Genomic DNA, 137,621 nt, shown 5'->3' on the forward strand with positions numbered 1-137,621 from the left:
TCTCTCCCATGAGGATTCTTTTATAATTCAAATTCAACCCAGCTCATGCCAACGGACCCACTACAACCAGCCACTGTATTCTACCTGTGAATGAAAGCTCTCTTAGTTTTGAAAATAGCGCTTTTCACTATTTTCTTTTTTCTTTCTGTTTCGAGTGCTGTCTGCTGTTGTGGTTGAATATTGTACGTGTAGTGATCACCTTCCTGTTCCTTCTCGCCTGCTGTAATTAAATTATGTTCAATGCTTCATTTATAATGTCTCCTAATAATCGAGCCAGACAAAAAGTACCCTTTCAGATATTCACATGTAACATAAAGAGGGCCATAACTGTTTAAGATGTGGATTTCCAAGCATCACAGGGTGCCGAATAATCCCCTTTGTCTCCTCAGTTAAAGAAATGAGATAGTCCAGCCCTGTGTCTGCTGTAGGGTGGGGTTTCCATTGTGAGAGTAAATGGGCTTTTTTTTCTTCAGCACACCGAGAGGGAACGCATCCCACATCCCATGAGAGAGCACATCCGCTGAGAGTCTCGGCACAGTTGGCCATGTTAATCATTGATAAGATAAGTCCTGACTAACACTGAAATCATGCCCTGTGGGGGAGACTGGAGAGTGGAGTCCTGGGTTTGGTGCACTGCTCATGCTGAGGAGGCATGTTTTGGGCTGACTGATGACTCGACACAACGCGGTGTGAATTTACAGTCTGGTGTGAAAGCAGAGAGCAGGGCTGAGGATGTAAAAAGTGTTTTTCTGTCACCCGATACTTGGGTGTGTGCAGGTGTGTGTGTGTGTGTGTATGTGTGTGTGTGTGTGTGTGTGTATGTGTATGTGTATGTGTGTGTGTGTCTGTGTGTATGTGTGTGTGTGTCTGTGTGTGTGTGTGTGTGTGTGTGTGTGTGTGTGTGAGTGTGAACATGTTTTTGTGTGTGTGTGTGTCTGTGTGTGTGTGTGTGTGTGTGTGTGTGTGAGTGTGAACATGTTTTTGTGTGTGTGTGTCTGTGTATGTGTGTGTGTGTGTGTGTGTGTGTGTCTGTGTGTGTGTGTGTGTGTGTGTGTGAGTGTGAACATGTTTTTGTGGTGTGCGTGCGTGTGTGTGTGTGTGTGTGTATGTGTGTGTGTGTTTTTCCATGAGTGAATGTGGTACTCAGAAGTGACATTTGCCACGTTAGCTCCAGCGGAAGTCAAACACAGTAAAATGTCTTTTCTGTGGGTGATGGAAGCATCAGCGGAAGCATGTAGACCATCTCCCTGAGTAGTCATTGTCTTAAGTGTGAAGAGTCTCAACTGCATTAACAGGATGTTAACAGTCAACATGAAAACAGTCAAATCACCCATTAATTTCACAGGACTGAAAAACTGACTTTCCCCCCTTTTTTTCTCTTTTATTCATTTACCTATTTCAACTTTATGACTTGGCCTCTTGTGTTCACTATATGTAACTGAAACAGCAGACCTTCCAAAGCTGTGGTGGGCAGAATATTAAACAGTTTCACTTGCTATTTTCACAGGTAATTTGTCGTCATTTGAAGCAATCTAAAACGTGTGAAAAATCTTCCAATCTCCATGGGCCTGTTGTGTATTACAGAATGACACAGGCTGACCTTCAAATCTGTAATTAGTTTAAATGTGAGTGTGTGTGTGTATGTGTGTGTATGTGTGTGTGTATGGGTACACATCTGAACCAGTACATTTGCATAATTTCCTGGTCAATCCAGCCCCTGTCTTTGCCCTACTTCCAACCTCTCCGCTTTCTTCCCATAACTTGTCTTTTGTGATTGCTCTTGTTGCCCTGGGAACCACTAATGAGCTCATGTCTTACAGTGGCAGTGCGTTGTGGGTAGGCTCTGCTGTACCTTTAATTGGTACTGTGTAGTTCGGGAATGGAAATAGGGGATCTGGAATGACTGTAAGAGAAGGACTTTTTCTGGCACCAATTAACTGAGTGCCCAGGACAGACAAGCTGTTTTGTTAATTTTGTTTGGTTGCTTCACTCTCTCTCTCTCTCTCTCTCTCTCTCTCTTTCTCTTTCTTTCTCTCTCTCTCTTTCTGTCTCTCTCTCGCTCTCTCTCTCTGTCTCTTTCTCTCTGTCTCTCTCTCACCCACATTGAATTACTGTTTGTGGCTGTTTGTGTGATGTGGAATCCGTGGGGTCACTTAGGTTGGGGTTGGGACCATGTACAGTGTGGGAAGAATGGTCAGGTCTAACACTGATACCGTAGGCAAATGAGAACATGGCTGCGACTGGGCAGAACAGCAGGCTGTACTGGTTTCGTGAGAAGAATCTCACAGGGTCCTCTCCCAACCTGCTGGAGAGAGAGATGAAGAGAGTGCTGGGAAAAATGCTGAAGGTCACAGTGTCTATTAGGCATGATTTTAATCACGGTACACGCACACGCACACACACGCACACACACACACACACACACACAGGCAAAAGGGTTAACAGAGACGTGGGAAAATCAGCACAAATATGGGTGTCAGATGAGCTCAATGTTGATTCAACATTTTTTTTTTCTGCCCCGAAATTTTCGCAGTGTTCAGAGTCAATTCAATTATTCTCAGCGGCCATACAACTTTTTCAGTGTTTTCATCAACAACACTATTCTCGCGGGCAAACTGTTAATGATTTTGAACATTAGGGACCTTTCCTTCATCTGTTTTGTGCAAGAAAAAGAACTAAAGCGTAGTGTCTACCTCGGTCTCATTATTTCAATATTTTTAAAATGACTAAAATATCTTTTGTAACTTGTACTAAAAACACACTGAAACAGAAACCAGGCAAAAACAGACTAATGCATCATGTCGACCTCGGTCTCCTCATTTCACCATTAAAGATGATTAAAATATCTTTCGAACTCGTACTGAAAACAAGCTGAAATAGAAAACAGACGAAAAAGAAAAAGCACATTTTTGACAGACCAATCTGTATAAATGAGATTCACCCCTCGACCCCTGTTTTCTAATGTTTTTACTGCAATATGTCCTAAAGGGAGCAGGACGTCATGTCATCTGGTTAGATATTAAAGACGTATTCACATCGCTCTGAATGAATGAGACAATTCAGCCCCCTTTTTTCACGTTCCGAACCCTTTTCTCAGCGTTGAGATGAATCGGCCCTGTCGAGCTGGTACAGGTAAAAGACAGGCATGACCTTTCTGTTGTCCCAGGCTTCTCACCATCACTGCCCTGACTCGGCCCTGTCCCACAGAGCAAATAAATGTCCCAAATTTCACAGTGTCCTGATACCTGATCTGCCCCTGGGTGAGCAGCTATGTGTAACCCCTCAGGTTCCTCTTCCCCCCAGGGCCCCGGGGTGGGGGGGGGGGGGGTCACGGGGCCCCCAGTGGAGCCTCAGTGTCTCTGGTACAGTAAACAGTGCTCTTTGAAGCTGGGCTAACTAATCGGGGCCATCAGTTAAAAGCTCCAAACAAATGTACGTGATACCGGGGGCCTCTGTTCTGCAAGTGGTCTATCGTTGTGTCTTCCTGGATGTGCTGTAAGAAAAAAAAAAACCCATAACAGATGGCACAGCTGCTAAAGGCTACTAATTTACTCAATTGGTAATAATTCACTTCATGGTCTGGCTTAACTTTTTTATATTCATATATATATATATATATGTGTGTGTGTGTGTGTGTGTGTGTGTGTGTGTATACATGTATTTTTCATCTCTCCCTCCCTTGTAATACTTAGCTGGGCCATCTGATGTTTTTGGACATTAATCAGCACCCATATAAAAATTACAGCTGTAACGTTCTTGAGCTCTGAGAAGCTATCTTTTTATATCTTTTTAGTTTATGTCTTGTAAACGACCCTGTGAATGTTATAAGCTTTGTCATCACGGAGCATTTGGAAAGCTTGTTTATTTTGTTTCTTTATGAGAAGGGGGTTGGGGCAGTGGTGGGGTGGGGGGAGGGGAGCAAATGCATAGAGAATAAACTATGAAAGAGGGGCTTTTTATGAGGTACTCCATGGGAGGCCTGAAGGTGGGGGGGGGGTGGGGGGGGGGGGGTCGTATTGCTCCAATGTGAAGCAGATGTGTCTGCGAAGCAGTTAAATGACTTTATGGGTGTGTGTGAGAGCCGGAGTAAGGACCCAAGACAAAGAAGAGCAGACCCCACTAATCACCAAAGACAAACTGGAAATTACCCTGACATGTAGGCTTCTTACCCCCTCCAACCAGCCCCCCCCCCCGTCCTCTCTGTTTGGACTTTTTTCTCAAATTGTTGAGAAGAAACGCTATGACTTTCAGTTGTGGTTGTTTAATCTTCAGAATGACATACAGTTTCCCTTTGTGTATTTGAAACATTCTTTCAAAGGATATATTTTGGGTTTTAGTTGTTATTTGATTTTTTTACTCCCCCTGATCTCCAAACACTGAGACGCTAAGCAACATGTGCTCTCATGGCGCTCCAGGGCCTCTGCAAATTTATGATAAACAGTAGATTTTTCTTTTCTGGGCATACAATACTTATGATGACTGTTTTTTTTTTCACAACATGTGTTTTATGTTTCTTCAACGTATTTATTGGTTTCACTTTTATTTTTTGTTCTGTAATGGGATGTATTTGAGTTATTTGTGGAGCCCAAGAGCGGCGTGATTATAAATCACTGAATTCTGCTGCTGCTGCAGTAGTGAATAACATTGTTAGCAGCAGACAGGTCCAGGGCTGGAGGAAAGGCAGAGGGGTACAGAAGCAGGGCAGGAGACAACACATGGAAGATACTGAGACTACCACCTGTTAGGTAAGGATTAAGCCAATGCCCTCTCTGTCTCTCTCTCTCACACACACACACATACACACACACACACACACACACACACACGCACACACACCATGTTGCTCTCAAGGTCTATCGCCCTTTGTCAGCTGAGAGAATCTTCTGCTCTATTTGCTGCTAGGATACATGGCTTAGCTCAGTTGAAGTGTTAGTGGTAAACATGTGAGCATATCACCCCCACCAGTCAGATCCACCATCAGCCACCGCTCGCCTATGGTGGGAGGGACACAGCCCCAGCATTGTAATTTACTCAATAGGACCTGACAGCCTTTGGAGTGGCTTGTTAAAAGGCCACTAAAGAGAACAGAGAGAGGGAGAGAGAGAGAGAGAAAGTAAGCAAGTAAGCATGAGTGCATGTCTGTATTTAACCAGCAGCCCCGTCCAGTTAACACAGCCTTTGGCATGTCTCTTCTCAGAGAGTATTTTGGGGGAATTTGGTAGCAAGCTTTTTTTTTTTTTTTTTGGGAAGCAAAATTTCTTTCTGTTCCTTCTTTTAGTTTTTGTCTGACTAATAATTTTAGTCTTTGTCAGATCTTGTTTAAGTGGAAATTCACCCATTTTCACATATGAGATCATGACAACTTCTTACATGGGTGTTTTTCAAAAACCTCAGCCAATTTTTTGGACCAGATATATTTGCATCTTTCCAAAATGACCAAAAACACAGTTCTTCCATGTATTTACTATGCTATTAGTGGTGGCGGATGTTTTAGCGCTAAAATCCCAAATGTCTTTTGAGTGCCAAAAGTTGTTTTTTTTTAATTTTAAGGACATATTTACAGTCAGTGCAAGGCATGTGCAATGTGTTCTCATTCACTGGTTCAGGAGGTGAAACAAAGCAGCATCTATTCCTATCAGTCTTTATGACCCTAAAGCTGTTCTCACTCAGTCAGTCTGCAGATGGAATTATTGGATTTCAAAATGTAATTAAAAAACACATTCATTAATATCGATCCACTGAAATAATATGTGAATGTGACTGTTCTAACGGTTTTATTACGACGAGGTAACCGCGATAACGATTATAAAAAGGTTATTTTTCACGGAACATTCCGTGAAGACGGGGAGGCGGATTTCAGAATGTGATGTTCTGAACTGTATATTTTTTTTTTTTGTTGCACTCTGAGAATTCCAGCACCTGCGTATCAGAGTTATGACACAGTCCGTGAGGTCGTACGTCAGCAGCAGGGACGGCGGCGGCGGCGGCGGCAGATGTGGGAGTGTGAGATTGTGCTGACTCGGTGGAGGAGAGTGTGGGAAAACGATCGCGTTACCGCAGGTTTCAGGGGTTCTGATTTCCCACAGGATGAATCACAGAAGAGCAGGTTTAAACCTTAACACATTTGGACCCATTTAAAACAAAACCCCAAACGAGCATGTGGAGTTTTCCAATGGCAAAGCCCCTGGATCAGATCAAATGAGGCCATTAATGGTGTTGTTAGGCGACAAACAGGGACAGATTCCTTAATTAGCCCCACAGGACTGACTCTCTCCTACGTTTGTGGTTTCTGAAGCGCACCGAACGTATTCAATTATATCGACTCAGTCCATCTGGATTAAATGGATTAAAATAAGTATGTGTTTAATAAGATTGACATGCTCTCCTATTTATATATTTGCGCATTATTTTCATTCATTTTCATACATTTGCATTTTGTCCCACAGTGTTCTCAAAAGTGACGCATTTGAGAGTTGTGACAAACTCCTGTGAAGGTCATTTGATAAGAATTTTACTCACAAGTGTGGACATGCTTGGGAGATTAGAGGAAATGCCTTGTTGGAGCGAGATAAAGCTAAAGCAATGGCATTTTGATGCCAGGGTAACACTTGAGAGGAAAGGGATGGGGTGGGATTACATTTTGATGCCAGGGTAACAGTGCAGTGGAAAGGGATGGCGTGGGATTACGTCGCTCTAAGACTCAGAGTAAGTGGACTGTCAGCAGGTGGTCTACACAGACACGGTTAATCTCTCTCTCTCACTCTCCCTCTCCCTCTCTCTCGTTCTCTCCCTGTCTCTCTCTCTCTCTCTCTCTCTCTCGATCCCTCTCACTGTTGTCCTTCACACAGGCGCCAGTCTAATCGCAGCGTTTAACACGAAGCTGTTTCTGGTCTCGCCCAGTCAAGTCACTCAACACCAGATGAGCTGCGGCAGTGATGTTCATCTGCTGCCCGTTACAGTTTATTTCTGCAGCATACAGGCTCCAGTATGGCCTATTCTAACACTACTGGTTTTAATGGGACGGGGCACGTCCCATTAAAAACCACTAATGTATCTCATCATCCTCTCTAATGTACCCTCCCCTCTCTCTCTTTTTTTTTTTTTTTTAATTTTCCGTTTGTGTTTATGTCTGCACTTTTGGTCACAGAAAAAAAACCATTCTGTTTAGCACAACAGTTCTTTTTTTTCTGATTTTTTTTTTTTTTTTAAACACAAGCCAGCTGTTTGTCTAGGACGCGATCCCAAGAGAATCTGAGGTTGCAATAAAATATCATGAGATGTCTACTTGTGTTTGCAGCCATTTATGTATTAGTCTTCAATATTTCAATAGTTCTACTCACTTGATGTTTTTTTTTTTATTACCACATATGACTTTCACTCCTCATAAAATCCACTAAATGATGCCATATCAAACACATGATCTCTTCTTTCTTCTTGTCCATAGCCTACAACTTGCCTCAGATTCAACGTCCAATCACAGCTCTTCATGTGACACTGTAAAGCAGCGTAAGGTTACTGCACCCTCTCAAAACTGCTGGTAACTCAACAGCAAATTGGTTGAGTTATTGTCTGAAACAGGTGGGTAGGTTCAGCTACTATTAATATCTGTGTTTAACAGAAGAAACACACACATATACACACATATATACGCACGCACGCATGCAAACACGCACAAACACACACACACACGCACACACGCACGCGCGCGCGCACACACACACACACACACACACACACACACACACACACACAAAGACACAAAACACAGTTAAAAAAAAACATTCCAGTTCTTTTTACTTTCAGCTAAGCTAAGCTGTCACATGACTCCAGGTCCAGTTTGATTGGCTGTGCTGTAAGAACCACTGTACATCAGTAAAAATCTAAAGCCATTCAGCCTGACAGCCCCTGAAACGAGGCCACAATCTCACTACGGTGCTTTCCCACAACCTCCAGGCACCTCGGAGGAAGTCATCCATGGCTAAATGTGTCTCCTTAATCAAAGGCCTGAATGTAGAAGTTGTCCCGGAGGTTGGCTACCGCGAGTGCGGCATTAGCAAAGCACATGCTCGCTTTTCAGAGACCAACAATGCTGCCCATTGTTTGGGTCCAGATCTGTCCATTCTGATTTAGGAAAGGTCTCCAGCAAAAAGACAATGCAATGAAGATTGGTCCAGGCCTTTACAATACACTGCAGTCTTTAATGAGCAATTGCCAGAGAGAGAGAGAGGAGGAAGAGGATACCGGTTTTTGGAAACAACCACATGTCCTAAACAGACAGTATCTGGAAAGTTTCAGACAGCGTACAGGCAGCGTCTCTGCTCTGATCCCGACGGTCGCAGGAGATTACATCACCCGCCGCAGAACCAATCCCAGACTGTTCTCACACACTACTGCTAAAGGCCATATGCAATGGCAGGTCGTTACAGAAAACAGGATTTTATACGAAACAGTGTTGTTGTATATTATCCACATATAAACACCGGACATGTCTTTTAGACTTTTGTCTTTGGCTTTGACTCTGCTGGATATGAAATAAGCCTAGAATTAATTTCTGTTGTTGTTTCATTTATTTCAGCCGGTATATATCGTTTAGTTTTTGACAATGCCAAATGCCAGAGCTGTAGGTATGACTGAAATGAGGAGGATGGACAGACTGGTATTGACTGGTGGTGTTTTCAGTGTTGAAGAGTTTATTTGCATGCTGGCGGTTATTGTTTTACACTGTCACTATGGGCAAAGCTCAAACGTCATTTGCTATGGTCTCAGGCTAGAAATGAGTTTTCTATTTAGGAGTCATTTGACTTTTTCACCCTCGTTCCTAACAGAGTACGCTGTAAGCTTTGTTCAAGTGAAAATCAATTTATTAAAGTGAGGCTACACAAATTTCACAGATTAGCCAACATACTGTGAAAAAGGAGTTTTACGGTTGAATTTCCATATTTTGGATTGTATAGTACATTAGAAAGATGAAAAGACTGTTATGATTGTTAAACGGATGTCAGCATCTGGCCTTGACGTCTAAGTCTCGATTCTGTGGAGATGTAGTTTGACCTCACACGTCAGACCAGTGAAACTGTAACATTCATCTGCACAAAACACTATCTTGTGCATTTCACCTCTGTCCTAGTACACATTGAATTTTCATATTCTTTGCATTTGAGGTAAACATCCTGCCAAACCCACTGGCCTGCTTACAAAGATAATAGTCTCTCTCTCTCTCTCTCTCTCTCTCTGTCTCCCTCTCTCTGAAGTGTGTCTCTCTCTCAGAATCTATTTTAAGCATACTCACTCGTCCATTTGTTTCAAATACTACAAAGAAAGAAAACAGAAAATGACCTCTAACTTTTTATATGTAAACCTTCAGTGGAGATATAAACGTGATTCCATGCGTGACCTGTTTTATTTTATTGTGTGTGTGTGTGTGTGTGTGTGTGTGTGTGTATGTGTGTGTTTTGTTTGTGAGCATAAAGAACAAACGTACTCAGATATTTGGAAAACATTATTCAAGATATTTTTTTTTTTCCACTGACCCGGTCTCTTTCATGTTCCATTAACATTGGTCCAAGCCGAACCGTTGCAGACATCAGTTACTGCCTCAGACCTTGATCTCTGACTACAACGGACATTTTTTTAATGACAGGGTTATGGAATCCAAGCGACCTGACGTCATGATTCTTATTTATGTAGTACGTTTTGAGAAACTAAACTAGCATAGGCCTGTCACATTTCGTTATTGCGCGTAGGGTTTTGCAGAAACTCTCTGAGACGCCATATACATTCACAGAAGCCCTGTCTCCTCTCCTCACTCGTATGTTTGTTCTTTAAAGATGTTGTTTATGGCATGGGTTTAAGGATTCGGATATCCATTTCCTAACCCGCACCAGCTCTCTCTTTGTGGCTGTTTATAGTTTCATGGCAGACAAGTTAACGCACAGGGCCTTTCCTTTAAGAGACCACAGAAAACCGGAGTCTGGAACACAGGCCCTCTTTCTTTCTTTCTCTCTTTCTTTCTCTCTTTCTTTCTTTCTCTACATGATTAGGCTGATCAGGTTGTTTAAGAGGAGTCTGTCTTTTCAAAAGAGAGGGAGGTTTAGGGGTCTTTAGGCAGGGGGGTGTGCAGGAATGGTGGCTCCTTTCTCTCCCCTTTTCTGCAGGGGATGCTATTTTTATTGAAATGAAGGCAATCTATCAGAGGACTGTGAAACCCCCACTTTTTTTTTTTGTTTTTTTTTTTCAGAGCCTAAAGAAAAGAGGCGTTGTAGACCGGACCTGTCTGAGGGCTGCACAGACATGCACACGGCAGATGTGTTAAAGAGAAGTTCTGCTCAGGAACAGAAGAGCCATGAATGAGTGCCCCTTCTCCTTCACTGTCAGGAGCAGCTTTATGGTAATTTTTAAACATAGTCAGTCAGAGCATTTTTACTGGCCTTTTGGCCTGTGGGCGAGACACACCCACATCACATTTGAACCACAATGACTAATTTTCCCTCCGTTTTTCACAGCAAGCCAGCACTAGGAACATTTTGTATGTGTGTGTGTGTGTGTGTGTGTGTGTGTGTGTGTGTGCCTCAGTCAACTGAAGTGTTCCAAAGAGCAACTGATCTCATGTTCAAATAAACTCAAATAAGCCATGAGACAGAGGGAGTACCGTCACCCTCCTCCTGGAAAATAACGTCACCTCGACTTTCCTACAAATGTGTGGTAGAGGATTTCTGGCAAGTTCATTAAAAGTGCTGTTATTTTTAATGAGAAAGTCTTGACAAGTGTCAGTACAGTTTAGATTATGAAATCCTAAGGCAGAAACATAATTTTGTACAGAAGACAATCATTTCACATTACATTGCCATTATGTTGTAGGATCATGTTGTCCAGACAAGCCATTTTCCCACAGAACTGTAATGTTTAAGATGAAAACTGTTCCTGAGATGAAGCTCAACAAGATGGCAAATATGTGTTTAAGAATCGCAACAGACTCACTGTACTCAACAACAGCTAAAAATGCCAACAGCAAAGATATCTACCCTCACAGAATGCTCCCAGCCATAACTTGACTGATCTTCTGTTGTTAAAATGTGTTACTCAGGGTTTGCCACTGTTTTGGAAGGTGTGTGGAAACAGAAAAACATGATACATCAAGCACTGTATTGTTTTTTTCATGTGACAATTTCCAAGATAAGATAAGATCCATTGCCTGTCTCCTGCTGTGAAGCCAACAGTGTTTGTGTGAGACAGAAACCCAGAGGAGGGGGTGGGGGGGGGGGGTTGTGAGAGAAAGAGAAAAAGAAAAAGAGAGAGGGTGAGTGATGGTGTGTGTGCATCAACCCCAGGGATAAACAAAAGAGGCTTGGCTTGGACAGCCCGAGGCGAACCATCTGCCACGGACACAGAGGCCTTGCCATTGTCCGCGCCGGCGGAATGTTCCGGCAGATTGATGAAGGTCCGAGCGATTCCTTCAGGGACGTCAGCCCAAGCAACAGGGGTCAAACTCGGCTCTGTCTGACCGGGCAGATGCGACCCCACAGCCTGCTGTCTGAGCTCTCTGTGTTTTCCCCACATATCCAGAGTACTTAAGTTGCTCTGATCTCCCGCTGAGACCCGGAAAACCACTCATTTTATTATAGCTCTTTCTCTCTCTCTCTCTCTTTCTCTCTCCCCCTTTGGTTTCATTAGCACATTGCAGACATGCCACGTCAGATTAACTTTTTAATGTAAGGAATGCTTTGCACAGTTGAGTTTTAAAAGTTTAAAACCCATTTTTAAAATCAGGGGTTGAGGTCCCACTTTCTGAGATGAAAGCAACTGGGTGTGTAATCCTCTTAAAGTTGAAGACATCAGCCGATTCAAAGTGAATTCCTCGCATAAAGGCTTTTTGGAAACTTTCTGCAAGGTTGGTCCTTCGACGTGTGTGTGAGACAGCTCCATATGTCAGATGACTGGGGTTGGTACTGTTGATCTGTTTTTTTATAACCCTGTGTCATAAAAAAATGAACAATCCTACAATTGTGGTATGAAATCCACAGAAATATTTCACATTACCGCGTGTCTCGACTGTGGGCACAGCAGAAAGAGCGGGATCTTCTTCTTCTTCTTTTGGGCCAAGGGACAAAGGACGATTGTGATTGGATGACAGAAGGCTGCAGTCATGCGGGGTCCTAGTGTGCATGCATGCTTGGAGGATGACCTCTGACCCTCCCAGCAGGTGTGTGTGGCCAGAGTTTTAGAGGGGGGTGGCGCCTCTGCTGACCCCAAGAGTGTGTAGAACAGAGGGGTGGGAGAGGGACAGATGTCGTATAGGGAATCCCCAGGGGGAAAGTGTGCCATAGCTTCAGAACAGGACTCTTCTACTGCCTCAGAACATTGTCTCCATGGTGACCTGTAACCGTGACAACACAGCTAAATGATCCACCACTCTCACAATGTTCCTGATCTTTCTGGTCTTACGGACTCATGTATAGAACTGCCCCCAGGCACTTTTTCAATGGAATCTTTATTTACTTGGTCACATGTAACCACAACACTGCTTTGAATTAAATAACTTACATTAAAAAAGAAAAAAATTAAAAAAGAACATGCAAAATCACAGAATTAGTGTAGCTGAAAGCAACTTTTCAGCTACTGAAACTAATGCCTTGAAATGCTGCAAGAAAAAATAAAGAATTTCAGCTTTCTGCTCTGATAAGTTGATTCCCCCCCCTCCCTCCCGCCCCCCCAAAAAAACAGTTCATGAGGCAAGCAGACCACTCCATACAAGCATCAAATGTTTCTAAGTTAAGCTCATTTATCTTAATGGCTTCATTAATATTAATGGGTTGTAGCCAAAATCTTTGAAGAAACGTAACAAAAGAATTAAATTAATACTTCAATTAAAAAAGAAAGAAAGAAAGAAAGAAAGAAAGAAAGAAAGAAAGAAAGAAAGAAAGAGACACACAAGAGTATCATTGTTTGAGTTGCTTAATCAGCTAATCTTGAAATATAAAACACACGAAACACAGTTTAAAAAAAGATGAAATTGACTCACTGGGAATATGCAGAGTTATACAGAGCAGTGCGTCACTGTGTCAAAGGTCAGAACTGCATGCCTTGCTTTGCATTTGTGTTTCTTCTGTGTTGTGCTCCATGTATCTATCAAAGTTGAACAAAAGTCGTCACCAATACAGCAACTGGGGAAAATAAAACCACCTGGAATGACACATTGATGCTACACGCAATGTACAATACATGTGCTTTATTATACATTGATGCAATACACTGATGAATAAAAGTATGTATAATATGTTTCCATAGCGATATGATCACTTCATTCACCCTCACTATTTAAAGGTCTCTGTTGTGATGAGGTAACACACTGCGTTCTGTGGGCTTCAGAATTAAACGGCCTTGACATGAACAGGAGAAATGCATCTGTTTGTGCCTCGGAGAACTGATTTACCATTCTCATGATGTCATGACATAGTACTTTAGATTTAGATTTATTGTTGCTTTTGTCAGGAGGAGGTATGTGCAGTACCTATAAAAAAAAAAATTGAAACATTGAGGTCAGAGTTGGAATGAAACTGATTATTGTCATTTCATACATAACATTCATACTACTGAGAATGCATTCAGAGTTCCAAATAACCTTCATACTTTTTTCATAGTTTTGTGTGTGTGTGTGTGTGTGTGCCCAAGTGTGTGTGCATGTGCCCATGCGCATGCGCATGTGTGTTTGTGTGTGTGCCGGAGTGTGTGTGTGTGTGTGTGAGTGTGTACATTCTCCACACGTAGAGACTCAGATGTTGAGTAAAACTGTAAAATGCTCTGAAAATGAGGCTGGTTTTCTGCTTTATTATCTGGTTTAAATTAGTGTGTGTACTGAGACTGGGCTGTTTTGTTCCAATATGTTTTAGAAGACAATATTTCTAAAACCAGACGACAACAACAATGCAACAACAAACAAAAAAATCGTATCTGTGCATACTAATTAAAAGATATTCGGCGATGTGCCTGTTTTTAATATCAGATCCTTTGTGTATGCTTGTCCAGCACTCTGAGCCCTGGGCACTATTCAGTACTAATGCCGACCAACGCTTGCAAACCGGTGGCATTTTTGTGCAGGCAGATGACCGGGTAGTCAGAGAGCGAGGCAGGGCTCCACAGGCTGGCCTGCTCGTTGGTGGCCCTGTGGTGGTGACCTCACGCCAAAGCCTGACTGGCACTGCTTTCACAAAGAGCCCTTGGAATGCGCCGGTTGGCGACAACTCCAACATGGCGTAGCAAGAACTTCAAAGCTGTTGAGTGGCCCAGACATGAGATGAGAATTACAGGCCCTACATGCAGTCTTGGCTCCTTATTATACTGCAGTCACCTCCTTAGAGGAGATGACTCAATAGTATGCAAGCTTCTGTCATGGGTTTTTTGGTCAGTTCCAAATTAAATGCATCCATAACACAAGAAAACAAAAATGATTTAGCAATAATCTTCTTAATATCATAACTGAACCCTCTAATGGTTATTGTGGCAACGTGAATTATTATTGCTTCATTCACTATGACTCAGTTAAAAGCCACAATCATTGTTTTCAACAAAATAGTTTTGATGTTTTGTTTGATTAATCGGACACAGTGTCTGAACAGACAGCACATGCAGAGTCCAGAAGTATCAAGTTAAATCCGCCATTTCAGATGAAAACAGAAACATAAGCATTACAAATGAAGACACTGGAACCGCCAGATTGCAAGTTACTATAATGTCATTATAACATTGTTATTATAATGTATAAACAGTTAGAGTAAGGGTGTGATGCGTTCATGGGAAATAAACGGATTCATGAGTAATAAAGCGGAAGACTCAGAGACACATCAGAATGATCAGTGAACATCTGGAATCCTGACCAAATGTGGCTTTCAAGGTAAGTATACATAAACTGAGGAACTCATAAATGTCCTCATGACTCAGCGTAATTCAAAACTAAAAGTAAAAGGTTAATTCAGCACCTAATATGGTTTTCCCTAAACCCAAAGTGACCTACATAAATCTGTAAAACTGAACGCACTACCCAGATACTCTCATTTTGGCTAGTACACGTTTACACAAATCAACACAGAAAGAGAGAAAGAGGGTTTTTTTTTTTTTCTTTTGAGTCTGGATAACTTCAAAATACTTTATGAGGACATTTGGAACAGTATTTCAGGAAGAGAAGCAGAGAGTGGGGAATACACGTAATTGGTTTATTAATCATTCCTCCTCCACATACTCAGTGGTGTACTCCCGATGATGACTTCTGAGGAAATGCACACCGCAGAATGTCTGGAGGGATACTTTAAACTACTGCTGCATAGTAGTATTCAGAACAAGTCCAAATCACTCTCCGGCTCTCCAATTAGCACAGCACACAGGGATCTACATCAGGCCCCTGTAGGGACCGGTGTCATTTAGGGTGAGAGATGTTTTGCCAGAAGCCAAGTTTTAAAGGCAATTAAATATGAGTGTCCCATTATGCAAGCAGAGAAGCCATGGATGTCCAATATACACAGGACTGAAAGAAACCAGATGAATGTCGTTCCTCTGATCCAATGCCTTAAGTAATTGTGATGATTCCTGTCAGACTATGTGTGTGTGTTTTTTGGGGGGTTTTTTGCCTTTGTTTACCCTGAAGAAGTTCCACATTAAAGCTTGCTATTAGTGTCAGATGCAGAGGAGATACAGAAACAGGGTACAAATACAGCTGGGTTGAGTCATAGAAACAGTTTCAGGAAAGCAGTCAACTGTAAACTCAAAGGGAGATTGGAACCTTTTTTGGCTTTCAGTGCCAGCATAATTTTATTTGGAGTGACCCAAGAGGCCAAATGCCATTGTCTGCTGCCACCTGCCCCCTGAACTGTGTCTTCTCTCAAGCACAATTGGCCTGTCGGACACGCTCTGCTAGACAGCCAGCATCTTCCGCGCCGCTGTCGGTCTGATGATGTGTGATGTTATAGGAGCAGATCTGACCTGCTGATCTTTGGGTCATAGGGGACTGTGGCCGAGAGTGAAGGAAAGCAATAGTCAGAGCTCGGTGAAAGAAGCAAAGCAAATCTTGAACTTCAGCCATGGAGTGAAAGGCCCATGCTCTCTGACCCTTCCTCATTTTTTTTCTTTTTCTTTCTTTTTTTTTTTTTTTGGTCTATTATACCGTCTCAAAAAAGATCGCTTTCAGTTTTGTTTTGTTTTTTTCCCCTTCAGCAGTGAGGAATATGCAGCGTGTAGAGAGGCATTAAGCCGCTCTGAGGTAAAGCACGGGTAACTTTGCCACTGTGAAATTGAGAAGAAAAAAAAAAACCTTCACCTTTTAAGTCAGTGGAACGTCCAGTGTCTCATGGTGTCAAATCACTTTGACCCAACGATGTTGACAGATCCGCCAGGACGGAGCTCCACACAGCATTCTGTGTTTTCTTGGGCATCCAAACGGGTTATTGGAGCCTTATGTTTATTAAGCAAGACAAAGGAATAAAATGACACGACTGTGATTTACCGTTTTATTTGTTTCGTTCGCGCACGGAGGGAGAGATTTTGGCTGCACTGCTTGTGAGAGACAGTCAAGAAAAAAAATCCCTATTTTTCAACACATGAAAAATTATGTGGTTGATAATGATTTGAGTTAAACGTGGCCTTTCACAAAAAACAAACAACGGATGATGTCACAATTATCAGAACGACAGAGCTTTTTTTTTTTATTAACTTCTCTGTTAATCCCCTTGTCTCTCATCTGTGATGGAACACTCTCCTGATTACAGGCAGTGAAAGATGAATGCTCTCAGCTCAGCTATATTTGTGAATGGAAGAGAACAGTAATAGACCTAGACAGGAATATCTCTTCATCTTTTTCATTTCATGCCTGACTTACTCTCAATCACAAAAAAATCAGCCAAGCAAGTTTTTTTTTCCCCTCTCACTGCAAAGAAGAAAGAGTACTTCTCTTTCCAGTTGTCTGTTACTAACTGAATTTCGCACTGTCCCTGTGTTTTCAAGGGAAAGTTTTTTATTATTATTATTATTATTATTATTATTATTATCATCACTTAGAAGACACAAAGCATGAAAAGACATGTAGCCCTCAAGACCACGACTGAAGAGAACTGCGGTTATGACTAAGAAGATTTGTTCATTTGCAATATGTTGAAAATGGCGGCAGAGGGATGTTGTACACAGTTCACACAGCACTGACAGACTGAGGTCAGAGAGACGTCCGTGTATAAGTTACACGCAGCAGCTGCAGTGAGAAGGACCGTAATCTGACACGCTTTTCGGGTTTTTATGAACTTCACCCTGTTTCATAAAGGTGGAGTGTGTTTCAACATACGCACACAGATGTGCAGGTTTTTTTTGTTGTTTTTTTTTCCAGTAGCTTCTTAGTTGATAAAAAACCATAAATATCTGGAATTGAGTATGTGTGGGATGCATAGGTGTGAAAATAAATGCAAGCTTTATGTTTTTTGAAACTACATTAACATTACTATCTGAACAAGCCCTTTCTATATGAGTAATGGTGAAACTTACACATTTTATGATTGCCTTGACATAACAGGAAAATGACGCATTCTAAAACTCATGTGCTATTTTTCCACATAGTTCATAACATAAGTAGTTTCAATATAAAATTACCTCTTAAGCACCGCATGTCCTCCGTATACAAAATATGACTCATACAAATGGACTACTCCACAATGTGTGGGAAACATGAAAGACAAGAAGAGCAAATTGCTTTCTAACATTACAGCGCACGATAAGAGGGGATTACATTCATTTCCAGAGGTTTCAGATGACCAACGGCTTTTTAATATGACGGCCTTTTTCGGGCGATGGGTTTGGGATAAGAGTGAAAACATTAATAAAAAGCTGTGTACAGAGGCTGGAGACAAACCAGGCTACCGAGATCAATCCTTATCCCCTCTATGTTTCATTTTGGGCCAAAATAAACCCGGCAAATGCTTATCTCTTTGCGAGCAGCCGTGTTTTGGAAGGAGAACTTCCTCCGCTCCAATCATAGCCCCGATCGGAGAGGGAAAGATACACTGGTCTAAGGTCCCCGCATGTTTTTGCTGACAGGAAAGATGAAAATCCACTATTTCCTCACAGGACACACTGCACATTAATGGCCATAGCGTTTAAGGCGTGTGCAGGAAGGGATGTTTGATATCGACCTGGCTGGACGTCGCCCCTGTGACGTCTGTGTGGTGGACGCACTGACATCTGCAGGAAGACTTCTAATCAGGGTAACATCCAGAGGTCCGTCAGGATTCCTCCCTCATTTCCCTCCTGAGCCCCTCTACACAGACACGCAGACCCTCTGATGTCCGACCACCACCCCTCGCCTGCTTCCTATTTTCAGCATACAGAATGTAAACCTACCCACAACTGATAAAACAGAGATGTCCTGCCACGTGGTGAAAACGACGTAAGTCACACCTTTTTTTTTTTTTTTTTCCAACACAGACAGTTATTTGCATACTCTGGCAATTGGTTCTCTCTTCATTTGCATCCCTGTCTGCTACGGCGTACGCTCTGGAGAGCATTCAGAGCTACTTACAGAGCTGGATTAGCCGCGTCGCGAGTAAAAAAAAAACAAACAAGCAAAAAGAAAATCTACCTCTTTCAAACCTGTCAAAGAAGAGTCATCTTTTGCCATTCACCAGAGAATATCATGTCATTACTCACAATCAGAACTGACTGGAATTACCACAGAATGTGGAGAATACTCTTACAGCTTAGCAGGCTGCCAGAGCAGAGTGCTAATGAACCCAGTATTACATATCCTAAAGCTAAATGAAGATGTTGGAAGTTGGAATGCCTATTTATTATATTTTGACATAGCCACATAATTCAATTCCCTCATAGCTCTTCTACTTGCTAATGTGAGTTTAGGAGGGAGGCTTAACTATGTTAGATGCACAGGTCTAACTGAAATTACATGACTGGAGGTTCTTTCCTGCTGTGCTCTGTACTTAGAATTTAAATCGGCACAGATCACATGATAAATAAACGGAGTGAGAATCCGGAACTTTGGTTTACAGCCAAGGTAAAAAAAAAAAAAATCTGATAAGATAACAAATGTTTCTCATTAGAAGATTTGCATAGCCTCCAGTTTCTTAGTTGATTACGATCAAGCTGATGTATTCTTTTGCCCAATGGTACAACCTGTTCAGACAAAAAGCTGAAAAAACAGGTGATCGCAATAGCAGTCTGACAGAATTCCAGGTCAGCGAATAGGTTAATAAAAGCATCTCCTATTTGTTACTGACAATGAATCACTCAGTCTTAGCTGCACAAAGTAATGCCCCAGGAGGACTTTGATTGTGTCTGTCTCTCTCTCTCTCGCTAAGGGGTGTGGAGGACAGAACAAACAATATGATTGAATTGAGGGCCTTGTACTGCCCCCCCCCCCTCCCTTACCCTTCCTCCTCCACACTTCCTCCTCAGACTCCATGGGTGGGACTCCCTGAAGGTTTAAGAATATCACAGATAACAGTTCTTGTGTAGAGAAAATAAGTATTGTTCGCCAGTCATTCAGATCATGAACTCTGACTCCTCAAGAAGGAGCTGCTACAGTAAGTAGTGATGGGACAGAGAGATTGTATCTGTTTGGTTGACTGGAATAATAGAGAGGGAATTGTTTTCCTTTTTTTTTGTCTAAGTTTGTTTCGTTTGGGCCCATGCCATGAGAGATATTAATCTGCCTCTCTGAGCAGGAAATGAAAAATTGTCCTTCGAATACTTAAAAGCTCTGATTAATCAAGTCTTAAATGCCATAAAGATAAACTTTGGCAAGACCGCTTGGACCCTTACAAATTTCGGATATTTGCTGCAGAGTCTACGCACAGTAAATGTAGTCACCAGTAAATCGATCTGAAGTTATCCTATATTCTATCATAATACAACTTTCCATTAACGCTACCCGATGTACTTTTACATGATGTTATATAATTTTACAATACATTATGAAATAGCACAATGTAGTCTAATGCAACATGATACATTATAATGGAGGAACACTTTTCTATTGTCTGCTGTAATACTCTGAGCTAATTGCTACGTGTGTATGGTCCTAACCACAAATGCACACAGTCTGTCTACAGTCTGTGTTTACGCAACACATATTGTCCACCGTTCTTTTCTACACACTCTTACCCAATGGGAATGACCTTTTTTCTTCTTTGGAGAGGATACTCAAACATGAAGGATGGGAGTCAATCTGATGCAAATTTACCCCAGACTCCCACTTACCACCCCCCCCCCCCCCCGCACAAACACTCACACACACACACAAAAACACACAAAAACACACGCACACCAGCAGGAAGCTTGTGCATCAGCGCATGGACAGAAAGTTTGTACAGAGCTGTTGTCAAAGAGCAGTGTTTATGTTGGGGCCACCTCAAAAGAGAGGGCACTGGTGTCTGTGTGCTTTGACTCCCCGAGTCACAGGATGAGTCACTTTTTCCACTCCATTGCTGCAAAGCAAACAGATCATCTGCACTGACAGTGGAGATATCCACAAAACACAGGATGTGCTGCTGTGGGACATCCAGGGACTTTCTCTCTCTTTCTCTCTCTCTCTCTCTCTCTCTCTCTCTCTCTCTCTCTCTCTCTCTCTCTTTTCTTTCCATCCTTTGGCCTCCATAACATTCTCAATTTTTAATCAGGCTCAACCCGAAACTTAAATTAAAAGGGGATTTTGGTCTGTTTGCATCTCCCTGAAAAGTTGTCTCTGCTCCCCCACTTGAGGTCTGTTTACAGACATGTTTTCCAATCTCAGTCTGAGGAACTCCAAAACCCACAGAACTTTTTTTGTTTTTCTTTCCTCATCCAGCACTAGCACATCAGATCCCATTAATTAACAAACTGTCAAGTCTTTGATCAGCTGAATCAGGTTTATAGTGACCCAGAACCAAAACGTAAAATTCCATGGGTCTCTTAGACAGGAAAATGGAAAACAGTAGTTTATAGCGAATGTTCTCGCCACTTTGGCCTCCATCTGACAGACATCCACGCACGCTTGCTGAAAGGAGGGGGAGGACGTGACATGTTGTCCTGATCTCCTGTTAGAGCCTCCGAGTGAATGAGTCCGTGAGCCGACGTGTGGGTGTGGTTCTGGGCGAGGGCGGCGAGATCGTGCCGCTGTGGACAAAGGCGCCGTAAATCTGGCCTAATAGCTAATCTGACAGAGTCTGGGAGAGAGAGTAAACACACTGGCGCTCGGGATCACAGAGGGAAAGGCATGTGTCTGACCCTTTGCCCGAGCCTACGCCTGTCCAGGGTGAACGAGGAGCAGACTCCTGGCAAAGTGCTGATAAGAGTAGGAGGAGGTTTGTTTCAGGCCAGCTTCCTGCCCTGAAGCACCAACTCGTAATTTTTACTGCCCCGCGAAAAGCACCTTCCCCTACTTTTACTTGTTCTACCCATTACTGTAAAAGTTCCCAGGTCATCCTTGGTTTATAGAGACGATACTTGTGGATAATGTGTATCATCTCTGTGGTTGATTTGAAAAATAAGTGAACCGTTTAATTTTTTAATCTCATGGTGAACTTCATCAGAGAACTGAATATTTTAAAGAAAGGCAATGCCAGGGGTTCAAAGTCTAAGGAGGGATGTCTGTTTGATTGCGAGGCCTGACAACCTTTTGTTTTACTGTTATGTGCACAGTTTAAAAGGGAGTGGTTTTGGACCAGGGAGCGCTTCTGAATCACTTAAACTCATCAGGGTTTGTCAGGGAGTGCTTTTGGATCACTATAAATCACTGGATTTTGTCTGACCGCAAAGATACCTTATTCATATGTCCAGTGTGACTTGCTGACAAAGAGTTTCGGTCTCTGCTCTGCTTGCAGCTGAAGTGGGTTTGGCGTCGCTATGGTGAGCTTTTCTCAGCTCTCCTGAAACCAAAGCGGGTGTGATACTCTATTAATTTACCCTCTGTTTTCCTGCTTAAAGTCTCGGTTTGGTACCAGCGTAGGTGGAATATTTCCTCCTCTCCTGCCACTGATTGGGTCTCGCTGCTAATAAAGGCAAACCATGCTACCATATTTTGTTTTATGAGGGTCTGTGGTCCACTGCTGGTTCAGCCTCCCTCTTCCTTCCTGCAGTGGTATGCCATTCTCTCCAATGACAATTGACAACTGCTCTCTCAGACACGAGGGAGGGGTCCACAGACTCCTCACTCAGGAAAGTCATTTTTAACTGTCCCTTTTTTTTTATGCAAGAGTTATTTGTTGTCCACCATGGTATGTTACGCTTGTTTTGAAAGAAGAGTGGAAGTGACCAGGGCTGAGTGAAGAGTTTTTGGCAGGGGGACTTTTATTGAAGAGGGCAGGGTTGGTTTATATGGGGATGCGGTGCAGTGGGACGCATGTCTCCTCTGAACTTTGTAGGGTCAGTATAAAACTTATGACTCTCTTGCTGTGTGATTTCCGAGTGTTTTTCCTTTGTGTGCTTTTGGTAATGTGTTCAGCTTAAGCACTGTCCCACGCCGAGTTGCGTGAGTCCTTGAATTTACAAAAATCTTGGCACTTCCAATTCACGAAGTGATTACACAAATAAACTTTTGAACTTGTCCGAAGTTGTGTTGTGTGTCCTTTGACCTTGAACCCAGTTGAACAGTAGTGGTAAATTATGCTCCACCGTTAGTTCAGTGATTGCACCCATGTGGGGTAATTAAAGTTCATAGCAGTATTAATCATGGTATTGGCACATTGGCGCTTATTATAAATTGCTGTCAGATATTTGGCCATGTTTTGACATAATTAGACCTGTGTGTGATACACGTCTTATCTTTGAATCTTTACCAATGTATTTGCCTTAAAAAAAGTAATAAAAAAAAAATCACGTTTTTGCAGTTTAAGATAGACAAATGAGAAAGCGTTGAAACAACATTGGCTTTCTCTGACCCCCAGAGACCGACAGCGAAAAAGCATTAAGATCAGACAGGCTTTTGCTTTAGACTTTCTTTGATTTACTGTAGTCTCATAGATCTTCGCTAAGATAGTGGGGACTACTGTTTGTTTTGACACTGGGAAAAGAATGAAGTCTTTGTTTGTTCTCTTCTGCGTGTTTGCTATGCGTAGCCAGTTTGTTTTGTTTTCGTTTTTTTTTTTTCCACACAATTTGTGGAAGGCAGGAGAAATGTCCTGCTGGCAGCAGAACTTGGCGGAGAGATTTGAGGAATCCCACCTCCAAAGCCTGTGCTTTCTTTCCTATTCCAGGCTGAGAGACAGTTGAGGAGCTGGACGGAATTCTTTGTCTCCTCTCCTCTGCCCACTTCACAGAAGGCTCGCTCTTTATGACATACATGAGAAAGCATTTTCTGCTTGAGAACACCAAATCCACCATCACGCCTCTCACCCTGTCTGTTCCATATACTGTTACCACAGCAACCTTCAACAACCATCCGCAGTCCAAGACAACAGGGCATAGCCAAAAAAAAAAAGTTTCTTCTACTTTTCTAAGTGTTTGGCCTGTCAGCTTCGTTTTCCTCTGTGATTTCACAGTTAGCAGATATAGACCAATCTTAACATCTGTAATTGGTTGGCATTAAGTGAGAAATGAGGTAATTAAATTAAAGTAAATATAAGGTTAGGACTTCGTTAACCAAATTAAACACAATCATTCCAAAGTTAACACATTATTATTATTTTCAAATTTCATGAATCTTCGTAGATTTGAATCATTCATTTTATACATCGGTAACCCTGCGAATAGCACAACTGATTGACATCGAAATCTTTTGGGACAGTACCCAAAGAAGTTTTATTTTTGTCACAGTGATATGTGCCAATTAAACTGAGCAATTTAATTTGATATTCAGAAACAAAAGTGCAGCTTTCAAAACAAAATAGATGACCTGTCAGGGAGACTCTGCCAATATAAGCACCCCACTCATACAGACCTCCAAGGATAAACAGACTGAGAGTTTATGAAGCCTGTTACTGAAAACATGAGAACTGCTTCAGCTACAGACCACATGCTGTACAATCACAATTGTTCAACAATTATTTTACACTTCACTAAAACCTTGACTCAGATGTAATTTAACAGTTGCTTCTTAACGAATAGGGTGCATAGTGGGTATGTAAATATGCAAGAAACAGGAGAAATGGGAAAGGCCTGAAATTCGGCTACCCACCCAACCCAGGTGCAGAAAACGATAGGTGTGAACAATGCAGAAGGAGGGAACAGGAAAACATTGTCAAAAGGGATTTAACGTTAAGACACAAAGTAACACAAAGCCCTTAGATTGTGGTTTCCTGAGAGGACAGTCTCCCTCAAGCAATACACTTGTTCTCATATGCCTGAGACTAACGGTCGGTCCTCAAGGAAATTGTCTAGTCTTCATTATGTCCAGCTAAGAGTATTGTTATTTTAAGAACACATAAAGCCGGCGAAACCCAACACAGCACATTTCATTATTTCAAAAAAAATAAAAAATAAAAAGGATTTCTTGAAAAATAAGGGTTAACATCCTTCATGCAAAGCTGTAGTTGTGAGTGGAGAATGTGTCTTTTGATGTGAATGAAAGCAGGCGAAGATGACCTCGGGTCTCTGTTCTGATGGTGCTAAGATCGCTTTGTTCTCAGAGTGGGATCGTGACCTAGGTGTTGTCGAGGACCACAACAGCGTGTTCAAAGCATCTGATCCATTTCGTTTCCTCTTTTGCTCTCTTGTTCGCCCTGGAAGAACAATGCATTCCATTATCTGACATTCATTGTAGATTAAAGAGAACAAGCAGATATGTTTTCTGTTGAGGAGTTTTGGTTTCCAACCAGGACAAATGACTGGTTTCCAGCCTCGCGGTCTGAGCTCAGATTGTTTTGGTTTGTTTGTTTGTATGTTTGTTTGTTTATTGTTTATGTTCTGTCAGATGGTATCATCCAGGAACAGAAGGTGACTGAGTTTTTCTGAGTTTGTCTTGGAAAATGTTATTAATAAACAAGTGTCTGTGGCAGTGGCTGTGATGATAAATTTTAAAAAATGATGAAGTGGATTCTTTGTTCATTTTTTATCCTGTTCTTTCCAAAGATTTTACCGAAGAATATGTGAAAATATAAGGTGTAAATTTATGACAATGTGAAAGAAGGACAGATTCATTCCTTAATGATCCATTAAGACAAATTCAGCCCAACCCTTAAAAACCTCTGCTTTTTCTGTGCACACTCACCCACTGGAAATTCCTCAGTGATTCACAATAAGAAATGAAAACCGGAATGGGAGGGAAGAATGAAAGCCATTTAACGGAAATAAAAAGATGGTAACTTATAGTGGTCTGAGTAGATATGAGCTGATTGGTTTATTTAAAACTGTCTTCGTGCAGTGTAAAGATCCTCTACACCCAGCCCACACCAGGCCACAAATGCATCACGTAGATCAAACAAGATCTTTCCCTGTTTTCTAGTAACTGTTGAAATTGGTTTGAGAATGTTTGTGTAAAACATTAACCTTATATTTGATTTGACCTTTGTTCTGGCACATTCCATGCTGAGTTCATTTGCGTTTCAGAGCGGGGGGGGGGGGGTCAGGTCAGTGTCTGTGTTTAAGGCTGATGAGAGAAGCCAAGGCACAGAGAGAGAGTAACCCATCTCTGAATCACATCTCCCAAATGGATTTTGCCTGCAGTGGGATACAGTATGCTGGACGGCCCGCTTGGTTTCCCTAAAATTTTTGAGAGAATAAAAACTGATGGTCCTGCGGATAATTAATGGCAATAAAGTCATGAATATTTCCCCATGGTGCCATTATTCAGGATTTATGATTTTTATCCACGTTCATACCAGCTAATTACTGATGAGCCTCAGATTAATCCTGTCCCTGATTGTCCAAGTCAGTGAGCCAGGGATGATTTACGATATATATCCGCTCTCATCAAGGGAAAACACTACAAAAGACTTTGAGAGCACATTCATCAGGGAGTGACCCATAGACGCTATCAGTAGCGAATCTCAGCATGTGCTGATGCGTTGAATGGTTCGGGCCGTGATGCTAGGATTTTTGCTGTCGATTGCGGATCCGTTCCCATGGTCCTGCTCTCAGGGGAGAGAATCGCATTGCCGTGTTGGGTCTCTCCACTGTCATTACAACCAATGAACGACACAATGGGTCAGAGAGATGAGATAACATTGTTTGCTAGTGAGCCGCAGGTGGGGAGCTCAACAGGGCATTGTTAGGTATCGTGGTCCCAGGGTGTAGCATTGCTCCTGCCCCCAGGGGGGTTATCCCTCGCCATCTGCTATTTCCCCCCAGCGTTTCCCCCACTCTTTCTCTCTCACTCTCTCCCTCTCTCTCTCTCTCTCTCTCTCTCTCTCTTCCTCTTGCCCTTCCATTCTGCCCCTCACTCCTCAAACACTCGCTGCAGGGTTTGTACACACACCTGTCGTCTTTCGTCAACTCCATAGTGCAGGCATCATGGGGCCACTTTTAAAAAAAAATCTATATACAAATGAAAGCAATCATCACGTCAGTTATGTCCTGCCTTTTCTGCTCGTTGACCTTCACGGGTCGACTTCAGATCATTCAGTCATGTTCTTTTCAGCAAACACTGGATGCAAGTATGTTCAAACCGGCAAATACGCAATGACAAAAGATAACTGTAGAGAATACTGCTCTGTTAAAGAGCCCTTCTTTATTGTTTGTCCTTGTTTCTGTGTTTGTGCTCTGAAAACCGATCCTGACTTCTATAAAGAACGGTGTCATCGCAGGCTAGCTGAAAGCTCTAACCTTACCCTACCTTTTGTATGACTTTACAAGACAAGGCAGAAACCAAAAGAAGGTCTTCAAAAGCTCCGGAACTGAAGACCATTTCAGAATGATTGCAGCAATTTACCCTTCTAAAGTGCAGACAAGAGACTCTTGCTTTTCCAGTCCTTTTAGAAAGAGTTTGTTGAGTACTTCTACTCACTACCCTCCTTACCAGCATGAAATGATCTCAGTTCTAATGGCTAATGTTCTGTGGACACCAAAGTACAAAGTGATTTTCAGAGGGATTCCTGATGGTGTGACAATAATTGAAATTGAAATCAATTAGTCTACAAAGGGACAAGACAGGACACCCCCAGCAGGTGAGAAGCTTTTACAGGGCGTAAATGAGGCAGTGTGAGAAAGCAAGGGCGAGGGACGTTTACCGTGCCAAAATTAACACCCTAATGGACAACAGTCATTAGAGAAGGTCAAAGAAAGTGGACAGCTTTGTCACGTCAGAAGCAAGAAAAGACTTAGATGTGGGAGAGAAGCGTCGAAACCTCCTTGAATGTATAACTCAAAAAAACTCCTTTGGGATGGTTCCATCTCGCGCTTTAGACGGAGAGTAATGGTAACAGCCACCCGGTCCGGGTCTGGAATGTGGATCGAATTATTCTGGTACTCAAACGCTCTGATTTATAAGCTGGGGTTTAGGAGTCATCTCTCTGTGAAAGTGCACCCTGGGGATCTCGTGCTGACAGACAAACTGCACGACTGAGGTTTTGACTCTGACGTTGGTCCGGTCTTTGGGCCGTTTGATCCGAGAGCTAGGTGTGAAATCAGAGATGCCCCACTAACATACACGTGTGACCCATCACTCTTGGTTTGACACACGGAGACAGGACAGCTTGAGAATATTAAATTAAGGCTTACTGCTCTGTCTGAAGGCTCATGCCTTTCAGAGGATAAACCTCATTCTCTCTGACTAGCTCGTTTTGAGAAGATCCTGTCCAGTTATGGCTGTGTGATGTAATTAGTTTAGACTTTTCTCAAAGGTGTCATGGACAGCTTGCTCTTGAAATGAGAACCCACTGGGCTGAAATGTGAACTGCGTAAATGAAAATTTGTTGGTGATACATAAACTGTAACATCACTGATGGGTGGCTGATGGGTAATTGCAGGATGAGGAAGGCTCTGTCATCAGTATGTAATATTGCATGTTACTCCCTCTTCTAGCAAATAGATAGCTCACGAAATTGCTCTGTGGTGATTTTGGCCATGAAAATCTAATTCATTAAATGAGTCACAGTGTACTCATTAACGTCCGCATCTTAAAACTACAGCCCATGTTTTTGTCATCTGATTGATCCATGCGTGCAAACGGGACGCACTTTTCTGTAAAATCCTTTTTTTTTTTCCTATTACATACAAAATGATGATGTTCCTTTTCACATCATTTCTGACTTTGGATTTCACTTTTATGTTGCCGTCCAAACGTTGGATAGCTGTATTTGCAATAAAGCGATGAAAATTATTTTGAAAAATCTTCACTTCATTCTCCAACATGTGGTATCGCTGTTAGTAACAGACACCACAGGCCTAAATCTGTGACCTCTGACCCCCGTCCAATTTGTTCTGGGTCGATATTAAACGGCATATCGCCTGTGTAAACCGTGTCTGTCTGTCTCCCACGTCCCTGTTCAGTCTTCCTCTTCTGGGTATTGCTTTACTTCAGTAATGTATGGACCAGGGAGCACTGGGGTCCAAGTTTCGTTCCTTGATTGCGAAGTTTCCCTGTTTTGATAAGAGGAGGTCCTGTTGATCTGCTGCTGTAACCGTATATGTTCCAATGCACATCAGAAAGGGCTAATGGTTTGTCCAGATGTGCCGGACGACCTTCCTCTGACCCCCCCCCCCCCCCCCCCCCCCCGCACTATAGGCCACGGTGCCCCAAAAGACCTCTAGCAGCAAGATTTACGCCTGAATGAAAAACAGAGAAGCATGTCGGTCAACATGGGTAAAACCCATTGAGGCACATTCACGCTCTATTTGACTTCTGTTTGCATTGTGTGTGTTTTTTCCTTTGTGTACCTAGTTCTATACCGCACAACATTTGTCAAAAACATTGATTCATTATTTCCCTCTGTACATATGTTTGTTGAGTTAACTTTAATATGTGCTCAGAGACTTAGGCTGACTTCTTGGAGAAAGCTGCTGTATGTGCAAAGACTGTGAAATGAAATGAAAGAGCAACGGGGAAAAAATGGACATCGCTTCTGGAGGTGCACTCCAGTTGACAGATCATTAGTGTGGTGTAACATAGTGCAAGCTGAAGGGGCTGTTTTTAGGGGCTTTATCTTATCAGGGGCAGTTGAAATTGGGACAAGGTGACACTCAGGCTGTTTGAGTGAAGTGTGACCTGTCACATGACGCGTCAGATTCCACACCGAGGTCGTGTCCCTCGAAGGCTTTACCCTTCAGTTTTACAGACTCCACTGAAAATCACGATTTTAGCCTCATTTGCTCTTAGCCTAACAGGTACACCGGTCAACTGAGCACTGGGCATTGTTTCTGACTTTAAAAATCATAAAACATAAAATCATAAAAAGTCAAATCTGGCTTTAACAATATGTATCATTGTTCAAAGTGAAAACTTTAACGGTATGCTTAAATTTACAACATATGCATAATTGCATAATAAAAAAAAAAACACAGAATAATAGAAGTTTATTGTTCTCCGTATCTTTCACACTAGTGCCCGCGTTTGTCTGTGTCGTGATAGTGATGTAAGGACAAGAAGGTTATCTGAAAGAAACTGCCTACCGTCTGCAGCTCCATCTGGTAAAGCCATCTGACAGGCTGCACTGCTGCTGGAGAATAGTTTGTGAGAGACTGACATGTCCAAATAAACAGCAAGAGAGAAAGAGAGAAGGCCCATCACAGGCCTCTGACCCCTCTCTTGGCTCCCCTGCTGTGCACCATAAGGCCTCTGTTTTTGCTTGCTACCATTTACCCAAATTCAGATGGTCCTTAAAAAGCTGAACAAACAAAGGCAACCCTTCCACTGTGGCTAAGCTCCTGCCAGTCTAACATACAGACCATCAAATGGTCACTTCATGAACACACTTCACATCGACATTAGGTAAACCCGTCAGAGTGGGTAGTCGTCTGTTAAATGACTGTAATTACCGCTGCAAAGTAGGACTCAAGCCAGACCATGTTTGTAATGGAATAAGTCCTCCAGGCCGGAGAACACAGTTCTAGGGTTTACCCAGGGCAAGACGGGGCTACGCTGGGCACCGTGCCCGGACGGCAGTGCCAGGGGAACTGTTTCTCGCTTAAGCTCTTGTGATGCGTGTGTCCTCTGGTCTGCGACAGCAGCCTGATCTGAACCCGATGGCACGGCGCCGAAGGGGATGGGTCACATGCTCTCTAACTGATGGTCCTTTCTATTGTACCCCACACACAGTAACTCTCTGTTCTGACGAAGAAAAAAAAAAGTCTTTTTTTATTGTTGTTGTTGTTGTTGTTGTCATCGCATTAGGAATGAGATGGACCAGTACCAAAAAAAAAAAAAGAAAAGAAAAGAAAAAAAAGGCACAAACCTTCTCCTCCTCTCTCTCCAATATTCTCTCTCCTCTTGTTTTCCGCCTCTCTTTTCCTCTCAGCTTTCCGTTATAAATCTCCCCATTTCTCTCTTTCAGCCACTTACTGCTCTGTCGTCTCCCTGCCCGGTCATGTTCTTTCCATTCTTCTCTTTCTTTCTCCTAACCTTTCCTCTCTGTTCCTCTGTTCCTCTCTTCCCTTCTCCTAACTTCTCCTCTCTGTTCCTCTGTTCTTCTCTTCCCTTCTCCTAACTTCTCCTCTCTGTTCCTCTGTTCTTCCCTTCTCCTAACTTCTCCTCTCTGTTCCTCTGTTCTTCTCTTTCTTTGTCCTAACTTCTCCTCTCTGTTCCTCTGTTCTTCCCTTCTCCTAACTTCTCTTCTCTGTTCTTCTGTTCCTCTCTTCCCTTCTCCTAACTTCTCTCTGTTCTTCTCTTCCCTTCTCCTAACTTCTCCTCTCTGTTCCTCTGTTCTTCTCTTCCCTTCCTCTGGAATCTGGTCCCAGGGCCACAGAGGCTGAAACATTTCCTGCCGTAAGGCTCTGTCAGGTGTCAGCAGACCATGACTGAGTTTGTTCAGTGGAGATTTAGAGCTTTAAAAGCCTATAAGTCAACAAGTGAATGAACAAGTTTAAGAGTGACTCTACGGTCTGGGTCTCCACTTTCTCACTTTCCCAAAGAAACAAAAGAGAGCGATGCGCTAAATTAGATCACGTTTTGAGAGAGACAAACCTGGCGTCGTCTAAACAAACCGGTACGACAGTCGCACGGCTGAGAACACACAGAGTCACAGCAGTGTCACTGACATAGTGCTTTTCATCCTGCTTTCCCTCAGGCAACTTCATAACTTCGTGGATGAGACTAAAATGCACATTTATTGCCCTGGATTCTCTTTTACTGTGTGTGAGCATTTATTGAGTTGTAAATAACCACAAAACCCAGAGCCAGTTAATCTAGGCACCCTTTTACAGGTTGCATTTTTAATATCCATGAGTTACATATTGTCTTGTCCCTGCCCCTGAATGCCCAGCGGCAAGCTCTTGATGTTTTATAGATAGTAAAGAAAAAATAAAAATACAAAGTTTTTTTCGTTTTTAATAAAACATCTACCACCGCGAACACAAGACATTTTATTTCTCTTATGATTCATTTTGCACACATATTGTCCCTTTACGTCTCATAATACAGCACAGCATTATCTTCATCAAACAAAGATAAAGCTCATTTGTCTCCGTTTTATGGGGACATAATATCTTTTATGATAATGAAACGTTAACACTCTGACATTGTTTTCGACACATCCGTGAGAACAAAGGCACTGGTTTCCTTTCATGTTGCCTGACCGGTCAATCAAACAGATTTTATTGTGGCAGGTGGGGGGGGGTAACTATATTTGCATGGCCCAATAAAACTAAGATTACAGCTCTTCATATACGGTAATTCTTACTCTTTACAGGTCAGTTTTCTCCGTGTTCTGCATGAGACTTCAATACATGAAGCAACTTTAGTTGAGAGAGAGATCAGGAAAGGTTTTTTTTTTTTTTTTGGAGGGGGGGGGGGGTGTAATAGATTTTCTATAATTGTTACCAAGGTCTGCAAGCACAATTTAATTACTTGTTGAAAAGGCGTTCCTCGAGGATGTTTGCCCACAGAACACCAGACAGCTCACGCTAAACGAGGACGAGTATTTAACAGCCTAATTATGCGTGATCTCTAATGCTGAATCATGCTACTCTACTCGTCCTAATTATTCCAGCCCAGAGCTTCAATTCAAAGAAACTTTCCTCAAGCCTGATTTCTTTCCCTCATCACAAGACTAACCACAGGCTCCATAGCTATACTTCATGCTGTTGTGGAATTGCGATCATGTGACCTTTTAAAGGTCCCCTGTGCGTCCCCTAAACACATAGAGACCAAGGGCGCGGTCGCCCACCAGGCCGGGTTGCTCCGAGGCTCGCGGACCGGCTGTCAGCGGAGGTCAGGAGATGTCATCTATGCAGACATCCAGAAGAGCACTGTCACCACAGATTTCCCCCAGGCCCTAAACAGTCTAGCGGACCACAAAAGCAGAACCTTAGGGCCTCTCTCAGGGACAGCTCCAACAAACGTGATAAGAAAAATTATAGAGATTTCCCTCCAGCAGGAGACTAAAACCCCGGAAAGCAGCAAAAGCAGATGTTTTTTTTTTTTTTTAATTTTGTAATCAGCTGTCATAAACATAAAGTCTGAATCTAAACCCAAGTGTGTTTAATAGCCCAGGATGTGGCCACGGTTCATTTGGAAACATCATGTCATATGCTTGGAAGTATTTCATTCACAGATACACTGCAGGCTAATATGTACACCTTGAAAAACAGCAAAATCAACTAAAGATTGATTGAATAAATAAATAAAGATTAAATTTGTGATTTAAAACATAGTGCAGCTGGTATTCTTATTAATGTTCATTCTCTGAGGTCGCACTCAGCACTCTGTACCTTTGAGCCCTCTTCTCTTTTGGTGTTTGGGCGGCATCTGGTCAGGTCAGACTCAGCAGTGGCAGGGCAAGATGGATGGTTGCCATGGTTATGAGTGAGGCACAAGCTGTCACTGCAGCTGAAGGATCTGCATAGTCATGTTCGACCAGAGCATCTGGAGCCAACATCAGAGCCAATATGGCTTCCATCTGGACTTACTTACTCCATTGTATGGAATGGCCTTCTTGTCTGTGCAAGCATGTGTGTGTATGTGTGTGTGTGCATGTGCATGTGCATGTGCATGTGTGTGTGTATCTATTTAAGAAAACAGATCAAATTTGTCATTAACGTCATCATAATAACTGAACTTGCCCACATGTTTTAAATAAAAACGCAACACATAAGAATGGCTTAGGGAGAAATGTATCTTAGCTATAAGTCAACATAATCGTAGTAGATTGCTCTGGTGTTTCATCACTGGAATTTATTTTCTTGTGTCTGCGACCTGGCACATGGTCTCATGGTATTATGTAGTATTATAGTCCCTCAGAGATGTAACTGCAGTAATGATCTAGCATCTGAGTTGTACTGGTTTTCATCTTCACAGACTCTCTCTCTCTCTCTCTCTCTCTTGCTCTCTCTCTCTCTTTCTCTCTGTGTTATGTGGTACAGATGAGAGCTGATGAGCCAGTGTAGGTGAGTCTGGGACTGTAGTTCTGCGTCTGTGAGATTGTACTGCGGGAATTTGACCTGACCAGTGGCAGCGTGTGAGAATGGGATCTGTTTGGGGCCGAGTCTGGGATGCCCTCACCGTAGTGAAAAGCCCAGTCCCTCAGCACCATATGGCCCGTCCTCTCTGTGGCACTGGGAAAGCCGCAATCCCAGCATAATTATGTAAACGCGGACCGGCAGGGTCCTGAAAGAGAGACGGCCCTGGGTCATTACTATGCAGACAGGTCAGGGAAGACAATGACGCGTCCTAATGAGCCATCTGAGCATGCAAGGGTCTTTTAAAAATGGAAGTTGGTCACATGACCACAGAATGTTTGGGTACTTGCTTGTCTGGAATGTAGACTCAACAGGAGGGACACAAACATTTAATTCAGCCTCTTTAAAAAAAAAAAAAAAAAAAATCCCTCAGGTCTAAACACGGCGACTGGGTCTAATGGAGCTAGGCCTTGAGAAAATCTTTCCCTTTTGTGGTTTGAGTGATGTCATCTGAAAATGTTCAGCTCAAATTGTCTGGATTTTCATTCAGTGCTGGGTTTTTTCCCTTTCTTTTCTTTTCTTTTCTTTTCTTTTCTTTTTTTCTTTTTTTAAGGAAAATTGCGCTTGAGGAAGTATTCAAAGGGGGAAGTATTCACATTAAAATTCCACCGCTGAGTCCAGAGTTTAATTTTTGTCATGTGTAGAACGTATGTTTTGAAAAGGAAGTTCATTTTGATTGATTTTTGGCCACTTGTTTGCTTTTCGATGTTTGATGTTTTATTTGTAGAATCCAATCTTGCCTATGGTTCTGTTGAACACAGGGTTAGTTTGTTAGCTCTCAGCACAGTGGGAGTATCAGTCACCCATAACATCGTTCGCAGTCTCTCTCTCTCTCATGCTGTCAAGCCGCTGAGGGTCAGAGGTGACTTCATATAAAACCGAGCCTGTTTGAATAGGAGTCGATCCACCACTAAACACAAGAATGTATACGACTGCCTAGAAAAACAATAACGTCAGGCCTACTTCTGTGACTGACTCAGAGCCAAACATGTAATGTACTGCTGAGGTTTAATGATGTCTTCCTAGACTCATCCAAGGTCATACGGGTAAACCAGTTCACAGAGCATCTTTACCAGTCATCTGGGTAAACCAGTTCACAGGGGATCTTCAGCAGTCGTATGAGTAAACCAGTTCACAGGGCATCTTTAGTAGTCATATCAGTGAACTAGCTCTGAGTATATCTTAAGTAGTCGTTCGGACAAACTACCTCTCAGTGCATCCTTGTCAGTCATCTGGGTTAATCCACTCTCAGAGTTTCTTCATTGGCTACATTTGCTCTGGCCTCATACAGGCATTACTCTGAAGATGTTTCAAACTGCCGATTCTTTACATGTGGAATATACTTGAGCATGCACATACATGCACACACTTGCATACACAAACACAAACACAGACACAGACACACACACACACACACACACACACACACACACACACAGAAACATATATATGTAGAAACACAAACAGACATAGTGTGGAGGTTGGTAGTCACTGGACGTTATTAGATATCAGTGCATAAAACATATGATTTCTTTTCTGCTTACTGGTCATGCATGATATTATAAACAGCGATAGGAATTTTCTTTAATATGTAAATATAATGAGAAAGAGAAATATAACATCAACCACTGCTTTTTGTGTGTTATCCATTAAAATTATATATTTTTGGTGTTTTAAGGGTGTATCTTTGACACAGCTTAAAGGAACTGCAATTTTTATTTCTGTCTTCTGACGTGGGCACTATTATGTGCAGTGTTGTGTAGACAACTCTGAAATTAGGGTAATGTATATAGTATGCAAAAAAAGTAAAGATTTGTTGCCCCCTGCTGGTCGTGGGTAAATACCTTGTTGCTCAAGCAAATCATTATTACCCCTTCATACAACAACGTTTAAACAGCGTTATTTAGCACATCAGCGACCTGTAGGGCTGTTAATAAATTACACAAGGGTGAACATATAACATTAAAATATCCTCCGATGTGCGATTTTTCCAAACCAAGGTGCAAAACACTTTACCTAGGATGGCATTTGTTCCCTGTGTTTGTTTACACACACATATGTATATATCACCTGATAAAACGTTTTCACTATGAATGGTCTTTATCTTTTTCTGAGAATCATATGACACCTTCGCCAGTTTTTCCGAGTTTGACCATCGTCAGTTCAGCTAATGAGCGTTTCATTATGGTTTTTCCAGGAACAAAGACTCGTTTTGCATGCATTAAAGCAATCAACAGAGCAAAATACGTGAAACTTCGTTAAAATTACCATAACGTTAGGGGCAGCAAGGTGTGCTCGTTAGCGAAGCAGTTTGAATTCATTGACTTGCTTGTCCTCTCTGTAACACTAATGAAATATTCTCAGGCGCTCAGTATGTCACTAGTGCGATCCATTTGTCATGTTTTCATACAGAAGAATTTTTCTGTGCATCAACGTACAAACGAGGCATTCACATAAAAGCACCTAAACCGCTCTATTTAATCTTTTGTTCACTGAGACGAAAGCCTGACGTAAATTGCGCGGGAACGTGACACAGAATTAGTTTCCCAGAGCCGTTACCCGGGACTGGCAATATATTCACTCGAATGAGACATCAGATAACTGGCACGGGCTCGAACATCTACTGTCTGTTTGGTATGTAAATGGAGAGGGTAATTTTACCCTCACAGATGTTAGTGTCCACAAGCCATTTTCTCTGATGGGGAACTATCAGCTCTCTGACACGTCTGGGCTCACTGCCAAGACACACGAAGGGTACCTCATGGCAGAGACTGACAGAAATTTCCTATGCACTAAGACGCAGGTTCTGTAGGATGCATGTTGTTAAGGATGTGTATACACCGAGAATCTTAATTATCGAATCACCCTCATTTACAACTCTTTTGCATGAGTTATACCTGTTACATGCATATGTGAGAGCATCCTGTCTGAAAATGATTTGAAATTAAAGAGGATGGCTTTGGATAGAAAATCATTTTGGTTTGGTTTTGTTATGGTTGTGTGGTATTTATTGTTTTGTTTGAGTGTTTAGCTGTCTCTGAGTAGTTGGGAGTTATTTTATTCCAGACGTGTTCCCGAAGTGTCTGTATCTGATGATATTCCTAATTTCACAGGCAACATAATCTAGTCTGACACAGCTCTGGTAACTACACAGCACATGACAATATTGTGTGATCATCTGTCTCCTTGCCCCTCACCTTCTCCAGAAAGCGAGAGAGAGAGAGAGACAGGGAGGCATGCGTCAGCCTTATCACACAGGGGCAGAGTGGAACCCAGCAGGTAAGTAACCACCTTGGCCACTGATAAGGAAAGAAAATTCTTGCTTCAGGAGGACCAAGAAACACCCACCAGGTTGTCCTTAGAAAACCAACATCCCAGCTGTAGCAAACAATACTCACTCAGAGTAGAGAGAGAGAGAGAGAGGGAAAGAGGGTGTGAGAGAGAGAGAGGGTGTGTGTGTGGGGGGGGGGGGGGGTGAACACTTTACAGCACATTGCCAGTGCTATTCAGGAGCAACGATAATATTTATTTCAACATAACATTTCATTTTCAAATGTGTTTCCTGCACCACTTTATCAAACTGACATTTTACTATTTATTCAAGGTTTGGGATTTCTCTCTGAAAGTTTAGAAAAGACAACAGAGACTTTGGGTCTACATAATAATACGGACATGCAGGGAATTTTGCAATCCTAAGCAGAGCACACAAAAAACTTTAATGAGCTTTGACTTTCTTTGTGCTCAAACAGAGACGGGAAATTCCACAGGGCAGGCAGATTTGATGAGGTATAATGCCAAAACAGATACCCACGGATGGCTTAATCCCTCGGATCAGTGGTCCAGTCGTTTTCCATGTCACACAGAGAGTCTCATTCACTTTGTATGCTGCGGATGCCGACTGCCTGACTGTAAGCTTATTTTCCCCTCTTTCCAGTATGGACAACCCCTGACACAAAATCATCAAAATCCAGTTATTTACCCCTGACAACTAATGTGATGCACTGCTAAAAAAAAAAAAAAAAAAAAGAAAGAAAAACCATGGAGCATTGCATTAGAAATCATCTCATCCGTGTGTGTGAAGTTACTTTGAAAAATCAGGTGTTTTTAACACAGCGTCCTGCAACATGTTTAATACATTCTGCAGGCAAGTTTATGTTTCCAACGACAAAGGCCACGTGGCGGTGACGGGACCAAACCTTTTCCTTTCATGAGTTTGTTGTGATACTCCGCTGGCCTAAAGTGTGTGGACAGCTCTGCTTTGTGAGAGGTGCCCGGAATTCAGCGTGCCGCCGCGGGTAGAACGGCGAGATAGACCCAGACAAAAACCCTTTGAGACTTGTAATCTCTCATTAAAGCCCAGGTCTCACGTGCTTTCAGCTCGCCCTTTAAATGACACTCCTGTCCCAAAACACTGCCAGCTGGACCACCAAACGATACAGAAAAACCAAGAAGACCCTGCAGACAAAATGACATTGAGGGTAAGGAACATACTTAAGCCGTCATGTGGAGAGAAAGGGAATGAGGTCGTGAATCTGTGACATTCTAAGTGTCTTTCTCAGTCCCCACCTGGACAGTGAATGATGGGTAAACTTCAACAGTACGACAGGCTATAGAACTCTTACCAACGCCTCATAAAGTTTTTTAAGGAAGATGAACAGTTAGGCTATGGTCCAGGAGTGGGTGTTTGGGGTAATATATACTCATTATGGCAAAGCCTGTTTCTCTTTTAGACTGATAGCTCTGCTTTAAGAGCGGCACTGGTGCAGTCATAGTGCACAGCTCATCACTCTGTCTCTGCATATTGAATAGATCACCATTTAATCGTTCGCTTTTCCGTGCCAGCGCACTCTAATGTCACGAAGATGCCGGTGTACCCTCATGGTAAAATCAAGGGTCATTTTTTTCGTTACCTGCAGAAAAATTTGTGTGTGTGTTTATTTATTTATTTATTTATTAATTTACGTGAGTGTGTCAGACCAGTCAAGTTTCCTTGTTCGTCTTGTCCCAGTGCTGTCTATGTCAGCACCCATGGAATGCCTTTTGTCCAATCAAATTACTTGGTCGGAACTAACTGTTGTATAATGATTCTTAATTTTCAATCAGTGACAGTTCAGATGCGGTTGCCTCTTTCACTCTGGGCACCATTAGCTACTGCAACGTCATTTGTCCGTTTGACAATCACAAAATGGTGCTCTGACTTTCCATCTGCTGCAGAGATGTGGTGAGCAGCTGTCTCACGGGAACCGGATGTTAACATTTCGATCTTAAGAACCGAGCTTTGTTTTTCGTCTTTAGCGAACTCTGACATGGTGACAGGTTTTGCCGTCTCTGTCGTCACATGCAAGGTCGAGTGAGACGCAAAGACACTCTGTAGCGATAAGGGACACTCAGAGTGTTATTACATGGGTCTCAAGCACATCAAAGTGTGAGATTAAACAAGATTGACCCACTGGAGCATCACTGATCCAGCAGAAACGAGTGACAGTTGTTTCATCTCTCAAAGGAGGCACTTGCTCTCATCTCCTCCATTCATCTGCCCATCAGTAGCACAGGTCCTGGTTAGTCTCTTCATCAGGTTCAATTACCAGGTCCACCACACCTTCAGTGTGAATGAAACAGCATTCACTCGTGTGAGATAACAGATCATTCGCACTCAATATCCTGCATCGTCAAGCTGTTTGATATGGCGGGGAACCTCTCTTACATTGATCAAAATGTCAGTTGTCTTTTTGGCTAATTCCTTAAAGAAAAATAGACTTCCAATGCATGCCTTTCCCGCTAATTCAAATCAGCCCCTTTTTTTCAAGCGTTTAAGGATTTTTTTTCACTGACGTTCCTTTGAATGTCCTAAAATAGCTTACATTAAAATCTCAGTCATCCTCAGTTATATTCGGTTCCAGAGGTGATGTGTATGACTGCTATGACTAAAGGAGAGATGTCAGCTGAAATCATTCCTCTTATGACCTGAATAGCTTTTTTTTTTTTTAAGTTACATTCTGTACTCCAAGATCTTGTGGCCCAGGAGCCAAAAACCTTCCAGAAGATGCATGTTGTTTATGGTCATCATTGAGTGGCACACCCCAACACTTGAGAAAAGCAGTGTGTACTATGAACATTTCACCTCTTCTTGAATGCAGAAGAACATTGTATTATTTGGGTGATGGTGGGGGGGGGGGGGGGTGTCGAGAGGCAAATTACAGTGGAATACCCACCTGTTTTTTCTCTCAGTTTGAGGCTTCCTGTCCTGATGGCCTGTGTCCAGGCTGGAGCATTATACTGAAAGGAGAGACACCTTCAGAAGCCAACAAGTAAGTCCTTGTGATAAAATACAAATTTCACAGCTACAGCGCAGGTACAATCAACACAGCGGGAAACGTTAGCGAGTGGGAATGGGTTTTAGATGAGGCGGAAAACAACAAACTTTAAAACAATTTTTAAAATAAGAAAATGGATAACCAATGTGAGTGTGAGATTTTGTTGACTCGATAGTAGTATATGCGTGCAGGGTTTGGCCAAGCATGCAGAGTTATCTCTTATCTATCAGCCCCGTTACTAACATGTGTTTGTCTTGATAAAAGCACTTGCCTCTATCTTCATTCACAATGGCCCATCGGACAAAGTCAGTGAGCCGTGAGGGTAAAGACAGTGGAGTTGATTGGATATTTCCATTCTATTAGCCAGAGTACAAGGTCATCTTCAAATCAAAAAGTTATTTCCCATATGCTGTTTTCTGAGGGGGGGGGGGTTACATCAAACATCTCTGTCTTCAGGAATACATATTTTATCCACTGTCATGGTCAATAAGGAGTGGGTAGATCTGGAAATTAGAACTCAGATTCAATACAGGCTGTCTTAAGTCTCTAAATCTAATTTAGTCTTTTTATGTCGTATGCAAAGTGACTTTTTTTTTTTTTAAAGAAAAAAGTACCTTCAGCTCAAGGTGAGGAACTTTAAGAGGTCTAAATGGAATCTACAGGACTGAAAACTCCAGTAATTTCCATTTAAAAGCTCTTTTGGTCCAGGGAAAGAAGCTCATTTATCACAGAGGACAAAACAGAACAGCTACAAAGTAAAACATTATTCTAAAACAGCATGGGTGTAGTAGAGAGCTGAGTACATAAGTGTGTGAATAAGAACAATCAAACAACCGAATGACAACTCATTTAAAGGTGATAACAGTTTCCCATAGGCATCACAGGTGTTCCCTTCCCTCCTTATGGAGAAACAAAACTGACTGTCATTAATATGTCAAGCAAATCAGAAGGTCAATTTTTAATAATAGTTTTTCTGCCCATGACAGAAAAGGGCAAGGGGAAATGCAGTTATTATGTCATAAGTTCAGTGTCATCTGGATTGACCTTTCTGACCCTGTTATGTCCTAGCCGTGTGTCACGGGCTACGTGTCGTCTGAAATGATTGCAGGATCATTTGTAACTGACCTTTCTCCATCTCTTAGATTTGAGATCAATTTTCTTTGTGATCGAGATGACAGAATAGCTTTCCACTTCAACCCACGCTTCACTGAGTCTGACATCATTTGCAACTCCTACATGTCAAACCGCTGGGGACAAGAGGAGAGATGCAACAACTTCCCTTTTGGGACAGAGGAACCCTTCCAGGTGACAATTTGTCATTAGCAACCTCCAGTCATTAATAGCTGTATTGACACAATGAATGCGAACCACATCCTCTCTCTTTCTCTCTCTCTCTCCCTCTCTCTCTCTCTCTCCTCAGATTGAAATTTACTCCGATAACGACCATTTCCACGTTTACATAGATGACACCAAGATTATGCAGTACAAGCATCGCGTGGAAGACCTGAAGACCATCACCAAAGTTCAAGTGGTGAATGACGTGAACATCTCCTCTTTAGAGATCACCAAGAAGCATTTTTACTGAGGCAGAAAGTTGAAATTTGATAGACCAGAGCCTCATGAGTAGGCTCAGCTTGAAATAAGCTTTTGTTTGTTTACAGTAGATTACTGTGCGTCTCATATTACTTTCTGTTTTTAAACTTTTAATAACTATCTCCATGGATCAAAATTTGTCTGGAGCAGTGTAAACACCTCCATCCGGTGCTGGTTGATCAGAATGCCATTCTAAGAAGAAAAAGAAAAAAACTGAGAGAATAAACGAAGAAGACTGGTGTGATTTCGACGACTTGAATCTGGTTGGGACTATCTTCGGTGTGGCTTTGAGAAAACTGTCTCTTTGGCTTTTCAAACACCTCTGTCTGGCATAATTAACAGCTTCCAGGAGGTATTAAATCCTTTAAAAAAAAAAAAAAAAACAATCTTTAGAGGTCATAAGGTAAAAACAGATTAAGCACTCCAAAAAGTTGGCCGCTCTGAGATTAAAAAATAAAACTAATTCCAGCAATCATAACTACAAGGCATTAAAGCAGCAATACTGGATCTGTGGTACAATGCTGTTGTCAATTATGATGTAAATAAACAATTATTATTCTATTTTGTGGGACGTGATGTTATTAGTCTTAATTATATCAAAGGAAGACATCACTCTGCTGGTTCCTGATGATGATATTGCTCGCTGGATTTGTTCACACAGCGTCCGTTTAACCCATGTCTGGTAAGACCATGAAATGGATGCAGTAAGAAGCAAAATATATTTTTGATATTAATTTGCATCTTCAGTACTGGGTGTCGTATAATCGCTGCTGCGCAAATTGGTCTGTAGAATTTATCCAAACCATTTAAATTGCTATTTAAGGGTCAGAGATGGTGAAATATTCTGATAACTCGACATTTTTTGTCGACATTAATGTCAGTTTCCTAGTAATCACACAAGATCAGTGCATCAGTGCGACCGACTGACGCAATGATGCTCGACAGAACGTTGTGCTCAGGATCACACAAGTGGCTTTGCGCGTCTGGGACAAACATTACCTCCGATAGCTGAGCTCACTCGCCGCAGCCGAGCTTTGCAGGAGGGAAGACGTCCAGTCATTCCGTTAGAGCAGGTAGGTCAGGAATGTATGATCACGCACTCCAGTGCCTTTGGTACAGTTTACAAAGAGAAAAGTGTTTGTAAAAGGGATGCATTTTCAATGACCCGAATTACGCACTCTCTAAGGTAAGTGTTTATACCTCTCTTTTGGGGAAATGATAACTAAACTAATTTTATTTATTTAGTCTGCTCTCGAGCTTCGAAACGGTTTAGGGGCAGAAAGTCTCTACTCAAAGAAAAAAAAGCTATTTGCGCGACATATAATTAAGTCATGAAATTAGATAACTAAGCTGTTTTTGTCCAGCAAGTTGCATAGCACCCACTAATAAAACCAACAGAGTTTAATATTGCCTATACTCCTCATAGTTATTTTAATTCTCGGAGGGTTCTCGGAAAACAGGCTATTTTCTTTGTTTTTCATTCACATATGCTTAGATGGTCTTTGATTTTATGGTTAGTATTCGAAGCAGCTCACATTCATGTATAATACGTAAAATTACATCAAGTAATTCTCTGTGAAGTTTACGTTAAGAATGTGACTTAATCGCAGCAATATGTTAGTATTAGTCCTGTTTCTTACCTAAATATATAAAAAGCGAAGTCATTTCAACCGTCAAACGCAAGGCTAATTCTATCTATCTTCACTCAGTAATTCACAGCGGCTGAGATGACAGACGTCACAAGCCAAGCGCAGGAACAGAGAGGAGGAAGAGGTCATGTTCTACCACCTATTTCACTCTAACTGATTTTACAGTTTGCTATGAGCCTGAATATTCTGCTATGGGACATACAAAGCATGTTTTTAGGAGTCTGAGCACGCTCCATTGGAAAAGAGAGAGTGCCCACCAACCCTGAAAAAAAAAAAAAAAAAGATGAATCACTCTTCAGATTTTGAGAAAACAGAGCTGCAGTTCTCTAATTCAATTTTGTCTGGAAATGTCTCGCACGGTGAGACCAAAGACAGTGACGATTTTTTCCTGCACCAGAGTGACGAACTGGAAAGATTGCTCCTCTTGACTATCAGGGAGCCCACCACAATTACTCTTACTGTGATGTACACGCTTGCTTTTGTTGTGGGCTTTGTGGGAAACATCATGGCCATCCGAGTCCTAACCAGTCAGAGGAGCAAGAGATTGCAAGGGGTAAGTGCCACCAGAAGCCTGCTCATCAACCTGGCCGTGTGTGACCTCATGGTTGTCTGCATATGCATGCCAATCACTCTGGGCCATAAGATCTACACGGCCTGGGTGTACGGAGATTTCCTCTGCCGCGCCGTCCCTTTCATCCAGGCTGTGTCTGTGTCGGCGAGCGTCCTCAGCCTGACGGTCATTAGCGTGAACAGGTACTACAGCGTCCACAGCCCCCTGAACGCTCGTTTCTTCTTCACTCAGAAGAAAATCCTCTGGACGATTATGGTGGTATGGGTTCTCTCCTCAGGGATCTGTGCTCCCCTTCTTTTCATGATTAAACTGGACGAGCTTCGGGTCATGGATATCACGTTTCCCATTTGCAGAGAGCTTTGGCCCCACGCAAAGCTTAAACAGTTCTACAACGTCTTACTCTTTGTCACCCTTTACTGTATACCGGTCACTTTTAATCTGACCATCAGCTTCCTGACGGGGAAAAAGCTCTGGAGGGCATCCAGACGCTTTGTGGACTTTGACCCTCACAGTCAAGCCGTGCACACGTCGTGTCTTAAGACGCGGAAAAAGATTGCCAAGATGGTGGTGGCGCTCGTGATCCTCTTTGCCATTTCCTGGCTTCCCTTGTACGTGGCGGATATCATGATCGATAGGGAGGTGCACCCTCCGCATTGGGTTCTTCAGATGCGTCCATTTGCCCAGTGGCTTGGTCTTGCCAACTCCAGCCTGAATCCCATTTGCTACTGTTTCATTGGGGACCTCTACCGCTCGGCCAGAGTGATCAAATCCAAGTACCATCAGAGGATGCTCTCCTTCTTCGGAGCCTCCACCTCCACAAAATTGTCCCAGTTGCTCTCACTCAAGAGGGAGCAGGAAAGCAATCAGCAAGGCACTGACCTCCATGTGGTGTCAGAGGACACCTTCTCCAACTGGTGCTCTCACACCAATGTCTATGAACATTCCAATCAGGTGGTGTCTCTTCAGAGCCTCTCTGTAAAAACAAGTCCTCCTGAACTCCTTACTTAGCATGCTTGTCATGAGTGAGTTTGCTAGTTGTTCAAAGATCACAGACAAGAATATCATGTAAAATATTACTGCTCAGTCTTCACTCAAGATAAAGAGGCAGTCTGAGAGGAAAAGTGCTTGTAATGATTACTTTGGGATCTTTGATGTGAAGCTGTCTACTGAAACATGGTCCACTAGATCCTTTTGGTACAAAAGAAAGGATGATGTTTCCCTTTGGATGTAAATAATATTGGACAGAACCATTTCAAAGGAACATTTCTGTGCTGACAGAAAATACTTCCTGTGATGTTTTATAAAGTGTTCCTTTATGGCATTCATCTAGTTCCTCATTAGCTGCATTTGTGTTTAATATATTTAATATATTTAATATATCGACACTATTATACATATATGGAGCAAAACCCAAACAACGTCATTTAGTGAATTGTGAAACACATGCAATCACACACAAGCAGATCTATGTGCAGCTGTGCAGCCTGATACCTGTATGTATATGTGTATGTATATAAACATTACTGTGTTGCCATAAAGTGTAGTGAGTGAATGAACAATTGTGATACAACAATATTGTGGGGGCGGGGGGGGGGGGGGCGGGAGGGGTTCTTTTATAAAGAGCTTGACAATTTATGAATCCTAGCAGATGTTTAAGCTTGGCTGACGTGAACTGTGACGCTGTTCGATTAAAGTCAACTGCGCATGATTTTACTGGAATGATTCATCAGTGATCATTATATGTGCTTTAGCCAGTTCCACAGGGTCAGTTTTTGTGATGGCAATAATAACAGTGAATAAAGCTTAGGAACAGGGCATTCTGATTGCGTTCAGCAGTCATGGTCAAAACAGATGGAAAAAAAAAAATATGTGATTGTTGTTAAGGAATAGGTTCAGATATTGGCTCTTATTAGACAGACAATTACATTGTACAGTCATACTTCAGCCAAAGTAGATGAAGAAGCCAATTGTACAGAGCACTGTAAAAAAAAGCAAATAAGCACATCTGAAAATGTGTTTTTTTAAAAATCACGCTTTTCATTTCAAAACTTTCTCCCCTTTTCTTTTCCATATCAAAACATTGGCGTGAAAGGCAACGCAAATGGAGCTGTTATACTACCAAGGTTCTCATTTTCAGCGAACTTGAATATATCATAATTACGCTTTCAGTGAGAGGAAGAAACTTTGAGATAACCTGACAAATACTTAAAAACGACAGAAGAAACATAAAGATATGGCACGTTGTTTTAATCTTATTCCATCTCAGGATTCCATATGGCTTTTTTATATGTTCAATCATACACATATTTAAACTTCCACAAAAGAGTTTAATTCAACAACTCAGCAACTTTACCTCCTTCTCAGATATAGCATCCAGTTGTATTCTGTGTGCACCCCTCATGCTTTGTATTCATGTCAACTGTTCTTGAAAAGAACCTATCATATCTTAGCGAGCTCGGAGAATGGATGCTGATTAGTCTGTAATGAGACCTAATCACATTTATTATTGAGAGAGTTCATTAGGGAATACTGGTGAATACAGATTTTTACCTCCTTTTAATAAATTAGATGCTCCATTTACTGTTGCAAGCTTCGACGGAATTAAAAATATTTCACGATTCTTTAAACCTATTAGCCAACACATGACGTCATCATTCACAGGAGCAGAGCGTAATACAGAGGCCGTTGCATGTTCTCTTCCGTTGGACGACAACAGCACGGGTTTATGGGAGAATGATCCAAACCTCATTTTCAACTTGTCTGCTGATGGGCTTACGTTTGTCATGTCCGTATTCTTTTCCATTGACAGCGACAATCTCCACTTCAAACTCTACGAACGCATGTGAGCAAATACAGTGCTTTAGGCTGCAATTATCAATCCATTAAGGAACATAGCGTAGAAACGTGCACGTACAACGTGCCATGCAGATTAAAAAGCTAACTGTGTCAGAAATACATTTACATACAAATACATACAAATACATACACTCACATTTTCCCTACCATATCTGATTAACTTATCTCCTATAAGTTGTGCATTTTATTCATTCCACTTGCCCGATCTTGGCAGTGCAGAGATGTTAGAGACAGTCTGAAAAGAAAAAAGGGATGAACTGTTTGGTAAAGTATGTCAGAACCATTCCCTGTGTTCTTCTCTTTTGAATCCACTGCAAGAACCACACGAGATTCACATGGAAGTTTTGTTTAATTACCATCCAATATTGTTTTCTGTTGTTGTCACAGCTTCTTACACATGATAGAAAAACAACTGAATTCATGGAAAACGAAGAGCAAGAACAGAACAAAAAAAAACCCCCAGAGAAAATGATTTATTAGAGGTTCTTGGCTTTGCAATCAGCCTGTCTGCTCCTTATCTTTTTCCCTCTCTGTGCTGTCCAAAAAGTGGTATGACAAAATAACTACGCAAGAAGCTACACATAATAAACTCTCACCTGAGAGCTAAGGGAACTAGTTTTAGAGCCATAATGTGCCATAAAATAACCCATTTCTGTTTTTAACTTAGGGATATTGAAGTGTTAAAAATATTTCAGTTTTCAGTTACAGTTTTTTTCTGTAATTTAGTTTTGATGTTTGAAAATGCCCCCTTTCCACTTTGCAGCCAGATCTCATTAACTGGTAAACAGGGGTTGTAAACTAATTAGATTTCTCATCATTTCCCAGAGGAGACCTCAGAAAGTTATATAATGGTTCTTTCTTTAACATATTATTGATAAACAAATCATTGGTCACAAATCAAATTTGAACATTTTTTTTCCTACCAGGACAGTATTAAGGTGGATCAACGTGAGAGTGCTGTAGGATGAGTAATAAGCAGCTGGAAAACAGGATGAATTCTCACTCGCTCATCACTCATTTTCAAAGCCGCTTATCCTAATTAGGGTCACAGCAGGGGGGTGCTGGAGCCTATCCCAGCATTCATTGGGTGAGAGACAGGGAAACACCCTGGACAGGCCGTCAGCCCAAAGCAGAGGATGAATTCTATCAGTCACAGTTCACATCTGTTCAATTCCTAGAGGCCTCAGTATGAGCTCCAAATGTTTCACCATTATTTACCATATGAGGATAATACCAAAAACAGTTTTGAATAATTAATTTTCATAATAAGTCAGAATTGTTCTTAGGACAGGTGTATTCACAATGTACAACAGAAAACTCGTAAAAGCACTCAGCACTGGTAGTTTTGTGCTGTTTCTAAAAAGGTTATTGAAAGTTCAATACAGAATGCATAATAAGGCTCAAAAGAAGTGACTTGATTTGTCATTTTCAGTATTTTATAGACTTCCATATGAAAAACATCTAGGTACCTCCATAAGGAAAGCCCAAGGATTCCTATCAGTGTCTGGAGATAGAGGGTGTTCCACACATTTAACACATCAATCAGGTGGAAAAGGAGCATTTCACCAGTTACTCTGCTTCAGTGAACTCCAACCACAAGAGAGAGGATCTGCACTCAAGTCAGTATACTCATTTAACACACTCTCACACACTCAAAAAGAAATCACATCTAGAATTTGAGAAATCCTGCCTTTAAAAAGGAAGATGTAAGGGGGTCAAAACAAATGGGGGAAAAAGCAGAAAAATAAAAAGCCAAAATTAGGCCACAGTTTAAGAGCAATTCATCTGAGTGGAGGGGTGTCAGGGGAATGCGGCAGAGTCAGCCAATGGTGAGGAGATGAACTGTGACTCACTCTGAAGCTATAGTTAATGCTCTTGAGGGCCACAGAAGAGACAGAATATCACTATGCACTCTGAACCGTGTCATCTCCGAGGTCAAATCAGTGTCCAAGGACTGAAGGGAAGAGAGAAGAGAGGCCTTGAAAATGAGAACTTAACTGATGACTCACCAGCTGAGAGAGAGACAGAGAGAGAGACAGACAGACAGGGAGAGAGAGAGAGGGAGAGGGAGATAGATAGAGAGAGAGAGAGAGAGGGACAGCTCTTTTTGAATGAATAATACTAGGCTGGACAATTACTGGTGGGAGGAGGTCTGATGGATGTTATCAAGAGATGCTGATTATTAAACTGATGGTGGGGGGGAGGGGGGTGAATTTTACTAGGCTGTAGATAGTATTAATGCTCTGCTCTAAAATACTGCTGATAAAAGTTTTAACTTGCGAGTTTCTGATGCCAATATTACAAAAATGGTGACAAAATATGGTTCTACAAAAGTTTGTATAATAAAGCTTGATGATAAAGCTAGTAATGTTTATATAGTGATAGAGAGATCTTGGTCAGAGCGTGTTTATGGTTATAGAATTGCTTATTTTTACAGCTAGAGATAATAAAGCTTTGTTTTCGGGATGGGTAATGATAAAGTCTGATTGTATAGTTTATGATGATTAAATATGGTCCTGGATATGGTGATGATTAGTGTCTAAGCTCCCTTGCTGTAACTCTGGTCCAGTACCCATGGTTTCTGTGTTCTTTAATCAGTGTACACTGTACACAGGATTCAGGTGACAGCCAAACAATGGAGTAACAACAGTAGACCAGAAATCAGTCTTTAAAATTTTGACAGCGAGCAAGAGCTAGCGGGGAAAATTGCTAAGGGGAAAAATAATAGGAATGCCAGTGGCTTTTAACTGGATATTTAACCATTCACAAAGGGCACCTCTCACTGATTAGCAATGATCATGTTTTTCTGTGTACAGAGATTATATTATTTTTTTCTGCTTAGTGTGAAAAGAATAGTCCGTGTTTTCTTGTGCTCAGTGAATTTCTTTTAACCTTGACTCCCGTTTCCATTAGCTGTAAAGATACAGGTTATGACAAAATGCACAGTGCTTTTATAAATCATCTCTAGGTTGCATGAGGGCTGGCAACCTTTTCACCTCCATTCCCAGGTTCTGTTCCATGATTCTCTTCAATATCCGTCAGAGCACTGAGAGAGAGAGAGAGAGAGAGAGAGAAAAAAGAAAAGAAAAGAGAAACCCAGAACCTAGACCTCTATAGGGGGTTTCAAAGCAGTCACAGCTAAACAAGACTCAGCGGGAGTCATTCTGACCTGTCTTTAACCTCTGAGATTAATCCAGGAGCTTTATTGTATGCAAGGGAGGGGGGCGGGGGGGGGGGGGGGGTGCTTTGATTCAAGCACTTAAACTTAAAAAATTATTCTCAGGTCGGCATTATTACTCATTTCATGCAATTAGCGGCCTCTTCTGGACGGGTTGCCCTCACCGGGCCCCGTTTTTTTTTTATTTTTATGACCAGTACTCCAGCCTATCATTCAGTAACATCAGATACTTGAAATGACACAGGGGTACCATAGATGTCCACATAAAAAGCTACCCCCGCAGGTTCTCAGCTGACAGGCATTAATCTATGAGAGCTTTACTCTATGACTCAGGGACATTTTCAGTGCAGCCAAATGTGAAAAAATAGGTTTCAGGAGGTAAGCTTTGGATTTTTTAGACAATCTTGACTTTTATTTCGCAGTGGGTGTAGTTTTGCATTAGGGAGAACATATTAACAGACAGAATCCAGTGCAAGAGGAAATATTTCTTTTTTTTTTATGATTAAATATCCCTCACCTGCAGTCCCATCTAAAAATGATTATGACTTTGATGGGTTAAGATCAGTGAAGCAAACAGACTCTCAGGGTTGTGGTCCAAGGTGGCTTTTTTTCACAGCGCTGAACAATACTCCGAGATTTAAAATCTGTTCTATTGCTACGTAGTATAATAAAACAGATTAGAATAACAAATGAAGGTGTAATTTTAAGCTCTCCAGTAACACAAATGATAGTTAAAGGCCAAAAGTTCTGTGGGCTTTGATGAGTATTAATCATAACACTAATTCAGTCATACTGAGCGAACCCTTCACTACGCGCGCTGACCTTGCCGAATAAATGAACCCGCATCGCTGTCGCTGGCGGTTCTGCTAATTATTTGCAAAGCTAAAGTGACTACAGAACAAACACTGTGTAATACGCAATCTACATCTGTTTTCCGCTTTATCTGAATGCAATAAGAAAAGGGCCCTGGTTTAAAACTATGTATTATATTCCAGATCCCCTGAGCCTGAACTCGAGTGGAAACGTTAATGTGCTCTCTCTCTCTCTCTCTCTCTCTCTCTCTCTCAGTCTCAACATAGTTGCTTGTCATGGTTGCTTGTCATAGTCATAGTTGCTTGTCAGTCAATCAGAGACCACAAATAGGCCGCCAAGAAGCCACATCTGCAGTTGTTGCTCTGCTTTCACTTCCTGGCGATGGGGAACTGCCAGCTGGCCCTCCTCAAAAAGCCCTGAGCAGAAAGGCCAAGGTCAGGCTTATGCAACTGTCTTTACTGATTGGACGCCTCTATGTGAGCTCATACTCTCTAACTGTAATACTCTGTCCACAATAACGTAAAGATCACATACAGACATAGTTCTCCATCAGCGTATCACTGCTGGAAGTGAAAGATTGACAATAAATAGTAATTAAGAGATCACACAGTTAACAGAATGGAAGTAACCTTAAACCTTAAAGACAAACATTTTCTTGCTCCCCTTAATCCAGTCGCTAAGATGTTTTGATGCTTTTTTTTCCTGGTTCCTGACTTCCCAAGAGCTTCCGGAGTTAATTCAACAAATTAGTAACACATGCACGTCATATGAAATCTCAAACAGTGTGGGACAAGAAATGTAGACTGAAACCACTTCTTGTCCTCCTACACACACACACACACACACACACACACACAGACACTGACTTCACCAGTTCTCTCATTAGCATATTTCATTAGGGTTCCATTTAAAGTGCAATAACTCATGGCCTTCTGTAAAGACACTTGCGAGATAAAAACACAGAGACAGTCTTAAGGTGCACGTCAACATCGATTATTAAACGCTTCAAAAAATGCCCACAGGGGTGACAAAGTAAAGAGTAGTGGGTTAAGGTATTAAAGAATTGCCTTTGGAGAAACATTAGCGATTCAAATTCAATTAACAAAGCTAAAAAACAATTGTGGTATATGTAACATCCTTGAATTTAACCAGTTCAAACAGACTCATGCAATAGCTTTGTCTAAAATACCCGATGGCCTTTCAGCAAAGAGATGGAATTTCTGAGAAAAAGACATCTTGGCTTGACAATTAAGACAATTTGGGGGGGAGGGGGACTGATTCAAATAACAAACACACTCTAGAAATACACTCATTGAAATAACTAGGTTTGTTTCTAAAGGTTTCTAAATGTAAAAAAAAAAAATTAAAATCTATTTGAAGCAAAGCATTCTGGTTCATTCAGGAGTCTTGGGACCACGAATACTCAAAACATTAGTATTATATGTGAAATCAAAATCCATACAAATTATTTCTGTGTTTCAAACAACCATTACTGATCGTGTATATTCTAACAACTTTAGCCAATACCCGTAATCAGAAGACAAGGTGGAAATGAATGTGCACTGAAATTCCAGTTCAAAGCCCTCCAAAAACTAGCTTGGGAACAACCACAGCGCTTAATGAAGCCTCCGCAAAAAAGCTGTGTGGCAACAGATAGTAGAGTAAATACCACATTACGGCAAAAGATGTTTTTTTTTTTTTTTCGCAGGGAGATGATGTGGATTTATAATTAAATGATAATCCAGTATGTATGATCAGTGGATCGAAACCATGCCCAAGGTGTCATTTAAAGCTCTCTCTGGTGGGAGAGATAATGGAATTTCTGAGACTGCAGTTAGCTAAGCGTTACGCCTCTGGCCGACCTGCTGTTAAGAGTGATAGGAGAGGAGCTTGTGGCTTTCTCCCACTTTGCATGATAAAGGGCCTTCTCAGCAGACAAAGGAAACCAGAGATGACTTCTTTTTGTTCTATACCACATAAACCATATGTTGTTGTGCCTGCGTTATGAATGCGCACTTGATGTACGCAGGTTCTTCAATAGCGCCGGTATCAACAAAAGACTCAAATCGCAATAGACTGTACAATTTACAATTTAGCATTTAGCAGATGCTTTTAGCCAAAGCAACTTACAATCGGTGCATCAGTCGGATTCCTAATACCTCATAAGCAGACATCGCTAAAAAGACTGAGCGTCAATTTACTCCTTCGTATTGCGCCCCTGGAATTCTTAGACAAACATAGATACAAGACAAGGTTTTTTTTTTTTTTTAAGAAAGGGGGGTTAGGCTTAGGGGGATAGGTGGGTTCTGAAGAGGTGGGTTTTCAGTTTCTTGCGGAAGATGGTGAGGGTTTCCGCAGTCCTAACTGTATGAGGGAGGTCGTTCCACCACCGAGGGGAAATGGCGGAGAAGAGGCGTGGTCGGGAGGAGCGGCTGCCGTTCCCGAAGTGAGGGGACCGTTGGCTGACCAGAGGTCGTAGAGCGGAGGGTTCTGGTAGTGGTATACGGAGTTATTAGGGACTGAAGGTATGATGGGGCGGAGCCTCTTGTTGCCTGGTAGGCCAGCACCAGTGTCTTGAATTGGATGCGGGCAGCTACCGGAAGCCAGTGGAGCGCAGTAAGCAGTGGAGTGACATGAGATGGGAGGTTGAAGACCAGGCATGCAGCGGCGTTCTGCACGAGCTGGAGCGGCCTGATGGCGCAGGTCGGTAAGCCAGCCAGTAGGACGTTGCAGTAGTCCAGGCAGGAGATGACAAGCACTTGGACCAGGAGCCTGTCGTGTGAGGAATGGGCGGATTCTCCTGATATTGTATAGGGAGAATCTGCAGGATCGGGTGACTGCCGCGATGTGACCGGAGTAGGTTAGCTGGTTGTCGAGGGTTACGGCTAGGTTTTTGGCTGCTGTTGTGGGGAACACCACAGATCCCTCGATGGTGATTGCAGTGTCAATCGTTGGGGAGTTCTTTGCAGGAAAAAACAGAAGCTCAGTTTTCTCCAGGTTGAGTTTGAGGTAGTTAGCAGACATCCAGGAGGCAATGTCAGCTAAGCAGGCTGCGATGCAAGGCTGAACCTGAGAGTCAGAGGGGGGGAAGGAGAAGAACAGTTGTGTATCATCAGCGTAGCAGTGGTAAGAGAGACCATGAGCGGAGATAACTTGACCGAGTGATCTGGTGTAGAGAGAGAAGAGGAGTGGACCAAGTACCGAACCTTGTGGGACTCCCGTGTGGAAAGGGTGGGGGGGGGGGGGAGACCGATTCCCTCCAAGAGACCTGGTAGGAACAGTCAGACAGGTAGGACTTGAACCATGCGAGTGCAGAACCCACGATGCCCAGCCCAGCAAGGGTTGAGAGGAGTATCTGGTGGTTGACCGTGTCAAATGCTGCGGAGAGGTCTAGGAGTAAGAGGACAGAGCTGAGAGACTTTGCTCTGGCCAAGTGGAGCTCCTCCGAGACAGCAAGGAGGGCCGGCTTTGAATCCAGATTGGTTCTGATCCATGAGATTCTTCTGGAGAAGATATGGAGAGAGTTGGTTATATACTGCACGTTCCAGGGTTTTGGAGAGAAACGGTAGGAGAGAGACTGGATGGTAGCTACTGACATCAGCTGGGTCTAGAGTGGGCTTCTTCAGCAGTGGCTTGACCCACGCCCTCTTCAGAGCAGAGGGAACTGTGCCGGTAGACAGAGAGCTGTTGATCAACTGTACATGAATAGTTCATTGAATGCCAGCAAAGGTTACATGCACACAAAGGGGATGAGTACCAGTGTCATTTGAAAATCCTGCTATGACAAGCAAAACTAATTACATAGTGGAGAATACTTAAAAATGAAAAAAAAAAAATCGACATTCAGTCATTCCAATTTGACATAGGGCCTTGTAAGGACAAATGATAAAGATCATGGTGAGGTGGACAAAATGTAATTCTGAGGACAGATTTTTTTTTTATGATTTATTTATGGACACTAAGTGGTCCTGCTCTTTTAATAGTAGCACCATGGATTCCACGTCGTACGTTTCCATTCATATGGAGGTCATTCTAAATGATTCAGCACTTTATCCTTTTATAGAAAATGATGGGTAATTTCCAAGTTCTTTTCACCGACTACCATGGAGCAATGAATCAGTAACGTCCTATAGGTGAGTGCAGAACCGTACACAAGCGCATGCGCACACACACACACACACACACACACACACACACACACACGTGTTAAAAGAGTAGAGTTTGTTTCTTCTTGTTTGTTTGGAAACTGTTTGGAAACCCCCTGTGTATGCTAAGTATAAACAACTTTTTAAAAGCTGCATTCAAAACAGAAACTGTGAAAAAGTGAGATTTGTGAATACAACTCCATGCTGTTACAGGATGTGTGTAGGTGTGTGTGTGTGTGTGTGTATTATGAGGAGTCCCACACAGGGAAGGTCTTGTCAATCTTTCTGTGGTTGGCTATGACTCTGAGGTACAAGAGGCCAGCCTGAACTTAGGCTGTTTAAGACACTGGTGTGGGCTCCAGTCAAAGAACATTCTGTCTCTCCAGCTGGACTGGAAAGTCACTAACACTGACCTTTGCCTCGAGCCAAGTGTGAAAATCTGCCTCACTGTCTACTCGCTCACCTGAACACACAAAAACAGAGGCAACCAACACTCTAAAAACACGAGAGAAATTTCTGGAACAGAATAGGTTGTAATTAGTTTAATGTTCATAAAATCATTGTATCGTCCTGTTGTTGTTGTTGTCGTAAAATAAGAGATGTGGTCAGTGAAAGCTCTTACAAGGGATGAGCCCTTTAAAAGACATTTGAGGCCTCCACTCTAGTACAAAAAAAAAGAAAGAAAAGAAAAGAAAAATAAATTCAAATAAAACCCCCTTTACTGGCATAACCTTTTAAACGAATCCTGTTTTGCAAAGGCTGGCATTGCGTAACAGTCTCCCAAGCCCAGACCCGATTTTTACGGCGTCTGACATTCCTGAGCCTCACGCAAAACGAGAATACTTTGCTCCCATCTAGTGGCCCTTGAACTTTCTGCAACGCCCAAAGGAACAAACGCTTATCACGCAATCAAAAGAGGAAATAACACAACCCCAGAGTTACTGTTAAGAGAAACAATTTCAGTTGTCTTGTGAAATATCAAGACATCTCTGAGAAATCACTATGAGAAATCACTATTACTTCATTAGAGTTTGGAAGTGGAAGGAAGTCAGAAGAAAACCGAATGATAAGTAATAATAATTAAAAAAAAAGGCAAATAAAACCATGTTAAGATTTACACCATGCAGTAAGCTTTATTTGTTCTCTTGCCATAGATTGACAAAACATTAAATAATACTGCTATAAACTTTAAAAAAAATGTTTCAAAGCAAACACAGCCCAGAACAGTCCAATTAAACAAGCCAAGTTGGCCAAATTGGTAAGTTCATTTAGAGAACTTGAATTGTTGCTAGCTAAAAATGGAAAATGCATCCCTTTTTTGAGCAGGCATTGTGAGTTCCCCCAAAGAAAGCTATTCCATGCAACTAGTTCTCTCCTATGACTAAAATAAAACTAGTTGCAACAAATTCTCTTTTTTTTTTTTTTTTAAGTTGGCATCACAATATTCACAAAGCTTGCAAAGTTCTAATTCATCCACTCTGTTTCAACACTGTGGCACAAACTTTATACAAAAAACAAACAAACAAACAAACAAACAAACAAAAAAGCCTGGAGTTTCATTGACCACAAACATATGAAACAGCATAAGTAAAATTACTGTAGGGTGGAATAAGAGAAGGTCCCTTTTGTAAAATGTGGGCTGTTAAAATACTCCAGCCACAAAAACAGTACTGAGATGAGGGACAAACAAAAAAAAAAAAATCTCGACAGCACACAGCCAAAAACGTGGCCAAACATAGCACTTCTTAAACCCACATCACACATTACATTTACAATATACAATCAAATACTAAACACTTCTTTCTTTTTCAATGGGAAATAGGCTTTCATTTTCATAGTCAAATAAAACTGATTTACAAAAATACTTTTTGCAGAGTAAACATTTTGTCCACGTGTCTATGAAAGCCACTGCCAGCACAGTTCAGGGGGTGGGGTGGGGGGGGGTCAAAACAGTGCGGGTAGTTTCGAATCATGCCGTTAACATGACAAACCCTGAGGGCAGTTAAAGGTCAAGCAGAGGTCACCCATTTTCCTCAACGCCTCTGTCCGACACTACAGTTATGCTACACTTGTGCTCTGTATTTTTCCTCCTCTCTGCAAACTGCATTAAGAAATAAGTCAACAGGACACAAGAAATCTTCCTCTATCTGCCAGATTTACACATATTCCCTATAAAACAGTTATGTGCAAAGTGCAGCACAACAAATAATAAAAAAAAATAATAATAATAAACAGCCATCACCGCATCTTTATGAGAACATTACAGAAATATATCTGTCTTTCACTGAAACTAACTCCATATGTCAATAAATCATTCAAACTCTTGTTTCATCATGCTAAAGTCAAGACTATTCATCACAAGAAAAACGACTAGAATCTCTCTCAAAAATGGTGCTTCTTGTAGAGTAACAGGCCGTTTGGCGTGGTACAGCAGGTGAACAGACCCATTTTTAACGTGAGTTTCCTTGTTTCAAACTTTCTTTAAACCTGTGCAGAGACTTGTGCTTTAACTAACCCCTATGCACTCTGATTTCATCCATAATGTGCTAACTCAGGCAGAAATATGCAATCTAAGTTACTCTTAAATCTAGAAAGCTACTAGGAAAAAAACAAACAAACAAACAAACAAACAAGACCTTTACTTGGGTTAACACAAGTTCTCGTACGAGATGCACTTTTTGCAATAGGGATAGCAAGGCACACATGCTCCGTTAGCATCTATGGCATGCAAAATAGGGCGGAGAAGCCATCAAGCCTCTGGCTTCTGTCAAGCATGTATAAATCATAGACAAAGTGGATGACAAGAATGAAATAGAAATCACCACAGACAGAGAACAAGGCCTAATATGAACATATATGTGGTGGATTGAGCGGGATTGCTTTAGAGGCAGCTTCCTTTGATCTGCTCACATAAAACATCCAGAAAACATTTCTGACGTTTCTGTTTATTACACCCTAACCAAAGAGATATATGGGGTGGTAGAAAAAAAAAAACAGGAGAAGAACTGTTTGTAAAGTTGTTGAAATTGCGAGTAAACATTTTTAACACAACTATATGCATTATGCGCTACGCAAGTGACGCAACTGAATTGTGCAAATAAGAAATAAAATAAATAAAAACGCTAAATATTTGAAACCTGAGGTGGGTGAAAGTAATTTAAAATGAGGTGAAGCTGGTACACGCCATATTGCAAATGATCCCTTTGAATAGATTTTCAGACACTTACTGAATATCTGTGCATGTGGTCAGCCTTGCTCCAAAATCCCAATTTCCATTATCTGTGTATGAGTCAAAAGGGTCCCTTTGAGTCAGAAATTACAGCATAAAAAAAGATAAATTGTAGAACTTGGTGTTAACAAGAATCCTAACCTTTTGCTCAAGAGAACAGTGCTTCCTCTTTTCACATTGAATAGCAAAAAATACAAAAATATCATCTGTCCATTGTGAGGAGAGAACAGTATATTCTAATGCTTTGATTAATGGGAGACTGAAACACTGTGTTACTCTTACTCAGTGTCAGGGGCAAAATGACTCTACTCTGTGACATTTGCACATTCCATTATCCAAAGTCACTGAAATGTAACTATAGAAATCTTCAAACCTGACTCTTTCAGGATAAAACATAGTTAGATGTAGTACACTAAAGAGGACAGGGATTATCTAATCCCTATAGACCATACCAGAAATATTGTACATCTTGTATGGGTGGAATAATCACTATTATTATTTTATGTTCCTACTCAACATGAGCCATTTATACATTTGTTCTCCAAATTCCTAAACCAGACGTGTTATCTAGAGGTTTGGCGGAAAGGGATCACCAGCGTACGCAAAGAAACATGTCCTCAGTACAGATGATCAATGCCCTTGTATTTAACATACACCTCACATACTGTCCCATTCCAATGACTCACACATATACAAGTATGAATGTAAAAGACTCTAACATGTACAAGTACACAACAGACCCTCCACATCTTCTCCAGTCACCTTTTTTTTTGACATCTCAAGAAAAAAAAGTTACACGAGACCTCTTGGCATCAAAAATATCATTATTTCATTCAAATCTCCACTGTCATGGAGAAAAAAACATATTTTACTCATGTAAAAGCTTCTCAGGTTTGGAGTATCCAAACAGTTTGAAGTCTGCTTCATAGAGCTTGTATAGCTCTCTTCTCAATTCATACGGGATGTTGGCGAACCAGTCCTGCTCCCAGCTGCTTACTGTTCGGTTACGGTGGCTCGCTGGGAACTGGACCACGTTGTCAACGCGGAGAACTCGCAATAAGTGCTCGGCATCCTCGTCCAACGTCTCCAATTTTCCAACAAAGTCATAATTAATCTGGCATGGGTGACATAAACGATACATTTGCCTCCAGTGCTCATTGAAGGGCATTCCTTTTTCAGTTTCAGGATCTAACAAATATTGGATGAAGTTTGAGAAAGACGGGCGAATCCCAGCAGCAAAAGCATCCACCACTGAGGCAGGTGGATTGGTGTAATTGCCATATTTTCTAAGCATGATGACGGCAAATCTTTTATAGAAATCCTCGTTTTCCTGCTCGAATTTGTTACGATAAGCAGAGATCAATCTGACGAAAGGATCCCTAACAAACAGAAACTTCGTGTATTTCTTCAGCTTGATCTTCATCAGGTGGCGAGAGAACTTTCCATAGCGCTTCCAAAACTTGTTGAAGGTGAAGTGCAGGCTACTGTTGTGAATGAGTTCTGTAGGGACGTCCAAAGGATCCTGGTATGGCACTCCATCCACCAACAGGCTCTCACTCAGCACGATCATGATGCGCTTCCAGTTCGTGCACGCCACTTTGGGAACGTAACAGTAAATAATCCCATGCCGGTCGTCAACGATGAGATGATCCAACTCTTTGTTGGGAATATCGTCAAATGTCCTGTTCTTCCCAGGAAAATCCAAGCTGCTGTTGCTATGGCAAAGGTCGTGAACCAACCGTTTTCTGGTCTCCTGCCTCCGCTTCATCTCCGTGGAGATTGGGGTCAAGTGAATCTTCCACTCCCGTTTTGGCACAAACTTTTCATCAGCCTTCGACTCCATAGAGTCGTTGTGAGACCCCGCGGGTGCGTTGTCTTCTCTAACCTGCTCGGTTGGGTCTGCTGTACCTTCCAAAAACTGGTTGACAAATGCATCGATGTCTGACAAGAAAGAACTCTCTTTGTCTTCCTCTGCTTTTTGTTTTGGATTCTGGTGTCCCTGGGGAGGGACACGTGAAGAATGAGGCCCAGATATAGTGGTGTGCAAATAAAAATGGGTCGCTCCCACGTCATCCCAATATATGATAATCAGCAGGATCATGAAGACAGATCCAAGGATTAAAAAGATGCGAAACAATCTTGACTTTCCCATTTTGTCTGACTTGGACAGGGCATGTGCCATCTTCACCTCAGCTCCAGGTTTCCATCATCTTCCCATGTGGGAAACATTGCAACCTACAGATCAGTTCAAAGCATATATTAACAGCATGGCGACACAAGCATGCAGTTTTCCATGATGTTGAAAATACTCTTTATGACTGAGTTTGTTCTTGAGTAAGAGTTATAAAGGAACTGGGGAAATACAATGAATCTGCCATACTGTAAATTTGTTATTATTCATTTTATTATTATTCATATTATAGCTTTTTGATTGCACAAAGAAAAGAAAAGCTGTTTGTAAGTGACACTTTTCAGGCAAATCTATAATTTTGTATCCGTCATTTGGAAGTAAGGGACTATACAATCACATAGCTGATAAAATAAAGCCCTTGATCCTTCACGTGGTTTTGAGTCTGTTTTTTACATTACAAAAAGACTTTATTACTAAATAAGTAAAAAGGACTTCAAGTCAAACATCCAAAATCACGGGCAGCTGCGAGTAAACCTGAATTTCACTCCACGGCTGGAGTTACACTTATCCTAAAGGACTACTTTATGGTATGGTAGTGTGATTTAAACAAGGTCAAAACGTCCTCAAACATACTCTACGGACTCTACCCATACACACTTAAGTATGTGGCTTTAAAGCACAGTACATCTCTTCATCACTCACTGAAATTATGTAAAATCTATAAAAATGACTAAATAGTTGTCAAAGTTTAGATGTAACAGAATTACTGGTGATTCAACACCTTTTGGTAGCTTGAATTGTCAGTGTCAGTGGTGTACACCCGTCAAAACTAGTCTGAAAGTATTGGTCGCTGAAACTGATATTTAAAAAGGGCTGGATGTGTGAAGGTGGCTTATCAACTGTATCTTTTCATTTCTTCCAAAGAGGAACAATGTACTGAGGTGTGGGCCCTTTTCAATGGCCTGAGTGTTCAGTTTATATTCATTATATTCAAATTATACACATTATATTCAATTACATTCGAGTGTTGATTATTTACTTAAAAAGATTTATTACTTGATAATGCTTACTATCACGAAGAATTATGTACCGGTGACACTCGTCGCAGACAGAAAACTAAGCGCCTGCCAGAAGTCGCACTCAATCGCTTTAAGAGTAAACACCATAGCACTCCAATAGCGGACGTGTTGGCACATGTTGATAAAACTTGAATGATAACCTGTAACATGTTTCTGCGTCAGAAAACTTCAGCATAAGATGTATATAGCAATTCCATACAGTCTAGACAATCATTTCTGAGGCAATGACGAGCTGGCAACCATTCAGAAGTTTGGCGTTTAAACGACTGCACAACATAAAGCAGTTCCAAATTTAGTAAGACGAATTACTGGGTCATTTTTTTTTTCAGGTTTCCGACTATTACGTCGTAATAAGATTTATGAAGTCTGCATGAGTACTATTTGCGAGGCAGATGTTTCATGTGACTCAAATGTTTCAGGGAGGGAGTCTCGGACACTGACATGTGAATAGCGGACTGACCATCAGCCTAGCCACTACTTCCGCTCCATTCTAGGTTACTCTTCAAACACTACTCAAACGCTAAAATATCTCAGCAAATTATTCACTGGTTCGTTCGAAAAATAAGTAGATGTACTAATATTCCCTCTGCTTTACGCTGTCAGCACTGCACTATACAGTACTTGTTCATCATGTGCAAAAAGCAATCGTTCACATTCTGCCGAATACAATGTGGCTCTTTGACACCATCTCTCTCAGACTGGGGGTAGTGGGAATAATGACCTACTCACGAAAACTGCAGCTAAACATACAGTAAGTAGATTATCTCTTCAGATGACACTGTATATATACCATGCTATTATTCACATTTAACAAGATAAAGTCTACTCTTGAAAATATTCTAGCAAGTGCCAACATCACTTCTGAATCACATTTTCCATTTAAGTCCCTCTAAAAACAGCAGGGTAAAGACTCTGACTTAGGTCAGATTCTATCCGAAGCGAAATCATATTAAACAGTCGTTGGGTGCTCAGCTGAAATAGAAACTGCAAAAGAATAACGTGTCTACAAACATGGCTGTAACGGTAGACTCACCTCACCACAGGACCTCAGATCTCTCCACCCAGACGGCGTCAGCTGAGAAGGGATGTGAAAGCGGGGTATTTTGATACACAGCTTCACAACCAAGTCAACGCGAGACCTTAACATCGCGAGATTTGAACGGCTTCTTAGGCAAAGGACCGCGTGGTGCACGTTGGACAGAAGTGACTTTAATTCATTCTGTGATCCGATTCCGCAAACATGGGCTTACGATCATAAATGATACGAATCCCTTGGCTGTTGTCACTTAAGGGCGAACCGCAGTATTGATAACTACCGGTAATTTAGTATATGAGGTTTTTGAAGACTGCTTGTCACTTGAATTGTTTTTTAGGCACGACATTAATAGCACCAGTTTTATTTGCATGTAAAGAACTGGCTGACAGACATACTTATTATTTTATAGACTTAGTGTTTACTTACACGAGACAGTTGTATTGCCTTATCAGTTTTTTGGTTGTTGTTTTTTTTCTTTTCAGGAGTTTAAACCATTTCTTCTCTTGAACAAAGACATTTCCTATACAAAGGATGCACTGTCTTAACCTATACTTCATTTGTTATAGATGCCCTAGGGAATTTAACGGGCCTATCAAAGTGGGTCATGTGCAGGAAGTTCTTCCTTTGATGTGCACATTCTGATCCTGCTTACAATGCAGCAAAGGTTCCGGTTGTATGTACCAGCCAATCATCATGTTAGACCCTAAGCATGTATCTCAGATCCACTTCAGAGGGGTCTGTGTATTTAACTGCTTGTATTTAGCTGTTCTTTTGGGTGATGAACTTTTGCAAGTAGAAGTCAAGAGTTGCAATTATGGTCAGTAAACCTGTGATGGACAATGCTAGCAAAGCAGTAAATGACATCCATCAATACAGGAAGTACAGACAGAATCTCACACTTTACAAAGCCATGCATCAAACCATAAAAGGTAAAGGTGCGGGAACATTTGCTTCACTGTACTGCATATCAACCACCAACTAAATATACTGACCACAATGCAACCAGTCCTCTTACCTATGACTCATTCTCACCTACATGGTTTCAGAGGATTAAGTACTGCAATCCTCTTTCAGAGCACCGTTCAAAGTGCCCTTACCCCCCCCCCCCCCCCCCCCCCTCCCAGGTATTGTGTTTCTTGCAAAGAACAATGAGTTGAACAGGGGAACAAAATTTTAAAAACTTAGTGTGAACCAGGAAGATTTCAAGCACAATTTTATGACGCCATCATCCCTATGGTACATCCCTACGTATCCTTTCCTTTATATGGATCAGTGTCCAATAAATGTTTCATTTTAAAGATCTAAATCCTAATAATTATTCATTCCAAACTACTGAATAACTGCATAATTATACTACTTTATGACTAAACTCACTTTATAAGCTCAGTACGCATGTCTTAAAACACTCACTTTCAGAGTAGATTTTGATCCATAATTCTTGTTTCCTTTCACATTAGGTAAGTTAAAGCCTCTTACTTTAATGCCAAGCAAGACAATCCCAACGACACAAACTGTGACAACATTACTGTGTGTAACACAGAAAACCATAAAATTCCTGTCAGATTCAGATCACTCTTAAAGTGAAAATATTAGAACTGACGTCATCTGTGCTCACACCGACGACGCATGGTTAAGTCCTGTGGTTTATGTGAAAGCTTCAGTCAGAATGACTTCATTTCAGCGTTGTCTGAGAAAAGCAAAATTACAAACGTAATGGAAACTCAAACACTCAAAAAGGAGAGGATGTGTAAATGGTCTTTATTATACCTTGTTGTGCATTTAATATCAGATAATCTGAACGGAGGAGGATAGAGCCAGCTGTAGTGCCAGTTTAGCACACTAGAACGCTCCGACGTCTGGAAAACCTTCAGAGAGAGACGCTTTTCCATTCTGTCGGTGATGTAAAAACAGTTCGTGGCACGTGGTGTGACGTGGTTAAAGCCCTGAACGACGAGGCCAAGCTTTTACTCGTTCGCAGAATCGAGCCGTAGAAAAAAAGTATAAACTTGGCCGTAGAAAAAAAAAAAAAAAAAAAAAAGAAGGCAGAGCTCTCGTGCAGAGAGTGGTCTCCTAAAAGTGGAACAGGTACCAAATGAAGCAGCAAAACAGTGGCACAGAATTCTCCTTCCACAGTTACCAATATTAAAAGGCACTCAATTGATGCTGATCAAGAATTATCCAGGAGAGAAAGGAATCACCCGATACTTTAGAAAAATCTCAACTGTGTTCCCCCCAACACGCCTGCACTCCTCTTCAAGGAAAGGGGAGAAACAAAAACACGAAACACTGGGGGTGGAAAAAAAAAAAGAAAAAAAATACTAATTATTTCAAACTGAAAAATGCATGACAGATGACACATGGAATTGAATAAACAATAAACAAAGAAAGATAAAAAGCAAACTGTAAAGGCGTCTCACCAGTTATTGGGATTACGCTAGGTCTCCAAGGGGAATAATTTCTTCATTGATGAAAAACTCAATGGTCTCCTCCTCCCAGTCATCAACATTGCTGTCCAGTTCGTCAGTGTCCACGCCTGGAAACAAAACGCATTACCACCGTTCAAAATATACCGCAGCAACCATTTTAATTAAAACCGTTTTATTAGCCGAGCATTACAAAAAACCAGACACGGCGTTCGCTGAAAACCAAATATTACGTCAACGTTTACTTTGCAAAATGTTTACCCTCGTCACGCCTCACTCAGTGTAACTTCAAAATTCGTTTTGGGTTGACCAGTCCTTTAAATAGAGCAGGTTTAACTTTCCTACCTCCTCTGAGCTCCAGACGGAGAGGTCTCTGCTCCTGGTGCCTCAGCATGGCAGCCTCGCGGTACTTGCGATACTCCTCCATCATGGAGCGTCTCTTGTCCACGAGTTCCTGTGTGCAGAACGTTCACATGAGTCACCATGGAAACCACGTCATGAATCGACAGTCGCCAAATGTTCAATCCAAAAACTCACTAAACCCTATCGTAGCCTTACCTTTGATGCCTTGGACTGACTGAGACGATCCTTCTGCTCAAAGATCTTGGAGTATTTCTTCAGGTCCTTCTTGATGTTCTGTTGAATGTGGAAGGGGGGAAAAAAGAACAATGGGAGTGTGCACTAACACATACGGATAATTTCACCTGCTGATAAATTTAACCACACGCTTCTTCTCACCTTAATCTGCTCTTGAGTGAGAAGAGTGGGTGGGCGTGGTCTCCACAGTAACTGACAGAAGCGTTCTTTGTTGTTCTTCTGCAGAAGTCGGCCCTGGAAAGTCCAGAGCCAGTAGGCGTTGTCCACCTGAGAGGACAAGAAAACAACGGGTCAGGTTACTCATGTGGAATCTGAGCATTTCTGAGGAGAAACAAAATCCTTCTGTGCTTGAAAAGTGAATGGAATCGGATTCAGGAGGCACCAGTACCTTGTGACTCCACCAGGAGACAGAAGTCACCACAAATCGGCCTGTCGGATCCCACTCCACGTCCGAAGCCATGTAATGTTCAGCAATGTTCATCATGGTGCAGTCTGAGGTGTCCACAAACGCCAGGGCTCCATTCATGCTACAGTTAACAGAATTTTGGTATACGTTAGTAATTTTGGGATCTTACTGCACTCCATGAAAACTGATGCCAAAGCTGTACTCCCTTATTGTGGTAGTACTGACCTTCTGAGTCCGGCCAAGACCAAAAACTGTCCCTGAGGACTCCAGAAGATGCTGTTGGCCTGCTGCTTGTCAAACATCTCTGTAAAGACAAGGCAGAACACAGATTAAACTTCTTTAAGAGTACTCGGTGTAGCCTACAGTTAAACATCCATCAGTCCCACAAATGATACTCACTGATCAGGTCGATCTTGCCGTTGTTTTTCACGTGGTAGAAAGATGCGTTAATCCTTGGAGATTCACCATGCAGCACAGCAAACTTGCTGCCATTTGGTTCCCAAGCAAAAGCAATGATGCTCTCTATAGAACGCGAAGAAAATCATGAGGGCAAAGCTGACAGAACAAAATGGAGCGATACAAACAGACGAGCCACGGCTTCATCCCTCACCTTTCATTTCCACAACGTCCACAGGGACCTGCTTTTCCCTCATTCTGAAGATCTCAAAGTTTGTAACCACACCCTAATGAAAAAAAACAAAACAAAACGGAAGGTTAAAACTTTGAACTCACAGACACACAGGTTTGACCAAACTGTCCTTTCACAGACTGATCTTGCTGTAAAGACACATACCTGTGTTCCTTTTGGAGTCCTGTCCACCTTCACACACAAGTAGTCACCGTTTTTCTGCCAGTGAAGCTTGCAGTCCACCACGTTAAACAGGTTCCGGACCCTGATCTCATGCCTGGATGGGAGCTGCATAAGGGTCACTCTGGCTGGGATGTCTTTGTCCTCAGGCACCCAGAAAGCAATGATATTGTCACCGGGGGACCAGGAGAAATCTCTACCGAGAGTAAATAAAAAAGAAAACTGATAAGGTAAGCAGTTTGGGTTCAAAACTTTAGCTTTCACCAAGGCAGCACAATCAGTCGATTCAAGATGTTGCATCACTTGAAAGTACTGGCAAGAAATTCATTTGGATGGTTCAGCACTTACTTAATTCCATTTATCTTCAAACTTTTCTTATCCAGGAGGCCCATGGACTACAGAGAAAAAGCACAATTACGCATTAGCTGAGCCAACGATTCATTCAGGGAGGAACAAGAGAAAGAAACATTGAGACTAAGAAATTGCACCAGATGTAGGCAAAACAAAACTTCAACAGCAAACTAAGCAACACTTCAGAAACTTACTGGAGTCTCATAGATACTAAGTGTGTCCTGAGTCATTCTGGCAAAAAACTTTCCATCTTGACTCCACCTGAAAAGAACAAGTTGATCGCTTAAGACAGCTATTTAAAGTTATCTTACACAGACCACTTCTAATTTGCTAGAGATAAACATGCGTCAGTTTGTCCACACTCACTTGAAGATAGGCCAGTGGGCAGAGCTTTCACAGTGAAACCCTCTTTTCTTCTGCCCAGTCAGGACATCCCAGATAATGATTGCCTGAGGATCATCTTTTGTGTCCATGAGCGGACTGAAAGTGACCACGTATCTGAAACGAAACAGGTCCTCCGGTCAAACAAGCACACGACAAAACCAACCAGCTGGTCAAATGACCTGCAAGTGCACATCTGACACTGACTGTATCTTTGACAAAAGGTGCATCCTTACCTCTCACATGGAGAGAAGTCAATGAGTTGCACTCCCTGATGGCTGAACCTCTGAATCTGCTTGAACTTCTCTCCTCCCCACAGAGCAATCCCTCGTTGATGGAATGTAGCCAGGTAGGTGCCTTTGGGAGACCAGCGCACATATGTTTCTGTCCAGCGCTGTCATAGACAGAAGAAAAAGGCTGTTACCAAAACATGTCCCTAAGTCTGAACCGGTAGCCTACATATCTGCAGGAAAAGATGGGATGACAGAACTACAGAAGGCTATCGGATAAAGACACGTGAACAAAGAGAAGAAGAGCCTGCAGAGAAGACTTACCGCCCTCTCCTCCACTAAGATGGGCTCCTTGATATCGTTGGAAAAAATGCCAGTTCTTTCACCAGATTCATAGATCACGCTATACTGATCACGACAGTCAGGATCCTCCAACCAGTGACGGAGATTGCCCTGTTAAAACACGGAGACAATAAAGATCTGGAGTGTCAGACACAGTTCCCTGAATAGAATAACGACTCCTCCTAATGGAAAATACATTTATGATTCAAAGTACTCACAAAGTCTTTAAAGGGCTGTTTCTCTGGAGCTTCCCACTCATCACTGATTGCCATGTACCTAGGGAGAGGAAAACGGCATGACCTGTGATTAACAAGCTTTAGCAGTACACTAAGACAACTTATTGTAAGATTAACAACATGTAAATACATGTCAGAGGTAAATATACAAATTACAGCTGATTAAAATAATGTTGACTTACTTGTCAAAGTCTGTGAAGAGATTGACACGAAATGTGTGCTGCTTATCCAGCTTATACCCATCGGCATTCTTCACTGCTTCATGCGCATGGCTTGGCGCAGAATACTCCAGAAAGATGTACCTGACAATGGCGGAAAACAGACATAACCTTTTTAAGCTCAAAACACTAACATCCACAATAAAGAACCATAAAGTGAAGTTATACACACCCTTTGGTCTTGCCATCAGCTTCGGGGTAGAATTCATTGGTGATTTTCCCAAACTTTGAGAAGATTTTGTGGACGACATTTTTGAGTTTCTCTAAACGCTCTGGTCCAACCTGAGGGACGTTATCCACGAGAATGACCGAGTCAATACCATCGGCCTCCTGTGGCTTCTCCCTGAGAACGTCCTCCAAAAGCTCTGGAGGAAAAAGAGACACGGACTAATCGTCATTTGTCTTTAAAATTCAACGATTTTCGTGTAATGCAGGAGGAAACTGACTGCCTTGTTAGCCATAACTTTATGACAAGAAGCGTCATACATCTACACAGCGCTGTGCAACAGACATGCACGACGGTTGATGAATAAGTGATATTTCAATTGATGAACATCATGGTTCCTCAGAGATGACCATGGAGGTTCACAACTAATCTTCAGATGATCTTATTCGCACTTTGGTAAAAAAAAAAAAAAAATGTGCACGCCTCAGTCAATCACATATCACAAAGTTAAAATGAAGTCGGGAGCTTAAGAACCCAAGTGGCTACCGGGATAAAAAGCTAGAGATGCGCTAACATGGTTTAAATACCTTCGTTAATTACCTACAGACTGTAGCAAATTCAGCTTATTATGTTGGCTATAACAAGCACTATAAAAAGTGCCCACAAACCGGCGAACGCTATTTAATTTACACGAACGATAAACGCATATGAGTTTAGGGATTACAAAATAGTTTACTCGATTGGCAGGCGTATATCAGACAACAGCTTTACGTTAGCCCCCTGTCAAAAGCATGCTAGTTAGCAACTTCGCTATCTTACTTTGGCTCTAAACGCCGTTATGGGCCTCGCCTTGTGAAGCCGGCTACTTTCCTCACTCCGCTTACCCTGATCACTGATGTCATCTTCGAAATCCTCAGGATCGCTGAATGAAGGCTCTTCGCCTTCATCAAACTCGGCTTCAGCCTCCATATCCTCTGTATCTCTCATTTAGATGCCGTTTGTGACTAATTCAAAGGAAAATAGCTCTGCAGCGGAACACAAAGTCGTTATCCAGAAATTTTACTTAGCAGGCCATGTGCAATGCTCCCGGCGCCAAGCACTCAGCAGTGCGAAAAGGACTGTACCATGTATTCGAACTACACTTTAGAAGTGATGACAATTTAGAAAAAATGGTACATGGCAGCTCTCACACGACACAACACATACATTTATGGACAAAATCATCTAATATACTCAAATAAGAATAGGACATCTATGATGTGTACAAGTAAACTGTATAAAATATTTCATTTTTAATGTAAAAAAATCGAACAAACCCCCGTCTTCTCTAATTTTGGTTTTTCCCAAAAGGCCTCCCCCACATTTCCGTTTCATCTAAGGAAGTTCAACCATGCGCACAGTGAGCCAGGTGGATTGGTCATAGTGTAGTTGACAGGGAGGGACCTGCCTACATTGTCCAATTGGATGCATAGCCTTGGTTGGTCTTCCGCCCCCCCTCCCCCATACGGCTCCTGTAGAGTAGGTCTTTAAGTTGGTCAACAGAGGGCGACATAGGACTTAGGTTGAAGGTTACGTTGTCTGAAATGAAATGGCTTCAAGTCTTAACCTCCTAATAAAGTGACATGGGAGAAACTATACAGTGTTTACCCACAACTGGGTTAAATTCGGGTTATTTCTATGTATTCACACTGCTTAATAAGAAGAGAGTTGTCTTTTGTCACTATTATGTAATGGTTAAACTGTTACCTTTACAGCTAATTTAAGCTGAAAAAAATCGATGGACAAGACGTCATGGTTCGAAAACAAATTCTTATCAAATGTAATCCAAGTGTTTCCAAATGACTAAACCTCAGTTAAACCTCTCATATAAGTCATCATACTGATATAAAGTTCATGAAACTCGGTGATGTCGATATTTATAAGATCATATTAAACGCAAACCCATTCTCTATGGACAATTTTAAAACAAAGAGGAACATTTTAAATCAAATTTGCAGTGATATCAGGGATTCAAGGTGACTAAAAGCAGAAGAACCGATATTCTTTCCTGTGTAAAAATTCTTTTATAACATTTTTATCCAATTCCATTTTGAGCATTGGAGAAGCAAATGAAATCAGAAAAGATACATTTTTATAAATGTTTATTGTTATTGTTCATTAAACTGTGAGTTTGTTTTTCCATACTTTCAGACAGCAAATTTCAAGTTTATTTAGACAATTTTGTCGTATGGGTTGTTACCAAGACTTCGAGTAACCTACCTGTCTCTCAACTAATTGTTTAACTGCTTTTCTCTGTTACATTTTCTAAAAGTCTGTTCCTCAAAGTTTTAATTCAACCTACAAGCCTACGCCGAGCCTAAAAACCAATAAACCAACACCTCAAAAATCTGACACCCTCATGCCATCATGTTTCCAGTTCAGCTGGTGCGAAAACACACATATACGTGGTAGGTGAATTGGATTAGCATAATCAAGCACAAAATCAGAAGACACAAATGTGTAAGACCTCACTCAAATATGATCATAACCTGAGATGATGCCAAGAGCTGCTGGGTCTAACCCACATTCTAAATGATTAAATCGCAGAGTCAACTCCTAAGTTAAAAAAAGGGGGGGGGGGCATTCAGGAAATGTAAGGATAACAAGAGTCATGAGATGTGGCCCATGTAAATAAGCCAGAGTTTACCCACAGAAAGGAGCTTTGTGTCCTAAGACATTATCTCATTTCTACACTGGAGTTTGAGCGATGACACGGAGGGTGGGGGGTGGGGGGATGGGGGGGTGTCCGTTAGGTGCTGGTTAATGAGCCTTCTTTGTTCAGGGAAAAATTAAACATAGTTTCCTGACATATGAGGAAAAATTGTCAGCAGAAGGCAAAAGCAACTGAAGTGTGACAATGGGACTTAAAATAGGCGGTGACAGGGCATTCTGAGGAGGCAACAATAGGTTTCAGTCAGTGAGTCACTTAAAGAAAAATGGCCCAGAAATGAAAGCCCACTCGGGATAAAACATCCTGTACTGATTAACTCTTGCATAACCCCTGTTTATTTTTTTACATTTGAACTTCTTCTCAAAGCAGTACACAGGAAGCGCAAGGGGACTTGCTTCAAATGTCTTTCAAATCAAAAGAAAAAAACAGTTCTTTCAAACCAAACAACCATTTCTTTCCTCTCTTTTTTTTTTTTTTTTTTGCCAAATGATAATAAAAAGGACAAATAACAAAAAAACTGAAAATATTGTCTGTGCCTCTCCTTGCAGTGAGATAAAAAAAAAAAGTTAGCTAAAGTATGCCAAAAACTCTGATGTAGGTATAAAAAAGAAGCCTTTTTTTAAAATGAGGTTTGAGTACATGGTGTAGTGTACAGAACCTTTGAAATACTCGGAGTTAATAAAGTAGATATAAATATTATAGATATCTATCTATAGATATAGATAGATATTAGGCATTTGACTTGAGAAAACCCCCAAAATCTTAATAACACACACAAAGAAGCACTACAAATAGGTTTTCAAAAAGAATCTTCTTTTTTGGCCGAGCCCAAAAACCACTGATATAAAACACTGATTTAAAACAGATCTGCATGATATGAATATTACATAAAAACAGAAAATTGCTTGTTTTTGTTCGGATGGGGGGTGGGAGGGGTGGGTGGTGGGAGGGCGGAGGGGTGAACTTTGTGGTGAATTTATACTAAAGATGGTTGTTCATTTCAGGCTTGATTTAAAATGAGCTGGTTTTGATTATTTGAAGTAGACTCACCCTAGCTGTGATGATCTTGACTTCTGTTAAAACAATTACACGTTTACAACAAGAAACCCAAAACAGTATCACAATTTTAAAACAAAAGTCTCCAGATGTTTTTGCATGAAGGAGATACTAGTAGTGTTGTAAAATGTTACTGTATCAAAAAGACATTTCGAAATATGGTCAATCAGCATAAAGATATTTATTGCCTTTTTATACAGTTCATATATACAAAACAAATGTTATAATTGTTAATCAAATTGAAACGTTTCACTCTTTTTACAATTATAGGACATAAGATTATCAGGGCAACAATGGGATGAATGTTAAAAGTCAAACAGCTGGTAAAGTAGATCACTTGTAGATAGTTACCCAAGCTGGAGCAACAGGGGACATTATCATGTCTCATTATCAAAGAACATTTCCATTGAGAATGACATGGAATCAAAGCAGAACTAAACTTTTTTTCTCAGAAACAGCACAGCTAACCCCTTTTTTTAAAAGGTTAGTCTGCGTTTAGGAAGACATGACTGGGCTTGTGACGTAAAGATTTAATATACCAGTCTTTCCATGAGTTTATGACATTAGACATGTTAGATTCAAATCTCAAAGCCATGGCACAAAGAGGTTTAAGTCTAGAAAGAAGATAGAAGGGTTGATTAGGAGGCACATAAGCAATTCTTCATGGACAACATGTGAACTAAACGACATCCAAGCTAGCACACGTGAGCTTCTCCAACAAAAAAGAGAGAGAGAAGGCATGAAAGCACAGAAGCAAAGTGAGCACAAATTCACCTACTGAAATCCAACAGCCTGTTCGAGACCATTCCTGGCTGCTCAAGGTTTTTTTTTTTTTTTTTGAGAGAGAGAGAGAGGGAGAGAGAGAATAGATGAAACATTACTGTGAGTGTGGAGGATAGGGGGCAGCTGAGCACATATCAACTGTGACTCAGACAGGCATTCAGTCAGCTCTGCCATTTGACAAGGTCTTGATTAGAAAATGTCTACCGTGCACTGGCTTTCTCCTTTCAGTGATGAAGGGGGACACAGCTGACATATTCAATACACGCTACAAAACAACCTTCATTTCAAAATGAAAAAGAATAACCGACGATACACTTTCCACAAACCTGCATGGTAAACAACCCTTAAAGAGGGGAAAAAAAAACAAAAAAACAAAAAAACTCAGTAACTGTACAAGCTCAACATCCAAGTCAACGAGGAGTCACTTGCGTATTTGAAGCTGATTAGAGGGGCTGATGACTCTTTGAAGAACGCATGAGTCAGCAAAGGCTGTCACTGATGACACATGCAGAGCTGGAGAAAAAGCATATTGTAAGTGTAACCTATCACAGTATCTCACTGGGGAAATGAACTTATTCTCACTGCTGAACAGCCAAGGCAGACCGAGCTACATGTAGAGAGCATGGAGAGTAGTAAGAGATCAAGGGTTTTTCCCAACGAAAAGATTGGGGGAGGGTGTGTGTGTGTGTGTTGGTGGGGTTGGGAGTCTTTTTCTTTCTTTTTTCTTTTTTTTATTCCTTCTTTTAATCGCCTGCTGAGGATAACTTGAGGCTGAGGATAACTCAAACATTCTGACACATTACAATGTTTGGGCCATTCTGGGATATTTCATATTACAACATCCTAGTAATCTGCATAGTGATGACTTGTAAAAACCAAAAAAAAACAAAAAAACAAAAAAGTGAACTGGAAAAGAAAAAGGAATTGGAAAATTCATTGATACCAAAACCAACAAGTACACCTCTAATGCTTTGGTGATGTTCTGAGACCTCCATAAGCCTGTGGTGATAACTGGAATATAAAAGAGGTGGAAGAGGAAAAGGAGGAGGAGGAGGAGGTGAGGTGAGGAGGTGAGGATTTGACTGCACTCTACGCCGTGCGTGAGTGCGTGAGAGGTGCACAGGTCTGGTCCCGAGGGGCCAGAATGCAGCGGTTCTTCACCTCCTCTCATTCCACAGTCAGAAGCTGATGTGTTGTCTGAGGTACAGGTGCAAGCAGTTTTTCAGCCAATAATTGACTCACAGTGGTAGGCAGACCAAAAAAAACCCCCACAAAAAACGAAAACAAAACAAAACAAAACAAAAAACAAAACTGAAGAAAAAACGAAGAATAGCAGGGCTTTTGGACTCGACAGGCTGAGTTCTCTACTCCTGATCTGCTTCATTCACTAACCCTGATCTATAGCTTGATGTGAGACCACAAAACACATGGCTGTTAAAACAAAGAAATCAAACTAAAAAAAAAAAAAAAAAAGATTAGTAACAAGTACAAACTAGAGAAGCCATTAGAGGATACATACAAAAAACCCTGTTTGCTTATTTACATAGACATTTTTGCTGGCGATTTTCTGTTTTATGAAACGACATTTGAACTCAGAAAATGACTCCATTGACATAGATATAAAAAATAACTTGTCCTTACTTACAACTGGCATAAAAAATGTGTATCAGATTTGAAATAACCAAGTTAGATCGTTCAGTGCAGCAAGATGTCAAAAAAGTTCTTAGTTGCTGACTGGTGGCACTGGACATTGATGGAAACATAGTCAAGAAAGTTATCAAATTTAGCAAGATTATGACTGGACTCTTCTCTGGAATTCATGTTCTCCTGCTGTCCTTGGTCCCAGCATGACCCAGACTGTCATAAATTAATAAAGGATTATACATTTCACAGGAAGAAATTTAGATGAGATGTGATTAGGGTTAATAAAGGAAATGACTGATTCATGTCACACTGTAATGACTAACTATGTAACATTGTCCTTGATACAATAGGTAGGCTGTGAAAGGAAAGGAAAAGTCAATGCAGTGTGGACTTACAGCTTCCTTCCTGCTCTCTCTCTTACACACACACACACACACACACACACACACACACAGACACACATACTCAAGCAGGCACTCTCTCGCTCTCTCTCATACACACACACACACACGCACACACACACACAATATATAAACATGTACCCACAACAGGTATACACAAAGAGCAAACAATGTTAAGCTTTCAGATTTTTCACATTCATATATTGCAGTCCCCAGTACATTAACTTTGTCTCTATCAGTTCAAATTTCATCTTGACCAAGAGACAACGTTAGATCCACTTGGCTGTTCAATCCTTAATTTCAGTGGCTTGAACCCCAAAAAAACATCACAACAGTGTTTTCAATGTTCTGTTTTTCAACAAAAATGCGCTACATTTAAAAAAGAGATAGAGAGAGAGAGAGAGAGAGAGAGAGAGAGAAGTTATAGCAATACACTTGCTACACTGCTGTCATGTCATTTCTTTTGTCCATTTTGTCACATTTCGCAGAAAATTCATCTCAAGAGTTAAGCTGGCCAACGTGGACCTCCGTGGAGGATCAGTTCATCAGAAGAAAGACTGATGTGCCAGGCAGACAAAGGAGACAGACACAGAAACTCTTCACTGTAACATAATGTCTTTCAGGTTCTCCTGGAGGATGGTGTCCTTAACGGCGTGGAAGACAAAGCGGATGTTCTCCGTATCGATGGCGGTGGTGAAGTGGTGGAAAAGAGGCTTACTGCGGTTACGACGTTTACGGTTGAAACACTGAACCAGGTAAGCCTGTACGTCCTCCAGCCGATGCGGATCGCCCCGGAAGTCAGAGAAGTACTTACGGATGCTGACTTTTCCCACTTTCTCCACCAGCAGGTCCATTTTGTTGAGGAAGAGGATGATGGAGACGTTGGAGAAGAGCTTGTTGTTGACAATAGTCTCGAAGATGTTCATGGACTCCACCAGGCGGTTGGTGCGGCGGTCCTCCATCAGAAGCTGATCGTACTCGCTGGAGGAGACCATGAACAGGATGGACGTGATGCCATCGAAGCACTGGAACCATTTCTGCCTCTGAGAGCGCTGCCCACCGACATCCACCATCTTGAAAGGGATTTTTTTGATGACAAAGTCGTGCTCCACAATGCCTTTAGTGGCTTTCCTTGCCAAGAGGATGTCCTGCCTGCTTGGAACATAGCTCTGGAAAACCACACAGAAAAAAAAGGGGGGGGGGGATTTCAATCGCTTAATAGCGTCAGGAATCTTTCTGTGTTTTCCATGATTTGAAAAATGCCTAATTCTTCACTGCTGTTGAAATATTTATGATGAATGTGCCAGCCCTATCTGCTCCTCTCTAGGCAAGATGGTTGAGGACATGTGAGCGTTTATTTGCAGTGTTTGGTTGTGTGTGTGTGTGTGTGTGTGTGTGTGTGGTGGGGGTTGGTGATGGGGTGGGGTGGGGTGGAGGTGCCCAGCGGCTGCCATAAATACATTATGCTTTACGAGAGCTTGCCACCACAACTGAAAGGAGAGAAAAAGACTGTCTTCCATGTAATTTCCATCAAAAACCTTCCCCTCCCACCCCCAATTCACATGTGACTTTTTTTTTTTTGGCAACTGTCATGGTTTCCATGATACAGTTTACAAAACCCACCCAACCCTTCTTGCTTTTTAATGCTCCTTTGAGATGAAGGCCTTGTGTTTTCTCATTTGAGCTCTCAGAAACCATTGGCAACATCAGCCTCACACTGACAAATCCAATTCCACTGTCAAAGGCCAAAGCAGTTTACTGTTTCTCTTCACTATGCTACCCACACTCATCTAAACACTATGACAGTATAATCTAAAAGACCAGGCGTGAGAGGACAGAAAAGTGTGATCTAAGCAGATTCTTGTAATACAGTGTAACATGTTGCATTTCACAAATATCTCATGGGGGAAAAAAAAACTTAAATGAATCTTAATCAGATTTAATCAAAAACAGTTTACATGCATTTACAGTAAAAGCAGAGTAGTGCTCCAAGCGCTCCATATGTATTGATAATATTAAGCAAGAGGGCTATTAAACAGGACTATTAAACACTGCCAAATTGTCATGACTCACCAGTTGCCCAATTCGGTCCAAGTTATCCAGGAAATACTTCACTGATTCACTCTGTAAAAAAAACAACAACCATAAAATAATTAAACACATACTCACGGCATTTAACAGATTTTTATTGTGACAAAGCATTTTTGGGGCCATTTTGTTTTATTGAACTAAATGCAGGATTTCACAGCTTTGCGTCACTTCACCGTGGGGAGGTTACTGACTCAGTCTGGCATCTGTTTTCTTTTACATAGTCATGAGTCTAAGTATTTTCTGAGAGAAGACAACAGAAGTTGACAAGAAAACCTTTACCCGCAAAGCCTCAAGCAAAATAAATAGTCATATACACACAATGTGCCTTATCTACAGTTTCCCCTTTTAAAATTTTCTTAGTAAAATAAATTGGGGGGTGAGGGGGGGTCTGGTGAGACTCTAGACCTAAAAGGCTGTTCTAATTTGGGAATGGAAAGTCTGAAACTGGCAGGATGTTCCTATCTTTGTCTGAGAACCGTGCAGAACACTTCTGTAATCCCGCTGACGTTGTAATAACTCAGAATTAGAAGATCATCTCACCCCTCATATCCCCCCCGCCCTCCTCAAAAACACACACACACACACACACACACACACACACACATAAAAACTGTCATTTAATATTGACTTACTAAAGCATACAGATCATATGATGAAGTTATAGGACTGAAGCAGTTGCGTTGGGAGAATTAAATGAGGACTGTTAAGATCATCGCCCTGTTTGGACCGTAATTGTACTAAATGCACGACACATTCTGAGACTGTCAGAACACACAACCCTGATATCTGCTAGTATTATCTAAAAAAAAAGGGAGAGACCACAAAGGTTTTACAAATTTAAATTTAAGTCATTATGGAAACGACATCATTTTCAGTACAGTCCCTTGTCCTCTCTAAATAAACTGACAATGTCATAATAGTTGTCAATGTGTAATCACAAATTCTCGGGGAAAAGCAGGTCAAAGGTGATTTCTGAGTCTAATCTGTAAATAAAAAATAGACTAACCATTAGGAGACAGGACACCCCCTGTCAACACTGGACTATTCTGAGAATCAGTTACACTCGTTGTCCTCATCAGCTCTAATCTGCTGATAAGAATTTTTTTTTGTTGTTGTTGCCACACATTTGACAACAGGAAAAAGCTTCCCAGCAAAAAGCAATTACAGCTCATGTATCATTATGGAATATCCCAAATTAAACAATATATGTTGTTAAATTACACAAATAGAAAGTATTTTTCCTGACATGGCTGTTTGAATGGGAAACAGATTGGCCTTGGTATATCAGTGAGTACTGTCTGGGAGGGGCAGTTTGGCTGTACTGATTGTGCTTTAGTGTGTGTGTGTGTGTGTGTGTGTGTGTGTGTGTGTGTGTGTGTCTGTGTCTAACATGGGCCCCTGGCCTGGCCCATGCTCCCAACAGGAAACAGCTGTGTGTGAAAACAGAGGATTAGTGGGACAACGCCGCCCCTCTGTCATGGGCTGAGGACTATTGCCCCAACCCCTTCACACTCACACACACACACACACACACACACACACACACACACACATCATTACAGTCTAGTGCGACACAGGCAGGAAATAGAGCAGATATCTGATAGCAGCTCTTATGGCTTTTATCAATTCTTCCTTTAAACATGTACACAGAGTAAAAACATTCCTTCCTCTCTTGCAATAATAAAAAGCTGAGAGTATTGTAAGGTGCTTTCGCTGAAAAAAAACCCCAAAAAAAAACCATCACATGGAGCAGAGCTTAGTTTAAGGTCAAGTCCTTACAGCACAATAGAGAGAGAGAGAGAGAAACCGCTTGACACCTACATCTGCTTCTGAACTCTTTAGAAGCGACAGATCATGAAATTATGGTTAGAGTCAATAGCACTCTCAACAAGAGACCTACCCAAAAGCTCAAATTTGTGCTCTGCCCCCTCCTCTTCTCTATTTACCCTTTTCTGGGTGAAAGAGACTGCATGTCAAGCAGTCCAGTCTGGCCAAGCAAGGGAGCACAGTCTCTGGCTTGCCCAGACAGACTGCTGCGAGTGTGGGAAAGAACCGTGTACTGGCACTTCCAACTCTCAGCCAGTGACTTTAGCATAACGTACACAACGCGGCCCACGGGTATTAGCGCTTCGCTGGATAACAGGCCAAGCCTGATTAAGCCTGGCCAATCAGATCAGTCCACTCGGACACAGCAGGCCGTGGCCCTCCTCTTTTCCGAACCAGCGATCAGTATCACTGCAGCTTGCTTTCCCCTCCAAATAAACAGTGGAGCGAATATCTACAGAACCGAGAGACAATTAAAGAGCTCCCTAAAGAAGCCTGATATTTCAAATATAGCACATAATCACACAGACTGTTTGTTATTGCCACCGAGGTGATGGGAACATGCCTCGTGGCAAAAATACATTGAACGCTCCACAAATAACGTGAAAATAAGTGGAGACCAAAAATAACAGCCGCTGATGTGAGTTGCTGAGTCTCAGTCCCAGGGAAGGATGGTGCTGGCTCTAATGTAAAGCCTGTAATGTAGAGTATTTTGAGAGGACCAGTAGGACAGTGGTTTCCTGGTGGTTCGACAGAGTTTTCCCAGTGTGTGCAGTCCAGGCATGTGTGTCATATAGAATTACAAACCAGGAGAAAACTCAGGAGCTGCTCTTAACTGCTTTAAACTGCCTATGGCTAAACATTGTCTGTGAAATACGGGTTCAGTTCAATCAAGTTTGCATAACTTAAATCTGAGAAAAATATTGTTTATTAAACCGTTCTTGAAATGTCAAGTGCAATTTTATGGGTTCAAACAGTGTCTTTAGAGGATTTTACAGCGTCTGGTTGGATTTAACATCAAATAAGTTTTACTGTGTTAAAGGAAATGTCAAGTTTATGATCCAAAAAAAATGAGAAAAAATACGCCACGGCGTCAAAACTCTTTCTCATATGTAGGCCACATCGGAGGAGAGAAGGCAAAAGAGATTAAGTATTCGCCCTCCCCCATCAAAGACACACTATGTAAATAATCCACGCGCAGAAACAAACAGAGCTTGATTTCAGTTCCTCGGAGAGTGATTAAGTGTTTGCCTTGGACATACCAAGAGAATTCAAATTAATCCCCCGCAAAGAGACTCAGCACCTTCTGCCAGACTTCTGAGTACTCAAGTCAAACCCAAATAGTGTTGTTCACATTGTAACTGTAACCTCCCCGCCCTCCCCTTTTCATCTTAACAAAGAGATTTTTTTTTTTTATTCTTATTGTGTTTTCCTATCTGGGTGGAGGCTGGTGAAACAAAAGAATTTTTTCACCAAGAGGGGTTTATACCAAGTGTTAGAGTCAGATTAATAAAACGTCATGTACGTATTACATATAAACATTCCTCCTGAACTGCATGATATCATGGTGCAACTCAAATGCATACTATGGGTATAGCAAGTACTATGGGTACAGAGTGTTCAGTAGGAAAATAACCCTGAAAGGTCCTGATGCAAATACTGAAGCTTATAAGGTATGAAAATGATTCTCCTGAAAGCTACTTTTAAATTTGAATTTGGAGCAGCTTTTCTTTGATTCAGATGTAATCAAACTCAGGCAGAGGAAACTGCCAGCGTTCTCTGTGAGACCGCAAATTGATCTGAGTCACATAAGAACGTTCTTTCTTTTAACGGTGGTTTTCCACCTGTTCCGTTTTTGCTCTCGGACACGGACGCGTCTCTGACCACTGCAGGCCTGGAGCTGGTCCAGTTGTGTGAAAGAGCCCTCTGAAATAGCAGCCTTGCAGGCTTCTGCACCTGTGACAGGTGTAACATCAGCAGTAACTATTTGCAGAGCTGGTAAACATGCTCCCTTCTGTTTGTCTGTTAGAGATCTTCTCTGTCCCATCCAGCCACGCTGCGTCTGACCCACCACGGGGACCTAACAACAGCCAAACCTTGTGAGCCGCCTGAGTGATAGGCGGGTAATGTGTTTGGAATAGAATCAAGGTCTCTAGCATCTCAAGGATGAAGACAAAAAAAAAAACAAAACAAAATAAAGCAAAGAACAAAAGGAACATCTACAAGTGAAAAATAATGTAGCGGGGGCAGAAGAAGCCCGGTGTATTTTCAGTCTACGGGCTTCTCCTTGTCTCTTCTCACTCGGCTAACCTCGGGCGCCATGGTGACATTATGCCTCTGGTCCCTTTAACGTCCAGTCACCTTTAAGAACGTGATAGACTTGCCCTGAGGGGCCATCTGCACTGGTCAGCATTGATGATAACAATAACAAATGTTCCTGTCACCCAGTGACAGCTCTGTGTCTTTCCCGGTATGACCCATGGGCTCAGTGAATTCTCACCAAACACGGGTTCTGGATTACTCTGTCCCTTGGGGTGTATGTCTCTGTCTCTCTCTCTCTCTCTCTCTCTTTTTCTGTCTATCTCTCTATCTCTCTCTGTCTGTGTATGTGTGTGTGTGTGTGTGTGTGTGTGTGTGTGTATTTGCCAGCAGGCTTGTCTTCGCCTCCTGTCTTGATGTTCCTCTCACAGCTCTGACAGGGGCCTTCCTCAGGCCAAAAGCCCTTTTCAGGTCTCTATCTTATCTAAGCCAGCCTAATGGACGTCCCACAGAACAACTGACCCTTCATGGACCTGGAAACAACTGTGACGGGTGAGGAAAAAACACAGCAGAGGAGGTGGAAAAAGAAATAAAGAAAAACACTGAGTAGAGAGTGTATGATATTGATCACAAGAGCAAAACATCCAAAGACATAGATGCTTGTAATGTCAGTTTTTGGTCTCTCAGTAAGTTTCTCCACTGAGTCTGGTTTTTCACAGAGAGAGAGAAAAAAAAATACTTTCCATCTGTTTTCTACAAGGACATATAACATGATATCAGCTGCTAATCCCTTCACTTTTAACGCTGCACTTTTTTCATGAACTTGAAAATGGGCATTAAATGGCAGCTGGCGTCGTGGTGAAGGTAAGACAGGAGAGACTAGCCAGACAGTCTCCCGGCCAGTCTGTCATTCAGCTGCTACACCATAAAACTTTCATTTGGCACACAGTACTAAGTAACATATATACAACTGCACACAATGAGAGAGAGAGAGAGAGAGAGAGAGAGAGAACAGAGGCTGAAAAAGTAAAATCAGAAATAGCAGTGCACTAGCTCTGTGCTCTGTGACACTTGGCATAGAAGCAGTTTCCGTGTCCCTGTTCACGTGAAGGCAAAGCTACAGCTGTAGCCATTGTCTGTTTACCAAACCCAACGTCTATTAAACATGTTTCGAGCATAACAGGTTACTGTAAGTCAAAAAAAGAGAACAGATAAGCTGGCTAAACATGTTATCTCTCGTCAGTGACAGCCAAGGCTGTGAGAGCCCTTGGAGACCATACACCGCCTAATCAGGTTCCGGCTCTGGAGCAGACAGAGCTGGTCTGTAATGGCTTAGATATGGGGCCGCAGACAGATAGCTGGGAGAGAAGTCTGGCAGCACTCTCGTTGTTCCCTGGATCCAAGCAGAATGTAGATTTATTGCTTGTGACACACAGCGGGGCTGATGGGAAATGACAGACGACAGGGCAAGGGGAGAAATACGACTGAATGCTCCGTTGACACCTTTGAAAGTCACAAGTCATTCAGCTTTGTCAATTCCATTACACCCGGAAATCATGTGTAGCCACAGCGATTGACGCAGCATCTGCAAGGTTCTCTGGCAACCAAAGGCTCTCATGTACAAGAGTCTTAAGCTAGCGTAATTATTTCTTATTTTCTCTTAAGAACCCATAATTTTTTGGTAAAGGTAACTGTTTAGTTCCATTATCTGCTTGTGTTATTAGTTCTGGGAAAGCAAATGAAGTTCACACCTGCATGTGGTATAGGAAAATCTGAGCCGAAATGACTGGCGCTCTTAGGAATCACAAAGCCTTTCGTTATTAACTTTAGCATCCACCTCATTCAGATGTTTTTTGCTGACTCATAGTCTTAAGGGTTTGAAGACCTCTGTAAAAGGAAGAAAGCCCCAGCTCATTATAACTCTAACCTTGGAACTAGTGCTTCAGACGTTGTTGTTGGCTTGTTTTTTTTTTTTTTTTATCAAAGACTTGGATTTTTTTTTTTTTTTTGTTCTTATGATTTTCCACCAAAATTGCTCATTTCCTCTAAGTGAACCTGAACCTAAACAAACACTGAAAGCGTCACTGATTTAGCATACCCTAAATGGTAATGCCTGTACAGTGTCTTTTTGGGACTATTCTCATTTGTTTCAGCACAAGGTGTGAATAAGCTGCATCTTTCCCTATCGGTCTACAGGACAATGTTTATTCATCTTCTCTGTTTTCACCCTGTCAGCCTGCAAGAACCACAAACCAAAACAATCAAAAACATAGGTAAATATTGGTCTACTGAAATAACAGCAGAAAAAGTTGCAATATCAACTTCATTACAGGGAAACGATTGTCAGAACGGGTCTATGTAAACAAGGGTGAATTTCCATTTTAACGGCCGCCGTTTTTGGTACAAGGACACTGTGAGGACACAGTATTTCAGAGTTTTCAGAATATAATCTTAAACAAATTAGGCATACAGCTATAACTAACTAAATGTCCACTGACTTGACAGAGAGTGGAATTTTACAGAGAAAATGCAAGTAACATCTGGTCCATACAAACATGGGAACAGAGTAATAAGTATTCCCCATAATGGCAAAATTTCAGACCGGTCAGTGAATTCCACTAAACTACAGTGGAGCTCGATCAGGCTTATGATAAGATAGCGCTAAATTTTCATCCATCCCAGAGAGCACAGACTGTACTTGAGGCATTCTCCCCGGGCAATGGAAACAAGGTGGAATGGACTTACAGTAAACTGGTATTATGCACTGTGATGGAAAAATTGATGTAGAACTTCGTAGTCAGAACTGGAGCCAATCAGTTTTTGGACAGGATTAGATAACAGCAAAATGAGGCACACCTCACAGCATCCCCCCGTACACCAACAAGGCCATTATAACAATAAAAAAAAAAACTATGTCCTTCATTTATGGTAACTATTTATTTAGAAAAGAGATTTTGAGTTACATAACCGCTGTCCAAAAATAAAAGCCAAGTCCAGCAGAACAAACATACAAGTCTATTTTTCACTCGACTTCCGTCTACCCCCCAGTGGAAGAATTAAAACCACTTCAAAGGCTTTGGTTTAAGGAAACTGCACTGACAATACATTTAAACAAGAAAAGGATAATTGAGGTAGAGTATTATTTATTTGATAAAACACAGCTTTAAACAGAAATTATAATGTGTTTTCAGATGTTAGCAGAAGTGTCTCCTGGTACACAGAGACTATCAACCGAAATCAATTTCATATGCTCCCAGAGCCTTGTGTGAAATGTTCCGTTGAACATCAATCTTCTCTCCTTCAAAGGCCAGTCAAGATCATTTTGGCTAATTTAGCCATGTAGATAAATCAGATTTTTGCCAAATTAACTTCAGCAACTGACCCTTGACGAACAAGAAATCAAATTATGTCTTGACTCCTCCTTCATTCTGGTTTCTCGCACATCGCTTCAAAACTACAGCCTAAAAGTGTCCCACTCCGGTGGGGCGGGCTTGGCTGCCTCAGTCGGTCTGGCTGCTTTCCGGGGTGGAGCAGACTGCCCTCTGCCTGGCCCTGCACTGACAGAAAGGCAGTGTAGTGACAATGGGACATTATTTACACTAGACTTGGTTGAGAGAGACAGGCAGAGGCTAATGGGACCCAGCTCGGCAGTCTTCTACTCCCGCTTATTACATACACTCTCCTAGATAGATCTGCTGTAATTACAGAGTGTGTTAAAACCAAGAAGCTATTGACTCAGCACACATGGGTTCAGCGGGGAGACCAGCTCTGCAATAACTGCAGCCACATCCTCTTCTGGAGAATCCAAATAGGTACAGCCAGGAGGAGAACACAGACACAAACCAATCACACATCTGAGAAACTGTCAAGGCACAAAGACAGGGTCTAAAATAGGGACAATCTGTACACTGCCTTCAGCGACTCTGACAAGACACCATGAACAGAGCAATAAAGATTTGGTCAAAACAGAAAAATAACCTGTAAGGGAATACATAAAAAAAAAAAAAAATGATCACTTCTCAACAGTATGCTCCAAGTTTGCCTCCTTTCTACCCGTGTCTGGGCCCACTGGAATGATCAGGAGGTGGACTTAGCTCCCCGGAGATCCGTACCACGGCTCCTCAGGAATGTGAACTCCGCGGCTTATCAGCATGCTTCTCCGAGGACGGCTCATGTTCTGCTGTAGGCCACTGCTCCCAGCCAGCTCCATACACAAATACACCCTTCCTCTGTATGGATTCCCTTTATTTACCTTGGATTGTCCATCTAAGATCATCAAACATTTCGAATGGACCCGAAATCTACGGGCTAAAAACTGAGATAGGAGAGGCAGGAGGGAGCGGAGCAAGGGGGGACTTCCCAGATGCTTAAGAAACTATTCAATATCCTTGAGACAATACTATCATCTGACCGTCATTGGCAGCTGAGCCGCTTACACTCGACAGCGAAGTCTGCTTGGGCAGCTAACAATTTCCCCCTCTTGCTGAACACAGTGGACAGTCGAAGCAACCATTCATTTGGCAATGTGAGAGATAAAAAGTTCCCTGTCAGTTTCTAGGAAAGGATATCAGGTCCTTCCCTACAGCATCGATCGACTCTTGGAATGTGGGATCAGGCCCAAGTTTTGGACTGTGGTGGTATCTATCTTGGATTGCATGTTGAAATAACACTTTGTGGAATCCAACTCCTTCCAGAACGAGGGAGGCAGAGTAACACATCAAGAATGTCTCCGTTTTGGCTCGTGAAACTGTTTACCTGTATTCGCGGGCCCACTGTCAGATTGTTTGCCAGGCTTAAAGAACGCTCTGTTTGGACAGACACTGAGTCTGGCGTCGCTGTAATATAAGCCAATAAAATGAAGAGAAAGGACGTCGCCAGATTGTCACTGTGGAGAGTCCCTGACTGAAGACCCTTCTAACCCTACACAACTCTGACAAGTGTGTTGTCATTATTGCTTCTCTCTCACTCTGTCTCTGTCTCTCTTTCTCTCTCCCTTCGGATGCTTTCATTGGCAAAGATCCAGTGTGTATTCATGTCTTGGCTGAAATGGCTTTCCACTGTTGAAGCACAACTTCTTGTCTCTTGGTTGAGAAACTGCATTCGACAGAAAAGAGACTAACGCTTAGCAAACATATCTTGTTCTCCGAAAACTTTTTTCCTCAAGTATACGTTACAAAATGAAGACACACAAAAGAGTTTCAATATTTCCTTGCCATGTATCCCATCTGTCAATTCAAGTTGAAAGCCAAACGGATACTGCAAGTGGGATATAGCCTATTCACATTTATCATACACAACTTTGCTTTGGTGACTTCAATTGAAAATCCCCAGTGTTCTCCAAAAATTCAACCAAGTATCATATGATTTCACTGAGATACTCCTGAGGGGATGTGCCTGACTACAGTTGAGGAATTTACTTTTCAAATAAGAACCCAGGGTTCAGACTAACAGTGGAATGAGATCAAGTTTAGCAAGAACAAAAGCAAAATCAATTTACAAGTTACAGTTGGTGTTTTTGTTGTTGTTGTTGTTACTTTGCTTTATGCAAACAGGCTTCAGCACAGTAGTACATACATGTAACTGCCAAGAAAAATTATAGTGAAGTGCTTTGCCAAAAGGCATGGACAATTCTTCTGAAGTTAGGTCAAACTAAGCAGATATAATGACTGTAGGTAGACACCAACCCCAAAGACCTTAGACCAAATCTTGTCTCTGATTCAAAACACTAATTATTTCTGCATTTTTGTGAGATTAGGTGTATTTACAAGTACTGCAGGTCACATCTTCAGATCTAAAAAGAGCTGGGAATGCCAATACACACACACACACACACACACACACACACACAAAAACACACACAATTGGAATCAAAAAACACATTAAGTAGGATTGCAAAAAAAAAAGAAAAGATTCTTAATCAATTAATTAAAGACTGTAATCCTCTTGCGAAAACTTACTGCAACTTGGAAACAGAGTAAAACCATAACCGAGAACATTACAAATACAAGAATAAATGAGATGTTTCCCTAGTTCCCAGAGTAAAATTACCAGGCCAGATTGGAATCGGAGGAGCCGTCGTCTGACAGCTACTTCAATTAAGTATATCCCCTGCTTGCTGGAGTCATGAATATGCCACTGACGAATCTGCACTTCTACTTATTGTTGAATGTCTCAGGAAAACCACCCTCCTCTGTAGAATAATAAAAGCCAAATTTCTGAGTATGAAACTCACAGCGGCACCTTTTGCAGCTTGACTTCAAAACAGTGTAAACATTATAAAGAGCGTTGTTTGATAGCCTCTCCTGTGGCTGTGACTCAAAGCAGTCACTGACAGAAAGCTGTGTTAACCCTCAGACAAAAAAAACCCCAGCATTGCACATTTCCTGTCCAATAACTCTAAAAAGCCTTCAAGCGAAGCAGCACTGATGTCCAATCACAACACGTCTTCAATCCCTTTCCCCGCTAAGGCTGAGCCTAATGATTTTTGGCTCGATTTTCCAAAAGTAGCTGGGCAGTTCAGTCCAATGAAATAAAACACATCAGTCTCCGCTATACTAATAATGAGTCAGGTCCTGGTTGGAACACCATCTTAAAATAAACTTATGAACCCCACATACTCATCCATCCAGTCATCGTGACACATTCTGTACCAAGCAAGAGTTTGGATAAACTTCTACGGGGCAGTGGTGAAGAATTTGTGTGGTAGTAGATTTCGTTGATGAGCGGTTGCTTAAGGGTTTCGGCCAAGCGGAAAGGTCATTCCTCTTTTCTCATGGCCTGTGCCACTGCCTTTTTCCAGTGGGGATACTCTGATAGAGTACAGCTGAGCTCTGTCTGTGCCACAAACCTCCTTCAAGCCCAACGCAATCCACACAAGGACAGAAGAATGGAGGAGACGCTGAAGTCAGGGCCAAGTCTCTTGAAAAGAGACGAGGAGGAGGGCTGTTTTTTCTCATGCCTTCTCATATCCGAGAAAGCTTGTTTAGTACAGCGCTTGCTGAGTTTCCAAGGAAACTCTTCTTTTTTTTTTTTTTAAACATGTAAGATGTGACAAGTATATCTGTGACTTTTAAAGTAATGACGTTACATTGCTATTGTTGGTAATGTTTTGATCACCTCCTAGAGTATGTTTGAGCAACATCTAAACTTCCAATAAGTGAGCCAGGAAACTATGATAGGAAAAGGCCGACAGTACGTGGTATTTGCTAACAGCTGAGCAAGTCACTGTTGGACAAGGGACATAGTATGTATACAGGCGAACCCTTGTTTGGGGGCAGGGACAACGGAAGAGACAAAATGCAAAGAACAGAGCTAATGGCCTTGGCTTCGGTCAGAGCCAAAGGATCCAAGTTGCGTAGTTTGACGGTCTTCCAAATGTACGGTCCTCCCACACAGTTTCTGTTGGAAGAGTTCAATGACAAGCAAAGCTTCAGTGTTGAGGGAGGACAAAAGAGCCAGAGAAACCCAAGACTCCCCTCTGCTTCGGCCTGGCATTCAAAGGGTCAACGACCTTATGTTAAAAAGAACAGTAGAAAACACAAGTGTTGAGTGACGCCAGTCTCTTCTTGCGTCAAACATGTGGTATTTGTAATGAAAGCATACATGTGTGCGGAAAGGGCTCTAAACCAAAGGGCAAAGGACAATTCTAATTTTAAAAATGCATAATTCATTCCTTTGTTTGGAATGTGGTATGAATGCATTACTGTGAAGGGAGGGATCTCTTGATACAACTTTATTAACACTTCAGCGGTAGTTCACAGAGGGCTATGGCTCGCTCCTTTTTCAGCTTTATGATTTGAAGTTAGACAAAAGCTAATGTGGCCTTAATGGAACAGTAAATCAAATTTCCACACTCCCACACAAAACCGTCAGATCAAATTTTATTTCCGCGTATCAATCCGCCTAGCTCTTTTGTCAAAAGTAAATTCAAAGAGGAGTCTCATCAGCTAATGTCAGGCTGCACAAATCAGTTGAAAACAGATCAAAAAGCTATTTTCCTTATCGGATGAAGACGCCTCAAACAGCAGAAGCTGAGTCACATTCGATTTGTGTACAGCATCCCGAATAGATGACCGCTTGTGTGAAGCTTCAGCATGAACGCAGAGAACATGCGTGTAGCAGGAACGTAGGAACTGTCCACAGCAGCTCCCAGAAATGTCAGCATCAGTGTCTCAGTATTAACAACATTATCGGGAACCTGGAATAATCCTGGTCACTGTAAAAGCTCCGCTTAGAGCCTTTCATTTGCATATCACTGAAACAGAGTTCAGACACAGGTTATCTTTGGACCACTGTTAGCCCACAGTATCTCATTATCCGGTAAACATACGAGAAATACACACTCTCCTGTGCCTGACCTTTTGCTTGCACCACAGTTTTGCAAAACTGTATTGAGCACACAGTCATTTATCTCAAACTAAACTATGATTAAATACAGACACTTGAAGTTGCTAGGAAACAGCAGGAAAGATACTGGCCAAACGTGTTCAGAAACGCCTCAGACAGTGAGTCGGATGAGTCAGGGAACCGTGAGTTCCAGCACACACAAGGAGCTTCCTCGGTGCAATTTATTTGGTTCTACTGACCCAGTTCTAAAGGTGTGGGAGTGAAAGGGTTCTCAACAAATACGAACATGAACCACATCTCACCCAGGTGCAGGCAGAGTAATTAAAGACCAAGAACACCCTTGTATAGTCTGTTAACTCATCAATGCTTTGAAGCGAGGTAAGCATTGAGTTCTGATAGATAAATTAATAAGTGGGGGTTTGGCATGGCTTTATACACTCTGCAGCTCTGATCAAGGGCACTGCATGCATGGTTTTAATAACTTGTCCAACAATTTCCATCTTTTTCAATCATCGCATATTTATCATGTGTTCCCTCCTTGCATTTCTGGTATTGCATATTTATTGTGTTTAGGGCTTGTCAGTGTCTAGAGCCTTGGATTCTCTCCATTAACAAATACACAAATACCTCATAGAGTTGCTTTTACATTCCATAAATTAATTCGTTTTAAGTGTTTGTTTTTTTTTCTTGCAGGCATTTTCTGACATTTTCAAACTGCCTTCGGGTACGTATTAATATTTGACAGCTGTCCTTCACCAGACGAAACAATACATGACGCGGCGAGACCTTTCTGACGCAGGGCGTAATCCGATTGACTCAAACTGAATATGCTTTATTATACCCCTGAAGGTTTTGATGAAAGTGAAACAAAAAACATCAGTTTATTTAATGACATGAGACTCACCAGCTGGAACTCACTCCTGCGAGCATAGGCTTCTCGGATGCCCGAGTCTTGCCAAAGTGCCTGCAGAGCTGGTACATACAGCTGAAAGGTGCAGGGTTCGACGGGCACACCGGCCTTGTTCTCAAAGGCCATGACAAACATGCCATGTTTCTCGTTCTCTGAATTCTGCCATGCAACACCTAGCTTGTCCCGGGCATCTACCAGCACCCGCATGCCCTGAGAACAAAGGAGAGAGAGAGAGAGAGAGAGAGAGAGAGAAAAGAGAGCATGGATTATTCATGCTTGTACAGGCAAGGCACACCCTTCTCTCAAACACTTAGCTTCGGAGCAGTGAAAACCAGACAGTTGTTTCCAAATGAGCTCTAATCTCCTTGTTTCATGGTCAGCCCACCACCACGGTTGTTAGCTGAAGGTGGACTCGCACCAGCGCAAGCAAATGAACTTTGGAGTTTGGGTTTTATTTCCAGAACTTTTAGGCAGATGATGGAGGGTTTTGGTGTGAAGAGAAACACAAAAAAATTATTTTCAAATCCGATCACCACCAGACCTACAACTTGGTTTTGCTTTGGCACTGTGTGCTACAGGCAAAAATTTATATGAAAATATAGCGTGTATTGCCGACTGTAATGGTACACCTTTTGTATTCAACTAATTGAAATAAACAACTGTTCATATCCTCTTTCGTCGATATGTCATCTGCCTTTGGCAGCATTTGGCCAATCTTTACCTGCCTTTCATAAATAATTACAACTCCAGGAAAGAAGGCAGACTTGATCCGTACTGAAAATAGAAGGCCCCAAAGTTTTACTGCCAGTCCAAGAGATGTGTCTCCTGAGAGCTCGCTGAAGAACAGTAAACCCACAAATACTGGAAAAGGCTTCTTGTTTACAACCCACGTGTTGAGTTCATCGCGGACTTTCGGTAAATACCACTACACTTACACATCACTGGCCTCTCTTCAGTAATAAGACAGTAGTGTCGACAGTAACGGCTGACTGTTCACAGTAAACAGGTTACTTTGTCTAATGTGAAGCAATAACCAAATATAGTGATGGTGAAAAGTACCATAAGACTCATCCTTTTCTTCCCTTTTTCCTTCTTTTGGCTGAAAAACAGAATCTCTCACATGTGCAGCGGAGTGGCAGAGCAATTAGAGCACTGTGTCACTTCAGGTTCAAGAGCCCCCTAGCATTCAAGATGATTTATCTAGAAATATTTGTGGTGTTTTGTTTTGTTTTGTTTTGTTTTCTGGTCCCACGCCAACCCATAAGTCATAATGAGTTAAAAGGGGGGAGGCACGGTGTCTGGCCATATTTTGCTCCGTCCACATGCTGTTGGAGGGATCTGTCTAATAACACAAAGCGGATGCAGCAGTAAAACACATAAAACAGGAGACTACTACAGGAAATAACTGTGGTACAGTCCCATAGGTCTTGCTGTCTTTCCAAACTCACTAGATATCCGTGGTCATTCGACAGTTCGCCACTAAAGTAAACAACTGTTCTAGCCTCTGGACTCCCTGCTGACACTGTTAAATGCTTTTAATCACGAGGATTGGCTAGGAGGATGTCAACCATCATTTAAGGAACCTTTCTGCAGGCCAGAGCGCCCCCCCCTCCCGCCAGCTCTCTCTCTCTCTCTCTCTCTCTCTCTCTCTCTCTCTCTCTCTCTCTTTCAAGCTTTGTTTGGTCTCCAGGAGGCTGCTCCCTGTCCCAAAACCACTCGTCTATGCCTGACCTTTCACCCACTTCTGTTCTTTGCTATCTGGGAAAGGATGGATCTCCTGTACTCCTGGGCTGCCTCTGCCGACACAGCTAGGGTGAGAGAAAGGAGAAAGCAGGGAGGGCTTTGTTATCGCAGCACAAAAAAAGGGTCAGCTACAGGGCTTCCAGAGTCTCCCAAAGTCATGGCAGAGCCCCAAAAATAGCTCTAAAACCAGTAAAACCTCACCACATCATAAGCAAGTCATCCAATGTTTCTGAGAACCTGAAGGGAAAATAACAGCCTCACCACTTATTTTGAATGGCATTATCTACACGGAATAATGGAATGATGTTTTGAGGAGCCTTTTCAAACAAACAAACAAACAAAAAAGCATTTTTTAAAGAACTAAAGAAAACTGGCAAACAATGAATCACATATCAAAGAGTCTTTTGTGCTTCACAGGGGGAAAAAAATGGGAACATATGAGACAATAAACAAAAAGGAAAATAAGTAGAAATACATGATGAGGCGAGCACATCACTGGCAGAATTTCATGTGAAGATCTATGAGGGTAAAAAAACACTGTAAAAAGGGAGACCCCCCCCCCCCAAAAGCTGCTGGCACTCATCTGATAAGGGTTAGACCATGACTGGGTGTAAGGCTCAGTAATTAGGGCAATGGAAGTGCAGCACTCTGATTCTGCAGTGTAAGCAAATGAATAAAGGGGCCCAGGCAACCGCTCATAGGCCTCTCCATGAACGGAGAGCAACCGCAGCTAAATCAGCAACCACCCCTCGCCCATAAACAACGCCCCTGACTAGAAGCTCACTCAGGTCCCAGTTGCAGAGTAACTCTTAGATTTATCACTACAGCACGATGGGGATAAAATGCCTGTTCCCAGCATTACCATTCAGCTGCTTCCTGGACTTCCCTCTTTTTTTTTTTTTTTCCTCCCCAAAAACATCTTGAGACCAGAATAGGACGATGATTCAGTGTGTAGATTGAAGCTGAGAAATGTTTAGCATGTTGGTAATCTGCCCCTCACTACTCAAATACATTCATTTCACAAACATTTCACTGTCCCACGAACAATGCTGGGAGTTCATGAATGCCACAAATATTTTCTCAGGCTCGCAATAAACTGAAAATATAACTCTGTCAATCAATATCCTTTTCCAACTGGGAGCATGGAGATAAGAAGGCATTTTCTGATATGGAAATAGATCACAGTTAGTTCAGTATAAATAAATAAATAAAGAGAGAGAGAGAGAGAGAGAGAGAGAGAGATAGAGATAGTTCCCTCCAGAGAGAGAGAGATAGTTCAAGGAAATGCATAGGGCAACAAGTAGAGTTCAGATCTAATCAAAGTGCAGAGAGGCACAGTCAATTTGAGGTCATTCCTTGATTACTCTCCTCACACCTCCACAACATCAACTTCCTCAGCGACAACCCCCACCCTCTACCAACCCCCTTCCCAAAAGGATTTAGGGACATAGCTGCTGACCTGGGAACAGAATCTGGGAAAAGGAAGGGCTTACATCTTTATAAAGGAGCAGATGTTTTTATTGCTCATTTAGGATTATCTCAACAATCTGAAGGCAAATAAAGTGATAATACCTCCAAACCTCAAGATAGTTTATAGGAAATAGTTTCGTTTTGTTACACCAAACACCTGGAACTTTGCCACTGTGATGTGGCTGAACTGGAGATAAATTTGTTAACAAAATAACCAATGATTTGATCAGCCTCCAAAGAACTCTTGAGTCATGCCAGAATTGCACATGAGGCGTGTGAGCGGTTGACCACAAGAATCACGCCTGTTTTGATGGGTTTGGATGTCATTTGGCATTCTGTTGTGTTCCTCAGACTCAAATAAAAAGAAAGGTACAACTCTTCAAAACAGCCTAACTCTTTCCACAGAAAATGGCCACCAGTTGACACCATCAGGGAACTGAACGCAAAAGACAAAGAAAGATGAACACAAATGGGATAATGGGACAATGGAGTAGTTTTATTCAGAGCCCTGTGTGTGTGTCTCGGCGTTCAGGAAAAGTGTTTCCTCTGGCCCACCAGTTTGCAGAGCACTGATAGTCCACTGAGATAACCAGCGTGGAGTCATTCCAGGCTGACCTTGACTACTGCGCTGACAAACAAGGTCATAAAATCACTCCTTTCACACAGTCACAACAACATAAAACTCTTACCACCTCCGAGCGTGCCTGGACTGACACAAACCATAAATCCTGTTTAGGCTGCTTATCCAGGGTAATGTGAAAGTGTTTGACTCGATTAACTTTATAGAAGCTGGAAAACCTCAAGTCTTCCGTCCTTAGCACGAAATTTCCCCAAGCAGCGATGTCAGACAGCTATTTGCCATTTGCAGAATGAGGTGTTGGCTGCAACACTGTTAAAATCACGTCGGTCAGAAATAACCATGACTTTGTGCAAACTCGCTTTATTCACAGCTATTTGCTGTTTACTCTTGATTGGCAGACAGCCATAGGGCCGTGTGATTAGTGCCAACACGCTCTAAATACACATGCATTCCCACTGGTGTCTATCACAAATTCACAGATCATACCTCTGGTTGTAAAACTCAGCAGGCACAACTCTCACAAAGTCTGAACCATATTTACATCTTAATTCTCAGACACACACACTCGCTCTTTCTCTCTCTCTCACACACACACGCACACATGCTTACATATACACACAAAACACACACAGGTCTCTTCTTCTGCCTCTAACTTTGTGAGACAAAGTTATGCGAAGCATAGCAGTCTCACATTTTGCTTCAGGTTTTACTAACATGCCGTAAAGCAAGAGCTAAAGAGCCAGTGTTGAGAATAAACTAAGACGACCTTAGATCTGCTTAGATACAGGCTGACAGGAACAACCAGCAGGACCATCTCCCAGGATCCTCTTCACAAAGGCCACACAGTCCTAGCTTTCTGCTTCCTGGCTCATTCACGCATTTGGCCGGATATCTGATCACAATCTGTCACGGTCAAACAAAGCTCACCTTTCAGCCCCACCTCACATACGTGTCTGTCCAACACCGGCTCGGGACTCTCGCTATCATGAGGGGCCTTCCTCCTAAGCCTCTGTCTCTCTCAGAGAGACGTTAGATAAGGAACTCCTTCTCCCAAACATCTCTGGGAGCTATGGGAATGGTGGGATTTTTTTTTGGGGGGGGGGGGGGTTACCCTCTGGAAAGAAGAAATGAACTTTATGTACCTGAGAGGGTGCAGAGAGAAAGCTTTCTGTGAAAGTCACTTTTTCTCTCTCCATTCCATCTAAAGTCTCGTTCGTGCGCCTCGCCAGACCTTTGATTTGGCAGCGCTGCTTTTGACCAAAATGTTCTGTTTCCCACTGAGAGATCCAACAACGTGGTTTGTCAAATGACCAGCAAGTCGTCTATCAACAACGACATTTAAAACATCTCTGGACATAATTCCCAATGTATCATTTTTCTCCCAAAATATTGTATGCTGCTTCAGCTGCAACAGAGCTACATACAGCTCTTTTCCACCAGGATAGTGCGGGTGCCGGTGCCGGTGCCGGTGTCAGTTCTTCCTTGGTGCCTTTTGAGAACCGGCACACATTTCGACAGGTTTGAGAACAGAACATTTCATGGCGGACAGAACGCATCTGCTTTGCTTGCTCTTTATAAATTTACTTTTTACGTTAGGCTTTCACACAGCGAAACTCCTCGCGGATTTTGCCCTACCACTTTTCGTTCAGGGGGCAAAATTCCTGAAAACAGTAAGCCTGTCACCTAGCTCAAAAGTTCAAGTGCTTAAATGAAGGTCTACAGTGGTCTGTAGTCCATGGTCTATAGCGGTCTACATTTTTTTCTATCGCTCTGGCCCCGACTATGTTCATGTAACATGTAAACAACAACCCGTGTTGATGTAGACACAAATGGTGGCCTATACATTTTTTAATGATATACATGTTCTCATGCTACATGTAGCTTTTAGCCTCAGCCATCTTGGTCAGACTTTTTTTTGCTACTCCCACCTCTCTAGAGAACGCCACGTACCAAACACATCACACGATAAACTGATTGATTCTCGCATGGTTCTCATTCGCATAGTCACTGACGTCAGTGGTTCCAACTTTTGGGCTAGCAGTTTTGGGGAGCTGTGCCAGTGTCAGCTTTTTGGCAATGGCACCAGGATTTTTTTAGTGGAAATGCGTGGCCCCGGTTCTAGATTAGGCACCGGCACCGCATCAGTTGAAAAGGGGTAATAAGTGCAATATGTAAAGTTAAAAACTAGCAATAAAGATAGATTACATTCATTTGTTTTCATTTTTTCATTTGGTTAAAATACAAAATGCTCTTTGTTTTTCTTAGGCATCATCTCATCATACAAGCCTACGCAGCAAATTGATCAGTTTTAAATGAACCCTGTGTATAAGACCGTATATAACTATACGTGAACTCACATATACACTTTTAGTAATTAGCTGCGGTGAATTTGCTGTGTATGTGACGGAGGACGCTTGAAACGGATTTCACATCAATGCTGCGCCCTGCCTCAACTCATCTCTGCCACAGCAACATGAAACGAAAAACGTCCTTCTTTCTGTGTACAAAAGGCACACTACACACTATAAAAGGCTTTAAGCACACCAGACATCAGCACGGGGCTGACGTCTCCATGGGTGCATTAAAAAAAAAAAAAGATTAAGAGCGGAAGAAGGGAGGACAGAGTTTAAAGTCAGCAGAGTAAAAAAAGGAGGAGAAATAGGCTCTTCTTTGTCCCGGGTAGAAAAAAAAAATACAAAGCGCATGAACTGATTGGGATGATAAGTAAGAGGGAAGTTGAGGAGTTCCATCCTCTGCTGGTATTTATATTTCATAGTTTAAGAAGTAAAAAGTGAGAGAGAGAAAACCAAGCTGTAATTCACAGTGCTAAACCTGCTCATCCACCTGCTAATTACAAGAGTACAGATTTACCACCATTCTGAAACCTGCTATTTCCCCGACATGCTAGGGACTTAAAAACTTAAGCCTGAGAGGAGTCAAGCAATGTGACTATTGGTGTGTAATGGCTATCTTTTCCACACAATAGGAGTTAGGGGCTTCTTCTTTTCATCTCTCTCTCTCTCTCTCTCTCTCTCTCTCTGTCTCCCACCTCCCACTCGCGGATACATACACACTCTTTTTTCCTCCCTTCCCGTTAATTACAGCGTCTGAGTCAGTCACTGTTGTTAAACACAAAGGCATTTAAAACAGATCTGCTCACGAGGAAATGACCCCGCAAAAATCTTATGGCTTATGTTGTCAATCGCCTCTGCTGAGACAGTCGACCGAAACGACTGTCGCCGTGACTAACCGCAGGGCGGTTCAGCGTAGCGAATGAGCTCGATAAATGACAGAAAATTCTACTTCTATTACATGGTTGGCTAAATCTACCTAAACCACCCCCACCAATACCCCCCCCCCCCCCCCCCCCGTATTCTCCTACACCGTTTCATTCCACAGTAGACATCTGAGTGCGGAGTAGCTTGTTCTTACTTAAATTGTGTCATTTTATGGGTAATTTGGATTTGGATAGTGAAAGGAAACACACTGTAGTCAGTAGCTTATGTCTTCCATAAGGACTAGGTTGACTGAATAGATTATAAGTTGCAGTCTGCATGCAGTTTGTGTAGGACGGTCAGGCCCATTAGGAAAACGGTGTGATTATATGTGTGTCTTCAGGTCAGAACAGAGGTCTCCTGCAGGCTAGAGGAAGGTGGGCTTTCTCTTCAAGACCTGTTCCTCTGAAGATGGTGCTTAGGTTCAGCACTTTTGTATTGTTTTTTGTTTGTTTGTTTGTTTTTCCTCTCCTGTCATGTTATTGCCCTAAAAAAAAACAACGAGAATTACTGAGGTAAAGAAGAAGTCAAACCGTGGCCTCAGATACTCCTGTTTATTTATTGTTTTCCAGTTACAGATGTTAGCTGTTAAACGCACACTGTCTCTCTCTCTCTCTCTCTCTCTCTCTCTCTCAGCAAATTACAATCCCAAAATTCTGTTTGTTTGTTTTCCTTGTTTTTCAGTACTTTTCTGTCATTTCGCCTGTTTTTTTCCCTCTCCTTCTTTCTTTGAAACATGGAATTCAGCTGTAACAGACAGTGGAATGCTTCAAATCACCATCAGAAGAGTTGCGTGAATGAACACTAGGCTAAAAGGTGGCACCTCCCAAAGCTTACACTTGGTAAATTAACTGAACAGTTGGTAGTAGCAGTTTTTTTTTTTATCATAGAACCACAGCTCTGTAACAGAACAGCAGCATGGAAGTTCTTATGTTAGCACCTATACTGATACAAAGCTAGATTCTTAATAGCGTACCCTGAGGAGTGCCAGAGAGTAATCTCTGAAAACTAGACATTTGTATGAACAAAGACATTTTTCAGAGATTTTCAGTCATTTCCTGTGAGAATATAATGAATTATGCTTGTATGGATTCTTAGTTTGTGATGTTTCAACCCGGCAATAGCTTACTTTTCTCTTTAAGACTTTTTCTTAGATAAGTCTTTGCTGATTGTATATTTGTTTTGTTTATTTATCTTATTACACAACTGTAGACATTGTATTTGAGTCACAGCCAACTTCTAAACCTGGCATTACTTTGCCACACTCTGCTCTGACTCTCAATTAAACTTGCGCTGCGAGAGGGTCAGATGAAAATGCAGTCACTGTTTGGAGCATTTAAAATCTTTCCAGAAATGTCCAGAACATGCCTAAAGCTGATCTAAATGTACACAACACATTTCTAAAGGAGACAATTTCTCTCTGAACCACATGTGTTTAATAAGAGCATACAGTGGTTTAAATGGGTGTCAAGGAAAAAGAAGATTAATGAATGAGCATATTATAAGGTTGCTGTTAGGCTACACAGTATGAAACAAGTCAGGCCACACAATTAAGTGCATACTGATCACAGCTGTCCTCCGCAATTAACTAATTGCAAAGGGCCCACGATTAATTTGTTCCTTTCACGAATACAACCGCAGAGACAAACAGCACTCCCCAGCATGTGCGCGCTACACAGAGTCACGTACATCGGTGGAGTGGGTGACCTAGGCTCGCGGATCATTCACCGAGGTTTACTGAGGTGGAGGCTTTGAGCTGTCTGACCTTCACGTGTTCCGGCTTCTCTTTATAAGTATAGCTACATATCTACGCTTTTATGTTTGTGTTAAAGAACAACAACAACAATATCACTTCTACTTCTACTACTACTATTACTACCACTACCACTAATAATACTAATACTACTACTACTACTACTACTAATAATAATAATAATAATTTCAGTGCAGGAACTGGTACAGTTTGTTTATTGTGATAATGCAATAAAAATTGTGGAACACAATTCCCAGGTCAACTTTGATTTATGTGAACTGAGAGAGCACAATCTAAGTAGAACAATCTCTATAATCACAATTAATAACTGTGTTTGCAAGTGTCAGAATAACTGAATAATTTTTTTTCTCCTAATCTGCAGCACTGGTAAGAGTATCACCACCATGATGGCCTGTTGTTTCTTTCATATCAGTATAATCCTTGTAAGCAGTTTCTTGGTGTGACCTGCAACACACTTCATGACATTTTAATCTCAGCAGGATGTTATTCATTTGGTTTATGTCCTTCATTTCAGAGAACCCCCACACACACACACACACACACACACACACACAGAGGCTGTGCATACACATCTCTGGGGTGAACTGTAAGCCTGACTCTCCATTCGTCTTCACTCATTTTCTCTGAGAGTTAAATGCAGATTGAGAAAGTCTGTAGGGGCCCACTCCTGGGGTTAATTCAACACTGGCATGTTTACTGTGTAGCCTAATTTACAATTAAAAAGAGCTCTATGTGAGTTTCATATTTTTTTTTAAAAAAAAGTACCTTTATGCATCTGATAAAAAAAGACATCTTAAAATCAACACTGAGACACGATTCTCTGAAGCCTAATGACATATGTGATAGAAGAAGTCACTGTGACAGAGGAAGTCATTGTTTCAATTGCATGGATCACTCTCAGAAAGTGCTCAGAGGAATAGAATGAAAAATAATAACCGCAAAACAAGGAAACAAGGCACCAAACAAGGAAAACTGTTTCAAGAGAGGGATCAGCGGTCATAAATCAAAGATCACCAACGGATGTAGACATGCACTTAACAATAAAGTTACTACTAAACACATGAGACAAGCCCCAAAAACTGTCACGTCACTGAATCTATAAATCCATGACCCACTATCAACAAAAACTAAAACATCACGAGCTTCTCATAGTTAATATTCAAGATAGAGCTGCCATTCAAAAACTGAGCAACGCACAGCAAAGCTTCACACAATGCAATGAACACAAAACCTGGACTTTGGAAAATTGGAGGAAGCTATTGTGTTCTGATAAGTTGTCTTTTGCTCTTTTTCCTATATCTGGACAAGTGTTTGGTTTGCGAATACCAAAAAGAAGCCTTCAACCCACTCTGCCAGGTTAGAGCTGCTTGACAAAGGGGTTGCTCTTTCATACATAGGGCATCCATCTCTTGCCCGCCACAGGGTCTGATTAATATTACTCTGGAAGGTAGGAATACGGCTTAAGAATACTAAAGCCATTTTAGGGGGCCAGACACACCCTAAAATGCAAACATTGTTTCCTCAATATGTTTAAATATGCAAAAATGATAATCTCTCCACACACACTGCATCATAGATTAAAAGAGTGACTTTGGGAACACCTGGATGAAGGCAGTCACCTTCCATGGTCTCCACAGTCACCATAGCTAAACAGCACTCAACATCTTCGGGAGGTTCTGGAATATTAGAAGCAGATATCGAACTCCCTAATTTCTCAAAGGATTCAGTGCTTTTGCACTTGAAGAAGAGCTCAGTATGCCTCCAGAAACAGTACAAACTTGTAGAGCACTTTTCCAAGAAAGACTCAAATGGTTCAGTCAACAAGTTAACAAATATTCAGGTCTTGTTGGTGTTCCATTATTTTGTCTAAACAGACATCCTCCCCACTCTTCACCACCGCCACTGCGAGGGCGCGCGCGCGCACACACACACACATAGAGAATACTCTTGCCCTTCTCTAACGAAATGTTGAAAATGTTACGCTTTTTAAACATATGTGTCTTACCTTGATAATATTCTCGAAAATTGTGTCTCTGAAGTCCAGCAACGCTTTCTGGTCAAATTCTTTGCCATGAATTATCCTCATCTGCTTCAGAAAAGTCGACTTGCCACTTTCTCCGGCTCCAAGCAAAAGAATCTTCACTAAACGGCGAATTGACCTCCTCTCCCGAGCAAGCATTGCATCAATTTCACGGCTCCGTCGCTTTGCTTCCCGCTCCAGGTTCACGTCTCGGTCCCGGGTTCTCTCTTTACTGTTACCCCTCTCATGACTGGCTTCGGCAGGGAGCAAACACCGGCTTAGGGTGCGCACCACGCCAGCCATGGTTTCCAATCAAGAGGAAACGCTTTATTTTAAAACTTCCTTTGCATTTAAAAGTTTTAAAGTTTGATATACGGATTACAATGACTTGAGATCGCTTGACATCCAGATTCGCAAATAAGAAACAATGTTTACAGTACCCTCGTTTCCGTTATATTGTGTTAATCAGCACATGACTTCTTCACATATAATAACAAATTATAATTTGTCATCGACTGAAAATCACGAAAAAAAAAGTTTTTGAAAGACGCGAAATTGTATACCAGATAAGTTTCATACGCAGGTCAATCCACTGAAACCATGACGATAGACCAGACGAGTTAACGGCATGCTTTCCAATCAGACATGCAATTTATGATATCAACTTAGCCAATACTTTACGACCCAAAACCCATTAAAAGGAAAACTATTTTTCCAAGTGAATTAAGTCAATACTCTACAGTTAACAGCAATTTCACCTCTGTAAAGTTATTTTTCGAGGTGGGCGACCGATTCTCTGTCTTCTCCCCGACACTGGAAGTTTATTGCAGCCCCCTCTCAGTGCTCTATCAAAGATACCAGTGCTCAATCACATGCGGACCAGTAGTGGGAGCTAGTGAGGCGGGTGTGGGCGGGTGTAGACAGGGGTGATCGACCACGGGTGGTAATTTGGTATCAGAGTGCCCCTCACTGTCTCTATGTCAATGGGACAGATTTTACTGTGGAACTATACAGTTTTGTGATTCGCCTTTAATTCAGATTCTAAAGGAACAGGTAATAAAATTTGACACGATTCATGCCAGGAGAATGATACGTTGTACTACGCGTTGTAATCACGCGGTATTACCGTCTTACAGTTGAGACAACAGTTGTCACACTCCAGGTATACCAGATAAAACATTACAAATAAAAACGAACTTTTATAACTGTATTGTACATGAGTTTCTTGGGCCGTCACTAAAGTTGTAGTCTGCGGGACATAAAACGGGACAATAATTCACTCTTGAAAACCTAATTTGACTGTGTGGTGAAAGCAGTATTAACGACGCTTTCAAACAGAAGCGCGAGCATCGCTGTCGTCTCAGGTTCAGGTTCAGGGAAACAACCACCCGTCAGAATGAATTGTCAGAATTGCTCTCACGGTAGAGGGCAGTGTCAGACTGTACTAGGTTTAACCCTATTCTGCACAAATCCGCTGTATTTTGGCACTTTTATACAGACCTTTTGCACTTTGCAGTGTTTCATTTGGTGTAATCAGTCAATTCAGTGGTTTAACAAGGTACTGGTGACAGAGGAAGAATCTTCTGCTTAGTTATTTGCTAATGGACTATATGGGCAACTGTATGGACATGCTCATGGTAGAGGAATTCAGATTCATTATTAATGATGAATAGTGTTGTGTATTTATAAAGCACTGTGTAAACAAACAAACAAAAAAACAGTGTGTTTAATTGGACAGGCACACGCACGTGCGCGTGCGCACACACACATTTTGTTTTGTTGTATTTTATTTTTATTTTTCCAGTGAATGCATGCTCAGAAATAATCATTTTCAGACACATTAAACCATTTCTGCAAAGCTGGTGGAATGGGAGTGAAGTGGTAAAAGCAAAAAAAAAAAAAGTATCCACATCATTAAAATCACTGAAACATGAAACATGTACGGAGGGGGGTGTACGGGCGCATGTTACTTTTGTACCACTGACCCCCTACCTGTGAAGGAGGCCTTTAACGACATTAGCATATAAATGGTGCAGTTTGTTTTTTCCATTTGCCTTGCAAATAGATTATTAGATGCTGTTTATAAGTTAGAAGACAAGCACTCTCTGATTATGGAGGACTGATGCAGAGTTTTTAAACCTATTTACTGAGTTGATGTGCGCAAGGAAAAACATTTAATGGAAAAGCTTTCAAGTTGATTTTCAAGCAGGAGGTTAATTGGACAAGGTTTTGGAAAAGATGAAATCAAGGCACAGTACAGACATGGTTGAAGTACCTTACAGGGCTCAGAACAGCCATGATTACAGATTTTGATCTCCAAATAAGGTGGGGGGGGGAGAGACAAAAGGCAAAACAAAAACTCCATGGCCATTCCTCATGTTGGCTGAGAGTGAAATTGCTTTTCATAGGGCTCTTATGGAGGAAGGGTATATAGAGTTTGCACTCATGCTATGATGGTATTCATCTAACCATACCTTAAAAGGAACATGAACTTAAGAACCCTGGAGAATGCAATATCTCATTTGCAAACAAATCACGAAAAATCATCCAGATTGACCACTTGTCAGACGAAAGACTAAAACAGGTACCACTTTTCTGTCATTTCGTCAAGCACCGCTCTTCCCTCCATTTGTTCACGACGACCGATGAGAGTACTTTTAAGAGCAACAGTGCTAGTAACGGTGTGGTCCTTGAGTTTGTTTTATCAAATGTCCTCTGATTTTGTGATTTTTATTTTCTTTGTCAAATAAACGGTTATCTGACACATTTTTCTCTGCCTGTAGAATACCCATAGACATGTAAAAAACACGGTGACAACACAGACATCATTGGTTCAGACGCGTGTAGCGTTTGGAGGACTCACCAGGTAAAAGAAGAAGGTTTTTTTGAGAAGGCTAGATTGAGAATGAGATAAGTGCTTGGGTGACAAATGACGCGTACAAAAACATAGATGTTGACACGGAACAAGTCTGGGCACTGACAAAATCTTTACAGGACGTGAGTAGTTTGAATTCTGTTTTTAGAAATGAATCACCTAACAGGACAAGCAGTAAATATTATCCAACATACCACCTTCTGTTTCCTTTCATTACTTAAGGGCCTGAGAACAGCAAAACATTCATTAAAATATTGTTTTGAATCTTTGGCAAGTCTTACTGACAGGGGACATGGAGCAAGAAATATTAAGAAAACATCAGCATACAAATCAAAGCTCTGTCCAGCCTAATTAAGAGAGATAAGCCCAAACAAAACCCAGCAGGCATGTAGCCTCAATAGACCACAACCCGAAAGCATGGATTTTAACAAAGATTTCTCATTATGTTCACAATAAATAAATCAAAAAAGTAGAGCTCTACTAATTCTCTCTTCTACACCCCGCGTGACGCACAAGTGCACGCTTGAAATTGTGTGTCCGTGCAGACGCACACATACACACACAAGCACGCGCAAGCACACAAACACATTCACACACATGCACACTCACGCAAACAAACACACACACACACGTGCGCACAAACATGCGCACACACACACACACAAACCCTTCACAGTATTAATACACTGAGATAAACAGACTAAACCACTGTACTCACACTATCCGTTTACTGCAGTAGTTATAGCGCCTAGAGACTGTAGCATGGCATACTGTTGAGTGTCATGTGCTGCTACTATTCATTCATTAAAACAAGCTAATCCGAAGAGACATTAAGACTTAACTTTATCACTTTCAGTCTACAAAGGATACTTCATCCAACAATGACACAAATAAGTGAAGTTACACCACTCTAATGAAAGTCAGGATTTAAAAAAAAAATGCATTTGTTGTCATTTAACAATTGACGGACCCTCAGTTTAACATCTGAAGGTTGAAATCTAATAAAGTGAAAAAGTCACATTAAATACAGACGTCTGCTCTGTTTTCTTGACCAAAAATGGCTCCAGATGAATCGCTTCTGACTGCTTAAAAAAAACAGGCAAACGTGTGAGCGTTGTGTTCAGTAAACATCCCGGTGTGGCGCAGAGAGACTCAGATACACACAGATGGCAGCTGCGAGTGTAATATAGAAGCCTTGATGTCTGTCACACACCGATTCTGATGGTGTATTTATTATGACATCTTGGCTCTTGCGGTCCTTACAGATTTGACTGATGGATGCAGGGACCGTTGCTATTAAACAGATTGGCAAACCATCTGGCAGAACGAACAGAGCTAGGCAGAGTGACACCCCGCCGAAATGGGAGGCTCTTCCTGTGGCGATCAGCTGCATGAGAAAAAAGCACAGAGAAATCCGAACAGCAAGGCACAGTGCCAAACAAAACAAAACAGAACCAAAAAAAACAACCCCCCCACCCCCGCCCCCCCAAAAAAACAACAACAACAACAAAAAAAAAACCAAGGCTTTTATCAGCAAATTTCTTAATACCAAGCTGGATGAGTGTTGATGGCATTGCTAAGATGATATATTCATGAAATTCACCTGCAATCTGTGGTTCTTTTTATAAACACCGTTGATTTGATTCTCTAACTGGTAAGGTCAGGTTTCATGTGACTGTTCACCTGATGTGGCACTGTCAAAAATTGTAACCGAGGTAACTCTAGAAGTTTTCACTGAGAAGATAACATTGTTTATTAGACTTAGTTTTCACACCTTTGCAACCCCACCCCCCACCCCCGCCCCCCCCTGCTTGCATAGTCTGATCTTACCAGCAGCAGTCTAAAATAAAGAACATTTCTCTTACTGTTAACACACACACACACATTGCTTTAAATACACAAACTCATACACACACACTGTTCTAAATACTCAAACTCTGTCTCTCTTTCTCTCTGACACACACACACACACACACACACACATTGCTTTAAATACACAAACTTATACACACACATTGTTCTAAATACTCAAACTCTGTCTCTCTCTCTCTCTCTCTCACACATACACACACACACACACACACACACGTACGCAGCTGCATACACACACACTGGTACTCCTGCCCAAACACTATGTTTACTGTTTTCCAATTTTTTTTGGTTAGCAAAACAAGGCAAAATTCAAAACCACACCCTCTCATGAAAGAATAAATAAGTTACACAGTACATGTCATGTAGATATACACAGTTTGAAGCCAGATTCAGACTCTAGTATTCCTAATGTTGTTGTATTTGTAATCAAATTTTCTTTCTTTTTTTTTTTTTGAGTGTGAGCCAAGAGGTTGTATGATGGTATTTACCATCACAGTGGAAAACTGGTTTACCGTCAGCGCTGTTGACTTGACTGACGCTCTTCTGAGAGGAACCACCACTATCACCACAAAAGCATCTACAGCTCTACAGCCCTGGGACCAACTGAATTTTCCACTGCTCTTTCCTCTGACACAGTCTGTCCAGGATTTCTGTACACGTCACGTCTTATTTCAGTTTTCATTCCAAAAAGCACTTCACACAGTGTTAGGTGCCCCACATACAGAGGGTGTTTTTTTTTTGTTTTGTTTCTTTTTTTTTTTTTAGTTGCAGTACCTGAAAACAGCACTCGTGACGTAGTCAGGCTGATAAGATGTTGACAGCCAAAGACCTAAAGACAAGTTTGAAAAGTGCACTCTTATATCAGTCAGAGTGGAGGTCAGAATTCCTGACGAAAATGTGTCACAAATTCCAAGTTTATGATGCACACGAAAATGGGACAGACATGATACATTGATACCCTTTATTGTGCATTTCATAACACTCCATTTCTGTTGGCTGTTTTATGTTAGACATTGTTTGAAATGTATTAATCTTTAAGATCTGGTGGAATTATTGAGATCATTACAAAATCAGAACACTCAGCCAGTGAGAGATTATATTATTATACCACATTAAGAAGCCCTTTCATAATAAATATACAACGTTATGGAAAAAAAACTAAACTGTAATGACTGATTTTTTGCAATAATGATACATAAAGACAAAGAAATAACATCTAGATTGAACACAGTTTAAGTTCATTTAGCTATCTGTTCAAGAAAGTCCCCCTGTCACCTCCATCTGGAGGAGCAAACATTGGCTGACAAGCTGTCTACAAAAAAAATGTAACTCAGTAAACAGAACTAGCTCATATCTTAAATATTTATATGTCTTGTGTAAGAAGAGGTTCTTTTTTTCTTTTTTTTCTCTCTCAAATTCACTTCCCCTTTAACACCATGGAGAGACCACTTCCTCTTCAGAGTCAAATACAGGCTGAGTCTGACAGAGGTTCCCTTTTTCAGTCGTTTTTCTGAGACGCTGAATGGCTGTCTATTTAAAATACGTACGTTCGAAAATTAACGTAAAAGGCTGAAAGAGAGTTCCCCTGCTGAGCAATAATCTAATCTTCAAATTAAAACCTAGGTATGCACAATCATAATAATATAGATATACAATCAACATAAGAGGAATGTGGCTCACACAGGGAGACAGTTGCTACATTGCACTTGGTACACTTCTACACTGAGGCCTACTGCAGAGTACGTCTAAGTCATCTGCACATAGACCTTCTCCAGCTCATTTAACAATACATATTTTCTCTCAACAGAACTTGACTGCAGCCAAGTGTAAAAATAAATATACACAAAAACAAATAGAGGCACTAAGTGCTGATCCACTGATAATAGAAAAAAAAAACTGACTGATACAGCAACAGCTAAGGGCGTCAAATTCGATCTACATTTATCGACATTAATTGCGTTTGTGACCAATCAGAATGCTATATGTGGGAACGATTTGACAAGAGAATACCACTGATAAAGAGCCACAAAGTGCATTGGCATGTACCTTATTGTACATTACTGACAAAGGGTGGGTACACGTACATTTTATTGACAATAGCTGCATGTCTGGAAGAACAATAGACAAGAAGCTGTGGGTGAGAACATTTCCACTGTTTGTTTCGAACACCCCAAGTCACAGGACAACATTCCAGATTTTCTTTTTTTTTTTTTTCTTTTCTTTTCTTTTTCTTTTTTTTTTTGTTCTTGCTGAACACATACCTTAGGGCAGACACAGGAAGCAACATGCATGTCTTCCTAGTCTTGGGTCTGTGCTGTATGTTCAGCAGTGACACGCTCAGCACCTCAGGCCGGGCTGAGGACACTACTGCGGGGGGACAGAGCTACGGGGTAGGAACCTCCTACAGCAGATCCTGTTCCACCCATACAGTTTTTTTCTGCTCCTCTAAGATTTTGTCCTTAATGACCTTCAGTAAGTCCTCCACGCCGCTCCAGGAGTCGGGCTCCACAGACGCGTAGAGACACGGTAGGCTCTCCAGCTCCTTCTCCTTATAGCGGCACATCTTCAGGAAGTCCTCCTCTGAGTCCACCTTTAACGGCAGCCTCCTGTCAGGGCACAGACGTCAGGGAAACAGTGAAAAAAAAACAAAAAAGTCCACAACAGACAAACACACTGACACTTCATTTTCAGTCGGTTATTTTTGAGTTTTCCCATCAGCATAAATCTCTGTGTTGTTTGTAGGTGATAATGAGAGAGGGAGATAGAGAGGAGCTCTGATTAAAGGGCACTAGGGTCTGCATTACCTTAATTTTCTAATGTTCTTCTCACAGATTTTGATGAAGATAATGATGGGGTAGATTTCTCTCCTCAGCAGGTCCTTTACACAGCTCAGATCAACTTCCAGCAGACAGTGTTTATTCTGAGAAATAAGACAGAAATATACCGGATTTGACATTGGTTGACTTGTCAAAAAAGGAATAACAGGGTTTTTTCTCTTTTGCTTGTTTGTTTAATTTTTGCAATGGGATACTGGGAATAATAATAATAATAATAATAATAATAATAATAATAATAATAATAATGAAAGTTGCCAGAAATGTTTGTGTTTTTGAAATGAGTATCAGACTAGAGCAGAGCACAGTGCGACATAGCTGAGGATTCTTCAGGCAAAACGGCACATCTGTTAAGACTCACTTACACACATCCCCATCCCTGTGTGCCCCCCCCCCTCCCCCCCCACTACTCTGCTTCTGCTCTTTTCACTCGGCTCTCACAGGAACACCATTTGCAGTGGAAAATTAGACACATCTCCTGACACATTACTAAGTGAAGCACAAAAAAGTGACTTTTTTGGGGGGCGGGGTGGGGTGGGGGGGGGGTGGTCAGCGTCTGACAATACCAAAAAAAAACAACCAAACCAGACTTTATTTGTCTGTATTGTCTATATTTAGGCTGTCTATACAGTGCATCCTACCACAGGCTTCCCTTTTTTTTACAGAACATGCATCCGGTCAAAGCCCTGACAGGGGAAGCACTTTGTCCCTCTTTTTCTTCTACAGTGACTTCCCAGCCCTCTGAGTACAGAGGCAGCTTCCTCCACAGAATGAGAGGATCAGGTAAAGCTCTGAGAATTACACGTATTGTGGGCAGGAAATGTCAGCTGAGTATGATGGGTCAGCGAACATCCTGAAGAGGGGTTAGTTTCTCCAAATGAGACATGCTTCTAAATGAGACTCAAGACAGCTGAAAGCTTGGCAAGCCACAGAGAGCGAGAGAGAGAGTGAGAGAGAGAGAGAGAAAGAGAGAGAGAGAGAGAGAGAGAGAGAGAGAGAGAGAGAGAGAGAAGAGAGAGAGAGAGAGAGAGAGAGAGAGAGAGAGCGAGAGAGAGAGAGAGAAAGAGAGAGAGAGAGAGAGAGAGAGAGAGAGAGAAAGAGAGAGAGAGAGAGAGAGAGAGAGAGAGAGAGAGAGAAAGAGAGAGAGAGAGAGCAATAATACGACAAATCTCATAAAGAGGCGGAGTGACAGTTACATGTAAAGCAAAAAAAAAAAAACAAAATGTAATTTAACGATCACTGAAATGTTACCAGACATTTCTAATTGTACCTTGAACGCCACTGCCTCAATATTTTCAGGGGTGATGCATTCGTATGTGTTGGCTTCTTTTTCTTTAGAGTAAATGATTGGTTCTATCTTCTGTTTCATAAAAAACTCCTCTTTTGTTAGAACATCTGAAAAGATGACACATGAGAACGAAAAAAATGTAAAAACAGGTTTAAAAACTGCCGATTGACAGGCCAAGTAGAAAAAAGCCCTGACACTTACGTGTGTTTATGACTAATTAATTGCTCATTTCCAAACACCTTTTTATATCAACAGATTCACTTATTGTATTGTATTTCTTTCAGATGTGTATTACTGTTTGATCTAGGTCTAATAGTTTGGAGTATAAGGGAACTGTCCAGACATAATGACTGTGCTCATCGTACAGAGATTAAAAAATCTCCCCTCCCATTTCTGTGCTCTTCTCTGGCACATAATGTCCTTATCTTACATCAGTGACCTATTGCTGACAATGTCGACTATTGTCCCCATTCAATTTGAGTGGATAACATTTCTACGGCAATTACTTCTGCACAATACAAAACCGTTTCTGTGTGCACCTCTTTTTTTAACCCTTGCAACCATACCTGGTTTACACATGTTGAATTCCATGGCGCCTCCGAGGTTGAGGAATTTTTGAACGATGGTTTTGGCCAGAGCGCTCGGGGAAAAGAGTACAGGTCTCTTGCGTTGGGAGTGGTGTGGAGTGACCAGGCTGTAAGGGATCAGGTTTAGGCTCTTATTCAGGTCGGTCTCTGTGTCAGAAGAGTCTGAAATTACACACATTGAAACAGGACAGCAGGTTAACATCCCACTGTAAAAAGCACCTATAAAAGCTATTATCTCTTATGGGCCAGAATCAGGGCCAATGGAGAACTACAGTCACCAGAGAGGACTAGAATCTTCAGGAAAGAAATGAAGGTTGTGGGTGAAGGTGGGAGGTAGCAGGAGGTAGCTGGGAACTCACCGTCAGGTTTCATGTTTTCAAAACCAGGCCTGGGAAGCGATGATGGATTCCCGCCGCTGACGATGCGCACGCGCTCGCTGCTGTTCATCCTCTTGTACTTGTTATCTGTTCTGCTGACAAACTGACAGCAAAGAAATCTCTTAATCTCCAATTCCCATCTCCTTGCCCTTTCTATAACAATCCCTGTGTCTCCATTCTTTTCAGACAGAGAGAGTAGAGGTTGAGATATTACCTGTAGTATCTGACAGATGAAGAGGCTGGCCCTGGACAGACGCGGGCTGGACTTGGGGTCAGGTGACTGCATGGGCTCCTCTGGCTGTAACGTGTTCTACGGACAATAAAAACAAGGTAAAAATCAGTTACTATGATATTGTTTGAACACCAGTGGCCTTGGTTAAACATTCTCTAAGTTCACATAAAGTTCAATAAAGGGCGTTTTTGAGGTCTTGGGGACAAAAGCCGGTGTTTCGGGGGTTCAGGAGGCTCTCTGAGCGTAGCTGTGCACTGACCCGAAGACCCCGCAGGCTGTCCGTGTCCTCCTTCCCACCCCGGCACATCAGTTTCTGGATCTTCACTAGGAGGAGCTGCTGGGCCCTGGGCAGTGAGAGAAGAACGTCTCAGAGTCGGCTCCAGTGAGGATAAACGTATCCGACCGAATAACACACTCCAAAACACTGACAGTGATGGATTACTCTCAAAAAAGAAAAATAAATAAATAAATAAAGTGACAACACTTTATTCTACTAAGCTGATCGTCTAAGTAGAGGTACTTGACAGAAGATGGGGTCATATGAAACATGTAGAAACCTGGAGTAGCTCGGTATGGTGCCTCTCTCCAGATCCTTGTCGGTAAAGGCGTCGACTCGAGCGCACAGCCACTCGCATTTCCCCTGGTGCATGGTGTCCAGCACATGGACAATCTCGTCACAGCGCACGCTCATCGTGCAGTTGTCCGTCTGGACCGACACGTTCAAGTTTACCCGGATGTAAAAGGAATCCCCCGAAACCAGCGTGCCATCATCCATGTCCTTCTGTAGCCGACGGTAGCCTGAGAACAAGAAGAGGGAGGTGCGGGTGGGTTGGGAGGCAGGGACTTGGTCGGGACAGAAATATAAACACAGAGCCCACAGAGAGCAGCCAGGAAAGGCAGGACTCAGTGAGGTTGTCATTGCTCTTTAAGCTGCTGAGAATCCCATTACTTGTCCAAACAGATGAGCAGGCCGCCGCTGGGCTCTGTGCACCGACAGATGAAATCTAACATTATGAGGTCTTTGATATTGTGTGTGTGCCTGCTTTAGTTGCCTTTGTGCTGAGCATACAGCTCTCCACGGATGTTCACACAAGAACTGAAGAGAAGCACAGCCAGAGACAGGAACACTGTCTCCCAGTTAATGGATCAAAGTTTTAGCTTTGTCTTTTTGAATTCACAGATGCTGTGTGGCTACTCCTGGTGTGCTCTGCTTTCTTCAACCCTTATCCGCGTGCAGTCTTAGAAGAAAAGCCAACTAAATGGAAGAAAAAAACTGTTTGAGTTACCATCAACGTTGGATCTGTAATGGAGCTTGATCTGGCCAGTGCATCTCTGCAGGGTCCAATGGGCCTCTTCTTTGGTGCATGTGTCCAGAGGTACGCTCTGGGTTTCTCCATGGATACAGCCTTCTAACTACACCGCCCATAAACAGCACAATACAAATACATTACTAATACCGCCACGACAGGGCATGCAGTACAGATAAGAGCAGATTCACTCTGTGATACGTGCAGTCGGAATATCTCACCATTAGGAGGTGGTGTCCCTCTCTCAGTCCAGCCGACTCTGCTTTAGAGCCGGGTTTCACAAAGGACACGAAGATGCCACTCTCATTGCCCCCTACCAGAGTGACATCTGAGAGAATGTAGTCTCCCGGGACACAGAGGTCCTGCACAGGCTTAAGAGTACTGTTGAAGCGCGTAAACGAGTTGAGCGAAGGGCGAAACGGTCTGAGGGGCAGGAAAAAAAAAAAACCATAAATCATGCATGAGCGCACACACACGTACATACACATACACACCCACAACCACGCACGCACAAACATAAACACAAACACACGCATGCACAAATATACACATTCATGTATGCACATACACACATGAAAACATACATCAAATCTTTTTGGATCATATTACTGTATAGTGATATGTTACGACAATGCCGTGTTGTTAATTTTATTATTTTTTTTTTCTTTCTCTCCTCCAGTTTGGAATGTCCAATTACCTGTAACCTTGTGAACCTCTCTCGCTCATAGCGGTCACCTTCAGTCAAGGTGAGTGAGGCATGGCATAATCACTCTCAGGTATGAGATGCAGATGGGTGATTGTTGTGGCAGGGCAGGGAGACATGTGCTGAAAACAGGGCTATGAGGGCAGTGGGGCTCATCACCAATTCTTTCACAGACTTTCATTTGAATAGGTTCGTTTCTCTCTTCTTTTTTTTTTTCAGTCGGAAATTAGTCTGTCAGTCTGTGATTGTATTTTAATTTGACGACTGTTAATGAGATTGGATGATTCAGCGGAATAACAGGATAACAAGTTTGGCTGGTATTTTTCCTTCTTTGTTTCTGTCTTTCTTTCTCTCTTTCCTTCTTTTTGTTTTTTCTTTCCAAACTACATTTTATATGGCTTCATTCACACTTAAATGATCATCCATTTTTTTAATGCGCAATCTACAGAATCATGAAACTCAAACATATAAAATATGATGCTAACACTGACGTGGTGTCAAGTGTCTATGCTTAGAACAAACTACAATGGTATTCATCCAACTTTTACACTCCCTTCATTGTCCTCAATGAGTTACAAACGTGTTAACCCACAATCACAGACATTCATTCAACCTTATAATGACACAGCACTTACCTACTGATGCACTCTTAATGCCGGCAGTCGTATTACTGTCTCAGATCACTGCTAGATTTATTTTTTTTATATAGCTGCCCAGTGCATCATCATCATCATCTCAAACCTCACTGGTATACTGTAATATCAAAGTATTACAATATACCAAATCCTCACATATGACCAGTCTGCCTCTAACCAAAGTAATATAATATACTCAGACCTCACATATGACCAAAGTAATACAGTATACTCAGACATCATATATACCAAAGTATACTTAGACCTCATATTTGACCAAAGGAATATGGTATACTCAGACAATATGACCAAAGTATTACAATATACTCTGACCTCAAATTTGACCAAAGTAATACAGTATACTCAGACAATACGACCAAAGTATAACAATGTACTCAGACCTCAAATTTGACCAAAGTAATACAGTACACAGTATACTCAGACAATATGACCAAAGTATAACAATACACTCAGACCTCATATTTGACCAAAGTAACACAATATACTCAGACCTCATATATGACCAAAGTATAGCAATGTACACAGACCTCGTAAAAGACCAAAGTATAACAATATATTCAGACGTCATATATGACCAGTCTGTCTCTAACCAAAGCATTATAATACACTCAGATCTCACTTGTCGTGAGTCAGTATTACAGCACACAAAGTGAATCATGTCTAACAACAGGTTCAAACCAGCTCTTGTCACCAAGGAAAAAAGTAATTACGATATCTCTGAGCAGGGCAACATCCTGGAGAAATGAGTAAAGCTACCTACCCAGAGGGGACTGCCATATAGCCAAATGAGTTCAAAGTGAAATCAAACTAACAGCACATCATGTAATGCTTAAAGGTTACATAAGCATCCAACACACTGCACTTTTCAAAGTAACACAAACACTGCGTGTATAATAAATGAGATTCAGGTTTAACTAACTTTTTGCAGTTACAAAAGCTCACAGTGACCTGTTCAAAACATTCTTTAGAAACTTTTTTGCCAATATAGTGGAGCAACACCGACTCAAAAGGAACATCTCGGATCCTTCTGTTTTGAGCCATATTAAAACCCTCTCCAGTCTGCTTTGAGCAGAAGTCTAGAAAATGCATCAAATGACATCAAACACTACACTCATGAAATGCTTCAGTCTGGATTCAGATAAGGCCAGAGTACTGCTGACCAGGTCTGATGAAAATAGCATATGATCTGAGACTAATGGCTGATGAGGGTAGAATTTCAGTTCTTCTGCTTCTTAATTTAAGCGCTGCATTTGACCTGCCAGGTCACGATACACTTTTAGATAATCCTGCGTAAAATGGTTTCGTTTACGTAACGGGCACGCAATACACTATTTCGGGAAGCATTTGTAAAGGACAGTCTAAGATTCTCTGTGGGGTTCAACAGGGTTCTTTTCTTCATTGAATTTTATTCTCTTTCTACGTGTTTCCACTTCGTAGAATTGCTTCAGAACATCGGTATCCATCACTATGCTAACTAGGATGGCAACATTAAGCTACACATACCTGCAGCATCAGAGAGCAATGATACTCTACATCTATTGATTAACTTTAGTAAAACTGTCTCTCCAGAACTGTAAACTGGATTAACAGTAATTTCCAAAAATATGAAGGTAAAATAGAAATTCTTACAAATGAACGTTAGGGAACGTGTCTCTGCAGATAAAAGCGAGGGATGAAATGAGAAACCTTGTTATTATTCCTGATTCTGATTTGACTTTTAAATTAAAATCGACAAAGTCACCAAAACTGCTTCCTGTCCCCTCAGTTATACAACATGAGTTAGACCTTATCTAGCAAAGGATGAGTCCTGCCTTTGTTTTCTCATGTCAAGACTACTACCAAGCACTTTCTGACTGGGTTATCTAAAAACACCCGATATACATCAATGTTCATGATGCTTCTCATTTATAACTTAGGAAATATAACTTCTTAAACACACATTTGAAACTGTAAAAGCCTTGAACTGAAAAGGTGAAGCCAAACAGCTCTGTTAAGATGTAATAAAACTAATGCATTTCTGGGAATTCAATTCATGTCACCAAGGAGCAAGTCTTAGGCAATTTCAAGCCAGTGGTCAAAAGGACAGAATGACCATGACGGAGGCATAGTACGAAACACAAACGCCTACCTCTCCAGCGACAGTTTCCTGAATATGTTGTTGACTTGCTCCAGGTCATAGGTCTCCATGCCCTCTGAATGGTGGGAGGAGGAAGAGGAGTGAATAGACGGAGGACCGTGGGAAAACCTATCAGCTTCTTCGTCTGAGGAGGGAGAGAGGAGAGAGTACAGGGGGCGATGATTAGAGGAGGTGACCACAATGAGAGACTGATAGAAAGATCAACAATTGACGGTCCCTTTTCTTTACCTGGCTCCATATTGTCCCCACTATCACTGTCTAGGTCAGAGAGACTGAGATCGAGAGAGAGAGAGAGGAAATGATAAAGAAATAAAGGTATCATTATATGATAGGCAAATCTAAATGAGTCTATCACATAAGGGTTTAGGACACAATCTCCAGAACAAGTTTATGATAATTTCATGACAACGGCTCATATCTCCACCATAAATACCTCCGCGGTTGGAAGTCATGGTCTCCCTCTTTGGTTCTCCTCACGAGGGAGGCGTTCCCTGGAGGCTCAGGGGCTGTGGACATGATGCTGTCATTCCGATAGCGCAGCTGCTGGCAAAGAGAGGATTCAGACTCTTAAAGGGTCTATTCTAAAGCCTTCATTTTCACATTTCACCTTTTTGTGACATATTTGCAACAGTGCAGAATGAGTCATGAGACACTTACTTTGTTAAGCATGTCTTTGGCGCTTGTTGGCGTGATAGGGACACTAGTGAAACTGGTGTTGCCTGAATTTGTGGTAAAGGAACCAGTGTCTGTGCTAGGAGCATCCGATAGATCCCCATTGTTTGACACTGTTATGTAAAGAAAGAGAAAGCCAAAGAGAGTCTATATAACCCATTTATTCACTTCTTCAGCTAAGATTAGTAAAAATCCTTGCAGTTTACAGTACCGAGGAAATCTAGAGGCTTGATTGTTGAGACTGGAGACTTTGCTCTGTTGATCTGCAATATAAAAGACGTGTCAGATCACAAGCTCAACACCATTAAACAGCATACAAACACTGTGAACGGGCAGTTAAAATCACCATGAATGGAATGTTCACGCCCTTAATGTTTCTTCTGCGTCTTAACTTGGGCTCCTCCTGAAAGAACTTTTCTTCAGCGGAATCTTCTCCAGAGTCTGAAGCCCCATCTGTCTTAGGGTCCTGCTGGTCCAGGGCTTGGGGTATCATCGTAAACGGAATATCTCGAGGCAAACTCTGCAAAGGCAAAAGGCATATATACTGTGAGCAAACACATTTCCTTAATTAACTTACTCAAGTTTACTTACACAAGTTTAACAAGTGGTATTCTAGGTTTAATGGTATATAGTCATGAAAAGCAGATTCAAAGTATCGTGGTGTTGACTAGACTGAGTTCAGATTCACACCTGATCTAAGCCACTTTCCTTAGACAAACGTCTTAACTTGGACTCCAGATTGACTATCTTGGCCTCTTTTCTCACTATTTCAATGTGCAGCTCATCACTCCTCTCCTCCAGCTCACGGATCTGCTTGCGGTATTTGTCTTTGTCAATAAGACACTGAGAGAACTGATTCTGGGCATCGTCTCTGGACTTGAAGGCCTGGGGAGCACATCAAGGACATAGTTTTCAATAACTGACTGGAGATCAGTTAAATGGTGAAAACAGTTTCACCATAACAATCAGTATATGGGTCAGACCTGGTCCCTCTCGCGTTCCACCTCTTCTAACTGGAACATCATGGTGTTCATGCGGTTCTTGTACATTTCACAGTCTTTTTCCAAAGTGGAGCATTTTAATTCTAGGTCTTCTTTTTCCTCCAGGTACTGCAAATAAGAACAGTTATTTTCAATTCTCAGTCACCAGGTTCACGGCACTCATCTTTTCAAAAGAGACCAAAATAAAGCAGCCAAGGATTCTACAAGCCAGCATTCAACATGTTTGGCATCTTCCACCTACAAAATAGTGCAAACGGACTCATAAGTGACTTAGCACCGTAGAATCACACGAATGGTTTGAGAGGAGAATGTGAGAATAGCCTATTGCTATTTTCCGTGCCACCTCCTGCAAGTTCCTCTCTTCTCTCGAATTTTGACACATTTCACACTTCAGCTTGGAGGCAGCGCTAATTAAAGATGCAGCACTTTGCAGAAGGGGCCATTTTAGAACAGCCAGTCATCATCAAGTTCTGTCACTTCTTGTTCATTTGTGACATGAGAAGTCTACACCGGGAGCTTCAGTTTTTATACCCAGTCTCGTCAAAGCAGCCCAAGCTGTACCCATACTGGTGCCAAATTAAAAGTCTATGATGACTATACTGGCCCTATGTATCTCACACATAGACATACTAGGACAGGTCTAATCAACTGAGGAGCTGCTGGCCAAATTCAGCATTCAAACCAGTTCACACCGGCCCTTTGATCAGTTTTGATCATTAACCTGGAAAAAAATATGTACAAGAATTTGAAGTTTGACACAAAGATAAATGACATGAGATAAACAGACATGAGTCTAATCTTCTCCAACGGGACAAGCAGTTTACCTTGCTGTCCTGCCCAACGTTATTAATCTGACCAATAGACAAACCACTTCATCATTTCACAACAGTCAAAGCTTTGAAAAACCCGGCCCCTGCAAGAATGCAGCCAAATATCCCTGCTCAAGGACTATGTTAAATTAACCAGATTGTTAGGGTAACCAGACTAACTGTGTAACACAGAGCTGCACTAAACGCACTTTCTGTGTTTAGACATATCTCGCTCACCTTGTCCCTGAGCTCCTCTGCCTGGCGCACCTCCTCGTGCAGGTTGTAGAGACGATTGACAAGCTCCTGCCTGTCCTCCAGAGCTTCTTGACGGTCGTGCTCCAGAATGTCAAGGATGGCCTTGTGTGGCAGCGGTCCAGGTATCGGTCCTGGCTACATTCACCAAAGAATGGAGGATGAGACAAATAAAGTCAATTCATAGGGAAACCGAGCTTTGTCCAAGGCCAATTAACAAGAGACGGTGCTTAATTGCATAAACTGTGTGGTTGACAGGGTTCCACAGAATTGATCTCACCATTTGAACTAGTCAGTTAATAATATTCATTTCTTTCCCCAAATTATTTATGGAGCTCTGTTATTGTTTGGTTCGGTGTGCATACTGTCAAATAGTGACAAGTTCAACAAGCATGTGTTACTTCACAAGCATATTTCTCTGGCTATTTTTTTACTGTTTTGCTGACAAGGTGTTGTATAGTTGGGCTCTGAGAATTATGTAGTTGAATATATAGGATTTACCTGTATAATAGACTGCAAATCTTGAACTTTGATCTTAAGCATTTCATTCTCACGTTCGAGCTCAAAGATCTGCTCTTTGCGAGGTCGGTTCTCAATGTCGTTTTTCAGTTTCAAAGACTGCCTCCTCTCCATTTTACACTCTTCCTCTACTTTATTCAGCTTGTGCTTCAGCTGATCAATCTGGAGGATGAATAATTGGTACATAAATATAATCAGGTCGTGTACTTTACTCAGCAGGGAAACCAGCCATGTTGAAACAAAACACTTAAACGTCACACATATCGAACTCTTCAAAAGATTTTCAAACAGAGATTTAAAAGATGCACGAAAACAAAAAACGCCAACTACGTTCACGAGTAATGGAGCAACGCACAGACAAACGTCCACGGTGACCCAGTGTGCGAGGAAGCACCAGCAGCACAAAATGACTTTAGCTTAAAAACTGACTGGCAGCCTTCGGTAGGGCTCTGACCTCCAGCTGTAGATCGCGGCTTCTCATGACGGCCATGTTCTTCTCCTCGCTGAGCTGGGCGTAACGCATGGCCAGTTTGTAGTTCTCGTCCTTCACCTTGATCAACTCGTCGTTGTAGTTGTTGCGTTCTTCCTTCATTTTGTTGTAACGCTCCTGGAAGGTCCGAAGCTCTTGGTAAGCCAGTCGCAGCTTCTTTTGCTCGTCCTCCAGAGTACGATACTTTCCGAGAATGTCCACTCTCTGAATGTCTTTGGCCTTTGCCTGCTGCTGTAGTTTGATGATTTCATTCATTAAGAAGTGAGTAAGACCTTCGTGTCCCTCTTCCACTGTGAAACACAGTCGCAATACATTATATCATAAATCACAAAACAGATGTCTGAAGAAGAAAAAAAAAAAAGTGTGACTCAGCAGGCAACATTTCAAGGACATTTGCAGTTCCAAATATTATGACAGAAATGGTGCAAGAATATTCTGAGAATGTCTCATTAAAACAATGAATGAATCATTTTGGTCTATAACCTTGAAACATTCTGCCAAGACACAACAATCTGAGAGTCTAATGACACCAAGTAAGTTTTATTTGTTTTTCTCCTTCCCTCAGAATATGCAAGTGTACAGGTCAGGAAACTCTCCCAGAACTGAAAGTAAAGTACCTGCTGAGTACGTCAACAACTTATCGAGAAACGACAGTCGTGACATCAAAAGAAAGGTCCCAGCGGAAGAAAAAGAAGGACACTGCAATTGTGTGTGCGTAATTCCTCACTGCGAACATATTTGGTCCTCTCACATCTTGAGTAACTCACCCACTATTGTTGAGAACCTGCGAGTGGGCTCCTTCCCCGTGACATGCTTATAGAGGTCGGGGTAATAAAACTCCAGGCTCTCCAGAAACACCACATAGCCGCGCTGACCCTTGGTCCGCAAGATATCCAACAGGCGCCCTGCGAAACAAACACGGCCACTGATTTCCTGAGATACTCTTTGAGTGCATTCCTATAATTTATTATTGTTGATAGAGAATGTACTAATGTGTTTATTTCCTTGTAATAAATTTGAAGTGTTCTCATTTGAATGCTCATTAAGCTTATGCTTTGAATAATCTAAGCACTATGTTATCAGAGAGATAGTTATTCTAAAATCACTTGTCAGCAAGATTGAAAAACATGCTACATTATTAACTAGACTGGCAGTCCCAATAATAATAAAAGTGAAGTAACAGACTAACTGCGTTAAATGAAATAGAGGTAGATATGCATCTTGAGCTCTGCTTTGTAACTAAACACACACACACACACACACACACACACACACATACACACACACACACACAGTTTGGCAGTCTTTGTAAACTCCTTAGGGCAAAATCCTTGTCATCCATTTTGCCTGCAGCCATACATGAGTTGAAAAATGATACAGTGGTTCGGGAAGGAGTCTTTGGAAAGAAAATAAAATACAACAGTAGCTCATGGGATTAAAAGCCTCCATTCATCATCATATACAAAACTGGAAAAACCCAGCGAAAAAAAAAAAACAGGGTTACAGAGTAACTGATTGATGGTGCGATTTGCATGTAAATGTTTTCTGCACACATTTGCATTTTTATATACCATGCTGTCTAGTCGGCTCTGTCACTGACATCCAGTGTATCAATGTTCTGGTGTGGGAGTGTTTGAACGCACCTAACACATCAACACAAACAAACAGCAGAACTCACTAGCTTTAACAAGTACACACACACACACACACACACACACAAACACAGACACAGACACACACACACCTGCACGGTGGACTTTGGACACTAGCAGCAAGGAGCGAAGTACTTCGTCCTCATCCTGTTCGTCGATGACTTTGCACTGTCGCAGGTAAGGGGTCAGTTTGTCGGGGTTGATGGTGCGTGTGAGAGTGTTTCGGTTACTCTCCACATTCTCCCACAAGCTGTCCTCATCATCCTTAATGGTGTCTGAGCCTCCGTTCTCCATGCTTGATTGGGGCCTGGAGCCATAAAAAAAAAAAAGTAGAGTCTGGGTCAGTTTGGGACTATTCTTTTTTTTCAGTGTTCAAAAACAAACAAACAACAACAACAAAAAACAGCACAACAGATAACAGTGGATCTATATATCACACTGATTTTGATGAAACAGGCAAATAGTTAAGTCTTAATTTTCAGACTTTGTCATCTATTTTCCATCTTAAAATGGGTGTGTGCTTGCATTCATAAACATTAATTAGCAATGAGGGAAATAAGTCCCACCACCTCGTTATAGGAACCACAATAAATGGTCTCAAAACTAACACATTTTTCATAAGTTGATTCATTTGTCTTATGTAGTCTTTAATGGATAATTTTGATTTAGTGAAACATTGGTAAATGTCCTCGGAGACCTTTTTTGCCACTCAAAAAATGCCTTTTGTTGAGGGAAAGCAGTTCATTGTCAACTCAGACACTGAAATCGGTAATATCTACAGTAAAAGCAAAAATGCAAAGAGAGTGTTGCAGGCAGTCATGAAACTGCACTCACATCACAGGCACAGAACACAGTCACCTCACAGGCATGAAACACACACATCACACACATGAACTACATGTCATAAATTATGCTCACTGTGCTCGGGTGTAAACATTGAGATGGGTGTGGAAAGCATCAGAAGCTAATCATAAACATATACATATAGTGAATATATGACTCTTATGTCCCTCTTCCACTGTGAGTCCAGTCAAAACAGACTATATCATCAATCTCAAAATACATGTGACTCAGCAGGCATCATTTCTCTGTCTCATACACACACACACACACACACACACACACATACAAAATATAAACACAAATAAACATAAAATACACAAACACAAAATATGTATTTCAGATGTGTGTGTGTGCATAGTATGGGGCTGCACTTTAATAATGAATGAATTCCTGATGTTGGACTCTATATGACAGGAGAGCAATTTTCATGTTTATTGTTGAAATTCATTTCAGTAATAAACTAGGCGTGAATTTATTTTATTAACTCTCAGGTCCCTGCTGTAAAAACTTTTACATTTATATAAGATATGTGCTGAATGATACATTTTTATGACAGTAAGAGTTCATTTTCATTTGTGTGATAAAATTAATTTACACTGCACATTGCATTTTGATCTTTCTTTTTAAACCGGTGGGCGAACATTACTGTAAATATTGTTGTAAAGATCTATGTTTTGGTTATGGCAAACTCAACTGAAAGAACTGCTATACATGGTTGTGTGAAGACAGCACTGTCTATGTCAAAGCTGTGAGGTTCATTAGCCACTGGTTGTGGGTGGAAGAACTTAAGTGTCTATGAGTGCACATACAGTATTTCCACAGGCATCCATCAGTACAACAGTCAGAGATATTATCAAGAGGCTTTAATAAAACGTTAACTACAAAGGGTGGCTGATATGAATGAGCACTGCTAGCCTGTAGGCAGGTAACTTTTTTCCACCTGGAAAATGAAGACCGTTACATAAAATGCCACCTTGTTTACCATGAGCCACACAGATAATCAAATACACAGCGGCTGTGTGTGTGCGCGTGCGCGCGCGCGCGTGTGTGTGTGAGTGTGTGCAGTCAAATAAATGAAGAAAAACATAAAGAAAGAAAATTGTGTAATGTTGTTGGGCTTTGAACCCCATGCTGGGCCTTTTGCATATTCTCTGAACAACAGGGAGCCCAAAGGTGCAGGTTCGTCATCTTAGACCACGCATAATCCCTGCATTGTCTCTGAGAAGTTTCACGTGGCTTTGCAAATGAAAGCCTATCTGATAATGTCCACATCCCCACCCTAATTTTTGCATATACCTTTTTTTTTTTTTTTTTCTTTTTTTTTTTTTTTATCTGTCCCTACCAACACTGTGCTTTCATAAATCTGGCACTGAGGCTATAAGTAGAGTCAGCACTGAGGAGATATTTGCTCTTTTACTTCCTTTCCTGAGAATGGAAAACTATTGAATAGCTGGTCCAGAGGCTATATCTCAGCACACTCATTTCCCTATGCCGCTGTGCCTCTGAATGATCGCGTATATGAACTCCAGTGACTCTCCAATGGTAGACCTCTGTGCCTAAATTAGCGAGCTGACGATGACACAAGAGTATCGTTTGTGTTTGGATTGAGTCAGCCAAAGAAAGGCCGGGGAAAGCGCGGCGTGCTCCTTGACCACAGCAGGAAGTTGTGCAAAGGGTTATCACCCCACACAAGTCTAGGCAGCAATGCTGTAATGGCCTGAAACCATTAAGGGGCCCTCCTATTGCTCTGAAAGACGAGGCAGTCGAGCCCTCTCGTCGAGGACATCAGACGGCACGACGAAGGGGAGCGTTCAAGCAAATCAAAAAAGACTGAAAATCCGCCTCAGATTCAAAGGGAGTGCTGGTGTCTCAGGACGTTCAGATGAGTGCGAAGAGGCCCGCACACCGGTCTCTGATCTATTTCACGTAATAACTGGAAACACAGTCTATGGGTCTCTCCCTTTAGGCACGAGCACCTCACCAGACTTAAACCAACAGGCAGCTCTTTTCGTAATCTTCACTGTGTAACGATTTAACACAGACAGGACATGACTCAGCCATCTCATTCATAGCAGGCTACGCATGTAACACATATTGATATACGTGCACTTACAGGCACACAAACATCACTTCACATCTGCATCACTACTCCCCGCCCCCACTTTATACCCAGACCAAGTTTCCTCTTCATTTATTTTGGAGCAAATGACTAATAAAGCTATCTTCACTTCCTCATTTCTGTAGCAGATGTTTCTCTACCTATCAAACAGAAAGATTGGTGAGGCATTGAAACAGAGTCAAGGCACTCTTACTTACAGCTTAGCAATGTATATTGGAGAAAAGGCACAGACGCAATGCAATGCAGTGCATGCTTTTCCACTGATACACTGTGTGTGAGGTTGTAGTCAGATTTGGGACAGAATTTGCATGCTATGGAAGTAATCAGCCACCTACTGAGTTTTGTTTCATTTGTTGAATTTCACTGGTGATATTGTTTCGACCGCACCCATCAAATGTGCAATGCATGAACACACATCTGCCAAAGAATTACAGTCAGATGGTGTGAAAGTCATTTAAGGAAAAAGAAGTGTAAAAACAGAGTCCGTGTCCGGGAGTTTTGTTTTGTTTTGTGTTGTTTTGTTGTGTAGCGTATGTGGTGTGTGGGACGGATCCACAGGTGCAGTCACTCTGCGCTGAGGCTTTTTCTCTGGCTCTCTCCTGAGGTCTCTCTCTGAAATGTCTCTCTGCGAAGGTGGAGAGCAGTGTAAACCAGGCAAACGGAAGTCCCAACCACGTGCTCTCTCAGCCTGATCTGATTTTAGAACAACCACAAACCAACAGCGCTTCTCTAGCCAATGGGCTGCAATTCTGCTCCTCTGACTTGCGAGCTCAGAAGAGCTATAGCGAGACAATCAGTCTGAAAGTGAAACCGCTGCACAGTTTAAACACAAGTCCCTGATCAAGCTGACTGTTTTACTTTACTACTGATCGCTTCATCTAAGGTTTAGTTCGTATTTAGAAACGACAGAATATGCATTTATGTTATCGGCTGCTTTATTGTATAAGTGTATAATTCATACCATATATAACGGATGGTAATTATTATTTGTCTATTATCTCTAAGGTATTTAATACATTACCTGACTACTGATGGCAGCTGCATAAAGATATTCACATTATTAAATGGTTAAGGAAAGAAATGTATTGTGGGTGACAGATGTGAAGCAGTGTGCTGGATGTTAGAAAACTTTGATACAGGCGTGAGTCATACAGCTCACTTCAGGAAAAAAAGGAGTGTTTCACTGTCTTAGAACCAAACAGGATTCACTGACTGTTTTCTGACTTATTTTGAGAAAAACAAGTAGTAGTAGTTTTGGGGAGCGGGGAAAAAAATACTTTTTTATCTTTTAAAACAGAAAACCTATAAATACTGCAGATAGGACGAGCATGCAGTGCAATCACCGTGTGTCAGTGAAGATGAGAGGGAATGATTAGACAGTCAGTCAGCAATTTTATAATCTCGAGAGCTGATGTGTCTATAGCAGCGCCAGTGATCTGCAGTGATCCTGCAGGATCAGGGCTGAATGTCGACCTCCCCGGTCGACGAGGGACTCACAGTATGAACCGACGACACTTGGGGCACTGGACCCCTCAACCACGTGCATGCTGGTAGAGTAAGAACATGGGTTGTGCAGTTTTACTTGAACAATCTCTGTCAGACTTGTACATTACACGTTTTGTACCCACTTGTTGGCTCAAATTACATCTTAAATTTCAACCTGTCAACGAGTAAATACAATACCAAATTAAATTCCACGTACTGATGCAAAGCAGTGAGAAGGTAACCTCAGGTCCACAGAGAAGAACATCCACTGTGACGAGTCAAGACTCTTTGTTCTACCCAATCCAAACTGTGATCAAACCAAACTAAGTGTTCTTTTAACGAATACCACAGGTTTCATGCCGTATCTGAGGGGACCACAGACTGGGAAAGGCCAAATCTGGAGTAAACATTCAATTTAGTCAATTCTCAAACTATGCAAATTAAAAATCTCTCAAAAAACGACTGACAAAAAAAATTAAATGAACCAAACCTCGCGTCTTTAAGATTATGGCATGATTCCTAAAAGCCTGAAATGTCACTGTATTCACTCAGAAAAAATTGTTGAGTGTAAGGTAATGGCTCTTAGACATTAAAATTGCAGCCTTTGTTCATAAAGAGAATATGAAATGAGAATTTAAGGAATCAAGGACTCTATTGATTAATTCTCTTAATATTTTAGAAGGTCACGAGCCATTTGCATGACAGGAACATGTACCTGTCTTATCAAAAAAGGAAAACTCACAAGAAAAGCATTGTACTACAGACTGGCACAGGCAAAAGTATTCCAGATATGATGCAATCATGGGTAAATTGATACCCGGTTCCTTCAGCATCAACAATCCAACCTTTGTCATGGAGATGCATTTCACGAGCATGAATGTGTGTGTGTGTGTGTGTGTGTGTGTGTATGCATGAATGTGCGTGTGTTTGTGAACAATACAAATGGGTTAGGGGTTTAGTATTTCCTTTGAAATTTCACCACAGAAAAAAGCAGTTCCTAAAATGTGATGCCCGCCTCATCGAAAACTACACCGAGACATTCTAATCAAGACAATAAAAACAATATGTTTTAAAAAATGAATGGCAAAATGGTAGTAAATCATTCCCTAATCATTTGAGGCTTATCTCTAAAGACACCAGATCTAGCTTTAGGTACAGACAAAAAAACATGGTGGCTGTCGGGGGCACGGGTGGCTCTCTGGGGGCAACTGACAAAACTTCATACACATCATCAAAACTGTCCACTGAAGCACATACAAAGCAATGGTCAGCCCTACGACAGTGCAGTTTGTATGTCTTTCAATTAAAAAGTCTATTTCAGTTTTTTCAGCATTTCAACAGCTTGTCAAAGGCTAGATTAATAAACACATCTTACAGAAAGCACAAACACTCAGATCCATGATAACCTCTGCATTGTAGCTAGATCATCAACTAAACAAAAGCAAACAGAGTTTGTGATGAGCAAAATATAATTTGCCTATTCTCTATAGGATAGATGGGTGTGATAAAACATTGCATGTTCTCAAATCTATTAAAAACAGGAGTGGTGGTTAGAATATTTTGTGAAGACGATGATGAACAATATCTCCTGTAAATAACTCAAAACTATAGTTCTCCTACAAGAACATACGATCAAAGAGAAGAATTGATTCATTATTCTGAAATGAAAAGGGGAAAAACCAATGCCACATACTTTTCAGATGACATACAGGAAAACCTTTCTGTGTGTGTGTGCATGTGTTCATATGTGTGCGTGTGTGCATGTGTGTGTTTCTGTTTCTTTGTTTTTGTTATTGCAACATACTCGAGTCAGTTTGTTCATACATCTATGGAATTCAAAACCATACTCCACTCAATTACACATTCCAAGCATTACAAGTTTTCAGTCCTCTGTGAAAATGACGTCCTATCAAACGGATGGCTACTCTCCACCGTCTTTATTGAAGGTGCCTCTGGTGGAAAGGTCATCCCTTAAAAGAAGTGTTTTTATTTCCTAAATGTACCGCCTTTCAGTCTTAGCGATTTGAGCAAAAGCTGCTGCATGCTTTTCGATTTGTCAGATAAAGCTGAGGACCAAATGGATACAGGATTCATCAGCTGTAATACATGCATAGGGGTTTCTTGTCTATCCCATCTCAGGCTATTCAAATGACATTTCCGTTCAGCTGGCCTGATTCTGCACACACAATGGCCCACTGTACAGGAATGCAAGGGTCATATTGACCAGTTACATTGCACTAGGGCATAAACACTGCCTTTTGTGCTCAAACCAAACATACTGTCTGTTAGCCCAAAATTTTAATGCACTCAAAATGTGAATTAGCACAACCCTTCAAGTTCGACGAGAATTCACACCAGTGTCTCGTCTGAGGTGAAGTCACTGTTTCACCCAAAAGTGAGAAAATATCAGAGGTCAAGTGCAGTTTTCCATTGTGCAATACATTTAGTCTAAACAGATCACTGTTCTTACAGTCTTACAAAATGTTACTATCAGTGCTTCTCTCATTGGTACAACATAATTATATGTACTAACTGACCACAGAACCACCCATACAATTACTATAAACTTGTACTGGGCCAAGCTTCTTCTTTTTTTTAAAAAAATTCTTTTTTCCTCGAGCAAGTCAACACCTTTGAAAACAAGAAATAACATGTTCAGTGCAAGACAACTGAGTAGCCTTCCCTTAGATTCTTAAAGTGTGAGTTTGACATCAGTTCTTTCAAATTCCAGCCAACACCTTGATCTCTTGCCTCTCTCCAACTCTCCGCATTAATGGCATGCCTTTGAATTTTTTGCTTTAGCTTCAAATAATCCCGGCGGTGTGAAAGAGCACACAAGCACGGCTCCCCAGAGATGAGTGGTGTCAAATTTCTAATTCGGATATTCTTGGGTAAACTATCTTGAGAAGTTCAACACCAAGTAAGTTATTTAACAGGAGTATGACAGGTCTGTCGGAAAACAAAGTTCAGACGTCTAATTCCTCTCAAGTAAAGTTTCTACCGATGAAGAGCATAGTGCAAATCCCCCTCGTTTCCCCCTCTAACCACAATTATTCATCTTTAACGAGAACACACAGAAAACAATCCGTGTATGTAGGACCCTTCGTCATGAAGTTTTCAGTCTCACGGTGAGTTTCTCTTTTTTTCCACATGAGTAACCGACACATGCTCAAGAAGAAAAAAACAATATTACACTGGACCAGGTGTTCAAACTACATGTACCACAAAATGTAGAAAATCTACGACCTGAGTTTTTTTTTTTTTTAAAAAAACAACAAAACGTTCCAAATAGCTTTTTAAGTTCACCGCAGTAAGTCCCCAAGCAAGTTTACCGACAACTTTTTTTCAACGGTGAAGTTTTCAACAAATTAAAAAAACTTTGACTGTCGATACACAATGCAATTCTTTACCTGTAAGAAGATGACTGAGTCGTTGTTCGGGACTACTGATCCATTCTGACTATGGAAATTCTTTTATGCTGCAGTATTTGAAATGGAAAAGACATAGAAGTATCTCACTGCTCCTTTCTCAAAATCGTCACCTGCTGAAAAGAAATTGTGTCTGACAGGCTGTCAGTGCACGAGCGCAGAGGCGGAGCCAATATGAAAATAGGTGCAGCTCAACATGAGCAACACGATCAAAACCAAACGTTTTAATTGGACTTCAAGCTCCAAACGTCTCCCACACATTTTATGACCAGGCCAAGTCCTGTCAGGTGTCCTTCTGTGCTCCAGTAGTTTAAAAAGTCCAGAACATTAGACTCCGTATTCAGTAATTAGACTCGCCTGTTTGGTAATTGACCTCTCTCTCTCTCTCTCTCTCTCTCTCTCTCTCTCTCTCTCTCTATATATATATATCAGGAAGAAGAAGAAGAAGACATTTAATACCAAATGCCAAGTTATTTTAGAAAGATTTAATCTTATCTGTCTTTAGGTAAAACAGTGCTATGGACACTATTTCCCTATGAATATGAGTCTAGCGTGAAGTATTTTTATTGTTTCATTGCCATGGTGTTTTATATTGCAACTAATTACAATGCAGTCTGTGAATATAGTTTGTCTGTTTGAGCTGACATAATTTTTTAAAAAGAAAAAAAACAAAGAATGGTTTCATCTTTCCTTGGCTGTAGTTGTACGGCCATTGGGCCATCTACCAGCGGCATAGAGGAAGTCCAGCTTTATGGCGGCATGATTAAATGATACAATAAAATGATTAAATTTAATTGCTATCAGTCACACAAGGGAAAGAAATCTCAGCACTTTGTGTTTAACGGACTTGAGTTGTTGAGTTTGAGTTTTCCTTTACATAATTAGAGAAACAACTTCCCCTTCTCACAATTAGGAATGAAAATTATCTGAATGAATTAGTAATGAATGTAATATAAATAATTGTTCTCTTCAAATGAGGCAAGCAGTAATTAATGCACAAATGTTTGCAAAACATGTAATTACTTCACACAGCACTGATGCAAGCACAAAAATGTTTTAATAATTCAGTGGCAAGTGGGGTGAGATCATATTTTTTCCTGTGTATGTATAATTTCTGTGTCAGTAACATTGCATCTACAGTTGAATGATGCAATGAAAAGGATGAATTTTTACTCTCAGTTCCAGATGACATGCAAATCTAAAACCCACATATTTGATTTCTTTAACGGTTATGTGAACAGTGTGAACTGAGGTAGCCTATACGTCTGCAGAAAAATGCAAGAGTTTTTCTTGTGCATGGCTTACACTATAAAGGCATGGCATATTGTTTCTTATGACCTTCAGAAGTTCATAACTGTCCATTTATATTTTTTTATGTTCTCTGATAATTGTTCATCTAACCCCCCCCCACCCCCCACCCCCCACCCCCCACCCCAAACATCCAGCTCTGTGTACTACTTGGTACACCAGGGAAAGTCACCATTGCAATATCTATTACCTTCTCATTTTCTCACTGGCCAAGAAGATTTCCAGTTGTGCTGTAATTTCAGTGGTGCTATGTGTTGTGCTCTCTATGGTTCTCTTTGTAGAACCAAAAGTGCTCATGAGTGTGTGTGTGTGTGTGTGTGTGTGTGTGTGTGTGTGTGTGTGTGTGTATTTATATATATATATGTACACACACACACACACACACACAGTGCCCTCCAGGATTATGGGCACTCTTATTTAATATGAGTGAAAAGGGCTGATGAGAATTCCCTTTACTGTTTATCAAATGTTGTCTTTACTCAGCAAATGAAGAAAATATATTAATTCCATATAAGCCCATTACCACAAGAAAAAAGTCACAGGCGATCACAAAATAAATTTTATTCTGAAAAACATGTGTGTCATTATTATTGGCACCCTCATTTAGTATTTTGTGCAACCCTCTTTTGCCAAGAGAACAGCACTGAGTCTTCTCTTGTAATGTTTTAGAAGACTTGAGGACACAGAAGGAGGGATTTTCGACCATTCCTCAATGCAGAATCTCTCCAGATCTTGCAGAGTCCTAGGTCTTCTCTTGCGCACTCTTTCTTGAGCTCAACCCACAGGTTTTCAATTGGATTTAGGTCAGGGGACTGGAATAGCCACGGGAAAAGCTTGATTTTGTGTTCATTTAACCATTTTTGACTGGATTTTGATGCGTGCTTTAGATCATTGTCCTGCTGGAAGATCCAACCACAACCAGTTTTTAGCTTCTTGGCAAAGGCAGCCAGATTTTGATTTAAAAGCACCTGGTACTTCCTGGAATCCATATATGGCGCGTATGCGAACAAGACTGCCAGGGCCTTTGGAGGAGAAACAGCCCCGCAGAATCACAGATCCTTCACCACGTTTAATGCCTGGGTATTAGGTGCTTTTCTCTGTAGCCATCTTTGTTTCTACGGCAAACCCACCTTGAGCGTTTGGAGACAAAGACCTCAATTTTTGTTTTATCCGACCTTAGCACCCTGTCCCAGGTAAAGTTCCAGTGGCGTCTGGCAATCTCCAAGCACTTTTGCTTGTGAAAAGGCTTCTTTCTGGCATACCTTCCAAACAGTTTGCTGGCATGTCTTATGGTGGATTTGGAGACATGGTGATAATTCTGAAACTGTGGTCTTTGGAGATTTTTTTTTACTTCTCTGACTATCCTCCCCTCTGTGGCTGCTGACAAAATGGCCTTGCGTCCTCTTCCAGGCTGGTTCGTTCATTCATTCGTCCGTTCATTTTCTAAGCTGCTTATCCTAATTAGGGTCGCGGGGGGGGGGGGGGGGGGGGGTACTGAAGCTTATCTTGACACTCATTGGGTGAAAGGCAGGGAAACACCGTGGACAAGTCACCAGTCCATCGCAGGGCAGACACACAGACAAACACATTCACACACACACATTCACACCTAGGGCCAATTTAGTATCTCCAATTTACCTGACTTACATGTCTTTGGACTGTGGGAGGAAACCCATGCATGAGATGCAAACTCCACACAGAAAGGACCAGGAACGGTGATGGATGACCGAGGGATTTGGGCCCTGTGTCACCTCTTTTCTATACCTCAGTGAAACAGGAAATCATTGGTGACTGCTTAAAATTTCCTAAACACTTAGGCCAACCTAAAATTAATTAAATATGCATGGGATCATACTTCATCTACATTTCCTTGGGATGCCAATAATTGTGAGATATGTGATTTTGTTTTATACATTTATTTTTCACAAATGGTTGTTTTATTCTCAGACTAGACTAAACTTACATCAAATGAAGGTATGATTTTTTTCTTCTATTTTCAATGTAATATTAAGATAATAGCTGATAAAGTGAATTTTTATAAGCCTTTTCAATCATCTTCACCAGGGGTGCCAACAATTATAAATATGTGTGTGTGTGTGTGTGTGTGTGTATGTGTGTGTGTGTGTGTGTGTGTGTGTGTGTGTGTGTGTGTGAGAGTGAGTATGTGTGTGTGTGTGTGTGTGGGTGAATGTTACTATGAACTCTAGCTGAACAGACAAACTCTAGATGAATGTATGTGGACAATGTATGCTGAATGAGAAAGAGACAGAGGACAGAGGAGGTGTGTGTAAGAGATGATAAGTGAGAATGGGGTAAGGGAGATGTATGAGAGGAGGGAGGGGAGAGACTGGTGTGTATGTGTGTGTGTGTGTGTGTGTATGTGTGTGGTAGAACTACATGTAATTACTGATCACCTATCATCACATTAGCCAAGACAAATAGAGAGGTCCATTAATACAGTGAAAAATTCATATTCTGTAATTAAACACATTATATTTCATTTTTCATGGTCCATAATCATAACTGAAGGGTGTGGACATAATCCAGAGGCAAAAATAACACACACCCTAAAAGCAAATTAGGCAGTACACACCACAGACGGTTATTTAGGGGCCCGAATATAGCAAAACAGTGTTGAACAGTTGGATTTCAACAGTCAGGAAGTGGGGCAGTTTCAGTCACACAGTGCGCCCCCCAGTGGTCAAGCACCATAGGGGCACCAGTCTTGCACAGATTGTTTCAGGTCATGTTCATCCATCATGTGTGCATTTTATGAGCATCAGTCACACGGTCGTGTTTATTGTTATGCTTTGGTTCCATGGAGTGGGATGACGATTTCATCGGAATAAAAACACCCTGATATGACTTGATTAGCATTGTAGTTTAACGACACGTTGAGAAGCAGTCCAAAGGAAATAAATAAGTAGTAAACAAACAAACAGACAAAAATCCTCATACTCCTCTTCTGGCCAGAACTGTCAATATATTAGAGGTGAGAAACCTCATAAAAAATTAATAAATTAAAAAAAATGGCCTGTACATATTTGGTCTGGTGTCTTGCTAGGTATTCACCAAACAAAAACTTGTTCCTCAATGGCTTTAACTTGTTCTTTTTTTTTTTTTCTTTTTTTTTTTTTTTTTTAGCAGTGAATTACAAATTTTTCTTAAATATATCCATTTTATCAGAACTTTTACTAAGACCTTTTCAGTTTAATCCTTTAGAGACAAGAGTACCTCACAGTTGAAATGTTTGGTGTGAGTTGCACAAAAATGACTACCTTAGACAAAGGACAAAAAAGTTCAAGGAGAGTGTTGGGGCTCTCAGTGAACCCCCCCCCCCCTCAAAAAAAAACCACATGACAGTTTTTATTTGGTTGAAGGGCAGGCCTGGACAATGTCACCGATGTGAAGTGAGGATGCAATGACCGTGAAAAAAAAAGGCAAACAAAGGGGGGTAGGAGTCTTCAAGTTGCTGCAGATTAATACTCTGTTTGACAGATATTGCTTCTAGATAAACTCAAAATTCTCAAGTAGAATTCTGATATGCAGCAAACCAGTTTCGCGAGATGGTATCACTGTTCCACGAGCCAGGTATTGGTACACAAGTTCTCTAAGCAAACGAGAGAGTAAGATGTCATGGGAAAGTTAAAGCATTGATGCTAACGCTACATCAGCAGCTCCAAGTAAACCTAGACCAAGCCCAGTTCATTAGATGGCCAGCAACTTCACCATCATTTGGACCAAAAGAAATGGTCGATGAAAAGGAGCATCTGTTATTATTACATTATCTATTATTATCATTTTAAAAGGGACGAGAGTCGCTTTTTCATAAATAGTGTAATTTCATCTTATTAACTTTATTTTAACAGGGGGAAATTACACGTTGGCCATCGCAGCTCCCCCTCTAGATCCCTGCCTCACATCGACATGATGGAGGTCTTGTATAGAGCAGTTCTCATGAGCGATGAGAAAATAAAACAAGAGTGTGTCCTATATTTTCTATAACGTGTGAAAATGTGAGCACAAAAATAACACAAATATAAAAGAGTTGCTGATGTACCAGTGTCAGTGAACAACAGCCCTCTAAGACACGATGAGTCATTTCAGTGATTTCAGTTGGTTTTGTGACAGCTGAATTGTTATTTGAGCATTTAAATCTGACTTGAAAAAACATGTAAGATCACACAGCGTCTTTGTTAACAGCAACCCTCTATCAGTCATAGAGCCATAAAGATGGCTTAGGTGCTCTAATGTATGTCAGTGCTAAGGCACAGGCTCTCACTCTGTCTGATTCTTTCAAAACCCTTTCAGTACAGTGGGTTCTCAGCATGACTAACCTAAGACTAACCTGAATGCTCCTAAGAGAAGGCAATCCTGCATGCCTGACATTTGCTGGCTTTGGTGCCATGAACCATACATATCAGAGAGAAGGTTGACGTGTGTAGCATGTAGGAACGTGGTACATATTTGCAGAGGGCACCTGTGTTCTGACAGAAATGTGCAGAGAAAGGAAAGGGTTAAGTTGTATGGTAGAACTGTGGTGTCTATGGTTATCATTCAACTGATCATTCACACATGTCCATGAAGAACAAATTAATGTGGTAGGGATTTTATAAGGGAGAAGTTAATCCAGGTGATAAGTGAACAGAAAACGTGAGAGACAGAGAGGCAGAGAGAGAGAGAGAGAGAGAGAGAGAGAGAGAGAGAGAGAGAGACTGAAAAGAGAACAAAGACAGCAAACAAACTGTTCTCCGTATGCAGGCGAATTGTCTGCCACTGACCTGCTATTCATCTGCATGGCAACAGGATGAATGACAAGTGGGCTTGAGAACCCTGTCCCCGGCAACGCCAGCTGTGGAGAATCCTTGAGAAATCAGAGGTGGGAGAGACAGGGAGGACAATAAGATAGTTTGGATGTCCGCCAGCTCGCTGTAGACCAAGGCTGCTCCTGGCCTCGTTAACCCTACGTCTCCGGGGACTGCAGACAGAGAGAACCAGCACACAGCACCAGAGCACAAACAAGTAAAGTCTTCTCCCCAATGCCCAGCTGTCCTCCAGCCACTCCCTATCCTAGCTCTTTGCTGTGCATCACACACTGTCTTATGCATAACTTTGCGTAGCATCATAGCTCTGGTTCATCTGCATTTCAAGCAGGGCCAGTCAAGACTTGACTCTAATTGGGCAAACTGGGACAGTATGGCTCAACAACTCTGACACTGTTCTTGTGAAAAAATACCCTTTCCAAATACCTTCTCATGGTCCAGTGGTTCTACATTACAATAAATTTGCAGTAATATAGCTGCATTCTTTCACAAAAAAGATCAAGCCATTGTTAAAGAAATATCCAAAGAAAATAGCTGCATAATAGCGCTGCATAATCTGATGGGCTGTTTAATAATACATTTAATAATGGTGTTTTGATATGGGCTCTTTTTGTCAGGCTGAGAGTTCATTACAATATTAGCAAATAAATACATTCAAGATCTCAGAAGCTGGCATGGCCCACCAGTTTTACTAGAGAAAAAATATTACATCTGTCTCAGCAGACAACACAATATGCAGGGAAACGCATGTACTCATATTATTATGAGAATAACCTGGGCAGAAATAAACTTCAGTGTACTGACTCTCACCTCTACTCTGTTTGCAGGTCAAATCACACTGCTGTCAACACATATACACATTGTCTCTCGGGGGGGGGGGGGGGGGGGGGTACGATCTGCAAGCGCCAGCCCGTGTGGTGAGGCAAACAATTGTAGAAGCTGTACTGCTACTCTCCAGTTCCACGCATCGCCCAGCTGAACCTGTGGGTCCTCTCCTGGTGGGCCTCTTTCTTCCATACACTGTCAGTCACTGGTTGTCCAGAGTGGCTTTGCTCAGACGCTGTTGTGATGAACGGATGCGCTCGCCATGAACGGGTCGTACGGCCTTGATCTCTGATTAAGTAAATTCGGTGACCCTAAAGACAGCGTAAACGCACTGACCCCCATTCCTCCCCCTAACCCCCCCCCCCCCCCCCATGGCACGCAGATTTAAAGAGGCGCTGTGGAGCTCCCTCTGAAGTGACCTGATTAAGTTTTTGTAATCAGTCTTGACCAACTAACCACTCCCAGAATTTCCAGAACTGTCCTCTGTAATCGTCCATGTGAACTTTCACACTGTGTGTAATATTAACAGATCTGTGTCCACATCCTTGCCCAGACAACACCAGCCAAATAAGAAAACAACAACGAGCCGCCTTCTTGCTGGCTGTGGTGAAAAACCTAAGCCTGTCTCCCCTGTGTATAAACAGGACTTCACAAGTATCTATCTGAGATATGAGACAAGCCTACTCATTAGTGTGGACACCTAAAGGTATCTGCCAAAATTAAAAATACACTTGATCAAATGCAGGATACAAAGTGTACTGAGTGCATGATGCCTACGTGTGGTTCATGTCTTAATTAAGCAGTTAAAACTCCAACACACAAGGACTATCTAGAGGAATGCTCATTATTTTGGCTGCCGTGGCTAGGGGAAGAGATCTCAGTGACTTTGTTGTGTGTTGGTAGGAGCTTCAGTGACAAAAACTTCTCAGATTTGCTTATGTTTTATGAGTGGCTGAGGTGATGTTGGCATGGTTGAGAAAGACCAGCTGTTGGTCAAAAGAGTGCACCTCTGAACTGTGATGACGGCACATCCTTTTGAGATGCGAGGCAAATTGGACAAGCAACTCACAATGGGCTGACAGCCAATGTCTGTCTGTGAGCAGACAGTTCCATTTGAAACAGCGTGTTGTGAAATTCAAAGCATCAACATCTCGTTACATCTTAAAATGCTCATTAATGAAATAAAGAAGGAACACAAAAGTAACACAGGCAGCGATCCTACTGAGCGGTGGAAACCAAAAAAAAAAAAAAAAGTCATACGGCCTTGATGAGTCATCCTGCACCCTGTTCTCAACAAGTGGATGGTTGCATGTGGAGCACGCCACGAGAAACCCAATGGCCTGAGTGCTTCTTTCCCACGGTGAATGCTTCTGGTGGGTTTGTTGTGG

General features: G+C 41.6%; 6 protein-coding genes across 7 annotated transcripts; 2 read left to right on the forward strand and 4 right to left on the reverse strand.

The window, feature by feature from the left end:
- Window positions 1-37,967: 37,967 nt before the first annotated feature.
- grifin (galectin-related inter-fiber protein) lies at window positions 37,968-41,400 on the forward strand. The gene is made up of 4 exons (XM_030790991.1): window positions 37,968-37,979; window positions 39,730-39,809; window positions 40,958-41,120; window positions 41,236-41,400. Exons 1-4 carry the CDS (start codon window positions 37,968-37,970, stop codon window positions 41,398-41,400), a joined length of 420 nt encoding a protein of 139 aa, XP_030646851.1.
- A 1,940-nt stretch (window positions 41,401-43,340) lies between these two features.
- LOC115826070 (QRFP-like peptide receptor) lies at window positions 43,341-44,636 on the forward strand. Its single transcript, XM_030789747.1, has one exon. The coding sequence runs from the start codon at window positions 43,341-43,343 to the stop codon at window positions 44,634-44,636; it is 1,296 nt and encodes a 431-aa protein (XP_030645607.1).
- Window positions 44,637-58,717: 14,081 nt separating this feature from the next.
- chst12a (carbohydrate (chondroitin 4) sulfotransferase 12a) lies at window positions 58,718-60,031 on the reverse strand. Its single transcript, XM_030790886.1, has one exon. The coding sequence runs from the start codon at window positions 60,029-60,031 to the stop codon at window positions 58,718-58,720; it is 1,314 nt and encodes a 437-aa protein (XP_030646746.1).
- A 3,801-nt stretch (window positions 60,032-63,832) lies between these two features.
- On the reverse strand, window positions 63,833-69,355 carry eif3ba (eukaryotic translation initiation factor 3, subunit Ba). The gene is made up of 19 exons (XM_030789795.1): window positions 69,138-69,355; window positions 68,260-68,452; window positions 68,052-68,171; window positions 67,852-67,909; window positions 67,616-67,744; window positions 67,298-67,455; window positions 67,047-67,178; window positions 66,875-66,941; window positions 66,678-66,724; window positions 66,315-66,525; window positions 66,132-66,204; window positions 65,921-66,043; window positions 65,747-65,825; window positions 65,504-65,642; window positions 65,257-65,382; window positions 65,077-65,154; window positions 64,864-64,972; window positions 64,513-64,628; window positions 63,833-64,381 (listed from the first exon to the last, which is right to left on the reverse strand). Exons 1-18 carry the CDS (start codon window positions 69,238-69,240, stop codon window positions 64,525-64,527), a joined length of 2,049 nt encoding a protein of 682 aa, XP_030645655.1. The 5' UTR covers window positions 69,241-69,355; the 3' UTR covers window positions 63,833-64,381; window positions 64,513-64,524.
- A 6,091-nt stretch (window positions 69,356-75,446) lies between these two features.
- Window positions 75,447-101,442, reverse strand: gna12a (guanine nucleotide binding protein (G protein) alpha 12a). Of its 2 annotated transcripts, XM_030790186.1 has the most exons (4): window positions 101,125-101,442; window positions 90,272-90,487; window positions 76,921-76,971; window positions 75,447-76,016 (listed from the first exon to the last, which is right to left on the reverse strand). In XM_030790186.1, exons 1-4 carry the CDS (start codon window positions 101,440-101,442, stop codon window positions 75,447-75,449), a joined length of 1,155 nt encoding a protein of 384 aa, XP_030646046.1. The 2 variants fall into 2 exon arrangements, with proteins under 2 accessions (XP_030646046.1, XP_030646048.1); XM_030790188.1 differs by lacking the exon at window positions 76,921-76,971.
- A 6,845-nt stretch (window positions 101,443-108,287) lies between these two features.
- On the reverse strand, window positions 108,288-121,696 carry card11 (caspase recruitment domain family, member 11). The gene is made up of 23 exons (XM_030789748.1): window positions 121,495-121,696; window positions 120,518-120,655; window positions 119,715-120,040; window positions 119,243-119,422; window positions 118,727-118,879; window positions 117,663-117,788; window positions 117,370-117,564; window positions 117,044-117,199; window positions 116,891-116,942; window positions 116,665-116,792; window positions 116,441-116,547; window positions 116,236-116,279; window positions 115,999-116,131; window positions 112,733-112,934; window positions 112,491-112,617; window positions 111,762-112,002; window positions 111,464-111,548; window positions 111,187-111,282; window positions 110,955-111,075; window positions 110,575-110,757; window positions 109,991-110,115; window positions 108,691-108,806; window positions 108,288-108,492 (listed from the first exon to the last, which is right to left on the reverse strand). Exons 1-23 carry the CDS (start codon window positions 121,694-121,696, stop codon window positions 108,288-108,290), a joined length of 3,441 nt encoding a protein of 1,146 aa, XP_030645608.1.
- Between the last annotated feature and the right edge of the window lie 15,925 nt (window positions 121,697-137,621).

This window comes from Chanos chanos, chromosome 13 (assembly GCF_902362185.1).
Source record: "Chanos chanos chromosome 13, fChaCha1.1, whole genome shotgun sequence".
Taxonomy (NCBI): Eukaryota; Metazoa; Chordata; class Actinopteri; order Gonorynchiformes; family Chanidae; genus Chanos; species Chanos chanos.

Coding starts and splice junctions, on each gene's coding strand:
- grifin (XM_030790991.1), top strand. Junction 39,810..40,957: donor ACACCTTCAGAAGCCAACAA/GTAAGTCCTTGT, acceptor TCCATCTCTTAG/ATTTGAGATCAATTTTCTTT. Junction 41,121..41,235: donor GGACAGAGGAACCCTTCCAG/GTGACAATTTGT, acceptor CTCTCTCCTCAG/ATTGAAATTTACTCCGATAA.
- LOC115826070 (XM_030789747.1), top strand. CDS start 43,341: ATGAATCACTCTTCAGATTTTGAGAAAACAGAGCTGCAGTTCTCTAAT.
- chst12a (XM_030790886.1), bottom strand. CDS start 60,031: ATGGCACATGCCCTGTCCAAGTCAGACAAAATGGGAAAGTCAAGATTG.
- eif3ba (XM_030789795.1), bottom strand. CDS start 69,240: ATGAGAGATACAGAGGATATGGAGGCTGAAGCCGAGTTTGATGAAGGC. Junction 65,383..65,503: donor TCTCCTGGTGGAGTCACAAG/GTACTGGTGCCT, acceptor TTGTCCTCTCAG/GTGGACAACGCCTACTGGCT. Junction 64,629..64,863: donor CCGTCTGGAGCTCAGAGGAG/GTAGGAAAGTTA, acceptor TTTTGTTTCCAG/GCGTGGACACTGACGAACTG.
- gna12a (XM_030790186.1), bottom strand. CDS start 101,442: ATGGCTGGCGTGGTGCGCACCCTAAGCCGGTGTTTGCTCCCTGCCGAA. Junction 90,488..101,124: donor TTTTCGAGAATATTATCAAG/GTAAGACACATA, acceptor CTTTGTTCTCAG/GGCATGCGGGTGCTGGTAGA. Junction 76,972..90,271: donor GCAGGAGTGAGTTCCAGCTG/GTGAGTCTCATG, acceptor TTTTTTTTACAG/AGTGAATCAGTGAAGTATTT.
- card11 (XM_030789748.1), bottom strand. CDS start 121,696: ATGGAGAACGGAGGCTCAGACACCATTAAGGATGATGAGGACAGCTTG. Junction 120,656..121,494: donor GTCCAAAGTCCACCGTGCAG/GTGTGTGTGTGT, acceptor TTTGTTTCGCAG/GGCGCCTGTTGGATATCTTG. Junction 108,807..109,990: donor TTGAGGCAGTGGCGTTCAAG/GTACAATTAGAA, acceptor CTTATTTCTCAG/AATAAACACTGTCTGCTGGA.